The 144,179-nt window shown below is 37.9% G+C and overlaps 5 protein-coding genes, 1 long non-coding RNA gene and 1 pseudogene across 10 annotated transcripts; 4 read left to right on the plus strand and 3 right to left on the minus strand.

Annotated features, from left to right (window-relative positions):
- Positions 1–53,387: 53,387 nt before the first annotated feature.
- LOC136280480 (uncharacterized) lies at positions 53,388–53,962 on the plus strand (annotated as a pseudogene).
- A 6-nt stretch (positions 53,963–53,968) lies between these two features.
- On the plus strand, positions 53,969–68,184 carry LOC131792363 (relaxin receptor 2-like). Its single transcript, XM_066165809.1, has 23 exons — positions 53,969–54,027; positions 55,278–55,349; positions 57,203–57,274; positions 57,874–57,945; positions 58,370–58,441; positions 59,591–59,662; positions 60,036–60,107; positions 60,736–60,807; positions 61,329–61,400; positions 61,575–61,646; positions 62,566–62,637; positions 62,897–63,616; positions 63,662–63,896; positions 64,170–64,254; positions 64,524–64,592; positions 64,698–64,757; positions 65,025–65,093; positions 65,193–65,252; positions 65,577–65,645; positions 65,736–65,795; positions 66,240–66,302; positions 67,435–67,495; positions 68,085–68,184. The coding sequence occupies exons 1-23, from the start codon at positions 53,969–53,971 to the stop codon at positions 68,182–68,184; spliced, it is 2,430 nt and encodes an 809-aa protein (XP_066021906.1).
- A 1,884-nt stretch (positions 68,185–70,068) lies between these two features.
- Positions 70,069–71,093, minus strand: LOC136280522 (nephrocystin-3-like). The gene is made up of 2 exons (XM_066165865.1): positions 70,964–71,093; positions 70,069–70,865 (listed from the first exon to the last, which is right to left on the minus strand). The coding sequence occupies exons 1-2, from the start codon at positions 71,091–71,093 to the stop codon at positions 70,069–70,071; spliced, it is 927 nt and encodes a 308-aa protein (XP_066021962.1).
- A 3,678-nt stretch (positions 71,094–74,771) lies between these two features.
- On the minus strand, positions 74,772–79,683 carry LOC131786948 (alpha-1A adrenergic receptor-like). Of its 2 annotated transcripts, none has more exons than XM_059104009.2 (2): positions 78,702–79,683; positions 74,772–75,326 (listed from the first exon to the last, which is right to left on the minus strand). In XM_059104009.2, exons 1-2 carry the CDS (start codon positions 79,596–79,598, stop codon positions 75,324–75,326), a joined length of 900 nt encoding a protein of 299 aa, XP_058959992.2. In that variant the 5' UTR covers positions 79,599–79,683; the 3' UTR covers positions 74,772–75,323. The 2 variants fall into 2 exon arrangements, with proteins under 2 accessions (XP_058959992.2, XP_066018125.1); XM_066162028.1 differs by having other exon boundaries at positions 74,772–75,360.
- Positions 79,684–81,988: 2,305 nt separating this feature from the next.
- Positions 81,989–101,803, minus strand: LOC131786942 (phosphatidylinositide phosphatase SAC2). The gene is made up of 25 exons (XM_059104002.2): positions 101,583–101,803; positions 101,394–101,474; positions 97,456–97,592; positions 96,352–96,486; positions 95,760–95,816; positions 94,650–94,772; positions 94,031–94,087; positions 93,473–93,650; positions 91,793–91,860; positions 91,516–91,627; positions 90,848–90,915; positions 90,497–90,535; positions 89,968–90,053; positions 89,655–89,732; positions 88,910–89,030; positions 88,193–88,321; positions 87,613–87,683; positions 87,440–87,486; positions 86,895–87,090; positions 86,406–86,477; positions 86,222–86,295; positions 85,509–85,631; positions 85,008–85,095; positions 84,466–84,796; positions 81,989–84,057 (listed from the first exon to the last, which is right to left on the minus strand). Exons 1-25 carry the CDS (start codon positions 101,677–101,679, stop codon positions 82,876–82,878), a joined length of 3,750 nt encoding a protein of 1,249 aa, XP_058959985.2. The 5' UTR covers positions 101,680–101,803; the 3' UTR covers positions 81,989–82,875.
- A 1,544-nt stretch (positions 101,804–103,347) lies between these two features.
- LOC131786943 (uncharacterized) lies at positions 103,348–109,451 on the plus strand. Of its 3 annotated transcripts, none has more exons than XM_059104005.2 (6): positions 103,348–103,434; positions 105,170–105,288; positions 105,851–105,946; positions 106,612–106,928; positions 108,158–108,370; positions 108,999–109,451. In XM_059104005.2, the coding sequence occupies exons 3-6, from the start codon at positions 105,904–105,906 to the stop codon at positions 109,326–109,328; spliced, it is 903 nt and encodes a 300-aa protein (XP_058959988.2). In that variant the 5' UTR covers positions 103,348–103,434; positions 105,170–105,288; positions 105,851–105,903; the 3' UTR covers positions 109,329–109,451. The 3 variants fall into 3 exon arrangements, with proteins under 3 accessions (XP_058959988.2, XP_058959986.2, XP_058959987.2); XM_059104003.2 differs by having other exon boundaries at positions 105,170–105,284; XM_059104004.2 differs by having other exon boundaries at positions 105,170–105,284; positions 106,615–106,928.
- Positions 109,452–131,553: 22,102 nt separating this feature from the next.
- Positions 131,554–140,685, plus strand: LOC136284306 (uncharacterized). Of its 2 annotated transcripts, none has more exons than XR_010719126.1 (6): positions 131,554–131,613; positions 136,051–136,212; positions 136,684–136,863; positions 137,381–137,574; positions 139,425–139,521; positions 140,245–140,685. It is a non-coding gene; the product is annotated as an uncharacterized lncRNA (long non-coding RNA). The 2 variants fall into 2 exon arrangements; XR_010719125.1 differs by lacking the exon at positions 131,554–131,613 and adding an exon at positions 132,556–132,610.
- Positions 140,686–144,179: the final 3,494 nt, after the last annotated feature.

Below are 144,179 nucleotides of genomic sequence, written 5' to 3' on the forward strand. Positions count from 1 at the left end.
CGGAAACTACATGGGCCGCCCTTCCAATGAAAAAATAAGAGCTTGCTCTGATAGCCTTTCCAATGCGTTGAGTGGAAGGCCACATCAGTCACTGCAGCCGAGTTTTACGGCGCTGTCATCCCGAGCGATCTTCATGTTCCGGTGAATTCGGCTGTCGTTCATTAATGAAAAAAACTCGCCTTGAACAGTTCGTTTTCTACTTGTTATGTGAAAAAACTTGTGTATTTTTATCAGCAACAATTCGGCTGAAGTTCACTGAACATTTCAATTTCATATTCTGTATTAGAGACTAAAAACCTTCAAGCAAAAGTATTAAATTCGACCTGCCGAACTATTTAAGTTGTCGAAGATTCAAACGTGTACGATTGACCTTGCTTCCTTTTCGCTGACGCAATGACAGTTCTGATAGCTGACTTTGAAATGGCTTTCTGTGGCGCGCTCTTAGGATGAAAAAAAATAATATTATTAATGTTTTCTTTTTTCTTATTTTTATTCTATTGTGCGATTCAAGGAAAATCCATTTCCTGAGTCGTGAATTCGGCGTTAAATTGTACTTGAAAACCGTTATCGTACTCATCGCTTCGCGATATCGGTTTTCGCGTGCAATTTAACACGGAATTCCCTCGTCAGGCAATGAATTTTCCCACAAAATTGATTTAAGGTAGCCTAAACGGTGAGCATTTCAATATTCACCTAGTTTTTATAACCTTCTCCAACTCGTAGTCAAATAAGCGTTTTAGTTGCCCGTCGAATACATTAAAAGAAGTATTACGCTCAACTTCGATAATATTTTGCTACATTTTTATCATATGGGATTTGGGAGACAACTAGGCTGGGAATCTATCAACTGGAGTCTACAATAGCAACATTGAATTGGCCGAATTATAAAAAAAATCAAAACATAAGTTCATGTCTGATACTTAAAGAATGTATTCGTCTCTATTTGTGTTCAAACACCACTTGCAGATAATTTTCTCAATTACCGAATGTGAGTGAAATTATACTCTCACCGATGGCTGTCAGTCTTGAGGCTAATTAATAGCCGGAATAAGATTAAGGTTGCCTCATTTTTTGCTTAAGATGTTATTATTTATTAAATCAATAATGGACCAGTTTCTCAAAAAACACTTATTTTCTAGGAGGCTGGATGAGAACAATATTAAGAAGTTGCATGGTGATTTATTTACTCCATTGGTGAAGCTACAGTTTCTGCAAGTCAGGAAGCTCACTTTTAAAACGATCCACTTTAACTTGAAAGGATATAACTTTTGCTTTAGATTTTTCCACGCAAGTGACTAAAGGAATGACTTGCACTTCGCACCCAACTCGCGCTTGCCTCCGTTCTACTGAAATCCCAAAAAATCACGCCGCTGACTTTGAAAACGATCGATACACTAGAGAACGTAAGCCAACACCTTGAGTAGGATTTATTTTCAAAAGTTGTAGAAATTAACTACAGCGTTGCGTGAACATTGTGAAGACGCTAAGGAAAGCAAAGCCTAATTGGTAAAATTGCCCCATGGAAATGTGATCTGTTATCTTAGTTTTCGTTTTACCCGCCGAAGTCGCTAGGTTATTTTGGAAAACTAATGAAGCTGAATAGTGAGAGATCAGAGATGTCCTTATCTTACTGAATGGCAACTTTACGTATCCTTTTGAACATTTCATAAGGAAAAGCCGATTAGTGTAGACATCTTGAGTGAGAACTTTGCATCTTATTCTATTTGTCTTTAAATTTGTCCCTTTTTTGGTTTGTTTCACACTTATGCATTCGTTTTAGTCTTTAGTGATGTGATGTGCGTCTTCTCTGGGGAGGCCAATTTTTGAGCTTTTAGCGCAAAACCCGTTGAATTTCATCCCTTAAAATAAAAAACAGCTTGGTTAAACAGAGTTAATAGTGCCCTCTTCTACCTGTGGATTATACTTTTCTTGTAATTCCAAATTCGAGTAGAACGCGATCGCAAATTGACACATTTAGCGTGCTTCACTAGCTCCATGACTTAATAATTGGTTAAAAATGCGTGCAGTTAAAAGGCTGCACGCGCGCAACAAGAAAAATGCGTGTGAGTACACGCACTTGCAAGTATGAGTGTGGAATGCGTGTAACTTACACAAATCATTCGATTACAATTCATTAAATTTGTGTACTGAGACAACTGGATTCACAGCTATTTGTAAGATTGTTTTCGAGCATGAGCTAGTAAATGAACTTTGTTGGGTTTTTTATGAATGAGAAATGAGAGTGTCGGGACTTCGAAGATTAACTTGCACCTTTTCCGCTTTCGTTAAAGGTTTCTCCCAATTGCATGAGTTGACTTGAAATCTGAATATGCTGATTATGGAATAAAGTTTTTGAAGAAAAAAAAATTGTGAAGCACTTCCCCAATCACAATCATTAAAGCTTCGATGAAAGTTTTGATGTGCTTTTTAAAATTCGTTGCCAGGCGCGTTACCAAATTTTTCTTGATGTCTGTTCTCTAAATCTCAAATTCAGAACGCACAAAATTAATTTGTTTGCTTGCGAATGACTACCAGTGACTTACGGCGCTTTACGTGGGCAAATGCAGCAATCGTGGTATATGGCGAAATATACCTCTTTTTTAAGGCCATAGAGCAGAACAGCCCATATCAAACACGAATGACTTGAAAGATACCTCGTTCTTCAAGCACGGATAACTTCAAATCTCATTCTTCAAGCCTTAAAGCAAAAATACGTTTTAAACAGAAATATGAAGTACGGAAAATATGCCTCGTTCTTAAAGCCCTGAAACAAAACAGCCCATTTTAGGCGTGGATGACTTGATTTATATTGTGTTCTTTCATCCATTTAAACAAAAAGGCGCTTAACGCAGAAGAATTGGATGCAGCTTACGTAAAACATGCCTCGCTTTTAAAACCATGAAGCAAAACGACTCGTTTTAAGGGCGGATCACGTGAAGCATATCGTGTTCTTCGGCCCATTAAGCGAGACCGCGTTTTGCACTGGCATGAGCAGTATACTTTAAAATTTACCTTTTTCGCCAGGCTATGAAACAAGGTTATTGGATACTGAATCCGATAGAAGTAAAATCTGTTTATTATTTCCTTTTCGAGGCGAACGTGAAGTTGGTAAACAGAAATATGAAATTGCACAAAGTCAGTCACGAGGGAACACTCTCTCAAAGTATGTCGACATTGTCCTGCATTCCATTTATTTTAATGACAATTGATATGTCGAGTAGTTCGAGAATTGAAAAGTTGCCATCGAGTTGCTCTTCCGAGTCAGCTGGGTGGAAGGTATTGCATTAAAAAAAAATGACCGACGTTCAATTTCTTCATTTGGTCAATTTCACAGAATTCCGTTCATTATACATTCACTACTACTCTGTTTCAAGTAGGGAAATTTGCCAAAATCGTATTGCGGGTATTGGTCTTTTTAACCTATCGCGATCCCGCTCCTTTTTTCCTGGTTTTGTCCTAGTTATTTATCTCCTCTGAATGTTTCATGATAAGAAATAAACCCCTTTATAATTATTTCCCTAGACCACAGTACAATGAACCCTGAGTAAGATTTGTTTCAAAAGTTTTAGAAATTAACTATAACGTTGCGTGAACATTGTGAACACGCTAAGGAAAGAAAAGCCCAAGTTTATAAAATTGCTCTACGGAACTGTGGTCTGCGTTCTCAGTTTTCGTTTACCCGCCAAAGTCGCTAGGTTATCTTGGGGAAACTAATGAAGCTGAATAGCGAGAGATCAGAGCTGTCTATAATGTATTGTATGGCAACTATAATTATGTATCCTTTAGAACTTTTAATAATGAAAAGCCGATTGAGGTAGCCATCTCGAGTAAGATCTTTGCACCTTATCCTACCTTGTCTCTCACACTCTCATTCGTTTTAGTTGTTAGTGATGTAATGTGCGTTTTCCCAGCAGAAACCGTTTTTTTAACTTTTAGCACAAAAATCATTGAATTGCAGTGTAAAATATCCTTAAACAGCTTGGTTTAAACCGAGTTAGTAGTCACCTCTTTTAAATCTGGCTCATACTTTTGTGGAAATTCCATATTCGAGTAGAGCGCGAACGCAAATTGACATGTTTAGGGTGTTCTACTAGCTCCATGACTAAATATTTAGTTGAAAATGCATGCAGTTGGAAGATTGCAAGCGCGCAACACGCAAATTGCGTGTCCTACACACACTTGCAAGTCTGACAGTGAGAAGCATGTGAATTAAACGATTAGTGTAAGTTGGTGAGAACCTTGCATATCATTCTATGTTGTCTCTAAATTTGCCCTTTTCTGGTTTATTTTATACTTGTGCATTCGTTTTAGTCGCAAGTTATATGATGTGCGTTTTCTCTGGGGAGACCGATATTTGAGCTTTTAGCGCAAAAAACATTGAACTGCGGTGTAAAATAATTCCATCCTTTAAAAATTGACACATTTAGCGTGCTTAACTAGCTCCATGACTTAATAATTAGTTAAAATTGCATGCAGATAAAAGACTGCACGCGCGCAACACGAAAACTGCGTGTCACTACACGTATTTGCAATTGTGAGTGTGAAATGCACTGCTTAGTTGCCTGTAGGATGTTGGAGTCAAACACCACAGGCTGATCATTTTGTAAGAATCCTCTACCAACGCTAACTATAAACACATCCACTTGAAGTATTAAAGCTAACTGAGGACTGAAATGACACGAAACAGGGCCCTGAGCGATGAGCTTCTTAGACTCAACAAAATCTTTGCCATGTCAACACGATCAGCAATGTTCAGAGATCTTTCATTCCTGCCAGGGCTTCCTGCTGTCTCGTTTGATATTCCTCGTTTCGCTGGAGACTCGCTAGGGCAGACGTAACCACCAGCACCTGCCAAAAGGAGTGTGAGAGATTGTGGCTAAGCTTCATTAGTCATCTGAAGTATGTTGGTGAAACCAGATATCGCATCAGCTACCACAAAATAATTTGCACCATTCAGTTGTGGCAAAATGTTCTCAAAACGGGAAATTTACCTTTTCGGCGTTCGATTTCACGTGTAATGTCACGTGACTTTTGTTGTAAACAAACCGCGAAAGTTCGGACATTGGGTCAACTACCCACTACCCGTGTAGGGACTTCGACATTTTATTGTTGATAATTTCCATTGTCGCTTCTCTATACTCAAAATTGATTTCTTTGTTGTGTAATATGTTTGATTATTTATCAAGCAAGTTGTTATTTCACTACCGCCAAAGTAGATGCGAAGAATGTAGCAAGAAGCGCAAACAAAATTGGAACCGATTTCAACGCTATCAATGTGGCAGAACTTTAAAAATATTTCGAGGAATCGGGGGATTTCGGCGAGCAGATAGTTGAAAACTTCAATCGTGGAAATCGCCTCTGCAGTTGAAAAATCGGTTCCGCCTATGGATCCAAATTTCGGAAAAGACGACACTACCTCCTCAAACCATTCAATAAATTAGGAGATTCAAATTCCCAAATCATCTTTCCTGAGGACTGTCAACAATTTGAACGCGTCGCTGCCGTTTAGATTGTACGACATTTTTAATCATTTGAGTACCACTCCACCGATTCAGCAGGGACTCGCCGCTTATATATCATTTTAAGATAAATGCCTATTCATCGATGGTTATGTGGAATCTTTGCTAGCTACTCAGTTCAAACAAGAGGGTGTTCATGTATATGTAGCTAAAGAGCAGCCTTTCAAGAAAGTCAAAACGGACGAGGTAAAGGAATACTAGGATCTCTGTTTTATTCTTGCTTGCTCTTGTGCACATAGCTGTCTTTCGTGTACACGACCGACGCACTTCGATATCATGACCCTTTCCACTTTTACCATCTCAGCTTTTGTCTAACTGCTTCAGGAAAATGGAAAAACTTGAATGAATCGCCGATTAGACAGGATTGCGATATTGGTAATCGTTTTTGCAAGCATCATAAGTGCCTCTCTTTGTCGCAACCATTCTGTTGGTATACCTGGGGAACTGAAATCGGTTTTATTCATCGCGTATTAATCGGTTTTAATTTAGGGAATCAAGGCTTTCTCGCATCTCAAAGCGGTTCGAGAGTACTAATTTCCATCACGCATACCTCTTACAAATCGAGTTCGAGTTTTTTCCGCTCGGGTTTATGGCAGAAGCGCGAAGTGCGCAGGAAAAACAAGGTTCTTTAACTTGCAGTACGGACCGAGAAAAATGAAGTTATTAATATATTTATTATATCTTTTGATTCAAATAGAAGGGAAAAAGATTTCAGTGCAAGCGGAACGGCCAGTGATGATGAACGAGCGTCAAATCCTAAGCACGAGGGGTTTTACTTGATACTCTACGGGCTTAATGCCCTGAAAATACCTGATCAGATACATCACTGTACGCACGCACAACTAGTTTGATTATTCCATGCCAAAGCGCTTTCTGCTACTGACTGAGAAGCAACGTGTCAACCGGACTGATCGAGGATGAATCACCACGCCCTCACCCAACTAACGGCTCTCGTCGGGCTGTCCGCAGCGACTAATCCTATACATTTTCAGAACATCTGACATTTCATACATACCAGCTGTACGTTTTTCTTGATGTTCATTTGTTAAGTAAGGAATTTCAGGTATGTTATGTTCAAATGACAAGGACGACGAGCGAATATATACGTACTTTTTATATAATAAAAATTGTCACCGGTCGATCGATTGAAGAAAAGAAGAAGAATAAAATAAATTGATTGAAGCTGTAAAGAAAATATAGTTCTTTTATATGTGTGATTTTACATAGTGGAGCATAGATTTCACAAACGGACGGTATAAAAGTCTGGTAGGGGTTATATAAAACCGCACGATCAGAACATATTTACCTGTCCTGTAATGAAAAAGGAAGATCACGAATAACGAGTGCTGAAAGAGTCCGATATATAGAGGAAACAAGAAAAAAAAGTGTTTTTGAAACAAAATCTAGTGTTTCCGTCCACTCTAGATCTGAGTTCGTCAGCAGAAATAAGACAAAAATCTGTTTCCGAAAACTAACCCAGTATTTCCGTTGACGTTCTGTCTGATTACGTCTACGGAAACAAGAGAAAAACGTATTTCCGGAACGTGACCTTGTATTTCCGTGAACGTTTAGGTATGATGACGTCGACGGAAATATAAAAATTCATGTTTCCGCCACGTTACTATGTGTTTCCGCACATGTTAACATGAAGTTACACTTGTGGATACATTTGTTTGTTTTCCTTCAACTGAAACCTGACGGAAACATGTAAAAATGTGGTACGGTTCCGCTGTGACCATAGCAACGGAAACACGAGTAAACATCACCAAACCGACAGCGGAAACGCGTGTTGAGCATCGTGTCTCCGCAAGGTTTTCACATATTTCTTCCACGTTTCCGTTTACGGATTCTTGATATTTCTTCCTGTGTATATTATTCGCATCTATTTTAGCGGTAGCGAAATATCAACTTGCTTGATAAATAATAAAACATATAATACGAAAGAAATCAATTTCGAGCAAAGAAAAGCTTCACCACAGCTAAGAGTTGTCATAGGCGAATAAGATTGCTTTGCTGTGGGTGAGATAGTTTTTTTCGTCTGCCCTAGAGGGATCAACGATTGAGCAATTCTATCTGGTGGTGTGTTGCATGTGGAGGTAGTGTCTAACTGCACCATGATTGATTTGCTTAGGTCCTTGGTCACACCCAGTTCCAAGGGGCTGGACAATTAACGCCCTAGGGCCTCGCCTATTGGATGTTGTGAAGTGCTGTAGACAGTTTGGGCATATATTTCTGGTTTGATATCAACCTTAAGGAGATCAGTTTCATACTCCTCCCCTGAACTTTTTTCGGGTTCTTTGTTACCAGCGATGGAGGAACGGAAAGCTGCCAAAGCTTTGCCTTTTGCCTGCCACTTTAGCCTTTGGTCCGCTTCTTCTGCTGTTTCTTCGGCAAGAGGCTCGCTGTCTTACCATCCATTGAGCTCGCACCAATCTTTGAACATATGAATGAACTTTTCACAATTTCTTCGTGGATCTTCCGTGGATGAAAACTGCGGGAGTTGACCGCAACCCCCTGTCCTGGACATTTAAAAAAATGTTGTTTTGAAGGACAATTTTACCTTTATCTTCAAATCACTGTTTTACAATTTACCAGAAATCCGATTTCAATCGTTCAAAATCTCATTTAAATTCATTTACCTTTCATGGAGTTTTTCTCCTTACACAAAACCACATTTTTTGAAGCGACTCATACATGGGAACAATTAAATTTTATCGCGACACAACCCAAATCCTCTGACTCCTCGCCTCCGCCCATTCAGGTGATAAGTAATGACTGGTAACTAAGGTCATTGGCTTTGTACTTTGCACCTTTACACGTTCGCAACGTGGAAAGAAACGACAAGGGCGCACCCAAACCAGTCGGTAGACACTTTAATCTTCCTTATCATTCATTACAACATATGGCAGTTTGTGGCCTTTCCTTACATCTTGGTAGTTCGGAAAGCTGCAAAACACCAGAACAAAAATTTATCTTCCGAATCGGCACTCTTAATCCCCACGGTATCCACGAGCGCTTTTCATTCAACTAATTTATTCTTGTTTTCTTGTCACCATATTCCCACCGATAGCGTAGCTCCTCTTTCTGCATATAAACCCACACACAACCCACAATTCCACCAATCGCTCTGACGAAGGGCTTACGCTCGGAACATCACCTTTTTTACCCTATACGGTGGCCAATTAACGTTTTTAACTCAGTTGTTAACACTAAATTATCTGCTATACTCTCCCACCGACGCAGCACCACAGTTTCTTTAGAAACTTACCCCCTTTACTAAATCTTGGTTTCAAATTTTAATTGCCCTGAAGTCCACGCGTTGCAGAGGGGCCAATTTACAGCTCATAATGGCAGGATCCAAATCCTACACCCCAACTGGTATATTTGCCAAGGTCCGGTTCCAAATTTTAAGAGAAATTCCATGGCCATTGTTTTTAGTGGGGATGGGATTTCTATTAAAATTTTATTAATCCTGCTAACTTCAAAAAAAGTTCAGGGGTTCCCACTTCCCCCCTACCACTTTGCTCAAAATAAACATTCCCACTTTGAGAACATATTGTAACATACATATTTGTAAGGGACTAATAGAGATCCTATCACACCCTTGAAGCATTAAAATTGTTAAAATTGAGGTGGCAGGATTCAAATTCTATATCCCAACTCGCAAATTTTCCAAAGTTAACAAGTACCATAGCAAAATCAACAAATTCCCACCTCCTCCTTCCCACTCCCCCCTCCCACTTTGAGAACATATTGTTAGTTGTTGAGATCAAAATCGAACAAATCACATCGCGTATTTACCAAAACTCGGTTTTAAATTTTAATTTCCCATTGGCCCATGCGATCGGCTGCATTCAAAAACAGATTTCAATCGTCACTAGTTCCATTGAAACTCACCTTTATGGAGCCTTTCCCCTAACGCAAGCGATTATTAGGAAAAAATAATCAATTCGGACTTTTTTTTCATACAATGAATGCCCAAAATAAACATTCCCACCTCATCCCTCCCACTTTGAGAACACATGTTTAGGTCAAACAGAGATATTTTGTTTATTACACTCGAATCATTTATAAACAGCATAGTGTCAAAACAAAGGTTCTCTTCTTTGCGAAAGTTTAAACTGTGTATTTGTAAAAAAATTGATTTCTTTGGAGCTGCCGATGTAAAATCAAAAAGAGGCATGATCCTCGCAGGTGAGCTGCAATTTTACCAACAGCAGAAAAGAAAACTGAGAAAAATTCAGGTTCGGACAAGATTTTAACCCAGGCCTCCCTCCAGAAGTAAATGTCAACTCCTCCGCCCTTATGCCTATTTAATTTTATAGGACGCTCCATAGCCCCTGAATATTTGCTTCAGTTATATTCTGGTCATTGTCCTTCAAATGTTTTTTTAAGTGCGTATAACAAAACATTTAAAAACATTTTATAGTCGAAACAAAGGCTCATTTTACTGCGCAACTTTTCGATATGAATTTGTAATGAAATAAGTTTCTTTTAACTTGCGGGTTAAAATAAAATAAAGACATGACCTTCGCAGGTGAGCTGTAATTTTACCAATAGCAGAAAAGTTGACTAAAACAAAAAATTCAGGCTCAGACGAGATTCGAACCTAGGCCATTACATTTCAAGACTAATAGTGGAACAAAATTTACCTAATTTTCTGTTTTGCTTTTCTTCGACATGAGCACTAAAAAAAACAAACGGCAGATGTGGACTTTTTTTTGCCGTACATTTCCAAAACGCATCAGTAGATTCCCATGGGAGACGTAGTTTTCCAATAAAATAGGCAAAATTATATTCTTAAAGCCATAAAGCGAAACAGCTCATATCAAGTGCGAATGACTTACAGCGACTTACGGCGCTTTATTTAGGCAAATGCAGCAAGCGTGGTACATAGCTAAATATGCCTCGTTTTTTAAAGCCGTGGAGCGGAACAGCCCATATAAAACGCGAATGACTTGAAAGATACCTCGTTCTTTAAACGCGGAATACTTCAATATCGTTTTTCAAGCCTTAAAAAAAAGAACACGCTTAACACAAAAATATGAAGTACAGTATACGGGATATATGCCCCGTTCTGAAAGCTCTGACGCAAAACAGCCCATAAACAGAAATATGAAATTGCACAATGTCAGCTACCAGAGGTCACTCTCTCAAACTATGTCTGCATTTTCCTGTTAGTCAGTAAGATAGTCCTGAACTATTAAACAGCCCATTTCAAGCGCGAATGACTTGAAAGATGCCTCGTTCTTCAAGCGCGGAATACTTCAAATCTCGTTCTTTAAGCCTTAAAAAAAACACACTTAACACAGGAATATGAAGTACAGTATACAGGAAATATACCTCGTTCTGAAAGCCCTGACGCAAAACAGCCCATAAACAGAAATATGAAATTGCACAATGTCAGTTACCAGAGATCACTCTCTCAAACTATGTCTGCATTTTCCTGCATTCATTTTATTTTACTGACAATCGATATGTCGAGTAGTTCGAGAATGGAAAAGTTGCCGTCGAGTTACTCTTCCGAGTCAGCTGAGTGAAAGGTATTGCATAAAAAAAATAAATAATAATAATAAAAAAATAAATAAAAACGTTCATTTTCTTCATTTGGTTAATTTCACATAATTCCGTCCATTCCAAATACGCTACTAGTCTGTTTCAAGAGGGGAAATTTGTCGAAATCGTATTGCGGGTATCGGTTTTTTTAACCTCTCGAGTTCGCGCCCCTTTTCGTCCTGACTTTGTTTCGGTTATTTATCTCCTCTGAATGTTTCATGATAAGAAATTGACCACTTTATAATTATTTCCTTGAACCATACAATACAAAAGCGTTTGAAGACAGAGTTGAGTTCAAATAGAGTTTGCTTGTGAAGTGTCTTAAGCGGTCTTGCAGCCGAGGTTTAGTCAAGTAACCATTTAATCAGTATCTTTTTTTCGGTTTATCGAATTGACGATCGCGTCAAATTTATCACTACCCTACATCACTCAAGGGCATCATTTCATACTGCCAAAAAGCCCAGCGCGTTGGAGATTGCCTTCGTCTGTATTTTTCTGAACAGACTTTTTATTTCAGTGCAGATCGGTTTTGCACACTGGAGTAAATTAGTAAGTTAAAGGGAAGGATAGACCTCAAAAATTTAGAATACTCATAAAAAGTATTGGAAAAATTGTTGTAAGGTAAGCCCTGAAAATGTTTGTCATTAAGGCCCGATGATTTCCGAGGGTAAAGATCAGAATTCAGATTCAGATGATTTTGAAAACGATCGATACACCAAAAAGTGTAAGCCAGCACCTTGAGTAAGGTTTTATTTCAAAATTTGTAGAATTAACTAAAAAGTTGCGTGAACATTGTGAAAACGCTAAGGAAAGGAAAGCCTATGTTAATAAAATTGCTATATGGATCTGTGATCTGCGTTCTCAGTTTTCGTTTACCCGCCAACATCGCTTGGTTATTTTGGAAAACTAATGAAGCTGAATGATAGGAGATCAATGATGTATGGCAACTATATGTATCCTTTAGAACTTTTGATAATGAAAAGCCGATTAGTGTAGCCATCTTGAGTGAGAACTTTCCATCTTATTCTATCTTGTCTCTAAACTTGCCCTTTTTTTAGCTTGTGTGACACTTATGCATTCATTTTAGTCGTAATTGAAGTGATGTGCGTTTTCTCTGGGGAGACCGATTTTTGAGCTTTTAGCGAAAACCCGTTGAATCAGGGTGTAAAATAGTTTTATCCTTTAAAAAACAGCTTGGTTAATACACAGAGTTAGTAGTCCGCCCTTCTAACTCTGGTCTATACTTTTTTGGTAATTCTATATTCGAGTAGAAATTGTCACTATTTGCGTGCTTTACTAGCTCCATGACCAAATAATTAGTTTAAAATGCATGCAGTTAAAAGGCTGCATAAGCGCAACAGGCAAACTTCGTGTCATTACACGCACCTGCAAGTGTGAGTTTGAAAAACGTAAAAATTACACAAATCATTTAACTAACTTAGTTTATAAAATAATTCAAATAGTACGCGCGCTCTAATTGGCCATAAAACCATTTTACATGAGCTTACGTAAACACGGTTTTTGGTCCTCTTTCATTAGTTATTTTAGAAAAGAAATGTAAAATGGTTTCAGTGTTTACATAGCCTATGTAAACACGGAAACCATTTTATATTTTTTCGATACACATTGAACTTGTGTACTGAGACAATTGGATTCACAATTTTTCGCAAGATTTTTGACGAGCACGAGCATATATAACTGCACTTTGATGGGTTTCTTACGAATTAGAAATGCGAGTATCAAGACTTAAAAGATTAACTTGCACTGCTTCCGCTTTTCTTCGAACAGTTTCTTCCGATTGCCACGAGTTCACTCGAAGATTTGAATTTAATGATCATAAAATGGAATTTTTGAATTAAAAACAAACCAAAATTGTGGAGCACTCCCCCCGATCAAAATCATTAAACAAATCGCACAATATTGTGAGTCGCTGGGCTTCTCGTTTCATTGGTATGCACCACTTGCAGCTAATCAGCATATTTTTAATGTCAGATTAAGTACGTCAGACCACAATTCTCTAATTGTACCAAGTGTTTAAATGTCGAGTAGAACGCGTTCGCAAATTGACACGTTTAGCGTGCTTCACTAGCTCCATCATCCGGCTTGATGATTGGTTAAAAATGGGTGCAGTTAAAAGGCTGCACGCGCGCAACAAGAAAACTGCGTGTGAGTACACGCACTTGCAAGTGTGAGTGGGATATGCGTGTAAATTACACACATCATTCAACTAGAACTCATTAAATGTATGTACTGAGACAATTGGATTTACATTTATTCGTAGGATTATTGAATAGCATGAGCTAGTAAATGCACTTTGTTGGTTTTTTTATGAATGAGAAATGCGAGTGTCGGGACTTCGAAGATTAACTTGCACCTCTTCCGCTTTCCTTAAAGGTTTCTCCCAATTGCATGAGTTGACTTGAAATCTGAATATGCTGATTATGGAATGAAGTTTTTGAAGAAAAAAAACTGTGAAGCGCTTCCCCAATCACAATCATTAATGCTTCGATGAAAGTTTTGATGTGCTTTTTAAAATTCGTTGCCAGGCGCGTTACCAAATTTTTCTTGATGTCTGTTCTCTAAATCTCAAATTCATAACGCACAAAATTAATTTGTTTGCGTGTGTGCTGCGGGCTAAATGCTCACCTTAAATATCATTTTTGCTTCTTATTGGGATTTGGGTCGCATTAGTTACCTCAGCCTCCTGTAACTATTCGATCACGTATGTTATCCTGTCTAATCTTTGACCAAATTTTCATACACATCCACAGATCGTTAAGCATAAACGATATCAAGAAGTTGTCTAATAATTTGTTTGCTGAATTATTCAACCTGCAAACCTATTAGCTTTACTTTAACTGTTCCAGGATTTTAATAAAACACATGTTCCTACATGAATAATGAATATCACACAGTTTCTAGAACTCTAAGCTATTGGCATATATAGCAGGTGGCGTAATACACAAAACGATCGCAATGCTACATCATTTAACAACTCAAGTTCGAGGTAAAGACAAATGTAATTGGAAACATAGTGTTCTTAAAAATATCAAGTAATCGGCAAATAGAGGCACTTGCATTCAATTGCAAAAGAGCATTAAAGAAACGTCTAAAACAACCCGAACTGGATAAAAATGGACGGAAAAAATCACAATATGATCCCCTCGCCTCTGTAGAGAGAAAAACAACAACAATAAGGACAACAAGGACAAAAACAGCAAAAAAAACATTAAATGCTCATTTAAATGATCTTTGTATTCTTCTTATTAGGATTTGAATTCTATCCAGTTCTTTAACCTGCTGTAACTATTTAATCACGCTTTTTCATATGCCTAATCTTTGTAGTTACTTCTCTGGCAACCAAATAGAAAATCTACCGCCTGGAGTCTTCGCTAACAACACCGAGTTGACTCGCCTGTAAGTAAAACATTTGTAGCTTCATATTTGATACTACCGATACTATTTTATTTCAAACTTTAAAAATTGTGTTTTGTACAACACTTATTGTTATATTTTGTAAGCAACTAATGTTGATTTCATTCCACCTATAATACAACACTCGTTAAACTGTGAAGATCTAAATTCAGATTATTCAGAACATATTTTTACCCAGTCCAGGGTAGTAACATCATTAATAGCATTTCCAAAGTTATCCCTATATTTTCGAGAAGGACATGATTTATCTATTATCTTTAAATCACGTTTCTAAACTGCACCAGAGATCATATCTCGATTGTTCCTTATCTCGTTACATTTACCTAATTTTCTGTTCTGTTTTTCTTTGACCTAAGTAGTTAAAAAAAAAAAGGTAGATATCGACTTTTTGACGTACATTTCCAATATACACCAATGGGTAACGTAGTTTTCCGATGGAATTGACAAAATTCTATTCTTAACACCTTCCAAGGGAAGTAAGATACGTTTGACGCGAAAAAGGTACCGGAAGTCAGATGAAAATCAGAGACGGCACATAATGTTGTTTGATGGTATCCTTCGATACCTATTTGTCGAATGGAATCCGATGGGGTTTATGGGAATCCAACAGTGTCCATCCACGTTCACCGAAATTACTGGTCTTGTGGTTAACCTAACCTCAGACAAGTGTAGTATAAACGAAATACGCCTCGTTCTTAAATCCATAGAGCGAAACAGCTCTTTTCAAGCGCGAATGACTTGAATTTATACCTTGTTTTTTCAGGCCTTTTAAGCAAAACAGCGCTTTACGTTAACAAATGCAGTATGCATGAAATATGGCCCGTTTTTTAAGCCATGAAGCTAAACAGCTCATTTCATGCCTCATTCTTAAAGCCCTAAAGCAAAACAGCCCATTTCAAGCTCGGAAGACTTGATATATATTGTGTTCTTCCAGCCATTTAGACAAAACGGCACTTAATGCAGAGAAACTGGATGCACCTTACCTAAAATATACCTCGTTCATAAAGTCATGAGGCAAAACTACTCATTTTAAGGGCGGATCACGTGAAGCATATCGTGTTCTTCGACCCATTAAGCGAGACCGCGTTTTGCACCGGCATGTGCAGTAGGCGTGAAATATGCCTTTTCCGCCAGACCGTGAAACGAGATTGGTAGATATTGAATTCGATAGAAGTAAAATCTGTTCTATTATCTTCTATTCGAGGTGAACGAAGCTGGTAAACAGAAATTGCATAATGTCAGTCACAACAGATGACTCTCTCAAATTATGTCGGCATTTTCCTGCATTCCTTTTATTTTTATGACAATCGATATGTCGAGTAGTTCGAAAATTGAAAAGTTGCCATCGAGTTACTCTTCCGAGTCAGCTGAGTGGAAGGTATTGCATGAAAAAAAAAAAAAAAAAAATGGCGAACGTTCATTTTCTTCATTCGATAGTGTCAAATTTGTCACTACCCTATATCAGTCAAGGGGATCATTTCATACTGCCCAGAGGCCTAGCGCGTTCGAGGTTGCCTTCATCTGTCTTTTTCTGAACAGAATTTTTATTTCCGTGCAGATCAGTTTTGCACACTGGAGTAAATTAGTAAGTTAAAGGGAAGGATAGACTACAAAAATTCAGAATACTCATAAAAGGTATTGAAAAAAAATTGTTGTAAGGTACTTCCTGAAAATGTTTCTCATTAGAGCCCGATGATCTCCAAGGGTAAAGATCAGAATTCAGATTCCAATAATTCTGAAAACAATCGCCGGATACACCAAAAAATAAAAGCCAGCGCCCTGAGTTAGATTTGATTTCAAAAGTTGTAGAAATTAATCACAGCGATGCATGAACATTGGGAATACGCTAAGAAAAGAAAAGCCCAGGTTAATAAAATTGCCCTACGGAAATGTGATGTGCGTTCTCAGTTTTTTTAATTTTTTTTTTATTTATTTTTTTTAGCCAAAGTTGTTAGGTTATTTTGGAAAACTAATGAAGCTGAATAGAAAAAGATCAGAGATTTCTATAACGTACTGTATAAGAATTATAATTATGTATCCTTTAGAACTTTTAATAATGAAAAGTTCGATTGAGGTAGCCACCTTTTCTCTCACACTTATGCATTCGTTTTAGTCGTTAGTGATGTGATGTGCGTTTTCTTTGCAGAGACCCATTTTTTAGCTTTTAGCACAAAAACCGCATTGAATTGCGGTGTGCGGTGTGCGGTGTAAAATAATTCTATCCTTGAAAAAAAAAAAAAAAAAACAAAAAAAAAAAAAAAAAAAGCTTGGAGCAGAGTTAGTAATCACCTCTCCTAACTCTGGCTTAGACTTTTGTGGTAATTTCATAGTCGAGTAGAACACGATCGCAAATTGACACGTTTAGCGTGCTCTACTAGCTCCACGAATAAATTAGTAAACTGTAACGCTTCTTTTGATGTTTTCTTCACGGACGACGAGATGGTGAGGTGCTACACGTCAGGAACTAAAGGTTTCCAGTAATTGGATAGCGGAAAATTAGGCTTTCTTGTGTCCGTTTTACAAAGAAAGTTTGACTCGCCATGTTTTAGTGAGCAGTGGGATCAAGTAGCCGCTCGCATTAATACGAAATGTAGAGGAAAGAGGAGGACTCTTATTCACAGACTTGAGAAAACTAGTTTGTTTTCAAAACACTGAGATGGCACAATTAGTCCATCATTTCAAATAGGAAAAAAGTATAGGTCGGTTAATTGAACAGATTTTAGCCATTGTTTAACAAAACCGCGTTCTAAATTATTTTGATTTTGGCTAATCCTAGCATACGAACATTGCTAATTATTAAGAGAATAAAAAAGGCATAAAACGCAGACTAGAAAATCATTCATCTGCCCAAAATAATGCATTTACAAACAGGTTAGGCGAAGACAGTCAAAGGAATCTATAACGCCTAAAGTTTGGCAAATAGATTGTCAGTTAATAAAAGATGACGCTACTGTTGCACCATAAGGACTGTCGTACTTGTCGTAATGCCTTGGAGACTAGCAGAACAGACAAACACGGTAAGAACACAGTTTACCCTCAACGAAGTAGCCATTTGCTTTGAGTCATACAGGTTTGCTCTTATTATTTTAAAGAGCTTGTGCTTGCTGCCTTTAAAAGTTCATGCGCGATTTCAAGAGCAGAGGACTTTGCTCGTTCGTCCCGTGTTTTAAAAGCTGTTTTAAGAAAATAAGGAATTCGACAATGAAGGAAAAAACTTAAACACAGTTTTAAATGATGGACAACAAGTCGAGATATTCCTTCATGTTTGGCGAATTAGTTGCATTGGATATTGAGTATCGTATATCGGCCGGGCGTATCGGTGAGCTAATAAGCCTTAAAGCTTAGGACGTACTTCTTGTACAAATCGAAAGCAACTTTAACTTTAAGAGGCGTGTTATAAAATCGGCGCGGTCTCCGTGCTATATTGTGCAAAGTTGCAAGCAGTTATTTATTGACCACCTTCTAACAAAGCTGACGACAGGAGCATTGAAGCGAGCATCGAAAGAGTTCATTTATTAAATAAAGAAACTTTGATTGTTTCCGATATCAACATCGACTTCAGTGAGAAACTAGGCTATGGTTAACATCGCCTTGCGAAAGGACTTCGTAATTTGCATTCCAAACAGCTTGTAGATTTCATTACACGCCCCGTGAATGGCGCTGAATGTGATCCGTGTAACTATCGTCCAATTTCAGTGTTACCGGTTTTGTCGAGAGTCATTGAGCGCCATGTGCACATCTTATGCACTTTTCTCTGCGATAACTTGATTTTTTTAGGGCAGTCTGGTTTTCGCAAAAACCTCAGAACTGAAACTGCCCTCATCGGGATAATCGATGACATATTTAATTTGGACAAGGACAGGGTCTCTGGAGTGGTGCTTATTGACTACTGCAAAGCATTTTATATGGTTGACTATGAACTATTACTGAAGAAACTGGAGGCACATGGCATGGTGAATACGGAGTTTAAATGGTGTCGGTCTTATTTGACCGGAAGGAAGCAAGTAGTTCACCTGAGTGGAAAGGAGTCAAGTGGGGCGCCGATGAAACATGGAATTCCTCAGGGAAGTATTTTAGGCCCACTATTCTTCATACTATTCATCAACGATCTACCACTGCATGTCAGTTCACAAGAAGACCTCTATGATGATGGTACCCTTGCAGCATCTGCTCACTTTAATAATTTACTTGAACTTTAACTTTCCCTAAATATCTCGGCAAATGAGATACGTCACTGGGCTGACTCAAATAAACTCCCAATCAACGAGTCAAAGGCTAAAGTCTTAACAATCACCAGAAAGTGCCTGGCGTCTAACATCAATAATGCACTTGTTGTCCACTCCAACTTGTTGTCCGCAACACGCAAACTGCGTTCGTTTCCTACACGCAATTGCAAGTCTGACTGTGAGATGCGTGTAATGTACACGAAATCTGGCAATTACAATTCATTAAATGTTTTAACTGAGACAATTAGAGGGAAAATTGTTTGTAACATTTTTGACGAGCATCAGCCAGTAATATAACTGCACTTTGTTGCATTTCTTATTAATGAAAATGCGAGTGTAAAGCTGGCTGGTACCAGTTTCCTCACAGGGGAGTTGGTCACTCTCATGCGTCACGCGCGAGAGAAACGCGCGAAGGAAGCGCGAGATTTAAAAGGCGAAAAATTCACAACAAACATGGCGGCGCGAGGCTTTCTACGGTCTACGCATTTTTGTCTTATTTTGTAAGAAGTTTGCCCACCAGAGTGTATTTGATGTATTCAACGGCCACTGCGTATGCAGGAGACAGAAACGAAAATAAAGAAGGCGATTCTCGGCGACATAAAGGCTGCTTCGCATCGAAACGAAAAATCCAATCGATACGAATCTCGTGACAGCGAAAAAAGAGAGAACTCAAGTGAAAGAAAATCTGCCAGAAGAAGAGAAAGACTGCGAACCTCCAAGGAAAATAAAACGAGGTCACAACAGGTAAGTTATGTGTTACATCGCTGTTGCATTTTGGCTGGTTCGACTGAGATTTGTTACGTTTTCTTCTTTCCTTTTCTTCTTTTTATTCTTGATAATTAAGTACCCGAAATCAAATAGCTACGCAAAAATTTTTATCATTACAGCACACTAAATATGAGGTTGATATTTGTGGTACAAGACTGATTGAACTTCCAGTTCTTCGAAATGAGTTGAAATCTTGCTCAAGTTGCAAAAGAGGTAAGTTCCTGTAGGAGCCTTAAGAAAATAAAGGAAAAAAAAAAAAGAGACACACAAAACAAAATAAGTTGGTAAAAATAATAGATCTTTTTATAAATCTCATATGAGTATATTAAAATGTTTGTCTCTGGTATTGTTGTGTAAGGTGGGCTCAAATATGACTTTTCTTGCTGGTCAAATTTCGGAGTACAATATCTTACCTTGAACTTCCACTTTCTTAAATTGTTTGCTTTCCTCAAACTATTTGCTTCTATGCATAAATAAATGACTGATCACTAGGCCATTTATTGCACCCACAGGTCCATTATCCCTTACAAACATTATGGAAGAAAACCAAAGTGGTCTTAATAGTATCTTCAGCATTAAATGCAGCTTCTGTAGTCACCTAAGTGAAGTAAAATCCTCTGCTGAACACAGAGCTGGAAGCCGTGGTCCTCTTGTTAACGATATCAACACAAGTGCAGTATTGGGATCCCTCCATGCTGGCATGGGGAATACCCACCTAAATAATTTACTCTCTAGAATGTACCAACAAAGAATTTTAACCTGTTTAAAAGAAGAGAAAGAGAAGTTGGAAATGCCCTAGAGAAGGTTGCTACAGACAGCTGTAAATTTAAATAAAATTTAGAAAAAAAAAAAATTGGCGAGAAATCTTCTGGTCTATCTGCAGACCATCTCCTTGGAGTAGCTGTCTCCTATGATATGGGTTGGCAAAAAAGGGGAAGGGGACACAACTCTGCAACTGGTCATGGGGCTGCCATGGGTCTCGCTGCTGGAAAAGTTGTGAGTTATTCCACAAGATGCAAGATGTGTCGAGTATGTAGCCTAACAAATTAACTGGGAAAGAAAAAAAGCTTGATTGTTGAAATAATCACTATGGTCATCAAAATCAATGGAAAGAGATGTTGCTTATGAACTGTGGAGAAAAGCTCCTCTGTCTGGAGTCAAATTTTCAATTTATGTAGGGGATGATGACTCAACAACCCTTGCAGACATAAAGAACAAAGTCCCTTGTGGTGTTGAGAAATGGTCCGATGTTGGTCATGCCAAGAAATCCCTTAATACCAGACTATACAATCTTGGAGACTGCTTCAAAGGATTGAATTGCTCAATTCTCAGTTCAAAGATTATAAATTACATAACTGAGTGCTCCAGTTTTTGTGTCAGCCAAATGTGGGAGATCCTGAATCTTTAAAGCAAGGTCTCAAAAACATTGTTCCCCATGCCTTTGGGGAGCATACTTGTTGTAATGTTTCATGGTGTGGTTTCAAGCAAAATCCTGTTGCCTACAAATATACAGACTTGCCAAATGGCAAAGATCTCTTTGGAGATTCCCTAAAAATAGCCTTGAGTGACATTCTGGACGAATATTCTACTGACATTGTAGTGAACAAACTGACCCCACGTGCTAATTCACAGAGAAATGAAAGTCTTAATAGCACCATTGGTTCTTAGAACTCCAAAACTCGTTTTTATGGAGGCAGTGAAAGTAATGATTTTTGAGTAGCATGTGGGGTGGCACAAACCAATATTGGATACAACCACATTGGAAAAACATTAGAGATTCTTAATATTGAGCTTGGTTCTCTCTGGACAAGAAGGTTTTTTTATGACAAACAACAAAAAGAAAAAAAGAAATTCAAGAGAAGGCATAACCAGTTATCTTAACAAAAAAACCTCACAAACACTCAGGAGGGAAGTCAGTGAAGGGGTCACCTATGAGTCTTCAGCAGGTCTAAATTTGGACCCAACAAATCATCAAACAGGGTCACAAAATGTATTTGAAATGCCTACAGAAATATCACTCACTGAGCTAAAAGGATATGAAGAAATAACACCACTCCACACTATAAGGCCAAAGATTGTGCACTTACAATATGATTCAAAACAGAAATATCAATTCGTTATCTTTGACACATAAACGACTTGCACAGGGAAGCTAACTGAGATGTGCAAACTGTCTGCTGTAAGTGGAAATGGGAAACATGAATTCTCCATTTACATTCTCCCAAAAGCAACATAAGTTACAGTGCCTACCTTGTCAATGGCCTGACCATAAAGACCATAAAAGGAGTAAAGACATTGTGCCAAGGAAGCATTCCTGTCGAAAGTATAACCATAGAGGAAGCACTTGGTGACTTTTTGACTCTTATAACTAAAGTCAAGTCTTCTGAGCGACATGAAAATCAAATAACTGTTTTAATTGGTCATAATTCGGCAACGTTCGATGTCCCTACTCTCCTAAGAAATAGTGATGAAAACTTCAAGGATGGCATTACTGACATGAATGTCTACTTTGCGGATAGTCTACATCTGATGAAAAAACTGATTAAAAACAAACATAAAGCACTTGAGCTCGATTCTTGTGGATACTGCAAACCAAACCAAAGCAACTTTTACAACCATTTGTTCAAGGAACAATTTGACACCATGATGCTTTAGAAAATGTCAGGGCGCTGAGAAAAATTCTTTTTGGATCGTCATTAAGCCTCTCTAGGAAAAACATCATTGAGAATTCCAGTATCATCAGTGCTCCCCACGCAGTGGCTAACATGCTCTACCGAGATCAACGCCACGAACTTCTTCTAACATTCAGTGACAACTTGTTCAACGTAACCGACACCGGACCAATTAAAAGATCAATGGCACAAAACATCGCTGACAGTGATCTCTCTTACGATGACCTTCACAAACTGTACACAAGGTTACAAGGTTTGGTAGAAGAGGAATAGTCGCCATATTGTCTAATCCACCAACAACTTCATCGGCGAAGACAACACGAGTCACACGGACGAAGAGGATATTGGCCGCCATAGTTAGACACTTCGAAGAAACCAGTAACGAAGAATAAGGAGAGATGCCCGAAAAAATCTCAGGCATAACGTTTTACCTATTAGAAGACTCACAATCTCTAAACAAACATTCCGATCGAAGCGCCAACCAACACGTGTTTTCCATTTCAAGCTTTCGCTCGTTGTTTTTCAATAAAAATATGGCTAATTTAGTCAGAAGCTGGAAGTATATCTTTCAAGGTGGGCCCATAAGGCTGTCTTTAACGGCTGCTGAATGACTTTCTGAGCAGTAAACGTTTCTGAACATCAGATCGGATGCAGTAGGAGCTCGCGCGAGCACACGCAATTGTCAGCGGTAGCCGTAACAGATCATGAACGACTGTCGATCTAATGGCATCCGGATTTTTAAATGCGCGAGAATGCGCGTGGGAATTGCTAGACTCACGAAAGCTTTTGCATGAAAAAAAGTCCGGTGACCCCTTCTTTTAAATGTTCCAATAAAATAATAACATTGAAAGGAATCATCAGAAAAAAATTAGGAAATTCTGCGGAAGGACATTTGCGATACGTGACTATTGCCTTTTTCTAAATTCTCTGAAATTCCGCTCCGTATAATTTTTTTAAAGTCTTTGGGCATTTTCCTTTTCAAGTGCCAAAAGCGGTCACTAAGAAAAATCACGGGGTCGCCGAGTTAGTTTTCAAATTATTTGAGCCATAAGTCTGAAGTGTGAGCCATAAGTCCTAGTGTGTTCAACTGGCCTTGGTTAGTCTTTTTGTTATATTCTTTCAAAGCTACAAACCATCAAAAAGATGAAAACCGGTACCAGCCACCTTAACTTAGACTGCTTCCGCTTTTTTTCAAACAGTTTCTTCCGATTGCCACGAGTTCACTTGAAGTTTTGAATTTAATGATTGTTCGGAAGCGATAACGAAAATCTCCTTAAAAAGCAGGCACGTTTAATCGGTTAAAAGACGGTAAAACTGGAAAAAAATGCGACTAAAACTGAAAAACACACACGCGAGAAATCGTACGCGTAACTTGCGTACGAATTGGTAAAATATCAATGTCTCAGCGCGTGCGCGCGCTAACCGCACGACACGCCATTCCCGTACTATCTTCTTAGCATTTTCCCCCTCCCAACACTGGGAGGTAGTCCTAGTGTGTTCCTAAATAAGGAATTAAAAATTAATTCCAAGCGGAATCAGTTTATAAATTCGTCTCACGACAGTTTTGACGCCACACGCAACTTTAGCAACACGGGTGTGGCCATCATGTTAAGGATACACTTCGGCAATTCGTCCTAACGGCCAACGTCCTCTTGGAGTATCGGGCTGAATCACAAGAACTACATCTCCAACTTTTAGGTCTCGGAATTCTGAAGTCCACTTCGGTCGGCTGTTAAGGGCAGGAATACATTCCTTGAGCCATCTCCTCCACACTCGTGAAATAATGGCCCGGAGCTTTCGCCATCGTTGACGCGGAGGCAAAGGAGTGGTTTCAACGGAGTCAAGCACGAACTGTTCCCCCATTTGGCCCTGTAAGAAATGGTTAGGGTTCAATGGAACATCTTCTCGTGGATCTGAACTCTGATAAGTCAACGGACGGGAAAATTAAGAAGGGATTCTACCCCAGCAAACACAATGATCAGCTCCTCATCGTTTACATGTTTACACCAGTTTCTTCCGATTGCCACGAGTTCACTTGAAGTTTTGAATTTAATGATCATAGAATGGAGTTTTTGACGTAAAAGCAAACCAAAATTGTAAAGTGCTCCCCCATCACAATCATTAAACAAATCGCACAGTATTGTGAGTCGCCAGGCTTCCCGTTTCATTGGTATGCACTACTTGCAGTTACTCAGCATACTTTTAATATCAGACTAAGCGTGCCAAACCACAATTCTCTAATTGTACTAAGCGTTTAAATATCTTTTCAAAGTTTGCAATCAAAAAACTCTGACAGACATTTCCAGGACAGAAAAAGATCAGCCATACAAGGAGGAAAACAGAATCCTCTCGCCTCTCCAATGGGAAAACAACGAGAAAACTATATCTATAACAACAACATAAACAGCACGACAAGACGTTGAATGATCACCTAAATTTTCGCTATATTTTTCTATTTGGCGTCGTTGAGTACTTAACATGTTGTAGTCAACTAATCTTTGATAAATTTCAAAATTAAGTCGCGGAAGCCTGAACGGTAAGCTTTTAAAAATGTACCTAGTTTTGGATAACCTTGACCGATCTCTAATTCGAAGAAAAATAAACGTTTTAGTCGCTCATCGATACACTTAAAAATAATTTTTTTGATTGCTTAAATACCCAACCTCAATGAATTTATGCTACATTCTATTTCTGTGGGACTTGTGAGACATCCAGCCAGAGGTGTCAACACTAGCAATACCGAATTGGCCGAATTGTAAAAAAATGAAATCACAATTCCAGGTTTATGCGTAGAGAATGTTTTCATTTCTATTTCTGTTGAAACACCTTTCTGTTGAGAGACTTTTTGCACATTCCCAATTCCCCATTCCCGCTTTTAATAACATCCACCTTTCTACGGATCACCGCTGACAGGCAAAACAGTGTATGACTAGATAACAGCCCTTACAGGCGTGAAGTGGAAACAAACGCCGACAACTCGAGAAAATTCAAGTCCCTGTAGGGATTTTCCATGCTCAAAAGTATAGAAATCTTGAAACAAGTTTGCTTTTTTTTTGTTTGGTTTTTTTTCTATTTCGAACGATGTTTGATCAACACTTTAGGTGTATTGAGTTCACTGATTTACTAAATTTTTGTCTATTAATGACTTAAAAAAAAATTTAAATATTGTTTAGACTCATTCCCAGTTTAGTTTATCCAACCAAATAAAAAAAAAAAAACCAATCAAATGAACAACTCGAAATCATGTGTTGTTCAGAATCATAAAAAATGACTTATTATCCTAAAGTCACGGTTCTGAAGTTTACCTGAAATCCGATCTCAATTGTCGTATATGTCAAGACTGGTCAGAGGAATACAATCTACCTCTTTTTGTTGTTTGGTTTCCGAGTCCAAGTTATAATTTGAGTTTGACTTCGAGTTGAACTTTTAACACTAAAAAGAAAATAATAATAATGATAAAAAACTACCAATGGGCCTACGTGGAATTGAAGAAATAGTTATTTCTTCATGACAAGGGTGTCAAAAAACCTCTGACGTTGAAAACTTGCCTCTCGCCATTCACAAAATTTGTATGCAAATTTCTTTAAGTTGAAAAGTGACCTTGTTATTAAGAGAGGAAGAGAAAAAACCAGGTCAGGGATAATTTGAGAATGACAGTGTTGGACATAAAGAAACCGTAGCACTCTTTTAACTTTACTATTTAAGCGTAGATCTTTACAACAATAACCAGGTTTGATGGCTTGAAGAACTTATCAAATTTAAGGGCAGGGAGTACTATTTGGATCAACGTACTAAAAATGCTTTTCAGTAGCAAAATTCACTGCATAATAGTTAATTAGAGCTACAAATCGCACAATGTGGTGTGTCGCCGGATTTCCCGTTTCAGTGGTATGCAGTTACTTCTAGTTTTTCAGTACTCGAAATTAAGAATGCCAGACCATAATTCTATAAATGTACATGTACAAAGAGTCCAAATATCTCCCGAAGTTTGAATAAAACACCCAGGTAGATATTTTCAGCACAGAAAGACATCAGCCATATAAGGCGGGAAAATAAAATCCCCTCGCTTCTCCTGAGGGAAAAGTGACAACCAACCAATAATCACAACAAGAGTAAAAACAATCGAACATCACACACACTACTTCAGGGGTCTCTACTTAATTCAGAACCTCGACACAAATTATTAACTGTAGAAAAATAAAAATAAAAAAAAAAACATAAAATTTAAAAAAGGAAAGAGAAAGAAAACATTTTCACACAACCATAAAACCAAACGAACTTAATATCGAAGAGCTGATGTATCGAGCAAAGGAATGGAGTTGCATTACTGCAGCAAGAGTTTAAACGTGTGATGTTAGAATTATCATCAAATTAGTTTTAAAATTGTTTTGAGGTAGCCTAAACAATGAGCATTTTAAAAATCACCTAGGTTTTTGCAATCTCTTCTAACTCGCAGTCAAATATATAAGCGGTTTAGTTTCTCGTCGGATACGCTATAAGAATTATTTTACGCTAAACCTCAATGGTATTTTGCTACATTTTTATTATATGGGATTTGGAAGACAACCAGCTGGAGAAGATACCACCTGGAGTCTACAATAGCAATACTGAGTTGGCCGAATTATAAAAAAATCAAAGCATAAGTTCATGTTTGATACTTAAAGAATGTGTTGTCGTCAGTCTTGAGGCTAATTGATTTCCGGAATAAGGTTAAGGTTGCCGTATTTTTTGTTTAAGATGTAATTATTTATCAAATCTTGAGAAACCAGTTTCTCAAGAAAACACTTATTTTGTAGGTCGCTAAGCAGAAACAAGATTAAGAAGTTGCCTGGTGATTTATTTACTCCATTGGTGAAGCTACGGACTCTGTAAGTCAGGAAGCTCATTTTTATATTGATCTACTTTAACTTGAAAGGATATTAACTTTTGCTTTAGATATTTCCACGCAAATAACAAAAGGAAAAACTTGCACTTCGCGCCCGACTCGCGCTTGCCTCCGTTCGCAACCCAAAAAATCACGCCAGTTCTGAAGGCTAAATGCTGACCTAGATATCGCTTTATTTTTCCTGTTGGGATTTGGATTGCATCCAGAACCTAGAGCCTGATTATTTCCGAGGCTAAAGATCAGAATTCAGATTCCGATGAATTTGAAAACGATCGATACACCAAAGAATGTAAGCCAACACCTTGAGTAAGATTTGATTGATTGCGTGAACATTGTCAAAACGCTAAAGAAAAAACAAAGCCCATGTTGGTAAAATTGCCCTATGGAACTGTGATCTGCGTTCTCAGTTTTCGTTTTACCCGCCAAAGTCGCCAGGTTATTTTGGAAGCTAATGAAGCAAAAGAGTGAGAGATCAGAGATGTCTTTAACGTACTGTATGGCAACGATACGTATCCTTTAGAACTTTAATTTATGGAAAGCCGATAAGTGTAGCCATCTTGCATTTGTGTGAGAACTTTGCAGCTTATTCTACCTTGTCTCTGAATAAGCCCTTTTAGTGGTTTGATTCTTTTTCTCTGGGGAGACCGATTTAATTTTATCCTTAAAAAAAAACAGCTCGGTTTAAATAGAGTTAGTAGTCCCCTCTTTTAACTCTGGCTTATACTCTTCTTGTAATTCCATATTCGAGTAGAATGCGATCGCAAGTTTACACGTTTAGCGTGCTTTACAAGCTCCATGACTAAATAATTAGTTTAAAATGCATGCAGTTAAAAGGATGCACGCGCGCAACACGCAAACTGCGTGTCACTACACGCATTTGCAAGTGTGAGTGTAAAATGCGTGTAAACTACACGAAATCAGTCAACTACAACTCATTAAATGTGTTTACTGAGACGATTGGATCTACATTTATCCGTAAATACATAACGAGTATCAGCAAGTTACTGAACTTTGTTGGGTTTCTTAATTCTTAGTTGCTGAAACCTTTGTTTCTATTGCGGAATCGTAACAGCTAACACGTGCTTGCGTAGAGAGGATCATGACGTTTACTGCTGTTTCCGTCGCTGCCGAAACAGCGTAACCGGATCACTTTTCTACATGTTTCCGCCAGTATTCAGTTGAAAGCAACATGTGTTTCCGGTGACGTAATCTCTTGACGTCAGCGGAAACAAACGAAAACTTCTCCGAAACTCTTTGTTGCATGTTTCCATCGCGCATCTACACTCATGTAACATTTACTTGGAATGAGCTTTGGAAAAATTTCTTTAATACAAGGACACATTGCTCTGTTGTCTTTTGCCTGGGAAAGTTTTTCTTCCGCCCATTTTCTTTTCGGCGTATATAATCATGTTTTGTACCCGACCTAAGCAGAACAAAATATAGTAGAGAGATTTGAAATATTAGCTTGCACCACTTCCGCTTTTCATCAGACAGTCTTTTTCCTGTTGCGACGAGTTCACATTTTTCCAGAACCCTCCACTAACGCCAACACTAGACACATCCACTTGAAGTAGTATAGGCAACTGAGGACTGAAATGACACAAAACAGGGCCTGAGCGATAAGCTTCTTGGACTCAACAAAAGCTTTGCCATGTGAGTCAGTCCACTGGAAGGGAACGTCTTTGTAGGTGAATTTTCTTAAAGCCTTGACCACATCACTCAAGTTTGGACAAAACTTTGCCAGAAAATTCAGCATTCGGCATACTGAAAATTGCTTCTACTATGGTTAGGGCTGGGCTGATACCTTGAAGTTGAGCTGGAATCCCGTAAAAATCACTTTTGGCGTTTTAAACTTCTACCTGGCTGGGTTGAGCTCGAGTTCCACTTGTTGCATTCGCAGCAGGAAATTGCGAAGATTCTTATCATGATCTTTCTCGGCCCCCTCCTATGTTATTCCACATTCATATTTAAGAACACGATCCGCAATGTTACAGAGACCTTTCATTCCTGCCAGGGCTTACTGCTGTCTCGTTTGATATTCCTCGTTTCGCTAGAGACTCGCTAGGGCAGACGTCGCCACCAGTACCAGCCAAAAGGAGTATGAGAGATTGTGGCTAAGCTTCATTAGTGATCTAAAGTATGTTGGTGAAACCAGATATCGCATCAGCTACCACAAAATAATTTGCACCATTCAGTTGTGGCAAAATGTCCTCAAAACGGGGAATTTACCTTTTCGGCGTTCGATTTAGTGTAATGTCACGTCACTTTTGTTGTAAACAAACCGTGAAAGCTCGGACATTGGGTCAGCTACCCACGACCCGTGTAAGGACTTCGACATTTTGTTGTAGATAATTTACACTGTCGTGAAGCTTCTCTATACACAAAATTGATTTCTTTGTTGTTTAATATGTTTGATTATTTATCAAGCAAGTTGTTATTTCACTACCGCCAAAGTAGATGCGAAGAATGTAGCAAGAAGCGTAAACAAAATAAGAACCGATTTCAACGCTGTCAATGTGGCAGAACTTGAAAAATATTTCGAGGAATCGGGGGATTTTAGCGAGCAGATAGTTGAAAACTTCGATCGTGGAAATCGTCTCCGTAGTTGAAAAATTGGTTCTGCCAATGGATTCAAATTTCGAATAAGACGACACCACCTCTTCAAACCATTCTGTTAATCAGGAGATACAAATTCCCAATTCTATACATTTCCAGAACATTTGACATTTCATAAATACCAGCTGTAAGTTTTTCCTGATGTTCATTTGTTAAGTAAGGAATTTCAGGTATGTTATGTTCAAATGACCAGGACGACGAGCGAATAAATACGTACTTTTCATATAATAAAAATTGTCACCGGTCGATCGATTGAAGAAAAGAAGAAGAATAAAATAAATTGATTGAAGCTGTAAAGAAAATATAGTTCTTGTATATGTGTGATTTTACATAGTGGAGCATAGATTTCACAAACGGACGGTATAAAAGTCTGGTAGGGGTTATATAAAACCGTACGATCAGAACATATTTACCTGTCATGTAATGAAAAAAGAAGATCACGAATAACGAGTGCTGAAAGAGTCCGATAAATAGAGGAAACAGGAAAAAAAAGTGTTTCCGGAACAAAATCTAGTGTTTCCGTCCACTCTAGATCTGAATTCGTCAGCAAAAATAAGACAAAAATCTGTTTCCGAAAAGTAACCCAGTATTTCCGTCGACGTTCTGTCTGATTACGTCTACGGAAACAAGAGAAAAACGTGTTTCCGGAACGTGACTTTGTATTTCCGTGAACGTTTAGGTATGATGACGTCGACGGAAATATAAAAAATTCATGTTTCCGCCACGTTACTATGTGTTTCCGCACATGTTAACATGAAGTTACACTTGCAGATACATTTGTTTGTTTTCCTTCAACTGAAACCTGACGGAAACATGTAAAAATGTGGTACAGTTCCGCTGTGACCGCAGCAACTGAAACACGAGTAAACGTCACCAAACCGACAGCGGAAACGCGTGTTGAGCATCGTGTTTCCGCAACGTTTTCTCATATTTCTTCCACGTTTCCGTTTACGGATTCTTGATATTTCTTCCGTGTATATTATTCGCATCTACTTTAGCGGTAGCGAAATATCAACTTGCTTGATAAATAATAAAACATATAATACGAAAGAAATCAATTTCGAGCAAAGAAAAGCTTCACCACAGCTAAGAGTTGTCATAGGCGAATAAGGTTGCTTTGCTGTGGGTGAGATAGCTTTTTTCGTCTGCCCTAGAGGGATCAACGATTGAGCAATTCTATCTGGTGGTGTGTTGCATGTGGAGGTAGTGTCTAACTGCACCATGATTGATTTTCTTAGGTCCTTGGTCACACCCAGTTCCAAGGGGCGGGACAATTAACGCCCTAGGGCCTCGCCTATTGGATGTTGTGACAGTTTGGGCATATATTTCTGGTTTGATATCAACCTTAAGGAGATCAGTTTCATACTCCTCCCCTGAACTTTTTTCGGATTCTTTGTTACCAGCGATGGAGGAACGGAAAGCTGCCAAAGCTTTGCCTTTTGCCTGCCACTTTAGTCTTTGGTCCGCTTCTTCTGCTGTTTCTTCGGCAGGAGGCTCGCTGTCTTACCATCCATTGAGCTCGCACCAATCTTTGAACATATGAATGAACTTTTCACAATTTCTTCGTGGATCTTCCGTGGCTGAAAACTGCGGGAGTTGACCGCAACCCCCTGTCCTGGACATTTTAAAAAATGTTGTTTTGAAGGACAATTTTACCTTTATCTTCAAATCACTGTTTTACAATTTACCAGAATTCCGATTTCAATCGTTCAACATCTCATTTAAATTCATTTACCTTTCATGGAGTTTTTCTCCTTACACAAAACCACATTTTTTGTAGCGATTCATACAGGGGATCAGTTAAATTTTATCGCAACACAACCCAAATCCTCTGACTCCTCGCCTCCGCCCATTCAGGCGATAAATGATGACTGGTAACTAAGGTAATTGGCTTTGTACTTTGCACCTTTACACGTTCGCGACGTGGAAAGAAATGACAAGGGCGCGCCCAAACCAGTCGCTAGACACTTTAATCTTCCTTATCATTCATTACAACATATGGTAGTTTGTGGCCTTTCCTTACATCTTAGTAGTTCGGAAAGCCGCAAAACACCAGAACAAAAATTCATCTTCCAAATCGGCACTCTTAATCCCCACGGTATCAACGAGCGCTTTTCATTCAGCTAATTTATTCTTGTTTTCTTGTCACCATATTCCCACCAATAGCATAGCTCCTCTTTCTGCATATAAACCGACACACAACCCAAAATTCCTCCAATCGCTCTGACGACAGGCTTACGCCCGAAACGTCAGCTTTTTTACTCTTTACGGTGGCCAATTGACGTTTTCAACTCAGTTTTTAACACTAAATTACCTGCTATACCCTACCACAGACGCAGCACCACAGTTTCTTAAGAAACTTACCCCCTTTACTAAATCTTGGTTTCAAATTTTGATTACCTCAAGTCCATGCGTTGTAGAGGAGCCAGTTTACAGCTCATAATGGCAGGATCCAAATCCTATATCCCAACTGGTATATTTGCCAAGGCTCGGTTTCATATTTTTAAAAGAAATTCTATCTCCATTGTTATCAGTGGGGATGGGATTTCTATTAAAATTTTATCAATCCCACAAGTTTCAAAAAAGGTTCAGAGAGACGCAATTTACCGAAAGACGGAGAGTTCAAAACTCAGCCAGTCGAAAAGAAATTTGAAGTTAACAAGTATAGCAAAATCAACCAATTCCAACCTCCTTCTTCCCATTTCCCCCCTCCCCCCCCTCCCCTCCCACTTTGAGAACATATTGTTAGTTCGTAATATTGAGATCAAAATCAAACAAATGTTATCGTTTATTTACCAAAACTCGATTCCAAATTTTAATTGCCCCCTGGTCCATGCGATCGGCTGCACTGAAAATCAAATAAAGCTATGATACATGGAGATGAGCTAAAATTTTAGCAGTTGTCGAAAATGCGTCTGAAAAAAAAACCATTCTTCGAACCTTTGAACTTTGCCTCGCTCCCAAATTCGCTACATTTTTGTTCATTAAGGGGCTTTACAACATATATTAAATGATATTTTGACCCACATCCAGTTTAATTCAACTAACTCAAATTTAAATAGAAAATGTTCAAAAGGACACATTAACCTAGACTCACCTGGATATCATGTTTGTCCATTAAGGTGAGATCTTATATTCAATTATATGTTCGTTTGTCAGGTACTTATATGGAAACCAAATCAAGGAGCTACCATCTAGAGTCTTAAATAACAACTCCGAGTTGACTAGGCTGTAAGTAACACATTCGATTCATAATTTAATGTTTAACGGATCGTATCGGATTAGACCTTGAAACCTCGTTATTTACAATGCACTCTTGTTAACTCCGATGATAAGCTCGTCCTCTGATTTCTTGCTCCAGTTAGAGTTAGAAAATTTCTACTTTTATCAATGAAAGATGAGCATAAGCGTATTCAAACTCTTCTACAGCCATAATATGCGAGTAAAAGAGAGTGACATGGGTTTCAGAGTGTGTGAGTGAAGCAGCGGCGAGAATCAATTTTCACCAGTTACCTGACTAAGCTTTCTTAAGAGGACATCCGTGCAAAAATCAAACAAAAATGACATTTTTATGGCAAGGGTCAAAAGTTCAAATTGTCTCAATTTTTGCACACAAGTAGACCCTATTAAGACAAGAAAGGCTGTATATTTTTTTCCTCAAATATGTTTTTATTTTCGAGAAAAACGAACTTTTCGCTTTCACCCTCTGGAATCGATGAATCGGGTCATAACAGGTCGAAAATTGAACACTTTCGCTCGCTCCGCATTTCAAAGATATTACGTCTAGGGAAATATAACTAACGTGTGCTTTTTCATAGACTCTTTTTATTCTGTAAAATGTAAGTTGTGTAGGAATTAGTTGCTTAGAAGCTTTTAGCCATGCAAAAAAACAATGTGCTCCCTTCCATTACAAAAAAATGTCGGTGAAGAAAACCTCTTTTTTCACCATGTGTCATTATTCAGAATTCCACAAAATTACGTATGTAAATTGCCGAAGGAATGATCTTTAAGATGACGTAAAGTTTTCTTAGGGAAAATGTTTTCTCGCGACGCAGGAAACTCTTCAAAGTAGCACACGGAAGACACAAAATCACGTCATATGTCGATTGCGTGACCAAAGAGTTAAGGAGCATTCCTGCATTTTAAATGACTCAAAATCGTACAGGAGAACGTTTTCAGAAACAAATAACAAATTTATACCCAGTTTTGTTAAATCAATGTCTATTATCGTTTGAAGTTTGTTTCTGCAGAGGTATTCTGCCATCGTTCTGTCTAGTATGATTATGCACTAGTGCCAGCAACGGTATACGATTAAAAAACTTTGCTGTTCTCTCGCATACGAATCTTAAGTTTCTGCCCCTTGTTTGACTTGCTAATCCATGCCTTTTAACTAGCCTATGTAAAACGAAAATCCACAAAATGTTACCTTACAGAGGCCCTTACAGGAGTTAAGTGAGGGCCTGCATGACCTAATTTGCATAATTGCGGTATGAGTCGTCGTGCTCGTGTGACAGAATAATTTGGACCTACGAGTGGGGTCGGTCGACGTCATTTGAATAGGCACAAATACGAGGAAAAGAAATAATGTGTCTAGATATCCATTTAGCTCTGAGCTTTCCTAAATTTGTACTGGTGTTATTTTTTTTCTGCGTGAGTAAAACTATGATGTTTGTTGACTTTTCTACTTAAAAGCGAGACAATTAATTGAATTAACAAAACTTAATAAACAATCCTCCATTCGATTTTTCTCACGTGAAACTAAGAAAAAGAATTATTTCCTACCTCCTTTGAATCTGAAGTCTCGCTTGTGAATGAAATGGAAGCTTCTTATTCATTCAAGTTTATAGCTAGAAGTGCTTGTTCGTACGACCGACAAGACAGGAGTAAATTATTTGAGGTGGTTCCCTTGGTGTCGTGCAATAAAGATTTATAGGGTTATAAAAGTGCATGGTGTTTTGCCGGAGTTAAGAACGAGAGCGAACTTAACCTTGCCCGAGCAGGTATTTTTTACATGAGTGCATAGGATATAAACGCCTTAACAATTTGTCCATTCCACCGTTCTAAGCTTGGTAAAGGACCCAGAATACCTACAGAATTCCAAATGATTGTAGGGATGTCAGCCCTGATCTCTCTAGAAATCGAGAGAGCTGTATAGGAAGTGGGAGGCACAACCGATAAGAAAGAAGATTTGGCTTTTGTGACTTTACAGTCCAAACAATGCATAAATTCCTGGAAAGCGCATTTACTGCGTTCAACAAACCAGAACGAGTCCAGACCAGACCTCATCGATGAGCTAGATGAAACTTCTGCATTACTGGTCTTAAACCGGGCAATGAAATATCTACAAAAGAAATTTAGGGAGAGCCAAACAGACTGGTTTTGTAAGAGAGATCTGCCATGGTATATCACGGTTGCGACGAGAAAGGGAAATTATGGCAAGATTAAGATGATGACATTTGTACGCTTATTTGAGACGTGTAACCAGGACAGTTCTGCAGTTCTTGCCTTACTTAACGACGTCTTTCGTCGACTGAAGGATGTCATGCCTCATTTACAATCCATTTATCTTAGACAAGACAACGCCGGGTATTACCACTACGCTTTAACCCTGGTTACAGCCAGCAACGATCAAATCCCATATGGCCATCCATTTCAATTCAGGCCACGATATAGAGTCGGTATCTCAAATGCAGGAGGCAATAGAATCATTTGAAGGTGTCCCTGGAGTAAAAGCAGTGTCGTGCAGACCTTCTTTGTCTTCCATCAAAAAGCCAGTGAAATGGGATGTTGTGAGCTTTGTCAACAACGTTCAGAATGGCGAGGAAGGTGTGAGAGTATGGAGATCCGGCTATAAAATTGGAGGAGGCAAATTCATTCCTTGGAGCAAGTTCCATGTTCCTGACCAGGACGAAGTTCCAACACTTGAATGCAGTGCAGCAAGCGAAAACATAAAAATTAATTTTGTTCCTATCAAGCCGAGACGATCTGAGTTTGCTAAAACATCTCAAAAGCACAAAGACAGCACTGATGAAGGTACCGACGATTCAAGTGAAGAATCGCGCGATTCCACAACTAAAATATTTTTTTCTGCTCGGAAGAGGGTTGCATTAAGTCCTATCAACGCCATTCGTCATTACAGAAGCTCTCGAATGTGGGAGACACAAATATGTTCTTGAATATGAAACTCTTTATGACCGCGCTGTGCTAGGGTATGCCTCTAGACTGGAGAAGGGACCGAGTGCTGTGCCGCAACTGCTGGACACGGAATCCACCCATCATCGTCTGTAGCGAAAGCAGAGTCGTTCTCGCAATACTCGTTTCACTGATAAGCAAAAGGACTACTTGATAGCCAAGTTTGAAACTGGTGAACAAATGGGACCAAAGACAGATGCTGCAAGTGTCTCAAGATTAAAGAGGTCCGAGAAAGACGAAAACGGCGATCAGCTATTTGACTGCTCTGAGTTTCTTACAAGCAGGCAAATTTCTAGTTTTTTTCTCGTCTGCCCTCAAAGCGAAGTCTCGACCACCAAGAGGTCAAAGACAAAGAGAGCAGAAAAGGAGAGCCAGCTACAAGCAATGAGTAAAAAGGTGATGTCTGAAATTTCTATTTAGCACGCACATCCAATCTTGTACAACGACTACAGCATTTGTGAACTAGTTAAGAATTCTAAGCTTTAAAACTTTCCAATCAAAGTGTTAAATGACATTTGTACTTCTTTCGGACTCGATAATTCCCAGGTCGACGTTAAGAGGAAGAAGCCGTATGTCGATATTCTAACAAGTCTTGTCACGGACTACCAATGTCAGGCAAATGGGGAATATATGACAATGTTTGATGGTCCCTGCAGCTGCCGTTAGTTGTGAATTTTTTGGTGTACAGTCCTGCTGACACAGTTTCGCAACTGTATTTTTACCGAATAAAGAAGCTGAAATTTGTTAGAAGCGCCGAAAAGGTTATTTGCTGTTAAGAGCAGCGACAGTTAAGACATGCGATATTGAATCTTTCGCGGTTAATCAGTAAGTTTTGTAAATTTAATTTTCTTGCCTATACGTCACAAAGCGAACAGACATTGCGGTAATTAAAAATAGTTTTCACTTCAGCAGAAAAAATCAACTTGGGTAAAAATAAAGGCAAAATCAGAGCCGAATGGATATTTAGACATGCTTTTTCTTTTTCACGTAATTGTGCTTATTTTAAAAAATGACCGTCGAGCGACCATAACTGCAATTATGCTAATTGGGTCATGCAAGCCCTCACTTAGTCCACTTAACTCTTGCAAAAACCTCCCTTTGAAAACTCTGTTGGTTTTTATCGAGTGCTAGTTAAAAGGCACGGGTAAGCAAATAGAGAAAGTTAAACAACGGGCAGAAACTTAAGATTCGTATGCAAGAGAACAGCAAAGTTTTTAATCGTATACCGTTACTGGCACTGGTGCATAATCGTACTAGACAGGATGATGACGGAACATCTCTGCAGAAACAAACTTCAAATGATAAAAGGCAAAGTAATTGAACAAAACTGGCTATAGCTATGTCATTTGTTTCTGAAAAAGTTCTACTGTTCGATCCGAAGTCATTTCGAAGGCAGGAATGCTCCTTTACTCTTTGGTCACGCAATCAACATATTGCGTGATTTTATGTCTTCCGTATGCTACTTAGTTTAGAGTTTCCTGCGTCGCGAGTAAACATTTTCCCAAAGAAAACTTTACGTCATTTTGAAGATCATTCCTTTAGAAAGTTACATATGTAATTTTTTGGAATTCTGAATTATGGCACATGGTGAACAAAGAGGTTTTCTTCACAGACATCTTTTTGTAACGGAAGAGAGCACATTGCTTTTTCGCATAGCCAAAAGCTTCTAAGCAACCAATTCCTACATAATTTACATTTTACAGAATACAAAGAGTCTATGAAAGAACTCACGTTGGTTAGATTTCCCTAGACGTAATATCTTTGAAATGCAAAGCGAGCGAAAGTTTTCAATTTTCGACCTGTTATGACCCGATTCATCGATTCCAGAGGGTGAAAGCGAAAAGCTCGTTTTTCTCGAAAATTAAAATACATTTGAGGAAAAAAATACACAGCCTTTCTTGTCTTACTAGGGTCTACTTGTGTGCAAAAATTGAGACAGTTTGAATTTTTGACCCTTGCCATAAAAATGTCGTTTTTTTTTTTTTTTTGCACGGATGTCCTCTTAACTATCGCTGGTGATCAATTCCGCATTTTTCTGGCATCAATTTTGTTTGCATATGCGAGCACATCTGTCTGACTGGTTACAATGAGTTGTTCTAAGGAAAAAGTATTAAAATAGCTATAAATTCTTACACGAAAACAACATCAAGAAATTTCGTGGTAATTGACTACTCCTTTTGTCAGACTGCAAGAGTTGTTAGTGAAAAAACATCCTTTTCGTGTTGCACCACACATATTTGTAAGGGACTAATAGAGATCCTATCACATCCTTGAAGCATTAAAATTGTTAAGATTGAGGTGGCAGGATTCAAATCCTATATCCCAACTCGCACATGTTCCAAAACACAGTTTCAAATGTTAATAGAAATCCTATTTAGACTATTATAAATTCCATTGTTTAAAAAAGAAAATGGTGGTATGGATGCAAATTGCGTTACGTTAATCTAATTTACTGCGACCATATCATCACCCAATCCGAAGTAATACATCAATCACAAAACATTTGTAAAAAGTTTACCTTTATTATCAATTCACAGTTTTATAATTAACCAGAAATCCGATTTCAATCATTACACGAAGGCGCGCCATAAAAGGAGAGGTGCCTTTGGTCCTCTGAATCATTTGTCAATCAACCGTCGTGGCATACACTCCAAAACAGCTTGAGCTGCAGCCAATGCAAGGCACTGACCAGAGGCGCATTTCTCGGTAAATTTCTACGTTTTCATCACAATGGAAGAATTTTTTGAGGTTTGTAGTACCTTCTTCCGACCGAAACCTTCTTCGTTTGTGGCGGTAAATTTGAAATTCGAAATGATTCGCTTCGCCATCGCCTAAAATTGCCATGGCGTAATTTCATGTCTGTTCTGAAATACTGGATGTAGATGACCGTTAGAATAAAAAGAAAAGATGAAGAAATGTTCAAGGCATTTCTTCAATAATGCCAAGGGGAAGTGCTGTTAACCCAAAATGTCCAGGCATCGATGTCGCCAAATGAATCATCTGTACGGGCTTCCTCCACAAATGGTGCGATTTATTTTTCTTTTTTTTTTAATTTAAGTATAATATGATTACAACAATACTGAATGATCTTTAACCTTTGGAACAATACATTAGAAAGGTAACTTAGGACTACAGTTCGATATCAACAATCACTGTGATAATGTATCACCAAGATCGAAACACTCGCGTAACGCAATAATTTTCTAGAAGTAACTAATTGCAGATTTTTTTTCTAACTAGGAAATACTAGTTAGAATATACTTGCAAATCACAGATTTTTTTGGTATGATGCGACAGTTCATGTCTAACACTGCTTCCTTTTGATGCCTTCATTTTCCGAAACGCAGCCTTGCGTGACACTTACCAAACGTTTTGTCCTGCCTAAGAATGTTTTGTCCTGCCTAAGAATGTTTTGTCCTGCCTAAGAATGTTTTGTCCTGCCTAAGAATGTTTTGTCCTGCCTAAGAATGTTTTGTCCTGCCTAAGAATGTTTTGTCCTGCCTAAGAATGTTTTGTCCTGCCTAAGAATGTTTTGTCCTGCCTAAGAATGTTTTGAAAGGAGTTATTTCTTTAGAACTACAAGTTATATTTATTGCGATATTTTATGCTACACCATGGGCATACGTGTCAATTAAACAAGAAAAATGTACGTAAAAATTGTCCAAAATAAAATGCAGGCGGGAAGACTAGTTGTACGATCATATCAGACTTCATGACCGTTCAGTTGCGCTTTCGCTCTAACAGTTATTTCACCTTGTCTCCACAATAGCTGATACAAGAGGGGACGAGTTCGAAATGTGTATTTACTGTTGGCAAACGCCATGTGTAACGACCGACAGTCGCAAATACCTTGGCTATCGCGAAGCACATATTCAAAATCACGTGCGACGTAGAAAAGATTAGAAGACGTACTGGAGAGCATTGAACAAATGTGGGCTCTGGAAAGACCCTGTTTACCAGGCTAGAAAAGTCGAACTGGGGGACCACGTTAATGTAGTGAGGGAAAGGATGTCCAATTGTGTTATAAAAAATGTGAGCTCAAGGTTTCCTAACCCTCCTGGTATTGCCTATATGGGGCATAAAAGGGAATAATAAAATTCTCATACAAATGCCCACCTCAAAGAGAGCCCAAGTACCCAATTTTTTTTTTTTTTTTATGGTCCATTTTACAATGTCCACACAGCAAATTATGGTGACTTTCCTATAGGTTAGGAAAAGATATACAGTGCAAAGAAAAGTAACAGGAGGAAACAGAGAATGAGTCTGCTTGGAAATACCTTGTGTCAAACCTAATATTCATGTTTTCATTGCTTGGTACCAGCAGTTGTTAGAATTGGTCCTCCCTAATGACCTCACATATTAATACTGAACATTTGGGCTCCTAGTTGTAATTATCACAGAAACTGTGGTGCAATGGAAAACAGAAGAGACATCATTTGTTTATATTAAAAAAGGTAGACCAAATAGTTTCTCTGAAATTAAATGTCTTTGAAGTAAGCACCCTGGTCTCTGCCAAGCGGTTTGGATGCCTGGTATGTTGGTACATCTGTAGAGACGATGCTTCTTGATTCACATTTTCATTCTGTAAGACAAATGAGTCAATGAGCAAGAGAAGGCAGTGAATCCAATAAGTGCCAAAGTAATTGAGCAGAATTAACAACATAAGTTTCTTACCCAATCAAGAATGGCTAACTGCATGCACATGTTCTATGTGTCATCCCCATAATGAATCCGCTTTGCAGCATAAATGAGCATCACTGAATGGAGAGACTCAATCCAATATGTTTCCCTGCACTGAAGAAGGCAACAAATTATGGGTGATTTTCTTTAACTGGAAAATGAATTTGTTCAACTCATTTATGGCCCTTACCTCAACATCATTAATTTGGAAGAAGAGATAAACTTCTTCATGCAAAGAAACAAACATACAGCATGCGTCAATTAATTACCCGCATGTAGTCCGATGCATGCCCATAAATTGAAGTGCCCATAATGGCTTCCCTGCGTGCAGCTACTACTTCAGGTTTAGTTAAAAGTTTTTTGCTCATCACATAGCCATTCTGCTTGCACCATGACTCCACATGGCATCTGACATGATTTCCCTGAGTAATAAATACACCAAGTTATAGAAAAATAGATTAATAAATCAGTAGTAATAATTATAGTAAGTAAAATGTCTCTTGTTCACCATTATTAAAGAAATATGTGCAATCTTTGAGGTAATGATCATGTCATATCTTACTAGAATAACACAACAAAAGGCACTTACAGAAATGAAAACAAAATACTATGTTCTCAATAAAAAGTCACTCAAATTACCTGGTAATGGTCAACTACATTCAACAGTGTACCCTGAAATTCTTCTTCATTGGGTGGACTGTTCTTCATGCAGAAGTATACAAGAGACCTTGTACTTTTCACTGTAAAATATTCAGAATTATTATATTCCATTATAGTCATCTTATATCAAGAAGGAATTTGACATCTGCAGGTAATTGTGGAGAGAATATAGCTTTTGATGACTCTCATAAGAGAGATATCTTACCTTTGTCTAACAATTCAAAAACCACTTTGAGCCCTCATCCCTCTGGGCCCCTGAGGCGACTTCCTTCATTGCTTTAGTCACAGACTTTGCACCTGAAAATATAAAATATATATTAATACCAATAAAATGCTAACTTTCAAGAAATAGCCATAATCATCAAGACAAAATGAGCCAAAAAATACAAGTGTGTACTGAGTACCATGCCAAGAGTCAAAGGAATTAAGCATTCCTTTTGACAAGATCCATGTTTTTAGCTGTAATACAAAGTCGTATGCCACCTCTGCAACATGGAACCCTGAAAAAAGAATTACTTTAACTGCATTATAAAAGATACTTCTGACCTCCATATTTGTATTACATATGCGATATGATATTATTGAGGATGCAAATTTATCATACCTTGTGTCTCAGAGAGATAAGTCAGCAGCTCTTTTGTCATAGGGACCTCACAGCTTACTGCTGAAGTTTCATTGGCCCTACTCCAGTTGACAACTGCTAACACCTTGTGTTTAACATACCAGAGGTTCAACATATCATACAAAGAGGTCAAGTAGAAACCATCTTACCAGAAAGAAAGGGCTGACACTGTTGTGTGTGCTGTTGATCGACTGGAATCATGCCTTGCATCTGTTATAACTCACTGCAGGAAGAAATGGTAGAAATCAAAACATAAAAATGGTCACATTTCTCTACTCACAGATATTTTCAAGGTTTACAATCTGATATAAGATTTTATATTTTTGTATGTGCCAGTCTACATAATATATTCCGAGTATGGCAGGTGTATAAGTATGTGGCCAAAGACAAAATGAAATTAAAATGAAAACTTGTACCTCTCCATTCACAGCATATGCAGGGTTACTCTTCACTTGTTCTTGAGTAGCCAACATTGACTCATTGGAGACCCTCTTCATGACTGTCAAGTAACTGAGCTTTTTCAAGACTGTTGAAGTGATTAAAAATAGAAGTATTTTAGAATTGCATCTGGTAAGGCACAAACCAAAGAAGGAACAGTTCAGTCAGTTTGAGCTATCTTGGTAGAACATTCATGATTTAGCAACCTGCAAACTGCTGTTGACTGCCTTCTCCTTTCAAAGAGAAAGACTACATGATTTTCAGAGCATCTGCCTATGTGCATTGCTAACCTGTGTCGGAGGTCTTTTCTCCCTCTGACCCGATGTTGGCTGCTTGACAGAAACTTGTGTATTCTGTCTCTGTCAAGCCACAGGAATACTCCATGAATCAATCTGTGAAAGAGAGACAGAGAAGTGACCAGTTACAAAAAACAAAAACTGTAAAATACCGAGATAACAAATTTCTGTAAATTTCAAGCAAAAATAAAAGAGTGCTCACCTCAAATTTACATAGTACTTTGGAGGAGATCCTCCCATGATAGGGGAGGAGTGCCACTTGAAAGAATCTTCACCAACACATGAAATTGTCACTGACACTTCATGACTCTGTCGATTGAAGACAAGTGACTCACAACCGAGGGGTTTTCCACAATAACAACATGATGTCGTTGGCGTATTAGAGAAAAAAAAACAGAGTTCGCAGAGATTCTTTACTGCAGAGATATATGGAGTCGTTCTCTACTGAAGATGCAGTGATTTGCATTCTTTGTGACGTACGTTCTGCTTGTGAAGGAGAAATTGGAGAAAAAGGATTGGATGAATTGGATGAATGGATTGGAAGAAGCTGAAGGAATTGAAAACCGTGCGGTTGTGGATGGTGTATTTCGGACTTCCCGTTGATGATAAGCTCAGATCGCTCGATGTCAGTCATTTCCTCTCAATTTTCTCCTCAAAAGCTAACAGAAGAGCTTCCATCAAATCTGCATTCTGTGTGCTTGTCGTCGCTTTTGTAAGATTCAACGAGCCTTTGGCCATCTTTATGCGGTCTTTGATGCCGAGAAGTCTGCTCTCCTGAGTTCGAGGAACTTCTATGTTGAACGAGAACTGTGGACCTCGATCCGTTGGATGCTTTTTCTTGGGTACAGATGACTTATTTCCCTCAGCCATAACGAATAAATTTCCTAATAAATATATCTTTCGAGCAGCGACAGCCAAGACTATTCTCCAAACTGAACTAGAGTTGTGAAATTCTGTCTCAAAATCGCACTTACTTGTGAAATCATCCCTACTTTAGAGGTTTTGTCACAGAATTGTCACAGATAACAATAGTCTGAGCATTGCGCATAGAATGTGTCATGAATCCGCTAGTTTCAATGGGAATAATCTGAAGGCTCGAAGAACCAGTTTGTATCAGGGGCTTGGGACATAAGCCGAAGTTACACGGCGCGAATTTTGAAAAGACAACTGTGCGAGTGTCTCGTCGACCGCAGATATCGCTTTGAGCGGCCGAACGATAAGTTAGTGCCAATCAATATCAAAATGAGCTCAATCATGGGAATGAGAGTCAACAAGACGCAATATCTTCTAATTTATTGACACACAAAAAAAACACTTAAAGTGTGTCTTCTATGCAGACCGTTTCACTCATGGTGGGAACTTTTGTCGCCATATTGGATGATTTTTGCATTTGAGCTGAAACAAAGGGGAGGAGCCAACCTATTTATAACGCGCCTTCGTGTTAAAATTCACCTTTCACAAAGCCTTTCCCTAACACAAGCAATCATCAGTAAAAAATAATCAATTCGGACTTTTTTCCATAAAATGAATGTTCAAAATGAACATTCCCACCTCCCCCCTCCCACTTAGAGAACACACTGTTAGGTCAAAAAGAGATATTTTGTTTATTAAACTTGAATCATCTACAAACAGTATTATGTCAAAACTAAGGTTCTCTTCTTTGCGCAAGTTTAGACTATGTATTTTTTTTTAAAAAAATTAATTTCTTTGGAGCTGCCGATGTAAATTTAAAGAGAGGCACCATTCTTGCAGGCGAGCTGCAATTTTAAACCAAATCCTCTGACTCTTCCCTTCCGGCCACTTAAGCGATAAATGATGACCGGTAACTAAGGTCTCGAGGGATTTGGCCGAAATTCCAAGGGTCTCCCTCAGTAGAAGAGGAGTCTGGAAAGAAGTTAAGGGTTAATTTCTATTCCTAAAGATGTACTTTGCAAACTCTGTAAGTCTTAAAACTTCATGAGATGATTAATTTGCTTTATTGTCTTTCTTAATATCGTTTACATAGATACTTATATGACAATCAGATAGCAGAGCTACCTCGTGGAGTCTTCAGCTACAACACCAAGTTGATTGGACTGTAAGTAAACAACATTTGTTGCTTATCCCATGAGACTTATTTTTAAGAAGCTTATACAGACCCAGTCACACGTGTAAACTATAGCAATTTGTAATGTTGGGACTCAAATCCAATATCTCAGCTCATGTACTTACTAAATCTTGGTTTCAAATTGTAATTTCCCCTAAGTCCATGCGTTGCAGAGGGGCCAGTTTACAGCTCATAATAGCAGGATCCAAATCCTACATCCCAACTGGCATATTTGCCAAGACCTCGTTTCAAATTTTAATAGAAATTCCATCGCCATTGTTATTAGTGGGAGTGGGATTCAGTTTCTATTAAAATTTTGTTAATCCCACTAGCTTCAAAAAGGGTTCAGAGAGACGCAATTTACCGAAAGATGGAGAGTTCAAAACTCAGCCAGTCGAAAAGAAATTTGAAGTTAACAAAAATAGCAAAATCAACAAATTCCAACCTCCTCCTTCCCACTTCGCCCCTCCCACTTTGAGAACATATTGTTAGTTCGTAATATTCAGATCAAAATCGAACAAATCACATCGCGTATTTACCAAAACTTGGTTCTAAATTTTAATTGCCCACTGGCCCATGCGATCGGCTGCATTGAAAATCCGATTTCAATCGTTACTGATCCCATTTAAATTCACCTTTTATGGAGCCTTTCCCCTAACGTAAGCAATTATTAGGAAAAAAGCAATCAATTCGGACTTTTTTTCATACAATGACTGCTCAAAATAAACATTCCCAACTCTCCCCTTCCACTTGGAGAACACATGGTTAGGTCAAACAGGGGATATTTTGTTTATTACATTTCATCATATACAAACAGTATATTGTCAAAACAAAGGTTCTCTTCTTTGCGCAAGATTAAGCTGTGTATTTGTAAAAAATTAAATTTTTTGGAGCTGCCGATATAAAATCAAAGAAAGACATGATCCTTGCGGGTAAGCTGCAATTTTACCAATTGCAGAAAAGGAAGACTAAGAAAAATTCAGGCTCGGACGGGATTTGAACCCAGGCCTCCCAGAATATCACTACCAACTGAGCTACGGAAGTAAATGTCAACTCTTCCGCCCTTATGCCTATTTACTTTTACGGGACGCTTCATAGCCCTTAAATATTTGCTTCAGTTATATTCTGATCATTGTCCTTCAAATGTTTTTTCTTAAGTGCGTATAACAAAACATTTAGAAACATTTTATTGTCGAAACGAAGGCTCATTTTACTGCGCAACTTTTCGATATGTATTTGTGATGAAATGAGTTTCTTTTGACTTGCGGATTTAAATCAAATAAATACATGATCCTCGCAGGTGAGCTGCAATTTTACCAATTGCAGAAAAGTTGACTAAAAAAAATTCAGGCTCGGACGGGATTCGAGATACTAATTGGGTGATGCTGCAAACTGAGCTACAAAGCCACACGTTATGAGTGAGGTAAATTTTGGAAGATACATCTTTCCTTGGTGAAAACTTATGCTCTTTGCAAAGAGGTAAATCAAATAGCGCCATGACAAACGCAGGTCAGCTGAAATTTTAGCAATTACAGAACAGTCCAGGGAAAAAGGAGAAAATGGCTCGTTCCTTGACTTTAGGGGTTACCTCGCTCCAACTTGGGAGGGGTAGAAGAATCTAGAAACAATTTTGCTTTAATTTTTTATTTTGTTTTTTCAACACTTTAGGTGTATTGAAAATTGTTTGAGTTTACCTATTTGCTACTTTTTTTTCGGTTTGGTATACACAATAATTCTTAATATTATTAAGACTCCTTCCCAGTTTAGTTTATCCAACCAAATTAAAAAAAAAAACATAACTAAACAAAAGTAAAAAAACAACAACAAAAAATGGTGAAATGAACGACGTGAAATTGTGTTGTTCAGAATGCTCATAAAAAGTATTGGAAAAATTTGGCTTAAGATATGCCCTGAAATCTTTCTGATTAGAGCCTGTTGATTTCCGAGGGTAAAGGTCAGAATTCAGATTTCGAGATTTTGAAAACGACCAAAAATTGTAAGCCAGCATCTTGAGTAGGATTTGATTTCAAAATTTGTAGAAATCAACTACAGCGTTGCGTGAAAATTGTGAAAACGTGAATGAAAGCGATCTTCGCAGTAATGAACACTACTTAAGTAGTAGTGAAAAGAAGTCCTGAAAAAAACTCAGGCCTGTACGGGATTTGAACCCATGACCTCTGTGATACCGGTGCAGTGCTCTACCAACTGAGCTAACAAGCCAAATATATGACTTCCATATATTCACAACCGTTTATTCACCACTTCACGGGTTTATTTGGGACCAACACATTGACCGGCTCCCAGTTGGCTTGTTAGCTGTACGGGATTTGAACGTTAACTATTCCAGGATTTTACTAGAACTCTAAGCCGTTAGCATAGCAGGTGGCGTAATACACAAAACGATCGCAACGCAACATCATTTAACAACTAAAGTTCGAGATAAAGACAAATATAATTGGAAATAAAGTGTTCTTAACAATATGAAGTAATCGGCATATAAAGGCACTTGTATTTAAAAGAGCATCAAACAAACGTCTAAACAACCAAAAGTGGATAAGGATGGACAGAAAAAATCTAAATATGATCCTCTCGCCTCTGTAGAGAGAAAAACGTCAACAATTAAGACAACAAGGACAAAAATAGCAAAAAACATCAAATGCTCATTTAAATGATCTTTGTACATGAGGGGACGCAAATCGTCTGCACTGTAAGTACATATCAAGCTCCGCAAGAAGAGGGAAATAGTTGAACACGTGCTCTTGCATCCGATCTCACAATTTACGAGAACTTCATTATTCTTGTGAAAAATGATAGCCGTCTTACTGAAACTTGATGACAAGTATAAGCCGGCAAAGAAAACAGTGCAAAAGCAATTATCTGTCACATCGATGTCAGCAGCAACAGGATTATGACACCTTACAGCGTTCAAAAAGTCCCATACATTTTCTTAGACTAAAAGTCTAAGAAAATGTAGGGGACTCTCCGGGATACTTACAGTACAGACGATTTGCGTCCCCTCATGTCTTCGTATTAGGATTTGAATTCTATCCAGTTCTTTACCCTGCTGTAACTATTTAGTCACGTTTTTTTTTCATATGCCTTATCTTTGTAGTACCTTCTCTGACAACCAAATAGAAAATCTACCACCTGGAGTATTCACTAACAACACCGCGTTGACCTACCTGTAAGTAAAACATTTGTAGCTTCATATTTAATACTATCGATACTGTTTTATTTCAAACTATAATAATTGTGTTTCGCACAACACTTATTGTTATATTTCGTAAGCAGCTAATGTTGATTCCATCCCACCTATAATACGACATGAGTTAAACTGATTTATTCAGAACATATTTTACCCAGTCCAGGATAGTAACATTAAGAATCGCATCTCCAAAGTAATCACTCCATTACTTTAAGAATTGTTGAGAAGTACATGACTTATCTATTATTTTTAAATCACGCTTCTAAACTTCACCAGAGATCATATCTCGACTCTTCTTATCCCATTATATTTATGTCATTTTCTGTTTTGTTTTTCTTCGACTTAAACATTAAAAAAAAAAAGGTAGATATTCACTTTTTTCCGTACCTTTCCAATACACACCAATGGGAACGTAGTTTTTCGATGGAATAGACAAGATTCTATTCGTAACACCTTCCAACGGAAGTAAGATACCTTTGACGCGGAAGAGTAGCGGAAGTCAGATGAAAATCAGAGAGGGCTGGGCAGAAATGTTGTTGGATGGTATCCACCGATACCTACTCATCGGAATCCGATGGGGTCCATGGGAATCCAACGGAGTCCATCCATGTCCATCGGAATTACTGGTCTTGTGATAAACCTAATCTCAAACAAGTGCAGTATAAACCAGATATGCCTCGTTCTTAAAGCCATGAAGCGAAACAGCTCGTTTCAAGGGCGAATGACTTGAACATATGCCTTGTTTTTCAAGCCTTTAAGCAAAACAGCGCTGTACGCCAACAAATACAATATACATGAAATGTGGCCCGTTGTTTTGGCCATGAAGATAAAATGCTCATTTCAAGCGCGGACAACGAAACATACACCCCGCTTTTTTACTTAAAACACGGTCCAATGCAGTGTACGTTGGAAATGCCTTGTTTTTTAGGTCATAAAGCGAAGCAGCTCATATCAAGCGCGAATGACTTACAGCGACTTACGGCGCTTTACATAAGCAAATGCAGCAAGCTTGGTATATGGCTTAATATGCCTCGTTTTTAAAGCCATGGAACGAAACAGCCCATAAACGCGAATGACTTGAAAGATACCTCGTTCTTCAAGCGCAGATGACTTCAAATCTCGTTCTTCAAGCCATAGAGCAAAAATACGCTTTACACAGGAATATGAAGTCCAGTACACGGGAAATATGCCTCTTTCTTAAAGCCCTGAAGAAAAACAGGCAATTTCCAGCGCGGATGACTTGATTTATATACTGCGTTCTTTCAGCCATTTAGTCAAAACGGCGCTTAACGCAGGAACATTGGATGCAGCTTACGTAAAATATGCCTCGTTTTTAAAGCCATGAAGCAACACGACTCATTTCAGGGGCGGATCACGTTAAACATATCGTGTTCTTCGACTCATTAAGGGAAACCGCGTTTTGCACTGGCATTTGCAGTATACGTGAAATATGTCTTTTTCGACAGCCCATGAAACGAAGTTGCTAGATGCTTAATTCAATAGATTTCCTTTTCGAAGTGAACGAAGTTGGTTAACAGAAATATGAAATTACACAATGTCAGTCACAAGAGATCACTCTCTCAAAGTGTATCGGCATTTTCCGGCATTTCTTTTGCTTTAATGTCAATCAATGTGTCGTGTAGTTCGAAAATTGAAAAGTTGCCATCGAATTACTCTTCCGAGTCAGACTACTCTGTTTCAAGTGGGGGGATTTGCCAAAATTGTATTGTAGGTATTGGTCTTTTTAGGCTCTCGCGATCGCGCCCCTTTTTGTTTTGGCTTTGTCTCGGTTATTTATCTCCTCTAAATGTTTCATGTTAAGAAATTAACCCCTTTATAATCATTTCATTGGACCATAGTACATGCATTTGAAAACAGAGTTGAGTTGAGATAGCGTTTGGTTATGAAGCGTCTTCAGCGGTCTTGCAGCCAAGGTTTAGTCAGTAACCATTTAGTCAGTACTTTTTTTTTCGGTTTATCGAATTCACAATCGCGTCAAATTCGTCACTACCCTACATCACTCAAGAGCATCATTTCATACTGCCCAGAGGCCCAGCGTGTTCGAGGTTGCCCTCGTCTGTCTTTTTCTGAACAGACTTTTTATTTCTGTGCAGATTGGTTTTGCTCACTGGAGTAAATTAGTAAGTTAAAGGGAAGGATAAACTTGAAAAATTTAGAATACTCAGAAAAAGAATTGGAAAAATTTGCTTTAAGGTGCGCCCTGAGAATGTTTCTCATTAGGGCCCGATGATTTCCGAGGTTAAAGGTGTTAGAAGCAATTTCCTAACACTCGTCGTTCAGTCGACTATTTCTTTTATTCTCTTTCTACTACACAAGTTATTACAACGGGGACTAGCTCTGATCTCTCTAGGAAAGTGTGGGTCACCGCTTATAAAGGGGACACTTACGGAGCTGTCAATCTCTAACCTTCGTCATGCTTTTACACTTAACCAGCGAATCACGCTAAGCTACGCAGAGCGGAGTTCGCATACTAAGTAGATACCTTCGCGATGTTTACGCTTTACGAAATGTCTTTCTAACTTAAATCTCTTGGTCTTACGGTCAAGCTCGGGCAAAACAAAAAACAAGATTGACAATAGAAATATTATAATAAACTTACTGACAGAATTAAAATCATACTTGAAAAGATATCTTAAGAGAAAATAGTCCTTGATGGCTGTTGCATAACAGCAGAATAAACACAAAATTCGGAGAAGAAAGGGCGTACCCAAGGTACCGCCCCTAAAGAGCTACGTGCTAGCCGTAGAAGTTATCTGATCACAAATTCAGTGCAGAAGATGAAAAGTACTACATCTTTACACCTAAGAAAAAGAGGTGTCGAACGTGCTAAATTATAAATTACAAACCATTTTCCTGATCGGGAATTCAACATGGATTTAGCCTAAAACGAGAGTGTTAAATGGTTAAAGTATTAAGGAGAGTTATTTCCAGGAAATTCCTGCACGGAATCAATTTTTATGAGGTAGAGTCATTTTCTTAGCAATAAATCATCTTTTCGCAACATAATGGAAATCTACCGATATCTAGCCGCAAACCGCAGTTTACGCAAACACATCTGTCTCCATGTCAAATTCACGATCATAATAAGGAAAAGGTAACCAAACTCTACCTGTAAGGTAAGACCGCCAAAAGGAATAAGAAACGATCAACTGGCCTATTACAATGTTTACTGAATGGCTTATGCTAATATATTATTTCAATTTATTTTCACGTTCAAATAAATCAAAAATCACCCATAATGAAAATTCTTACTCGCTGCCAATTTTGTTTTTTAACAAAGATCAGAATTCAGATTTCGATGATTTTGAAAACGATCGATGCACACAAAAAATGTAAGCAGCGCCTTGAGTAAGATTTGATTTCAAAAGTTGTTGAAATTCATTACAGCGTTGCGTGAACATTGTGAAAATGCTAAGGAAAGAGAAGCCATGTTAATAAAATTGCCCTAGGGAACTGTGATCTGCGTTCTCAGTTTTCGTTTTCCCGCCAAAGTCGCTAGGTTATTTTGAAAAACTGATGAAGCTGAATAGCGAGAGATCAGAGATGTCTATAACGTACTGCATGACAACTATAATTATGTATCCTTTAGAACTTTTAATAATGAAAAGCCGATTGAGGTAGCCATCTCGAGTAAGAACTTTGCACCTTATGCTACCTTGTCTCTCACACCTATGCATTCGTTTTCGTCGTTATTGATGTGATGTGTGTCTTCTCTGCGGACACCGATTTTTTTGTAACTTTTAGGACAAAAACCATTGAATTGCGGAGTAAAATAATTCTATCCTTAAAAAAACAAATTGGTTTATGCAGAGATAATAGTCACTTCTTCTAGATCTGGTTTATACTTTGGTGGTAATTCCATAGTCGAATAGAAGGCGATCACGAATTGACACGTTTAGCGTGTTCTACTGGCTTCATGACTAAATGATTAGTTCAACTAATTATTTAGTCATGAAGCTAGTAAAGACTGCACGCGCGCAAGACACGAAATCAGTCAACGACAACTCATTAAATGTGTTAACTGAGACAATTAGATTCAGAATTATAACGGACCCCCGGGAAAGACCAACTAAATAGATACCAGAATAAATTAAAGAGCGGTACACCCGAGAAAACTAAATACCTAAAGCCTTAGAAACCGACAAACGTGAAGAAAAAGAATCTTGCAAATTCCCGTCCTTAACCACTTCACTAGCCCAGCGGCCACGACGCTTAAAAAGACGGTCTGGCAAGCCAGCAATTGCGGCAGGAGTAATTAGTCCCGCCACTCCAAAGACTATGCGTGCCAATGGCAGAAATATCCGGTTTAATATCTTTAAAAGCCTCTAGCACTAATTTTTTTAAATCGCAAATAGTTTTAACCTTTAGTCTTAGGCTTATAACCACATTCAGTTTTGACACGCTGGCAAAACACAGGGCTATTACAGGAAAGCCCAGCTCTTTCTAAATAATGGTTCATCATAGCGACCGCAAAAGTTGCTTTCCCAGAAGAAGCTACAACGATCTAAGTTCAATCCCTTTACTAATCAGTTCTACTTGATTGAATAAATAACTTAAACATGTCCTTTTCGATTTTAACATCGGATTGAAAAAGCTTAGCTAGCTCATCAAATCTGAGAAAGGTAGCAAAAACCAGCGAGCGTATAACAACCGAACGAAAATTATACAAAGAGGCCATTGAGTCCGCCTCGCAGGCACTAACTGTTCTAACTTAAAGGCTGTGATAGGCTTCTTCTTGGATGTGTGACGGGCCAGCAAAAGCTGCACACCAGCAAGAACACTCTTCACAAAGGATGTTCAGTAGGAGACGGCTCGCCACCTAACTGGTAAAGCCAGGCAACGCCATGACCTGCTGAATTCAGGAGAGAAGCCGTCTTCGTTTCAGTCAATAAATGACGCAAATACATGACAAAGTGAAACGGAGATGCAGGATAAGCTATGAAGCCATGTTCTCGGCTCTAAAGCTTCCATTTGTTTTAAGAAGAGAAATAATAGAATGAAGCACTAGGTGCTCTACTAACCAATGCAACATCCGGGAGAATGTCCAGACAAACGTAAGAGATCGATGAGAGCACATTTTCTTGCTAATTACCAAGTCAAACGCGGAAAAACACTAATACAGCACAAGCCGCACTAGGTTGCACTAGGTCGACTTGGAGTCACTACGCGAACGGGCTAAATTGTATCAAGTGCACTGCGATGTTGTGCCACAAATGTGGAAAATAATTTACCGTCGATGTGGAAAATGAAAGGGATGAACAGAAAATTATGTTGGACGGTTTGTCAGATGAGAGATCTGCCACTGAACATTGCTTTGAAAGAGGATTTCGTTATAATAATATTTTTCAGTTCTAGAAAAATACCATGGTATTTCTGAACTCGAGGACTCTAAAGAGAGGATTGCGTGAGTGTGGGTTGAGAAGGAGAAATGAAGTCCATCCAGAGCACGAAGTTCGAGAGATGATTAAACGTGAAATCGAAGGCCTTCATCACTTTTTGGATATCGTGCGATGTGGAACAAGCCAAGAACAAGCTACAGTATTGCTGTCCCTCGAGACATGGTCACGGTTTACAAGAGCTTGATCCACAGGCATGTACCCTTCGAAAGGCAAGGAAGCTGCTGTGATCATACATCTCACTAGGTCCAAACGCAGCTTGGCATGTTCACGGATACGACAAACTGAAACCTTAAGGCTTACCTATACATGGCTGCGAGGATGGATTTTCCAGGAGAATATTGTGTCTCAAAGTATGTAAAATTAAAAATGATCCCGTGATTCAAGCCAGTTTTTCCTCAATGCAGTGGAAGAAAACAGACTGCGACCAATGTTGGGGGAAAGAGACTGTGGCCTGGCTGCCTTACAGTGCCTTTTATCCGGTGAAACGGTTGCACATCGTTGCTCATTTTCACATGCCAATCAGCACATCCAAATTGGTGGTCACATAGTGAAAGGGGCTTCACTGCGTGGGTCATAGATTTTCTAAGGCACTCGTGATTGAAGGAAAGCTTACTTTAGGGACCCACTTGCACATGAAATGGGTCTGGTTTGTGTTTTCGAACATTCTGAGCATTTTCAGTGCGTAAATCAGCATGTACTGCAATCTCATCACCGAAGAAGAGGCCATAGGAGGTTGGACACTGTTTTCCAGGTATAAGTGTTGACCATGCGTTCATCTAGTTTTGAGGCAGTATTAGCAGCATTGGACGTAACTTGCGGATCGGTGATCGATGAACCGGTTTCAGAGGGAGAAACGTGAAAATCACCTGCATGTGAAGAGTGTGCAATATCGAACACTGCTGATCGATCAAATGTGCTGTAATCGTCTGAGGGGTATGTTGATTGTAGGCTTTTCCTATGCGAAGTCCGCGATCATTCATCTCCCCGTCTTCCTTGAAGTCTGCTTCCTTACAAACGTACAGATCAACATTGGAGTACGGTTTTGCTAGTTCCTGCTTGTATCTAGCAAGTGTGAAGTTATCTTGACTGCCTGCTATTTTGTCTACCACCTTCTGATCTGGGTATAATAGAACATAATTCTCTTCTACATGGAGAATTGATCGCAATCGGAGTGCTTCTCAACAGTATCCTTGCATAGTTTTACGGCTACCTCATCTTTCCTAACTTTTAAATCCTTTTTACTTCCCCTCTTTACAACCAGTTTGCAGTCTTCGTCTTCGCTCATGATGCCTACATTTATCACAACCCTATTGTCTACAGTCTTCTTTTATCGTGCAGCTTGCCAAAGCCTCCTCCTTCTTCGCTTTACTTGCAGTGTACCGCGATAATGACATTGTTGGTGAAGCCTTTTGTCCCTCTTCACCTCTTCTTTCATGCAATGATGTTAATGTTATTTTTGAGCCACATCTAAAACAAAACCTGTCGCCAGGATTGACCGTATAACCTCACGCCGCACAGACCGCTATGTTGGGAAGAGAGTAAATTCGCGGAAATTTTTTTTTTCTGACCAAAGCCTTCCACGGCTGGGCACAAATGTCACGTGACAAAACATTTTTCTCGATTTGTGAAATTTTTGGACTTAGGAAAGATTCTTGCATCGTAGACTATTTTCGACTTTCGTGAAATTTATTTGTGGATCTATGAATTAAAGCAGGATTTAAAATTGCTTTTCCGATTTGACAAACTTTTAAAAGTGATTTGTCTATGAGATATTGATTCTGAATATTTTTTAGGATTTGCACAATATTATTTTTTGGATTGTCCCTTTTCGGCTTCCGTAATTAACTGTTTATAATAGTTCGTTTCACGCCATATCAGTTTGAATGAAAACGCTAATTTTCTTTCTGTGGTACCTTAAAGTTGCCGTATCTTGTTCTTTAGATGTGATTATTTATTAAAATGATAATTAATCAAAATTCTTTAAAACACATTATTTTGTAGATATCTTCGTAAAAACAATATTAAGAAGTTGCGTGGTGATTTATTTACTCCATTAGAGAAGCTAAAGTTTCTGTAAGTCAGGAAGGTTACTTTTATATTGATCTACTTTAACTTGACAGGATTTTAACTTTTGCTTTAAATTTTTCCAAGTAAGCTTTTATTAAAATTTTTTTTATTTTTTTCCATATGTTCATATATATCAAATCCATTTTGAAATCCCTTTTTACCCTTGCATTCTGGTTGGCTCTCATCGGTGCGATTAATTCACGAACCGCACCATTTTTTACTCTAAATCGCATCTTTTTCCAGCTCATGGGAAATTTTATAAAAAAATAACTACCAATTCTATTTCAAGGCTTGATTCAAGAAACCAATAAAAATAGAAGAAAATTAAAGACAACTTTTGCAACTAAAAGCAAACACACCCAAAAAAGGGAAAATAACTGACTAAAAGTCTGGCTTCCAAAAAAAGATATGAAGTATGAACCGGAGCTCCATAGTAACGGCCTTCTCGAGGAGTTTGACGCAACATTTCGTAAGAAAGGCAGTAGGAGATTACGAGAATAACTTTCGTGTAATGATTAATGCTGTCGACGAATACCTAACAGGGAAAAAATACAAACGCTAAGTTATTCTTGAGAGAGGTTTTAAGAGTTAAAATCAAGTTCATGGGGCAAAAGCTCAACAACTCTGGCAACAAGAAAATGAAAGACAACTTTTGCACCTTTTTATAAACCAGCTCATTACTGGATCAATAGGATATTTTTTCAGAGTCAGAGTTGAAAAGCCTGTATTTGAGCGACTGAATTCTGTGATTCCAAAAAAGCTGTAATTAAGTGGCAATTGAAATTCGTTTCGTGCAGTTTTGGTTGAGATCGATGGCAGAAAGTTGGGATTGAATTGATTGACAGGTAAGTCGCGGTAGCACAAGAAAAAAAAGTGGTAGAGGGAGTGAAAGAATGAAAACACGCAACGAAGCAAAAAAAAAAATGGCTGGAACGAAGGTATTGAAGAGTACAAACCGAGGCCCTGAAAATAAAAATCGCGACGGTATAAGAAGTAGGCGGAAGATTACGAGTGTGATAGCCTTCGTGTACTGGTTACTGCAATTAAGCGATACCTAACCGAGAAAGTAAGCAAACGTTTGATGTGTCACAATTTTAGAAGTTCGAAGCAACTTCCTGGAGAAACACCCCGAACAAGCCGGCAGCAACGTGAAGGCAAGCAGCCGAGCAGCTGCTTAGTCTCTAAGGCACTCTTTGCCCTTAAGGACCATTACTCCTTCAAGACGTTTGAACAAATTTAAACGGAACCTGGAAACCCATTTATTTAGGACAGCTTTTTGCCAACTTCAATGGTTCCCATTTTTTTTTATATTACCGAGAGTTTTTGTTTTTAAGTTTTTAACTGTAGAGATGTAAAAAATGTTTCTTATGTACAAAGTAGGTTAAATATTTCTCTCTTTCATATTTTAAAACGCTTAGAGGCGTTCAATAACTGCTACATGAATTGTATATATTATTAATCACCAAGCCATAACACGAATTAAGCACGACTTTGAGGAAACAGAGTCAAATTTTGCATGTATATTATTAGCAAGTAAATTATTGATTTTTCGTATAATTTATAAATTCTCGTAAATTTTTGTAAGACATTGAATAACATTCACCCTATAGGCTAGTGCAATTTGTCTAGCCTTTGAAACATTTACTCGTGTTGATTTATCCCAAATTGCACTCGAAATCATGTGATAAGCTAATCCACTTATTTAGATCACTATTATATAATAAACATGTAAAGATTATTACAAGGAAACGGCACATAGAAAATGTAAATCCAAGAGAGGAATATGTCAAATTACTTAACAGCAACAGATCACCAGACGAAAGACTTTAAATTCAAATCCAGAAAAAATCTTCTTATAGGGACTTGGGTAACAACCAGATAGAGGAGCTACCACCAGGAGTCTTCAATAAAAACACCGAGTTGACTAAGCTGTAAGTAACACATTCATAGGTCCATATTCGAAACCATCGATTCTTATCTATTGTAATTGATAGTATGTAACACTACGCGTTTCGATACATTCCTAAGCAACTAACTTTTTAATTAGCTGAGTCTATCAGAGAATAATAACCTGCAACAGTATATTGAGAGAGAAACCTTTCCCTGCTAGGGTTATGCGTCAAACCTTAAGATGAGACAAAAAAATCAAATTAAACAAAAAACTATTTAACTCGTAAGACAGTGCTCGAGCTTATAGAGGGCGAAGTCAACCATGAGAAGGGATTGTTTGTGGATGGACAGAGGTAACAAAAGTAAATATACTCATTAAAGAATCCTTTCAGTTTCATTGTCGGTGCTCCTCGTTATGTAAATCCCATTTCTAACCCCCCTCCCCCCTCCCCCCTCCCCTTCCTCTGATTAACGTGTTTTATTTTAATGCGCGTAGCCATTATGCAACCTTTTGCAAATGTAGGGAAGAGTTCTTGGTTCTCGTAAGCTGGTTCCTTCTTAGACCAGTGCCTCAATCAAAGAGAACGGGATTTAAATACCTCCCCATTTAATGGTAAGACAAAGTTTTCAACACGCATAGGTTTTTAGAAGGTAACAAGATCAAGAAGTTCCCTGACGATTTGTTTTCCCAATCAGTCAAGCTGCAGTGGCTGTAAGTGAAAGTGGTCCTCTATATCAACTATTGACAAGTGGCACAACACACATTTTAATGCAGATAATGCATATTCCATTTTAATCAAGCAGATCCTTGAACCCTAAATATCTGCGTAGCATATAAACCGATTGCAAACGCCCACAATCAGTGACTGATTGAAAAGATGAATGACTTAATCTTAGGAGAGACAAGAAGCCATCAGGTGCTCCGAAGGCCAAGCCAAATGTGTTATGCAGTAAAATTTAAACAAGGGTGGTATTGAATTCGAATGAACTGAACTAGAACTACTTTCGAGTTCACAGAGTACTTGTTAATTCCTAAATTATAAGCTTTAGACAGGCAATCGGTTCAAATAATTTTATTTCAACTAATTCAAATTAGAGTAATTGTAGCACTTTTTTTAACTCTTCTGCTCATACAGGCAACTCAACAACAACAACCTGGAAAAGATACAGAAGGGTTTGTTTGACGGTTTAACAGCATTGACGCGCCTGTGAGTTTAGGAAAGGAAACTTTCAATACAAAAAAAAATAGTAGCTAAAATTATTTTTTAAAACAAGCGGAACCTCTGCAATGAAGGTGGAGAATTATGTGTTTTTGAGTAAGGAGGGAAAGCATGAAAACGTATCGCTAAAGATGGCCATACGCTATGGTGAAGGCTTCTTTCATAATGGCGGGCGTGATTCTGACTCATTTGAATTATGTAAATAAGCCATCCCGGCTCCACTTTTGATCAAAACTTCTATTGATAGTGAACTTGTGGCGAAGGTCAGAAAGGCTCATTTGCATTTATATGCATTGTTATTGGATGAATGAGCGAGTTAACGCGCAAGGTGGTTGTTCAAAACACTTAATCAATTAATAACAGCAGTGTTGCACAAACGAAACACCATATGAAAACGAGGTTGCCAGCTTCAAAATTATCGAAAGCTATCAAAAATCAACTTAAAAAAAAGGTCAAGATGTTGATCAGTATTATGTAATACTGATTTAAGTATTGGAAACACACCCAAATTATACGATGCGATTACAAATTTAACTAAATAAAAAGGATTGTCGCATCATTCCAACTTTTATTCAGATGGCTGCAAGACAACAGACTTGAAACGCCGCACAAACAAGTTTTCAAAGATTTGGCTGAATTGAACGACCTGTGGGTTTAGTCAATACAATACAATGTGTTTATAAAAGTGTTGGCTCTTTATCAATTTTCTGTTCCTTATATCAGAGATGATAAAAGAGGCCAAGTGACCATGTCACAATCAATTGCAACATGGCAATCCTGAGACGATTGTACATCATAAAAGGCAGGTTTACCGAAAGCTTATAGCGTCGAATTTCACTGGTCTCGGGTTCTGACCAGTGGGCGTTCCTCATTAGTATTGGGTTGCACTACTCTACATCATTTCCCTCCCATTAGTTGGTGTTACTTGAGTAAAGAGCATGAAAACTATCCACAGTAGCTTGGTGCACTTTCATCATAATTATAATGTTACAGCAACATAGCATGCTACAAGTGCCCGTGAAACGCAGCGAAAGAATTCAGAGTGTTTTCCCACTGTTTCACTTTTTGTGGGATTTACATTTCGGATGGCGTTATTTTTTTTTGAAAGACTATTGCATTTTACCTTGAAACTTTCAGGGATCTGTCTAGCAATGAAGTCGAGAATCTCCCTCAAGAAATCTTCAGCAATCTGGCAAATCTCAAAATACTGTAAGTCGACAAGAAAAACAAATAAAAGAAAATTAAAAGCACGACGAGAAAAGAAATTTTCTCTCTAAAATTTGTCGAGCGGCAAAAATTTCCGCGTTTCTGTCTGAATTTCAACGCACATACACAAAAATAGAGGTTTTGAACTTAAAATTGAGTTTTCATTAAATGTTATCACTCCAAATGTCCTTCGAATTGATCTAATTTAAACTGTTCATTAAAACGTGTCTCACTGAATGAATGCAAAACACGCATATTTATATATTACACAGATATGTAAGCATATCGTTATTTGGATCGTATCGGTTGCCATCATTATCTACAGGAAACCAGTTCTGCTTTGCAGTTAAAGGTAGTGTGTGTTTAACTGTTGCAGGCTTTTATCAAACAACCAACTAAGAGATTTACCGCCAACGGTATTTGCTAACCTAACCAAGCTAAAGACAATGTGAGTAGTGAAAAATGGTTTGAATGACTGAATAATTGTAAAGGAGGATTATCCTCTCTCGTTAATTAATAGTCGATTGATCGATTGATGGAATGATGAATTTTTGGGATAAAAAAAAAAAAAAAGAAAACGAAAACATTTGCAGCACATCTCAAAAGATACCCAATGTAAAGTACGAAGGTGTAGTTGTTTAGGGGGACTTTCTAAGAATTGCTTTTGAATTCGATAATTCTGGAGCTATTGAGGTCAAAGACAGATTCATTCAGTTGATTTAATAAATTGCCAAAATAAATCGAAGATTGCTCTCGTTTTACTTTATTCCCTATCTGATCAATCTAAAAACCTGTGCCACCCTATCAACCAATCGGGCACCAAACTAAAATCCAAACGTCACTTGATAACTCGCATTTTCCGGCGCGTGAGGCTTTGTGCTTGAATTGTTTGTACTTTTAATGTACACTGGTTCCTTAGCCTCCCTTTGCTTTGATTGGTTATTGTGATTACTCCGGCTCTTGCTTTTGGACAGTCACTCAAAAGGTACTCTAAGTACCGACCACTGATATAACATTCAACGTTTAAATTAAAAGAAAACTGGCCAAGAACATATCCGTGATTTGCAATTCAACAGAAAAATTGAAAAGAATGAGATAAAGGAGCTGCATCCTCAACAGTTTCGGGGACTGGTAAAGCTGTTTGACCTGTGAGTAGTTCGTTAACATTTATGTATTCCACAAGTTTTGAATCTAGGCATATATCAAAAGTAAAAATATATTATCGTGCAGGTAACATATTTTGGCCTGACTGCTGAATTTGTTCATTACTGCAAGCGGAATAATGTCTACTCCGATCCACCTTTTCATGTTTTTAAGACATCCTTTCATTTCCTGGAATTTCTGATTTTAAGTCATGCTGAGGGTCTATGTAGGACCTTTTTTCTTGATGCTAACGATACATCACGCGAGTGGCTTTTCAGTACCAAGTTTTTTTTTGTTATACATCCTTGGAAATTTTGCAATTCATGCCTGACGATACGCCTTAAAAGAAATCTCCTGATTCCCAGCCCATCAATTATCTTTCTTCAAAAATTTCTCGTAATAATATTGCAAAACGTTAGTGAGCATTCTCATGATCCCTTTGATTCCTATGAAAACGATTACAAATGCCCCGTTCTTTAATCCATTATGTCCAACATTCATTTCATTTGTTTCCTTTCTTCACTAGCTATCTATCGGGGAACAAACTCAGATACTTCCCACAAGGAATTTTTAAAGGCTTAAAAGAGCTCTTGATTATGTAAGTAGACTATGAAATTCTTCAAGTGAGTAATAAGCTTTGAAATAACCTATAACGATCATGACATTTGAATGCTTTTAATTTCACCTTTAAATGATTATTTACACATTAATGTCGAAATATTTTACCTTCCCTGTTACTCTATATGATTAAGTTTCACTTTCTTTTTGTTAGAGAAATTGTTGAAAACGAAATGACTCATGTCTCCATCGACAACTTCAAAGAAATTAAACAGTTAAAAATTCTGTGAGTGTTACAATTAATCAAGTGATGACCAAGTTGTGAAACGGACCTTGTTACCTTGAGGTGTAATATTTCACAATTGAAACATTATGAAAACACTTCAAATCGATGCTTTTATTGTAAAAGCATCTTACGTTATCTGGAACTCACCGGAAATGCTTTCCTGACAGCAGATTGATTATTTGCTGAGTGATAGTAAGTTTGTAAAGAAACTTTAGTGCTGCGTCGGCGCAGGGCATTTCAAGATATTTGGTGTCATTCTACATCGAAACTCTGATTGCTTGAGAGCGTACAGTCAATATACAAAAGCGTGTGAAGTTGACATGATAACCAATATATCCATCAGGTATTGGGTTATCATGTGGAGTTCAAAGTCTGACTAGTTTCCAAGCCCCTCGTCAGTGTAACGTCCTGAAACTTTTGCAAAGTCAGAGAGAAATGTCTTCTTTCCCAGAGTTTTTTAAAAATGTACATTAAAACAGAAAATGATTTCGCTTTTCCCATGATATCATGGGCTGCAAAACCCTGTGTCTGCTTTAAATGCCTCAGCCTCCGGCTTCGGCAGATAACTCAGACTTCAGCATTATGATAATATCATGACCAATCTTATCCAATGTTTAATTATTATCAAGTGAGTTGGTGATGTAAATTGGCCACCCTGAATAGCCTCAAAAGCGGACGCCTGAGCATTAGCCCTTCGTACAAGAATAGAGGAATTGTAAGTTGTAGGTGGTTTAGAAACAGGAAAAAACGCTTCGCGATTAGAGGGAACCTGATCACGAAATAAACACGAATAAATTAGTTAAATGAAGGACTTCGTCGACATTGTGGGATTAAGAGAGCCTATTTGAAAGATTATTTTTTGCTGCGGAGTTTTGCTGCTTTTGATCATTACATTTTAATCTCCTAATTTAATTTCCAGGTATATGCAGTATAACAAGATGAGGGAGATTCCATATGGTTTTTTCGATATGTTGAAGGATATACAACGAGTGTAAGATTTAGATAAAATTCATTCGCAAATTATTAGTTTTTGAGCAAAGCCATACATTTTGAATAGAAAACATTTTGGGGAAATTAAAGTTTTTGCAAAAAGAGTTGAAGACTTGGATTCTTAAAAAAAATATTTTGTATAAGTCAATAGATAACTCCAGCCATCAGTTACTGATATATTCTTAAAAGCAAGTTCTTGTCGACAAGGTCTGTGAAGTTTTAATGAAATAACTTCAGTGGATGATATTTTACAATTGTAGGAGTCTCGACACAAATCTGATGTGTTGTCATATGCACAAGGAGGACGCTGACTGTGCTTTCACGTACAACGACGACTTTGCCAACTGCGAGAGCATGTTTAAGAATTCTGCCCCGAGGAAGAGTATCTGGGTGATAGGAGTATTTTCTCTGGTTGGTGCAGTGTTTGTTGTCACTTGGCGAGTGATCTTTAAAGAAAAGAACGTGGTTCAGTCCATCATGTTGCTCCACTTAGCAGTGTCCGATGGTTTGATGGGTATTTACCTGATCTCTCTTGGCACTAAAGATCTGTTGTGGAGAGGAGAGTATTACTTTCATGACTTCCAGTGGAGGTCTGGTTTGTCTTGTCAAATAATTGGAGCGATCTCCCTTCTGTCAAGTGAGGTTTCGGTTATGATGATGACACTGATATCTGCTGATCGGCTTAAAAATATTGTGTTTCCTTACCGAGGTGCTTCTCTGAAACCAAAGGCAACACATATCCTGTGCATCATCATATGGGCAATTGGCTTCCTTATGGCCTTTTTACCTATGTTTGGTATTCAGTATTTTGAAGACCCATTCAGGTACCATAGTTACTATGGTAGAAGCGTGGTATGTCTGCCCTTGCAGCTTACTTCTGATAAGCCAGCAGGTTGGGAGTATTCTGTTGCTATCTTTCTCGCTTTGAATTTTGCTTTTTTCTTGTTCATCATGGGTGCTTATCTCATGATACTAGTCAAGTCTTACTTGTCTAGCCGGCGACTGGCCCGTCAGGGAACTGAAAGAGAGATCCAGGCCAGAAGAGAAAACTTTAGGAGGGAAACGGCCCTTGCAAGGCGGGTGTTCTTCATCATCCTGAGTGATTGTGTGTGCTGGATGCCGGTGATAGTGATTGGTATGAGGACCATCATCGAGAAGTCGTACAAAGCGCAAGGAGACCTCGCTGTCTGGATTGCTGTATTTGCCCTTCCGATCAACTCGGCCTTGAATCCTATCCTGTACACCTTGTCAACAGAACAGGTAAGTTATGCGCTTTTAATCCATTATAAGTAGTCAAGATAATAAAATCCGTAAGTAGACTTATAATGGCTAGGTACAGGAAGGGTAATGGTTTTCAGCCGACTATAGGCAGTGTATAATATTGCTCAAGACTGCTTTGTTCACTTGCAATGGACACTGACAATGTTTCAAAAGCATTGGACAACAGAAATTCGTTAGTTTCTGTTTTGTCATCGGAGCTTAGCTCAAGGCAGCTAGCGAAATCTCGATCACTTTTGGCTATTTTGTATCCAGGTCAGAGGCATTCTGAAGAACAAAATGGAAAAAGTCTGGAACTACTTGAAGACCGTTTTCACCTGCTGTGGTTGGGATCAGGAAGGTGCGATATAATTATCAGCTCCTGATCAGAAATAAACCGAAAAACGATGTAAACTAACAGATTGCTGCAAATACAGTTTATTGATCTGTTGATTTATTCATTCAGTCACTCAGTCATAAATCAATTCACTCATGCATGCATAGAGACATTCATTTAATCATGTATTTACTCGTTCGCTCCTTCGTTCTTTTATTGGTCTGTTCATTTGTGGTACGAACTAAATATTTCTCGGCTCGATCATTGACTTTTCTTCGTCGTTTTCTTTAAAGGCCAAGGAGATGGGGAACAACCGAACCAACAGGGAATAGAAGACAATGGACAAAATGGTGGCGAGGGAGGTAAATCCTAACTCCTATTTCTGGAAATATCGTGAAAACTGTAAATGGGGGAAAAAAGGCAATCTGTGACTAAATATATATTCGTTATTTCCTCTTTATTCTAAGGAGAAGGTGGGTGTGAACTAATCGAACTGGTTCATGTTGGTGTGCATCATCCCTTACTAGGTGAGCTGCAGTTTTCTAATCCAATGTAATTCTTGTCTGGAAGAAAAATACCGTGTTGAAGTGTTTATTGCTAATCTGTTTGTTTTGAATGGTATCCCTGGTGATGTTATTGTGTCCTCTGCTACCGGAGGGATCTGTGACTGCTTGTTACTTTCACATACGCAGATAGGGTTTATTATTATCTTTACAATCATTCAACCTTCTTTGTTCATCACGTTAATCTCAAATTCTTCATAAACCTCTTTTCATTTTTTTTTTTTTTTAAAGGCCAAGGAGAGGGAGAGCAAGTGAACCAGCACAGAATGGAGGACAATGAAGAACATGGCGGCGAGGGAGGTAAAAACCTTTTAGGTGTCACTTAACATATCATAAACATTTGAACTGAGAGCACAGGGTTAGTCTATGTACATTTTTTTTCTACTCTCATTTTTCAAGGAGAAATTGAGGGCGAAGAAATTGAACTGGCAAGTGTTGGTATGCATCATCCACAACAGGGTAAGGCTACAGTTTCTATTTGAATGTCAAGTTTTTAATGCTATTCTGTTAGTTTATATTGTACCTCTGGTGATTGTGTCCTCTGTAACTGAAGGATCTTTGACTTTAGGATATTTTCATACACGCAAATAAAGTTTATTATCATCATTTTTATAACCCAACCTTTCTCGTCTATTACGTTTTAATTGTTCAAATGTTCAATTCAAATGTTTATGAAAAAATTGTAGATCTCGTTCTGCGTTTGTTACAAAAAATCCCTTCGTTCTATCTCTTATTTGTTTCCTGACTCGTTCACGATTTTTTTCCTTTGGTTTCTTTGAAAAGGCCAAGGAGATGGAGAACAACTGAACCAACAGGGCATGGAAGACATTGAACAACATGGCGGCTTAGGAGGTAAGACATTTTTTCCTTATAGTCAATGACAACACAGTGGCAATGTGACAACAACAGTGACTATATGTTTTATTTACTATTTTTTTCAAGGGGAAGTCAGGGGTGTAGTTATCGAACTTGCTCATGTTGATGTGCGTCATCCACAACAAGGTAGGCTAAAGTTTCTTCTCTGATGTCATCTTTATATAAATAAAAGATCTGTTAGTTTATATTGCCAAGACTCAACAATATGTTGTATTAATGGTACTTTTTATTTTGTTCTCTACTTCTGGAGGGATCTGTGACAGATGGATATTTTCATTCCCACAAATCAATAAAGTTAATTTACATCATTATAGTTATCCAACCTTATCATTACGTTAGTTTTTAATTCTATGGATCTCGTGTTCTAACACAGTTTTATTAGGTTTAAAAGTTTTGAAACGTTTCTTTGTTTTTTTGTCTCCAGTCATTATCTGAAATAAAGAAAAACAAAATAGACTGACTTGATTCTGAAACAATCACCAATACTAAGATACATAGAAAATAAGGTACAACATTGTTGATTAGTTCGAAATACAAAAGAATGACAGTATTTACCTTTCTTGTTTCAAGGAGGACTTGATGAAGCCGAAAGAATCGAACCCGCACCAACTGGGTATGCTGATTCAAATCAAGGTAACTTGTCTTACCTTTATTAAAAATCTATAGCTTATCAATTGGTCGCTATTCTTTGTTTGTTTGACAACTCATCCAGTGTTACTGTATTAGAAATGGACAAACCTTCTAAGGACTGTTAAGTTCTCCTGCGTATCGATCAGTTCAGAATCTCATTACCTCCCTCAAGCATTGCCAAGCTCTGAATGAAGTAACTTTAAATTTCTCAGCTGGCTTTCCTACCACTACTACTGGTGGTAAAATCAAAGAATTTCAATTATCCTCAAACAGAACTAAGAGATGAAATTTCTTATGCAAATGAGCGAAATTTGGCCGTAATAAATTGAGATTTTGCATAACAGGTTGCGGCCAAAATGAACGGCAATAAGTATGAAAACATCAAGTTAAGTATAGATTCAAGTAATTCTTATTTGCGAGCTTTAAAATTCTTAAGCAATTTTTCAAGTAAACGTCGAACAAAAAATAAAAAAACAAACGAACAAACAAAACAAAAACATTTAAGAAATCCTTAAGTTTGACATCCATCGATTATGTGTCGTATCACAAGTGTTTAATGCCTTGCCAAAGGCAATTTCACGACCACGAAAGCAGCGTATTTCGGGTTTTTTTACCCGTTTTTAATTTGGCTTTGGGTTTGTTTCGAGAAGAGCAATGTTCTGTTGCAAATTTTGATGAGCCTCGACAGAAAAGAGGAAGTCATCAAATATGCCCGATGCCAATTTTTTTTGGCAAAAAAATGTTTTTCCATGTAATAATTACTTCGACTTTATTATTCTATCCTCTTCGTTTCGCCTACGTCTTGGAAAAATTTTTAAATTTTTTGGCTTTTTTAAAACTTTTTTCCTTTATTTGCTGTTTCATCAAATGAAACAATTTTGTTTTGCAAATTTATTAGGAATACCTCAGTAAAAAAAACAGCAACAACAAAAAACCAACAAAACAAAACAAAAGCAGCTGATTGGTTTTATTTCTCCAGTATTACCTCACGGATTAACCTAGAGTTCTCTATTTATTTGTGTCTTTCTTACATTTAGAGTGTCGTTAACCAGTTTCATCAAGTTAAGCAGTTGCTACAGCGCTTTTAGTACCTAATCAAATATGTAATTTTTTTACTTTTTTCTATTAATGTTAGGAAAACGGAACAAGAGTTTGAAAAAAGGGGACGGTAAATTCAGGCATTCCACCGAAAAGAAGTAAGTGGTGAGCAGCGGGATATACACAAGTTCAAATTCCTAGAGAGATAGAAACTGTCCTTATAACAAAGTTAACGGACGTTGTCACTGACGGACTAACCGCTGAATTATTTGAATTACTGGTTTATTTCCAAAGTAGCTAGCTTCTCAACCTACTGGCTAAAAGGTTGAAAGAGTAACTGTCGCTAGCGGACTTACCTCACTGACTAACTGACTCACTAACATCCTTACTCACTGATTAACCAGCTGACGGACTGACTGACTGAATTTCTGACAAAAATGACTGAGCAGCTGATAAACCAACTGACTGACTACTTGACCGACTGACTGAACGAATGCTGATCAATCGCCAGAACAACTGATTGACTGTTTCACTGACTGGCTAACTGTGTGCCCAGCTGAGCGGCCATTCGACAGATTGTTTGATAGTTTGTTTCACTGACTGATTGACTGATTTATTACATGATAGAACGGGAAATCTTAAATAAATAATTGTTTCACAAGATAATAGCGATTGAGCGTTTCTTTTCTTTTTCCTTGTCTCTCTTTTGTTTTGTTTTTTTTTTTGTTTCGTTTTGTTTTTTTGCAGAAAAAGGCGAAAATCAAGATTTTCAATGCGTCGAAAGTCACCTTCGGCTACCGAGGCTGTCCATGAAGAACACACTTTTGAAGAGGACACAAAACTGTAGGCAGTTTAACTCGAGGAAACTACTATAAATTCTAAGCAATTTAACAAGAAGAAGTGGTAATTAGAGATCGATAACCTCGTCATTGTTTTTTATTAAGCGTATAAGATACTTCAGATAGAAACAGCTACTTTGCTAATTTTGTGTCTATTTAGATGTAAAGGAGGACTTAGTCAGTTATACTGAACCAATTGGTGTGCTTTGCCTAGTTAAATTAAATTTCACTCGATCTTTGGTTGTCTTAAAAAAATCCCCACCAAAACGATTTTTTCAAACGATAAGTTATAAGTTTTCAGACCAAGACAATTTAATTGATGTTTTAATGGTTTATGAGTTAGTGTTTCATATCCATGATTTATATGGTCTCCATGGCCACTTCACATAATCAGTGACATTATCTTAAGGATCGTGTTTACAGTCACAAGAAGTTTCAGCTTTCTCTTAACTAAACAAAAACACCCATGCGGTTGATTGGGATCCTTTAAGACATCTGCTACGAGGAGTCTTTTGAGGGCAGATTAAGTCAGCTTGAGATGGGAAGCACATTGAAGGCACAATTAACTAATTGAATTGTGTTAATTGACTTAAACGAGAGGATGTAATACCAAAAATATTTTTGGGAAGTCGTCATCATATACTAGTTTCTAGAATACCTTTTCACAATGACTTGGAGGTTACGTAACTAGATGCCATTCTACCAGAATTTTAGTGTTTTAGGTTTGCGGAATGTTGTTAAATACGTTTCAAGAATTCAATAATCTAGGAGTAATTATGCTTTTCAAGCTAAAATGAGAGAGAGATAGTATGATGTACATCAAAGATTGTGCACTTCAAAGAGATTGGGTGAAAACGGTGAGTTTGTGTCAGTGGAGAACTAAGGTACAGTCTGGAGTGGTTTGTAGAAGATAATCACTGTATTGCCTAAAGGAGTCGCTTTTTAGTAAACATTTTCACTCATTGTTTAGCAACGTAATTCGGTTTGTAGTAGTGTAGGATTCTTTCTGTCTTAGAATATACCGTGACAAGAGATACAAAAGTGGTTTCTAAGAGTTTTGATTTAATGCTTGCTCGTTTTTCCTGCTTGATTATGTGCTTCATTATTAGAACAATACCAAGCTTTTCTTTATATTTGCTGCAGGGTTCAGAAAATGCATGCTTTCTGACTCATTGAATTATCTAACAAGTTGTTGTAAAAAACAAAAATAGTAACCTACGTGCTTGTATAGGATATGAAAACTTAAGTGAGTGAAGTTTTAGTATCAAATTGATAAATTGGCATATCAAAGAAGGTGCAAGTTATAATAGCACCATTGAGCTCATAGAGGTTGATTGGAAAAAAATTTTTGTTAGTAATTTGATAATAATATAAATGCTGTATTCAATTGGATTATTACTGTCATTAATATTATAAAAATAAAAATAACGAGAGGGATCAATTAAAACCTTGGCTATTTGAAGTTGTGTTTATTTTATGTACTTGGATATTTTGCAAATGAAGCGAGTGCATCCGATATCTCACATCAACTACAGCGACCAAAACAATCATGCAAATGGTCAGGCTCATCATATTCATAAAAATAAATGGAATCATATACATAAAAATAAAATAAAAGAGAAATGAAATTCATATTTTTTTGATTTGTTTGTTTTTTTTTTTCGGTCGAAGAGATCTTTTAAAAAAAAGAAAGAAACAGAAAGAAAAAACCTAACAAACAAAGACGCTTTCCAAACTTTCTATCTCCCTTTTCCCGTGCTCACCCTGAATTGAGATAAACCATAATAGATTAAAATGCTCCTTCCCTCTCACTCTCTTATAAGCCGATTCCCTCCCCTTTCTCTTAAAAACTCAGGTAGTAAGTTTTTCAAACTTGCTGGAAATAACCTAGATCACTGTATAGTACCCAGGCTTTTGCAAGAAGTTGCAAAATCTACATGCTTAGGTCCGAGCTCTTTCAGACGAATGTCCAATCCACGTACATAGTAGTCCTTTGCTCGCTGGAAATCACCTAGATTTCTGTATACAGTACCCAGATTATTGTATGAAGTTGCGACAGCTACATGCTTAGGTCCGAGCTGTTTCAGACGTATGTCTAGTGTACGTGCAAGGCAGTCCTTTGCTTGTCGGAAATCACCTAAACCATTGTATACATTACCCAGGTTATTGTAAGAAGTTGCGACATCTATATGCCAGGGTCCGATATGTCTCAGACGAATGTCCAGTGCACGTGCATGGTAGTCCTTTGCTTTCTGGAAATCATCTAGATCGCTATACACAGTACCCAGGTTATTGTACGAGGCTGCGACATCTACATTCACAGGTCCGAGCTGTTTCAGATAAATGTCTAGTGCACGTGCATGGTTGTCCTTTGCTTGCTGGAAATTACTTAGATGACTGAATACAGTACCCAGATTATTGTAAGAATCTGCGACATCTACATGCTCAGGTCCGAGCTGTTTTAGACGAATTTCCAGTGCACGTACATGGTAGTCCTTCGCTCGGTGGAAATCACGGAGATTACTGTATATAGTACCCAGGTTATTGTAAGAAGCTGCGACATGAGTTTGCTCAGGTCCAAGCTGTTTGAGACGAATGTCCAGTGAACGTGCATGGTAGTCCTTTGCTTTCTGGAAATCACCTAGATCACTATATACAATACCCAGGTTATTGCAAGAGGCTGCCACATCTACATGTTCAGGTCCGAGCTGTCTCAGGTAAATGTCTGGTGCACGTGCATGGTTTTCTTTTGCTTTCTGCAATTACCTAGGTCACTGTATACAGTACCCAGGTTATTGTAAGAAGCTGCGACATATACATGCTCAGGTCCAAGCTGTTTCAGATGAATGTCCAGTGCATGCGTATGATAGTTCTTCGCTTGCTCGAAGTTACCCTTTTCCGAGAGCGTCGTTTGCATCACCTGAGTGTATAATTTTCAAGGCCAGTAGGTCATAGCAGCTTCGTATTCACAATGGTTGAGGCACATATTTCCTAGGATCAGAAGGTCATTAAGGTAATCTTGCAAGGAAATAACACCCATTTTGCTGACTAGAGATAATTCTTGCATAGAAAACAGAGATGGCTGGATTTTAGTCTCCGGTTACTAAGAACTCAGCTAGTATCCAGCCATCTTAACAGAACAAGCTTGGTCAATAACTCCAATTTATCGACCAGTAACACGGAGCTTGCGTACTAATTTTGCCGCTGTGTTATGGTTCATAAAAAAACGAACAGTATATGCACAGAAGTTAGGGCATGACATATATAGAATTTTCTCGTAAGGCAATCCTTAAACACTCATTTAGGACTTGTTTCGAAACTGCTTTTCAGACCACTAGATTTTGGCAAAGATTCTAACATGTATTGTCCAGGCGTGTTATCTATCAGCCCTTCAGTTCAACTTGTCTACTGGAAATTTGTTTCGTATGGCCCATTAAGGCTTCAAAACGTTTTTATCATACTGCATTGAAGATTACAGCGTTAACGTATTAAGTTTGAGTGCAACTATATTTGATGGCCTCTCTCGCCTTTACGGAAAATCCTTTAGGCTTACTCTGGCCATTCCTCCTGTTTTTCGGAACAGCTTCATTAACGAGTCGAAACGCAAGTTTCTCTGATGATTTTTTATTGTGTTCTTCGCATTATTCACCCGCTGATGAGTGAATAATGTTCATTAGCAGGGGAGGGCGCACCAATCAGTTACTGACATCAATGAAATAGCTAATTTTGTATCTACTGATTCAATTCAATCACCTTTTTTTTTTCTTAGTTGTCATGTTATTAGCAGTTTATAAACTAAATATTGCTGTTTTAAAGGGGGCCTTGTTTTGGCGTTGATCATTTCTATCCGGCTTGGGTCGAGCAATAATCCAAAATGTCAAAGTTTCTTGTTTTGCTCCAGTTCTTCAAAATTCTAACAGCTTTTACTATTACTACTAGTGAACAATATCGCAGATCTGATGAAAAGAATCATGTTTATTTTGTCGAGCATTTGAATAGAATGCTAAACATTGATCAACTGGCATCTTACAAAGTCTACGATTCAATGGCCTGTGGCCTTCACTGCATCCGACACGAACTTTGCATCTCTGTCAACTTTGCAGTTGAAGCGGATCTAACGGGACACTCCTGTGCGCTGCTGAAAGCGGAAAGATTTCGATATCCCAACAAACTTAACTGGAACAACTCTTATCATCACTACAGTTTAGCGGTAAGGAAAAAGTTTATTAACGCTAAAATAATACCTAAAAACTCATATCAGATATGTTTCAGATTAAAACCTCGAGGCGAATACTATTCAAACCGAAATTGAGGATTCCGTGGAAAATAAGCATACTCACAAAGAACAAAAACAAAAACAAAATATTTTAAGATGAATGTGTTACTTGTAAAAGAAAGAACTAATCTGGTTGAAAATGATTGCGTCCTCACATAAGATTATTTTGCAAAAACAAAGAAACGGCAGAAATTAAGAAAACATCAAGAGTTTCAAAAACGGTTTCAAATATACGCTTTAATGACTATTCTGGACAGGAAAAATATGTGTTGCTCATACATATCCATGGTTAACGCAGAGCTGTAATTTTATTGTTGTCGGGCGGCCTAGTTTTTTCTTTCATTGACTAGGAATACCGGGCTAACTTTGACATTGTTTTTTTCTACACATCAAGTTCTTTCTATTGCTACCACTATCAGATTGAAAATATGAACCGACATGGTGCGTGCGCCTTCACGCGAAATAATTTAACTAGTGTTAAGTTCAACTGAGCGACAACTGATAAGTTCTTTTAAGTGCTTCCTGTTGCCATAGTGTCCTGACACTTAAACAGTAAAAAGAGGCACATGGTGTTTGGTCAAGCCGTCACCTATTGAATTAATCGGTAGCGTAAATCGTTTCCTATACAAAAAGAAATTATTAAGGATGGAAATTGGTAAAAATCGCAGTCAAAACAACTTCTCAAACAAAGGAGACTGTATGAAAAGATGACCGTAATAAGAACCTTGTGTGCAAAATTAATTTTAATTTTCCGACATTCGCTCCCTTCAAAGACATTAATGGCGGGATCTGGCTCCATGAAACAATTCCCCATAACACTGATTGGCAAAGTTAAATTGGGAAAGATGCACATTATGATAAGAATTGTTTCGAGTAATACCTTCAAAAAAAAGAAAGAAAAAGTGAAACAACTTCTCGCACAAACAATGTATGGCTTGCATGCAAAGAAGCAATGCCGATTTCATTTCCTCTTTGTTTATTTTCATTCCATACCTCTTTATCATCGATTGTATAATTTTCTTTTCTTTTCCCGGTGAACCTACAAAAAACCCCTTCTATCAAGGTCTTCAAAGACAGTACTTTACTTATCGAACTAGTTCAATTTCTTGTGGAATAATCACGGCAGCCGATCAGAACAGAGGGCGATTTTACGGAAAGCCTCATCATTTACTTAACAACTATTCACGGAAACATAGGTGGCTAATGAGTGATATTTACATAGGCGCACGACGGTGAGGTAAATATCCACTGCTCACCGCCAATACTGAGATGTAATAGTATTAGTATATACTAAAACAGAGAGATAATATAGCACAAAAATATGATTTCAAAAGTGATTAGCAAAGGATAATCGGAATTTGAGTAGCCAATCAGAGCGCGCCTTTAACGCTATCCAGTGTTTCAGTATATAATAAATAGAGAATACATGGGCGCGCATAGTGAAGAGAAATTCCATATGTAAAAGCAACCATGTATTATTTTGTTTATCATGCAAACACAATAGCCCTTTACTGACTAGAAAATAAGAGAGAGTAAAGAGTAAACATTCGTTGAATCACTACAGAAAAATATACAAATTCTCAGTTATTGACTTAGTCCCTACCAAAAGAAATCTTTCAGGTAAATGACCAAAATCGGCCCGTGGCAAATTTTCCAGTTGTCTTTTTTCGTTCTCAGCCGCGAGAAATGACTTTACCAAAGGCCGAATACGTAACTTTCGGTTTTTATTTCCGTAGTTTGGTTTTCTTTCTCTTCAAGGGAAGTTTGAACATCACTGTCTTAAAGCTACGCGGATTTTTCAGTGTTTTAGCAGCCATAATCCAAAAACATTGCGACAAACTCGCGATGAATTATTCCTTTTTCAGAACTTATGCGACAACAAGCCCTGTGGTGGAATCAGATGCCGTCCGTTGTATGGATCAAACGGATATACATGTGAACGCACTTCAAGAATCATTGAAAAAGGTAACGTTGCTTTCAATAAAATTTATTATCTTCCACATTATTATCTTACAGATAATAACACTGATAATAATAATTATTATTATTATGACATTGATAATAATATTATCAATAATAATAGTGATTTGATTTGATATCCATAACACAAATTTAACCGTCAAGTCTCCAAAGCCGAGACTGCGTGGACTCAAATTTGAATAACATGAATATTAATGACACTGATATTAATAATACCAATAATACAACTGTAAAAATGATATTTATAATAACCTTCATGAGGTTTTTCAAAATAAAAGTTTATTTTTCTTAAGTTTTGGTTTCACACGGAAACATCACAGTCAACATGGAGGCCTCAGTTACAAGGCAGAGTTTATTTGGCCATCAGAATCTTTTCTTCCCTATTCCATCTCTTTCTCTTTATTTTTTTTCCCCTTGTTTTGTTTCCCCTTTTCCCGTTCAAGTTAAATGAAATCAGTATTGTAATCACGTATCAGTTTGAATCGAAGTCCGGTCCAGTTTCCTAATGAAGCCACTAACAATGATTTAAGCTCGCTGGGTTGGTATCGCTGAACGATGTTATTCAACTGGTGAAAATAATTCAGCTTGATCTACATATAACTTATAATTGGATTTGGCTCAGTGACAAAAAGCGTTCGCAATAATAAGCTTTAGACGAAGTACCATTGGCAAAAACAGAATGAACAAGAGCAAGCGATCAACATCTCATATTTTGTGCGTCTTTTCAGCTTTTCCTTGGCTCCAAGTCAACCCAAATAGAGTATGCTTCGGTGCTAAAGATGACTCCTATGGAGCATTCACTGTCCCTTACGATGGTAATGTCGTATCCTTGAGGCTGGTTAACATTTCAGGATTTGTCTCTTGCCAGTACCATACAATGCCTCAAGGAAGTCACTGGGGATGTGCAAAGGAAAGTCAATTAACAACCCTGGTGACAAATGAAAGAAACGAAGTGATTTTTCCACGCTACAATGATCGTAAAATTTATTCCTTAGCTGGCTATAACTACAACTCGCCAGAATTGATATTCAAATTACTCTCTCCTCCTCTGAAAGTGTTCTCTGGATATAAATTTCGCATATGGTACAGGCAGGATTTACTCAACTCTTCCGAAGGTAACAACGATGGCCAGACATGCGCTGATGTGTATGTGCTGATGAATTAATTCAACAGAAGCCGAATTGCTCCTAAAATGGCATGGCGTACCGATTGTGTTCTTAGGCAATGACGACAACATGCACTAAGACCAAAAAAAAACATATATAGATATATATAAACACATATATAAATGTGGGGGTAGAGTCTACCTTGGCATAAAGTGCTCAATGCTGTGGTAGCAGAGCTGTGTATATATATGTGAAAGAATCAAAGAGGACGCATCGATTCTCTGTTACTCTGAGAACTCAGGGTAACAGAGAATCGATGCGTCCTCTTTGATTCTTTCACTTATATAAACACATATATAAATATTAAAAAAAACCAATGAGCAAAAAAAAAATACAAACAAAAGCATCAAAAAGCACAAATTAAACAAACTGTAACAAAATAATAACAAAAACTAAAGATAATTAAGACATACACAAAACAAAAGGAAAATGACAAGCATATAATGGTGTGCATGGATTTCTCTTCTGCGCAGTTTCTTGCATACTTGGAGACTCACAGCTCATGCTACCAGGTTTTATAGGTTAGTTGCAAAATTTTTATTTAAGGCCTATCTATGGTTCATCATCACGGACTTTTTTATAAAATTCCGCGATATTTACTTTGTTGTGATACATGTATGTCAATGTGATTTTCATTAAGTAACTTTAGGTCCACGATCATTCAAATGCACTCCTTAAAAAAAAATCCGAGGGAAAAAATATGTATACACTAGAAATGAAATTATGGAAAAAAAAATTAAATTCATCCACTCCGATGCAAATGATCTAGTTTGCATATTTAGCGCAAATCGATTCCATTTTTCCGTGTCCCGTTAATTATAGATCGCGAATACGCATGAAGTAAACATATCTTCATTTATTATATATGTATGTATATATATATATATATTTTTTTTTTTTTTTAATTTGGTGGATCGCAAAAGAGCACACTTCAAATTAAACACGTTTAATAAAAGCTAAAGGTCCCATACATTTGAGAAAGGTTGCGGGAAAGGATGGGAAACGGTCTGGGTATCTTTTATTCTTTCAATTATTCTTCAAATGCTCCAAATCCCTTTCATTGTGTGTCTTGTGTTCCTGTATAAATGGGTCACAATGATGTACATATAGGAAGATCATCAATCAATTGTCAAAATCTTTCTTCCGCATTTTAGTTACATAATTTTTCACATGTTTTCTTTAATTAATTACTCTTTATTGTTCTATATTTTTCAAAAACATTTTTTTCACTATTCTACTATACTATTCGTGAATAGAATCATTCATCTTACCGTGGTTTTCCCATTATTTGAAATGATAACTTAAGATTACCTTAAAAGTTCGGTTTGTCTTTTTAAGTCATTAACACGTGCAATGATATCAATCATTTCCAGAAAGAAAGTGAAATCAAGTTTGGTTCAAAAGTGTACATGAACCAATAAAATTTGGGGGTCTTTCATATTAAGTAACTTTATCGTGCCACGATCAAAAAATTTGGTTTGCAGATAATGGCAACGGTGACCTATTAGACTATCTATTAATTTCACTTTGCACCTTGATCGAATTTTTTAAACATATTTTACCTTCGGGTCAGCGATAACATAAATATTGCTTTCACATACTGTCATTAGAAAACTTACAGAAAAAAAATAAAGAAAGAATCTCGTATTGAAACGGTTCGTTTGAAAGTTTACGAAATATGATGCCTTTAGGAAAAAGTATTACATTCGCATACTGTCATAAGAGAACTGACAGAAACAAAAAATGAAATATGACAGAGTTTCGTATTGACACGGTTCGTTTGAAATTTCACGACATATGATGCCTTTAGAATGGTAAATATATATTACATTCACACTGTCATTAGAAGACTGACTGAAACAATAAAATAAAATGAAACAGAGTTTCGTATTAATACTATTTTGTGCTAAATTTCACGAAATATGATGCCTCTAAAATGGTGAAAAAAATAAATATTGCTTTCACGTACTGTCAATAGAAACTGACAAAAAAAAATTAAAAATATAACAGTTTCGTATTTATACGGTTTGTTCAAAGTCTTACGAAATATGATGTCTTCAGAATGAAAAAAAAAACAAATATTTCATTCACATACTGTCAGTAGAAACTAACAGAAAAAAATGAGACATTTGCATGGAACAGAGAGAGCAATACTCATAAGGGATGTGTAAATATATTTCTTTATTTTAGATAGATCCTCCCAGGATTACATTGAAATACGAGCCTTGAATCAGAACATATTAATTTGAGATTCTACTTAAAACGCATTGGGGTATTCAAGAGAAGGATAAAACATCAAACCGTAACAATATAAGCATATTTGTAACTCAAAAGGAGAAGCTAATAGCCCCTAGTTCATCTCTGTATTAGAAGAAATAGCACTAGTTGTGCGTTAACGAGAAGAGCGTAAAAATATATTAGGGAATATTGAAGAAAACAGGAAGAGATCTCAAGGGTTCGTCTATGTTTCGAGACACTTGAAGAAAATGGTACCAAGAAGAGTAGTTTTGGTGCATGCGTGTGATAAACCTCTGAACATTTCTAAGCCCTCTCATGCGAAAAACTAATGAAATTATGAAATTTTGCAAAGTCAGAAAGCGAGAACCTCGATGGCAAATTGTTACTGTTTTTATTTCGAAGTCAACGCTGCTTTTCCTGAGTTCTGCTTTTTTCATGCAGTTAAACAAGTCGAGCTACTCGCAAAATTGCTGTTTGGAATATATATTGTTTTCTTTACACAGAAAATTGCTTCTAAAAAAAGAAGCAACCTCCCACTTTCTAAGAAAGAATCTCCAACATGGCTAGAGTAGGATTCTGACGAAACGAGATCGAAGATTGGTATTGATTAAAATCCTGATATCTATTTGATAAAATCCTTACGAAATGCTTAAGATACATAAGCCATCTTATCATGTCTCTTTTACGTTCTGGTGGCAGCCGTTGTTTGGAGTTCTTCTATGCTCTCGTTTCTACGCAACAGAAATCTTTTAATGCCGGCTCGAAATTGTCTGTTGATACCACTGTAAATAAGAGGGTTGAAGAGCGAATTACAGTATCGAAGAAAGAGAATAACATGATTAATAACTGTAAATGTCTTCGTTACCTGTAAAGACGTGTACGTGTAAACAAGATAAAAAACAAACAGCGGGCACCAGCAGAGAAAGTGGGTGCCCATTATGATGGTCAAAGTCTTTGCTCCTTTAAGTTCCCGCTTCAATCTTCGTTTGGAGTGTCCCGATCCCTCGGGATCACATTGCGTCGATTGAGAGTTAATTCTTCGCGCGTGCGAGCGAGCAACGATGAACATGTTCCAGTAAGCAAACGTCATCACACAAACTGGGCTAATGAAACTCGCTATCGTGATAAAGGTCACGTACCCGCGGCTTAAGAAAAAACACTGCAGCAGATTTTTGCTATTGTTGGAATTTCTGACCAAAGATAGGAAGGCGGTGCAAGAGACAATCGCTGAGTAAGTCCAGATAAAAACCATGCCAAAAATGGCCTTACGCTGAGTGACTATCGAATGGTAATGCAAGGAATATTTCACGGCCACGTAACGTTCCAGGCTGATCATGACAAGGCACAAAATGGACGCCGTACCGCACGCAATGTCCAGAACGATCTGGGAACGACAGAGTATGATGTTTTCCGGGGCTAACTGACTTGCAACAAATAAGGGGATCAGAACAGCAGCGATTACAACGTCCACGACAGCCAGGTTGATGACAAAGTAATGTCTTATTAATCGGAGCTGACTGTACAAGTAGAACACAACACACACCAACGTATTCGTCCCGATAGACACGGATGCAATCAGAAGGAGAGGTATAATCAAGGACAGAGTGGCGCCAACAGGAGTCTCTTCCGTTGGCAAACAAAGATCTACGAAGGACTTCCAACACCCACGATTGAAATCGGGCTCTGAAATATTATTCTCACCATCAATTTTAGCGCAGTTGTTGTAAGAAATGTTACATGCGAGGCTGACCTCTTCATCCATTTTTTCCCACTTGATTTGTCTTACCAAGAGAGAAGCGGAAAATTTTCTTCGAGCATTTCACACACTTTGAAGTGTAACACTAGACGCAAATGGCGCATTGTGAAGTTCTTCGGACGTGCAGGGCCTTAAACACGGTTATCGAACAGGAAATAAACAGAAATAATTAATGGAAGACTAAGTGTATTTGATCAGCTGATTGATTGCGGGAGGAAGGCTTTCGCGAGACAAGTAGTATTTCGGTAACCTGTCAAATTCAAAGCCCATATGTCAAATTCTGAGGCTTTGTATCCGAAATGCTACAAATTAAACCAAAAGAGAGCAAAAGATATTTCAAAATTTACTTGTACTCTGTCGACTGTCTCTTAGTTGACTTAGATGAGCTTTACTGACAATAAATTCAAGGCGCATGTGTTTCCTCTGATGGCTGTCCCTTTAACACTCGCCTAGTCAAAAACATGAATAATTTCGCTCCGAAATATGTATTTAACATCTGCACGGTTTGGAAAGCTATCAATTACCGAAAAGTACGGTTGCTGTTTCACTTTTTAAGTTTTGACGACAAATCTTCCATTATTTCAAAAGAAATTTGAGAATACAAACTTAAAATTGGAATATTACGATTTCTCCAAGATATAAAGCAATTTCGTTTGATATATTTGTTTATGTTATGGTTTTTTCTGGTTAAGCAAATAGTTCACTTTTCCAGACCTTTTGCGCTTTCACTTTTGAATTGTTTAACGCATGTGTCGCAAACATTTCGCACACACTGACGGTGAAAATAATTAAAACCTTCGTTGTCAGTTGTCAAACCTCACTATTCGAGCTCGAGACAACCAAACTAACGTTTGTTATTCATTTGAAGGAACTATTTGTTCTTCAAAGTGCCAATATGGCATATGGCAATATGGCTTTGAAAAGGCCGAAATCATCCGAAATTACTCTCGGGGTTTGAATAAACGATCTACGTTACAGGAAGTATGAAATAATATTAAAATTTCATGATCGGCAATATCAACAAAAAAGTCAGAAAATCCAAAGGTACACGTATCTTCGCCGATTACAAATCTAGCGTCATTTGAAAGCCTTAAATGATTACCCTTTATCAATTCCCGCGAATTTGGCGCCAAGTTAAGCTTGTACTTTCTTCCGTAATAAATTCATTTTCTTTTATTGGCAAAGAAGCAAAATCGCGGTACTGGAATAAGACGAATAATAAGTTACAATTGTCTCCATATACTAATACGAGGAGTCGCCTCATTCACTTTTGTTTGCTTAGTTTGTATAGTCATCGGCAAAATTTGCTTCAAAAGGGTATCTCGTGTTGGTCTCCGTGCATTTAATGATGATATTGTGCTGTTACCTAGTAATGGATTGCGGGCTCAGATGAAGTAAAAGTAAGAAAATCTTTATACCTCATGGCACTAAATAATAATAATAATGCTAATAATAACAATTACAAAAAAGTTTAAACATTAGGTTCAACGTCTTCTCACACGAAACAAAACAGGAATATTTTTTGTTAATGTAGACAGCAACTGTTGTCATCAGAACGCGTAAACATAGTCTCACATTTCAAGGGCATACTTAGTTTTTCCAAAATCATTAACTCACTCAAGAAGAAAGATAGTAAACGCTAAAAGCATTTTTGTTTTCGTTAAATGCACTTCAAGCGATAAAGGTTTTCTCGTCCCCTTATCTCGGGCTTCCTGGGTCACGCAACTATGGTAGTCCCTGGAACATTATCAAAACGTTTAGAGACAAAAATCGCACAGCGAAAAGGAAACTAATGAACGAAAAAACATTAAGTATGAAAAGATATCGACTTCGCTTAAGCTTTAGTCGTAATATCAACCTACCCTTTCCAAGACCTTGGCAGTTTATCTAGTTAACAGGTGCATAAATAACCTTGAGATGATTGAATAGGATGAGGATTGAACTTCATCAATTCAAACAATTCATCTGGGTTCTGCAGGCAAGATGTTTATCGATATCACGGGCTTGGGTGCCATAACTGCGGATACCAAACTGTTGCAAATAACATTGTTTTTACAGTGCTCTCAAAGGTATCTCCGAGACAAATTGTGGGTACAACTAGCAAAATCTACGTCCGTGACATATTCCTGTGACAACGTCTTGTGCTTGAGGTTTTCGCACATGAGCATTCTTCTCTCTAACGCGTTACACAACCCCTAGGGAAGGCCTCTATAATCGTACCTACTACGACTTTCTCCTCCGCAGAGTTCTCCTGAAGATATCCGCTGGACACCACGACTGTAGATGCAAACCAATGCCACAGCATCATCTGCGTTCAGCGGGCATATGGCGGAAGCGCTCTTCTAAGGCTCATGATTAGATTATATCGTGAGAACGAAGTAGAGACGCACAATATCTTGTGAAAAAGGTTCCTGTACATTTTATTTTCCCCTTTACGTTTAACAGCGTTGCTTTCTATTGAATTTTATTTCGCCAGCGCAGTTCAGCAACTTAAGTGTGTTGTTATTAGGAACCTATTTTCTGGTAACAAAGAGCAGCAGCTATTTTCTTTCAAAGAAAAAAAATCTATTTGATTCTCAACTAGATGTAGATGCTACCAGCAATTTTTTAACATAATCTTCAACTAAAAAGAAAAATTGCTAGGTGAATTTAAACAATGTAAAACATAGCTAATTATTTCAAATTATGATTAATGAAACCTTTCGAATTTAACCTTATTTAGGAAAAATAATTACCCGACAAAAAATTTCAGAAGTTACCCTAAATTTAAAACAATTATATGCCAACGCAAATTTTATTTAAAAGCAATTTTTATATTTTACAATTAAAAATTCAACCTTTTGGAATCATTTCCTAAAATCTATAAAAGCTCGCTGTTAAAGCCACTAAATTCTTATGTCCACCATTAACATTGTACAATATCAGTTACTATCATATAAGGAGGCAAAATAAAATCGACTGCAGCAATTAAATAGCTATCCAATGTTTCAACGAATCCTCTTAACTATGGTCAAGCTAACTTCATTCAAGGACGCTGTTGCATGAGGGTAAAAATTAAATTTCTGTACAAACAAAAACGATAGACTGTAGCAATTGAAAAACATTGTAGTTGCAATATGCTATTTTCATGATAAAATTATCCTGAATGTGCAAATTATTGTTGTTAAAATTTGAGTATCAATTCAAGATCTTATAATTTGTGGTCTTTCGTCAGTGCCTTTTGGAATGAACATTATGAAAATTCTACCAATTAAAATATGCCCATTAAAAGCTACGCTTGACATCATAATTCAATAATTCGAGTGCGGCATTTCTTCCTTGTTTGTTTTTTATTACTATTCGATTCACTGTCTGAGCTCTGTCGGGGCTTGGGGTTTAGCCGCGGTGACCGTGAGCGAACCTGCTGAGAAAACGACGACAACTTGTTCCGCAGCTCAGGAATTAGAGTCCGCCCTCGCGCCTGCGCAGTGGCGAATATGTTCATTTTCGGAACGCGGTTTCCAACTGAAATATTCCGAAACCGAGCCCCGATGCGCCTTCGTTCCGGGCTCTTTTCGCCATTACTCTCTCCTTCGGTGGACGCCATCCTTCCCAACTCCACGCTGGAGTGGCTATGGCCGAATTTTAACTGAGACCCCGAGCCGTGGTAGCTGACTTGGAGTCCTTCAATGTTAGCTTCGCACCCTTCCGCTTGGACCTCTCCATTAGCCTGTTTTAACTCAGTCACGTCTTCTCGCCCAATGACGCTTTTCTTGGAGCTGTTGACATGTTCTACAAAGTCTTCTCCCTTATCTTCAGATTCATTTGTTAGTTTACTTGGCTCATTTTGAATCAATTGGTTCTTGCTACTCGCTATTTCCTTTGTTCTCGGTCCAAGTGATTCATATTCCTTCTCCTGCAAAGGATGACTTCCTTCACTTATCACTGCTGATGCATTAGCATCGTCATTCTCTTCATCATTGGCCTGTGATACATAACCGTTCGTAATTTCACCTTGTTCAATTGGATCAAGCTGCTCTTTTATACCGATAATTTCCTCCCTTTCTAAACCAGTCAAATCATTTCCTTTCACATCTGTCAGGTGAAACCCCTCACTTTTCGCTCCTCCCTCAACGATACCGTCAAATCCTGCTAAAGGATTCTCTGTGAAGACGCTTCCTCCTTCCTCACCTTGACTATTTGGCCTTACACCTCTCTGCGCTTCTTCTTCTTCTACTTCTTCTATCTCTTCTTCTTCTTCGTTCTTTGTGTCGTCACCAACAACAAACGTGGCTTCCGTTAATGATTTGTCTTCATTATTCAAGACCTCTGTTTCACAGCTTTCCCCTTTGGCCGATGCGTCTTCGTCTTCATTTTCTGTTTGGTAACTTCCGTTTTCACTCGTCGGCGATATCGTCGCTTCACTTTCAGCGACCTCACTTTTGATTTTCGGGTCAGCAACTTCCTTCTGAGAGGAACCTTCAGCCTGTAAGTAAAAGAGTTGAATTACTATGCTTTGTTTTATTTCCCTTTTTTCTTTTGGTTTTGCTACGACATATTTGGTTAATCATGCATCAAGAGCGTACACGCCAGTATTTCTAATTTTTCAGTTTGTTTTCATCACTTGAAAGCAGGAGATAAAGTTACAGTCGGAATACATTTTGGCCTTACCGAGATACAACATTGTGTAAGATTGGAATGATTAAAATGATAAAAGTAGTCTGTTACCTGGTTATCTAGGATTTAAAAAAAAACGGGATAGGGAGAAAGAACTTCGCTGCCAGACCTCAGGCATGAAACTTTTAACACCATGCAGAGTAGATTACCATTTAAGATAATATTTTTGTCCTCCCATTGGCCGGCGTGTTTTTTGAGAATTTAGAACAAGACTGACCTCTGGGTCATAATAATCCATAGGGTCAGTTTCTCCAGACGTTTTATCGTCGTCCTCACTCCCCGAGCCGCTGGAACAGCTCTGCGGTGCACTGGCACTGGAAATGTTAAACTCTTCCTCGTCATTTAGTCCTCTCTTGGCAAGGCACGAGTCCGAGAAAGATGTAGGTAAACTTCCAAGTCTGGTACGGCGAAAGGAAGCGAGGGAAAAGTCGTCTTTACTGTCATGAACAAATGATTTACTTCTCGGCTTGATGTATGGTTTGGACCAGGTACTTAAGCGAGACTTGGACGAAATTTGAATCACACCGGGTGCAATCTTGGTCTTTTTCCTGAATATCGACAAAAATAGTCAAGAACAAACGAAGACACGAAATAGACCCAACTGGACTGGTGTTCCGAAGTTTGGGCACGCAAAGGCGATGAGCTTCAACTTCGAAAGGTTTGAGTCACAGAACGTGGAACACGAAATGCAAGATGAGAGCGAACGTGAAATGGATTTTTCACATACAGGCTCGAACGAGATCACTGGAAATGACTCACCTGTCTAATCGACATTCAGTAACTTTTAATCCCAGATCTAACGATGCTCGTGCCGCGGCAAATGCGTCCGCAATACTAAGTAAAACACCTGAACGAAAAAAAAAAACAGGTATAATCACTCGCGTAAATACAGATGTAGACTGTTTCGAGTCTGATTTGTTTGATGTGCCCTCAAGGCAAAGACTTGGATAGTCTCTTTCGCAGCCGTTTATTGGTTTTTGTACGTCATACGCCAGGGAGAAAGCGTCTAACTTGACATGACGAGCAGCAACAGAAGAGATGGACCGAAAGGGGGGGGGGGGGGACTGCGGGGGCTGTAGCAAACGCATGTGTTCGCTTTCCCTTAGCTAACATGTTTGTACGGCCGCAAGCGAGCGTTACGGTCAAGGGTATTGTCATTAACAGGGGAAACGGAGTCATCTTTGTAAATCTAACAGTTATTAGTAAACGCGACAGCAAAGTAGAGATCCATGTTTTCTACATTTTCAACACCTCACTTACTTCTGGCGTCTTCCGCCGTACGGTGCTGTATGGTCCGAAGAGTATGAAAGTAACCTGAAGTACCCTGATGCCGCCGATGTATTCGAATGAAAAGGTGTTTGGACTTGACAGCTGCCTCGAACCCTATAAAATAATGATTGTAAGCTACCGGAGTGATTGTGAAGCGTAATTTTATAAGATGAACAAAGCCTAAAGCGGAAGCCCCTCTAATGTAAAGAAAATTCTGGTCTTACATTTATGACAGTCATGGTATTTTTTCAGGCAGGTGTTGCGGAGCAGCGCCCACGAGGCAACGGTTCTCAGATGTTCTTATCGGTACTTAACTTTATGTAACGTTAGCTTAAAATCTATCTGTTTACGTCTTTCCTCGATATCTTTTTTTTTTTTTGCGAGGTTTGTGTTGACTTTAGTTTTAGAGTTATCTTAGCATACACAGACACATTGTCTTTAAAGAATTGCTTTTATGTGTCAAACAACAGTACTGTTTATACCACGCTCAAAATATTCGACAAGAACCTCTTCCCTCATTTAACGTTTCCTGTTTGAAGCTAAAAGATGACAGAAGACACCAAAATTTTGAGGGGGAGGGGGTGAATAGACTACCTTACCAAGGAAAACAGAGATGAAAAAGGAAGTAATAGGGAGTGGAAAAAGGTTAATGTGTCACAAATTTTGTCGCCGATTGTAGGTTCGCGAATGCGTAAATTCCTCACCAATCTCGATTTTTTCTAAGTCTTCAAGGGCAATGCGTTCATACTGGGTTATTCTCTCGGCTTCATCGTCATAGCTGCAAATTGAAAAAAAATAAATAATAATAAAAAATAAATGAAGAATTACTTCCTACAGAACGTGTCACTCCTCTAAGACAATCAATCGAACAGCAAAAACTGCGCTTACCTTGCAACGTAATAGGCGTGGTAAGTAAGTAAAAGAATGACGTCCTGATCTTGCGTGACTTCACTATCCGCGCTAAAAAACCGACAAAAAGGGAATACTTAGTTTGCTCAAAAATCTTAAAAAAGAGTTAAACAGACAAACACTCTCCCTGTTTTGTCACGTTTTTCTGGTTGTATTTATCTAAACTCCATTACTAAAAAGAGAGACTGACTGACAAGCAGCTTAGCTGTAATGGTGATGAGAATATACATGTTGTCAGCTAGAGGATGAGAAAGGAGAAAGAAAAGGAAAAAACAAACAAACCGAGTGACAAAGTCTGGATAAGCTTTACCTTTACATTTGCGTTTTAAAGAAAGTGGTCCAAATTTTTACATCAAGTACACAACGAGGCACCTCAAAACCGAACACTATCCCCGATTATTTTCGAGTCTCAAATCAAAATTGCTCCAGGGTCGACGCTTTTATCAGTCACCGTAGTTTGCCATTCACCTGTTGAAGGGATCAACTAACGCCCAGCCACATATACACTCCTCTTCATCAGTCAGAAGTAACTGGTTACAGTGCTGTATCAGCTGTGCAACACACTCCTCTCTCTCCATTGTCCACTGCTCTTCCTCAGGTCCTTTGTTCATGGCCGCTATCAAAGCTGCTATGTCCTCTGTGACTGGGTTTCCAAGCATTACATCTAAATGAGGATAAGAATAAAAATAAGATTTATAAAATTAAAAAAAAAAAAAGTTGATATAAAGGAAAAGGCGGAATTTTAATTCTACAAGTACTCAGCTCTAAACTCAAAACATGCCAGCGCTCCTCGGCGGAGATCGAGAAGAAAGATAATTTTTTTAATACATGCTGGCAAGTGTTGATCAGTTTTCCACCTTCTTGTAACATTAACTCTGCAAGAGGAACTCCCATAAACAGTCTAGACTCCACAAGTAAGCAGATGTCATGATAGCGTAACACGATGTCCCTTTGGACGCTCTTATGAGTTATGGATGCTCTCTAAATATTGATGAGTGAGTTACAATACGTACCAATTAAGGTCTGCCTATAAGCAGCCTTAAATCTGTTCAGGTAATATCTAAAGGGAAAAACAGACACATTTGAATCGCAATTCTGTAAGTACACTAAAAATTGCGCAAACCCGATCATTCCTTATAGTCATATTGTAAGCTAACGACATATATAATAATCTAGTTAAGCAAACCTGTTGGCAGAGTTGTATCCATCTTTCATTACACCAGTAAACCTTCTCTCGCCTGTCCTTGTGAAGTCTCCCTAGAGGTATGGAAAAAAAGATGGGGTGTCCTTACTCTGCGCCATAGTTAAGGGAGCTTCAATGGTCGTGGCTTGTTGATATAAACCTTTTAAATGGTCAACTATTCAAACTAAGTATAGCCGTTGTTTCACAAAACCCTGTCCCAAGCCATCTTCAATTTAGCCGAATCTTTATTCTGAAGATTTACTGAAGCTAATTGTGTAAGGACTTGTATTTAATTATATCAACCTTCTTATAGAGAATCCCTGATGCCCACTGTTTGCGTAAAACCGCGGTTTGGGTGAGACCCCGCGTAAATAACCGGCCCTTTAAGTGTGGCATATCCAATCAGTTGCAATTTCATGTTCTCCATTCTTCCTTACTCATTCGTATTTGGTTTATATTTCTTATTTTTGGCGTGCAAAACATGCATCTTGTGTCTTCCCCAACAAGAACGGTTTTTGCCGGTTGTACCAATAAAAGCAAAAAAACAAGCAAACAATCAAACAAACAAAAACAAACAGTATACCTTCATTGCCGCAGTGCCAGCGTATTGTCGACTGATTGCATCTCCATTACTGGCCCACATCTCCTGAAAAGCCGTCCTTATAGAAGAGGGAAGGATTTGGTCTGGAAGCTGTTTGCCCAACTTTTTCAGCTGAGTTGAAAAGAAATATGTTCACTACAAACGGCCGAACAGGCCAACAAACAAACGGAAGAACGAAAAAATGAACAAACAACGACAAAGGGACTGAGGGACAGAGAGACGGGGTAACGTCCGAAAGGGTGAAGAGACAAGATGACGGGTGAACGGATACATGGACGGACAGACCGGTAACAGACGGACGAACCAAAGGGGGAGAGGGCAGAGGGTCGGTGTAACAAATGGACGTACCAACGCCCAGAAGTAAGAAGGCATGGATGGAGAGAGGAAGAGACGGCAAAACCGGGGGTGATAGAGGCATGGAGGCACAGGCGCAAGGACGGAAGAAGGAAATTACGGGCCGAAGGAGCCACGTAGAGACGAGGAACGAAGAAACGAATGACCAAGAGGACTGAGGAAAGGAGGGAGGAAGGAAGGAACAAATAACGAAGGAAAGAAGTACTATTATTCAGTTAGAATAGGTTTCCCCACATCTCTTAACAATCTCGTTTCCTGGAGGCTAGCGTTTTCTTTATTTTACAACACCAGCCATTTCTAAAGTACTAAATCTAGCCACACCTGTACACCTGTTTTACCACTTACCTGTTGTTCCATTATATACCGTGCTAGAGCTGCTTGCACAACATTCGTCCGGTCGAGACAATCCATACAGTTGACACGAAACACACCTCTCTGGTCACAGATGATTCCCTTATCATCAGTCCTTCCAAACAAGAGCAAAGAATCTTCAAAAAACGTACCATGAAGGAAATAAACTGCTTTTATCCGAAGTAAACAGATAAATTTGTCAATAATGACATCAATTCAACGTGCATGGGCGGAGAGAGGAACGGTAAAGATACTTCTTTGGTTTTTCACCAGTAAGTTACTTTATCATTTCCTGTTTTCTATTGGCCCAAGACACACAACGACAGAAATGGACTTGCATGGGTTTCTTCTTCTCCCTAAGTAGACTAGGGCCATCGTGTATATGACTGAAATTCAACCACAGGCCTCGAGATCCCAGATTAATTCAAGTATGTCCGCTTGGTTAATGGCATCGGGTTTGAAATATGAAGGTCTTGGACTTTCTGCCACTTAATTGGATCGGTGTCTCGAACACTCCAAGAAAAACCCTTCTGCTGCGCGTCGCAAAATTTATGGCCCCCTGATTTGCCTTCCACCAATAGAGATTTTCTAATTTATTAATCAGAGTTCTTGTAAGAGAATTTGCCTCGGTATATATAGTGTTCCAAATGGACACAGGAGCACTTATATATCAACTATGAATAAAGCTTAAAATTCTTCGAGGATTAATGAAGACGTTATGAAAAACCGTTTGCCATACCAGCAGTATCTCACTTCCTTAATAACTTCTAGAATGCTCTCCACCAAAACTGACACGTTCTCGAATTTCATTCCACGACTGCGACAAAAAGCAGAAAAGCATTTTAAGTTAACTTTAACAGCATTTTGTCAAATTCAATCATCACTGTGACACGAATCTTGAAGGATAGTTCAGAACGCCCTTGACAGTAAACTCTAGTTATCACCTTATTGAGACGGAGGTAAGAGTCATCTGATTTCTGGAGTATCTTCCCTCGTGAGGAAATTTTGTTCTTCACAAAAGAAATGAAGGAATTAAGCGCAAAATAACTTACCAATACTCATGAAAATCAAAAGTAATGTAGGTGAGGAAAGGACTGTTGTAGGCCAAGATGTTGTCCATGAAGACATCACTTATTATCTGGTAAAAGCATTGAGATAATTTAAGTTACCCAGCAAACCTCTCGCAATAACGTGTGACACAGAAAAAATAAATTAAGGGCTTCTTTTACTAAGTACAAACAACGTATTATTTGGCTTCAAATGGAAAAAAAGCGGTAAATGTCGAAAGAAACTGTTGTGCCGCTTCTGTGGGTGTATTACAAGATAATTCGGTTTTAACAACTGAGTTGATAATGTAAATTAGCCACCGTAGAGAGTTTCTAAAGCTGACGGTTTGAGCGTTAGCCCTTCTTTAGAGGATTTCACTTCATTTAAAACTGGGCGGAATCTAATTCCTCTGCAATTCTTTTTTTTTTTCTTCAGTGCGTGTCATTTATTCTTCAATTCAACAATTTAATATGTTTATCACAGTAAGTATCTATTCATTTAATCAAAGCGTGATTTACAATCGCTCTCTCTTACCTTTTCCCTTCCTGATTGATCCACTAAATTTATAACCGCCTGATAGGAAATAGCACATAATTGATAACAGCACGATAACTCACAAGCAATACAAAACATATGCAGCAAACGAGGCGTCACTTTCTTTTCTACGTTATTTAGGTTAGCGGAGACCATGGCCAGGCGAGCGAGAGAGGCAAGACAAGACTACTTTCTTTGAGCTTTCGCTTGCCTTTGATTGTCGGGGAAATGCGAAATAGAGAACGACACCTGTTCCACAGGCTACGGACCAAATAAGAGGTCATCTAAAGTGTTTCGGTCTGTTTAAAAGTGAACCAGAAAATTATTGTTGAGATACAAAGCTCTACTTACCACACTCTTATAAAGTTCCAATTGATGATCAAAATGCTTTCTAAAGGCGAACTGAGTCTCCACTTCATCTGCGTGGTAGAAGGATGTCCATATATTAAACAAACGAAAAAACGAAACAAAAGACTATTGTGTTAACAGCTATGTTCAGGGCGTGGTGTTGTGTACAAATTTTAACCGAAAAGGCCGCCTAAAACTTCCGCCTAAAAAGGTTTCAATAAAGAGAGAGTAGTTGACGTTTTATTGTAATGTCCCTTAAGAAGTCAAAGCAATAAATTAAAATTTTCGCTCGAGTCCCAAGTAGAGTTGAGACATTTTTATTTCAATCACTTGTGGGAACAATTTGGCCACCAAAACGCCGATTTGGAAACATTTTAACAACACAGCGAAAAACAGTCCCGTTTTAAAGGTTTTTCTTTACTTGAAACATATCCCTGCTCGTAACCGGATAAATGATGGAAGTCTCGTTAGAAGCACTACACTCTGCTACAATTAGTTCACCTCATTATTCTATGAAGACTACAAGTGTACACCCGTAGCGTTTCAATTGACACCGGAAGTGACCGCACCCTGACGAAAATAACTTCATAATTTTTTTTTCCAATTCTACGCGTGTACATGCCCGTCTCGAGTGTCTTTGCGATTCAACACCATAAGTTTCTCCTGTGTACCTCTGTCTAATCTTGGTGGTGGTCGGTATTTGTAACCCGGTTGACTCCAGTACACGGGTACAGAGCCCCTCACTTGTGCAAATGATACATTGTGGGTTGAAGTGCAAATTATCTGTAGAACAAAAACACTACGTCAGAAAAAAAAAAAAGAAAAAAAAAGAAAAAAAAACAATAACATTCTAAGACTGTGAACAGCTAGAAAATATACATTTGACAAAGCTATGTAATCGACACAGTTGGACAACGTGACGGGCCGATAAGCGTATAATTCTCAAACCTGTTCTGTTTCGACAAAATTTGCAACATCTCCATTATCATCCACACCACGTCTCCTGTAACGAGTCCCTGGAACGAAAAAAAGCGCAGAAGTAGAATCAGTGCCAAAAGTGGTTTGCACTCAAAGCAACTTTCACTTGACTGTCGGAAGTACTCTGGGATTGCTTTGGTTCCACCTTAAATCAGTAAGTGACAGAACTCTTCCACTTACAAGATCTGAGGTTAATTCTCCCAACTGATACAGGGTAATTTAGAATCGTAAACTGAGCTAATAACGACACAGGGTAATTTAGTATCATCAACTGAGTTGATACAGGGCGTGAAATTAACTTTTTTTTCTGATAGCCACTTGGCTCCTGAATTCTTCAAAGTGGTAGCCAATTCAAAAAAAGTTGGTCGCCATTTTCAAAGACAAACAAAATCTTTCTTTACGCTGTCAGCGTTCTAGATAGACCCTCCAAAATTAAGTTAGGGAAAAGATCTTTGACGTGCTACAAAGTGGACACTAGGATGTATGATATACAACCTTCAGGCTCATCTAAATCCAAGATGGCGTCTAGTTATCGATCGAGATACATGTGCTACGTTTTGGAAACAAACTAAACGAGGAAGTTTGCCGCGGATTTATCTTTGCAAATTTATTTAATTCACTATATCTCTTGGTAAGGTTCTGATGAAACGTTGTAGTCGCCAATTTGGCAACTAACTTTCAGGATTTGGTCGCCAAAGTGAAAAATTTAGTCGCACTGGCGCCTGTATTAGGCGCAATTTCACGCCCTGCTGGTAACGTAAATTGGTCACCGTAAAGAGTTTCAAAGCTGACCTTTCGATCGTTTGCCCTTCGTCAAAGAGAATAAGAGGAAACCTTCGAAAGGCTAACCCTTGAAACGTCAGCTTTGAAACTCCTTACGGTGGCCAATTTACGTCATCAAATCTGTTCGGTTGATAATAATAACTTACCCTGTTATAGTCTCCCACCGACACAGCACCAAAGTTTCTTTAGAAACTTACCACCTTCATTCATGATGACTACACATTACTAATCGCCTAGTCTTGAGAATTTCGTGTTTCATCATTAGGACAGGCTTAACACACTTTAATTATACAAAATTAATGCCGGGAACATGGCAGTTGTACAGTGTTCTAATGTATGTGTTTCATTTTTTACCAGGTATATCATCTGACTTTACTTAATACTTTTGCACAAAAATGACTAATAACCACTTTAGGAAATTATTGAAGTTTGACTCAAGCCAATCACGTCCACAGTCTTTAACCTTGGCAACTTTGTGTACTCTTGTTGTTGCTTTTTCGGAGTCGAGTCTTTGGGGTTTTTTTATACTGCGGAGTCGGACTCTAGCCTCCCCTTAGTAAAATAATTTTTCAGAGGTAAACGAGGAGATACATTGAAATGAACACGTAAATTGAAACTAGTGACCTCGGTGATTCTTACGAGGTAAATTATTGTCATCTAGTCATAACGACACGACACTTGTCTCTTGAGACGAGACTCTTGTCTCACAACAAACAACAAGACGAATCATTCTCTTTGGAGTGTAACAGCGTGCACATCTCAAATGTACAAATGTGTACATACATGTACATGTTAATGTGATATTGATATGTTACTGATATGTGTATGCTGCTTACAGCTAACATAGCTATACATAAAAGACCTTACCAGCTCGATGAATACTCCTCCTGGATATCAGTACCAGCTGGAACTCCTCTGGCGGGAAAGGCGCTGTTTTCTTTTCGTCGTTTTCATCAGCATCCTCATCTTGGAAGGTGTTTATACAGTGCTCTATCTTACAGTAGCCTTGGATTATTGGGGTCGCCCACTTACTGGCAAGAGGATCCTGTACAAAAAGAGAAGAACATTCCATCTGTTAAAAGCCGACGTCAGTGAATAATGCCTTCATTACAGACATAATCTCAAGTTTCTCTCATCATCAATAGATGTACTAAGAATACTGTAGTCAGTTATGCAAAGATGGATATGTAATTCAAAAGATAAACACAGCTTTTAGTTATGATGGCAGCCCTGAGAGCAGTGTAGCTTATTAGAGATGTACAACAAAGGCTTCTGTCTCACTGATGCATGCCCAATCAGGAATGAGTGTCTGAGATAAAGCATACACAATAGTTATGCCACACGTGTGCCATAAAACAAATAAATAAATAAATAAATACAAAATAGGTAAAACAAACTACATTGCCTCTACACACTGTTACTCACCTCACTGGTCAAAAGTTCTTTTACCATAAAGTGGTTCCAGAAAAACCTCTTGTCAAACTGAATATTAACAAAATATACATTAGAAAAAAATACAAAAAAAATTATCTCCCATATAAAAATTACTAATGATAGCAAAATTAAACAAATGTAATGGATGCAGTCACTCAGCTAAGGACTTTGCAGTTTAGGAATACACTACACTTATGCTGTTTATTCATTATGAATCAATTCAAAAAGAGCTTTTTCCGTGCACTTACATGAAAACATCGACAAGTGTACATGGGGTATAGGTAAAAATGAGGCAGAGGGCCAAAAAAAATGGCCTCCTACTTTAGAAAAATGGTCCACACAATTTGCATTCAGGATGAGAGATAAAAGCAGGAGAATGGTGTACTGTATCTAAAGAATGAGCCACACACTGTTAACTGCACCTTGTGTGAATCAAATATAAACTGCAGGTCATGCCATCAACATTCAGTCTGAGAATTTCAGGTACTGTAGCAGCACCAGAATTCTCTGATATGTACATGCAAAGAACACCATGTTTTGCAGTTATAACCAATCCATTTAAAAATTTGGCACGTATAGGGGTGCATGTACAGGGGTGTACATTGCTTACCCTCTTCCAAACTGGATCAGCTGCATTGTACTTTCCACTGAACTGTCTCTGTAAGGTGTTGGTCAGGTCCCCAGTTGGTGAGTAAAAGAAGGAGTCAGAGTCATTGAACATCTTCTGCAGCTCCTGGACGATGAGAAAATTATTTCATTTAATTGACATGTAACAGCAACACTGTGTAAAAATGTCCATGAAACCAAGTGGAGTGCACTAAATTGTACAGCCTTACAGTGTGTTATCATGCCAATTGTTCACGCAACTAACTTGACAAGAAAGAAAAAAAAAGGACCAAACTGACCCTAACAATGATGAAAAACAATTTTGCCTAACAAAAGCATACTCAACAAAAGATACTTGAAGGAAAGCATTTCTACAATGTTATATATTATTCTCTAAAATGCCTCCACATATTCATGCGCGCATCAGTATTTTAACCCTTGTTCATAACCCCTTTTGATGACCAGTGATAAAAAAAATTGGATAACCAAGAAGCAAGAATCAATTTTGTTTACCAGACGAGTGATTGCAGACAGAATTTGATAACAGAAAGTCATGTAACCAGTCAACACATCAAACCCACAAATTAAACTTATCACGACCGATCACTTTTGCTTGCGAGAAAATAAACCCACAACTCTAAGACACTGCACGGTCCTTAAGGCTAGCTTTAATACACTCACTATCCTGTTGGCACCCAAATTTGGCTACTGATGACCAGTCACATTCAAGAATTTTGCTACACATGGTTTGGGTTAATAATAATAACGCATCATTGTGTAACCATTGTATACAATGCAGTGTAATCCAAATAAATATAATATAATCATTAACGTTGTCTGTCCCACGTGTTGTTTCTAAGATGTACCAGCAAAACTTCACTGCACTTCACACTTCACAAGTTTGCACATTAATTAATTTTTTTCCAACTATTATTCCACTGTCAAGTCTATCACTTTGTCAGCTATGCTGTACTTTGCTCTGCCTTTTGTTTCAATTTGTTAGTTGTTCTTTTAAAAGATATTCAGTTTATTATGCACTTTTATTTCAGCGGCAACTGAATGCATATGCAATTGGAGAATAACCTAATAATGACTCCTCACAACAATTGCTTACCTCAACAAATCTTCTTTCTAACTTCTCTTTGTCTTTCAAGTCCCTGTCTTTGATGTTCTGTAAATAAAATTTGACAGACAACTAATCATAAGAAATATGTACATGTTCATGTACTGAGTCATCTATATGTGAAAAGTCTATCTTAGGTTACAATTGTACGGTACATGTATGTTACAAGTCAGGCTCAAATTGTTTCATTTTTTAAATTTTTCACATCATTGTGAATTTGGGGATAATTACTGTGTAGTTGATCCAATACTAAATTCTCTGAGCTAATATTGTAAGGATTATATGGCTGACACTAAGGAGAATTAAAATTTTGATCTGGGAGTTAAAGGGTGCTATCTGATTTCAGATCTGAAAGCTTTAAAAGAAAATTCAGTCAAATTCTTTTTGTCTAGAATATGATTATTGGATGCTCCTAAAAGAATGCAAAAATTTTCCTAAAAAGGCTTTTAAATGAAGGAATACAGAAAATACAGTACATGTATATTATTTTCTTCATTTATTTACCAGACCTGTTATAATCTAAATGCATTTATTCATTTTTTTGTTAACTTTGAAAAAATATTTGACCACACAGCCTTTTTACCTTTTCTTTCAAAGTTGAAGCTGCAGTTTTCAGTTTGTTCCATGTTTGTCCCAGTCCTTTTTCTGTTCCTGCCAGTCCTCCTCCAACACCTATTATTTTCCGCGCCCGACCACCACTTTGATGTTGTTCACAAGGCTACAATAACATAGAATAAAGAACTGTAATAAATAAAAGATTCCTTAATGTACTTACATAATGTGCAAGAAGCAAGATTACACAAACAAACATGAAACTTTTGCTACTTGACTGGCAATATTCAATTATTTAATTAAAGATGTCTGTCTGTTTGCTTGTTTTTTGTTTGATTGTCATTTAGGGGTAGTTATTATCTTGCCAAGCATCACAGTAATATTTACAATTCTGCAATTGCAATCTTTTATAAATGCACAGATGTATGTTAATTTTACTAATGTACACTTTTACCAAAACATCTTTCAGTTTAAGATATCCTTTATTTTTGTACCATTAAAAAGCTAGGTCAACCAATATTAATCCTTCACACCCTAAGATCAGAATTCATATTCTCCATACTGTTCTCTCTATATTTACTAAGGAACTGACAAGGAGAATTTGTCTAACAGTCAAGAGTTTCTTTAGTTGATAATCATTTCCTTTATTCTCATGGCAATGCATGATTCAGTGGTGATATAATTTGTAAGGAGAAATTAGATACAAGTCATTTTTACAGGTTAAAGGTTCAAGTCTCCAAACTGTTTTCTAAACATTTCCTTAGTTGTTGACAAGAAGAATCTATTAATCTATCAAGAGGTATTTTAGACAGAGATTGTTTCACTTATACTCTTGAACCTTAATGTTTCATTCAAGGGTGATATTGTGAGGAGAACTTGGATACTAATCACTGCTGGGGATTTAAGGGTTAAATGAATAAATATATCAATAAAAGTAATGGTCAGCTATCTCCCTGAACATACATGTACTATAAGAATCTCAAATATTTGAAAATTGTCAGTGGAGAGCACCCAATGGTACATGAACCAATCCAAAACAAAATGATACAGAGTCACTGAAATGAACACAACCGCCTTCAATATTTTTTAAACATGAACACTATGTATTGAAAAATTTATATGCTGTAGTGCTTACATCAAGATCAAATTCTGGTGATTCACTGGAAGATAACGTCAGTGCTGCGATCCTGTCAATTCTGTAAACTTCATGACCCCCTGGTAAGTTACCAACATGTGTTTGCTTTGATATCACTATCAGTCTCCAATCAGCACCTGATGCCATAAAATAAAACAGATTAATTAGGGCAGATACTAAGAAAAAAAGACATGCAGAAAGGCAAGAAATTAAGAGCAAATAAAATTTATCCAATACTACCCCAATGTTTAACCAACATGCTGCGTAAATCACCAAAAAATTATGTCACATCAATATGTAACTGATTTCAAATTCAATTTGGACAAAGAGCTGACCAGCCTGCAATATGGTTGTTGGTAGTACATGCTTTTGTACCTCTCTTCAATAGTAAACATGCAAACTTGAAGGGAAAAACTTAATGACAATCAGATATTATCATTGCAACCTGTTTCCAGGGATTACAAGTTGAAATATCAACTGCAGAATATCAGCCATTTGTATGAAATACCATATTCAATGTAAATTAGAGCTTGAAATACAGGTGTACAATTGTATTAACAAAACATTTAAGAATTTCAACTCTCTCGACAGTAATCACAGTGAGATGTTACATTTTTCTTGCGTAGTTTAAAGTCAGTGCACTTAACCCTTTAACTCCCAGATGTGATTAACAAATAACTTCTCCCTACAATATCCATGTACTATCCAGCAAACTGGTAATGAGAATGTATCAGGCAGAAGTTGTTATCGTGATTGAACACCAAATTCTTGTAACTTATTCAAAAGGAAATGACTGTGTTGTAGCTAGAGCTGAGAATTAATAAGCAGATCTTGGGAGTTAAAGGGTTAAAAAAACTCTTTAAAATATCAATCTAGCATAATTATTATGAATTTATAATTTTTTCAACGAATTCAACCAACTTCAACCCCACCACAACAAACTGATTGACATTGCATATTCAACTGTTAACAAATGTAAAAGAAATGACAATAAATTATTAACACAGCACTTAGCTGATGAAAAGGAAAATATACTTATAAGTAAAAACCCAGCAAAAGGCCAATAAAACAGGGTTTCATTAAATCTTTAATACTAGCCTTCTAAAACAGCATATAGAGCATCTTATTGCTCAATGTGAAGATTTAATTTACTAACTTTAACCCTCTAACTCCCAGATCAAATTTTTAATTCTCCTCACTGTCAATGGTATAATTTTTATAATGTTAGTTCAGAGAATTTATTATTGGATCAACTAATTATCCCCAAATTGATATTTTTCTTTATTCTCATTACCTATCTGGTTGATATTGTATTGATATTGTAAGGAGAAATTCTTTCTTGGTCACTCATGGGAGTTAAAGGGTTAAAGAGGAGAAAAATGACAACAATAGACCCTTAATCCAAAACAGCCTCGCAGTTTCAGGTGACTTGCAGCACTGGGGACATGTACATGTATGTACAAGTCTGTAATTGCAAAACCACAAAATGAATTACTCAGTCCAAAGTAAACATAGTTAATGATATCAATATCCTGCTGAAGTAACAGCACAGTAAATTCAATGCCGAGTCCTAGGATTTCAAATCTCATGGCAAACAGTCATTCAATATTCCATGCTTAAAGACCATCAAAGCAAGATAAACACATTTAACTTGAATTTTGATCAATAAGGCTGAATACATTAATTGGAAACTTAATATTCTTTCTTTAATTTTGAGAACATGGTAATGACACAGTACTGGAAACAGTTTTGAGCATGAAGTCTTAGGGTTTAACCCTTTAACTCCCATGAGTGACCAAAACAGAATTTCTCCTTACAATATCAGTACAATATCAATCAGACAATTAATGAGAATAAAGAAAAATATAAGTTTGAGGATTTTCTAGTTGATCCAGTACCAAATTCTTAGAACTAGCATCATAAGAATTGTATGGCAGACAGTAAGGAGAATCACCAATGAGATCTTGGGCATTAAAGGGTTAAATGCTATATTTACCAAATTATACAAGGAAAAAATTATGCGGTATAGAAGCACTGAGTACAGTACAGATACAATTACTGGCATCAGAAAAAATATCTCACCATAAAACATTGATGTGCAAATGACAGTGAACAGTACACGTGAAAGAATGTGTTCCAGGGAATAGAAACATTTTCAAGCCCATAATTTCATTGTTATGTTAGATAAATATGAAAGGACTTCAGTGAACAACCAAAATGGTTAAGTCAGCATCAGATGCGGGAGATCTCACTTACTCAAGCCTATTCTCCTGATGTTAAAAGCATGAAGTAATCTGATGAATTTTCAAGTCACCTGAGAGATTTTAGGCGGCGATATTAATTACATGTGGTGGATTTTGTAGGTTATCGCATCAAAAGGAGTTCAGCACTCTGTAACCACCAATAGATAATTTAAATATTTCAAATGCACTGCACAAAAAGGAAGGAAAATACAGAAAAGAGAAAACAAAGATAACCAAGGTCATGACAGAAATTAATTAATTATACCTCATCTAATCCATGAAGATGTAGTCATGTGTGCTAATGAAACCTTTAACAATCAAAAATCTGTAATTTTTAGAGTTCGCAATGTCAAGAAATAAAAGAGAAATTCCCATCAGGTGAGCACAAAGAAACACATCATTAAAAGTCTGACATGCTCAGTGTGAATTTCCAAAAAAAAATCATTAGTGGTTGTTGAGGAGTGAGACACAAAGATAAACTGGGTACATTCTATCCATTTATATTTTATATGCTTTGAATTTCGATGTAATATTAAAATATATGTTTTTTGTGAATGTTTCACAATCAATAAGGCAAGGATGACCAAACATTTAAAAATCAAATGATAATCGGTCACACAACAAACTTCATTGAAATGTACCAGTACTTTTCCCAGAAAATAACATATTATGTAATCCAACAAAATCTAATAAATTTCTGGATGTTTTATAAAAAATTTCAAACATAAAGAAAAGTCAATGTTCAACAAATGGAATAAAATTGAAAGCTGCTGAATCTAATAAGACTTTACGATTTTATTCGTTCGTGTTAGCCTTTGCGTAAAATAAAAATCAACATCTGGCGTCTGGAAATTCCGGTGTAACAGAACATATGCGTGCAGCTCACATCTAGGCTTAAAAATAAAAAAAAACCACAATCAAGCCTCGTTTGACAGAAATAATGATCAAAGAAAGCATTTTCACAATCTTCTGAAGAAAACCTCGCAAAATACTTTGAGTGCAAACGCCGGAAAAAGTAAATGCACGAATAGATGGGAATTATTATTTGAATCACGAATCGAATGGCATCCCAACAAGTTCTCGATTTGCAGTTCATAAATATGGAATTATTTCAGAAACCAAACAACTTCGATATCCTACACACTTGAAAAAGCAGAGAATTCGACTAAATATCGAATTATATGTGTTCATCTTAATAGAATTTCCAAAAACAAAAGTTTGTAAATAAACACTACGCTTTGTTAGCCTTCTGTGATGATTAATGAGCTTCCTAACAAATTGATTGTGAGCAGAAAAAAAAAACTACTATTTAGCATAACTCCTTCTGGAGTTGTCTACTTCAGCAAAGTTGCATTAAGGTAAATAAATCATTGTAGCGCTGAAACAATAATAATTAAAATAACGATAGAGAAAAATTTTGATGTAAAAATATATGATGTAAGCTTTTTAGGCCGGAAAATATTTTACCGGCAATTTCAATCCAACCGGTAATTTGTACTAAATGCTTGCTCCACCTTATCACCAGTAGATCGTCCAAGATCGACACAAGAAACAACAAAAAACCGGTGAAATATTAGTATCAGCCGTGTCTTAAAAGTAAAGTTAATGAAATTTTAAAAAGTTGAACTAATTTTCTCCACACGCATATGGAATGCGCTGTACATGAATATAGCTTAATCCTTATCAAAGATTTACCTGGGAAAAATTGTATTTTGCCAATGACCCCATACACAATTCCACGGCATTTCAATGACCAGGCCTCGCCCAAATCAACTCCTGTGGTAAATAAAACTCACATTACTTTTGTATTTGGTACACCGAGTAACAATCGATCATGGAAAGGTTTCGCCCAAACACCGGTCGACAGTCAAAACGAGGCCTTACCAAAGCGTGGCTGAAGGCGGCCGTCAAGCCTGTTACACCACAAACTATCAGGTCCATTTAGAATGATGAAGTTGTCCTGAGCTTGGAATAGTTCCATCTTTTAACCAGGAGCGAGGGACGAACTATAAATCCCATCTGCGAGCATTATCCCGACTTCCGAGTTTCTCTGTCAATGTTTCCTAGCCGCCATGTTGTGTTTTGGCTGAAGTGCCTTTGTTACCCACAACTCCCAGCGGACTTGGCAAGCTCTGTGCGCACGAGATCTCATTGTCTTCCGAGACAGCGTGCTGTTGTTTAGTTTGAGCTGCTCTCCAGGATCGTTTTCCTCCTCTAAGTAGTTTTTCCACGATGAACTGATTGATCAAATACCCTGTATCCCGTTGCTGTGTGTGAAAATTGTTTCAATCAGAATTAAAAATAGACTGGTTTTGTGACATGATATTTTTTCTTTTTTTTCGGGGGGGGGGGGGGGGGGGAAGGGGGGGGGGGTTTCCTTTAGAGTACACTGAAATTATTCCCCCTCAAAGGCACCCCCCTTTATAGAAGGTTATTTTAAGTTTTAAGTTTTTAGTACAGAGATCGATCGATCTGTCAAACCTTTAAACAAAGCGAGAAGAGGGAATCTAGATCATTCTGGTACATTTGTAAGTCTTTACATCCCTTATCTTCGTTTCTCTGAAGCAATGATTGCTCGAAGATTGCGTCATATCTCGCTGTGATCATGTAATCACCGCTCACGAGGTGATTGTAGTAGGAAACTAGAAAATAATCAATATTAGAGACCAAGAAAGTCATGACTCTGGTAATCTTCTGGTAAATTGAAATATGAAAAATAGGTGCCTACTTCAAATGATTAAGACATCATGAGAGCTCTTTTAAATTCCTCCGCTGAAAAGGACCGCAAGACTGAACAACTGAATTGTATCGAGACATCACGTGCAAAAAGAATAGGAAAGGACGTCCCATACCCCCCCCCCCCCCACATTCGCAAAAAGGAAACAGTTGATATGGCAACGCACTTGTATTCTGACCTTTTACGGGTACACTCTTTTCTTCAAATAATTTTTTCTCTTTTCTTTTAGAAGATTAAAATTAATTGCACAGCAATCAGAATTTTAAACGAAGGCAATTACCGAAGCGCAAAGTTTGTCTTTCCTTTCCCTAGTTTTGAAAAAAATGGGAGGTCTTAATCATTTCAGAGAGTAGAGGTTTTCGGCGATCGAATAATAACAAGATTTATACAGAAAGCCTGTAAATACTGCTTGCATATCGCCCTTGACGGGATATTTATACGAGCGCCTAGGTTGCGCAAAATGTGCGCAAACCTTATGTACCCAGTCTAATTTTCTGCCCCTCTTTCATCTATTAGTAAAATATGCTTATCTCGGCTCTTAGCTATCAGTTTCTAGACAGACCGTTATATTTTTGACCAACACTCGTCTGTTAGCTGAGCCCCGCGCACGAATTGAATATGTCAAACCTTTCTACGGAAGTCAGTTGACTTACCAAAAAATAAGCGAAGAATGGTGCGGGGGAGGATATGGAGCCATTTAGTGATGGATAGATGAAGGGAGTTTCGGGTCCTAACCACAACTTAGAAATGATTTTCAGCTAATTTCCGAATTAAATTTGAAATGACATCTACAAATATTATAACAAGTAAATGAATTTCGTGAAGAAGAGTGTTTCGTGCATAATTATGATAAAAGGGACAACCATTTAAAAGTGATTACCATGGCCACAGCTGACCTAATTCCTTTCAGTAGCCTTCGCGTTGCATAGAGATCACTTGCTTAGCTGACTTGTTCACTTGAGTTTGGGAAATAAGGTGTTAATAACGAGCCGTTCTCAGGTATGATAAGTATCGTATTTTACACCAAGGCTTTCTCGTTCATTGCTCTGTGGTTACGCCGCCTGATATCTTTTTGTTAAAGGCCTTAGGCCAACACTTTACCTTGGGGTGATATCTGAGAGCGCAACAAAAAGGATACATTTGTTTCCCCTTTTCCGTAGAACTGTTCTACGCCGCAGGCGCTCGCTGTTTCTTTAGAAAGCCGCTGAAATTGAAAGAAAGTTTGTAATTGTGAGTAAAGGATCTCATTTCATTGCAAATTTGACGAACTAAGCAGGATTGAAGTAATAGATGTTGTTTGTTTATACACATCAAATGCATTTAACAATAATCTGTGTTGCGCACGACTTCTGAGACGAGGGGGTTTTATTTCACACAAGAAATAACATCATTTTCGAGGAAACCAAAAAAAGATTGTTCTACCTAAAGAAAAAGAAATTATCCACAGCTCTAGGTGCACGTCGCATTTTATGAGAACTATAATAAAAAAGCTGCGTGTGGCATTTTGAATACGAACATCGTAATGGCCTATTACATCCTAGAGCTCTCTGTAACCCAGTGGTAGAGCACTGAATCGTACATAGAGAGAGTCTGCGGTTTTATTCCTCACGAGGACTCAGAGATTTTTCGTTTTTCTTCTTTCTCATAAATTTTGAGATATTTTAAGATATTTTTCAGTGATCTCTCGTTACATAATGAAATTAACATTGTTGCTTAGTTATGTGACAACTTTGTTAATAACGTTGCGAAATATTTGGGAGATTACGAAGAACTGCTCTTCCATTTGCAGTAATTAGTTGTTTAACCCTCCAGAAAATGCAGATAAATGAATTGACACGTACGGTAAAGGTTTCTGTAATAGCCTTTGTCTCCTTCCGATTTTGACGGTTGACGGCTTTAAGCCTTGGAGTGCCCCTCAGACTGGTTGACGGTTATAAGGATGACATTTTTTACAATGATTTTTAAAGCATATTGATATTTTTCTTTTATATGAATCATTAAATTATATTCAATTTTATTTAGTATTTCCCCTAGTTCCCAATATGATAGTTAGAATTAGCATTAGCGCCAGACCTCTCGCCATACTGGCGCAGACTTGCTTTGCTTAAGGCCCTTAATTCATTCCATCTCCTTCTCCTTCTCCTTCTCCTTCTCCTTCTCCTTCTCCTTCTCCTTCTCCTTCTCCTTCTCCTTCTCCTTCTCCTTCTCCTTCTCCTTCTCCTTCTCCTTCTCCTTCTCCTTCTCCTTCTCCTTCTCCTTCTCCTTCTCCTTCTCCTTCTCCTTCTCCTTCTCCTTCTCCTTCTCCTTCTCCTTCTCCTTCTCCTTCTCCTTCTCCTTCTCCTTCTCCTTCTCCTTCTCCTTCTCCTTCTCCTTCTCCTTCTCCTTCTCCTCCTCCTTCTCCTTCTCCTTCTCCTCCTCCTTCTCCTTCTCCTTCTCCTTCTTCTCCTTCTCCTTCTTCTCCTTCTCCTTCTCCTTCTCCTTCTCCTTCTCCTTCTCCTTCTCCTTCTCCTTGTCCTTCTCCTTCTCCTTCTCTTTCTCTTTCTTCTCCTTCTTCTCTCTATCTCTTTCTCTTTCCCTTCTTCCTTCTTCTTTTAATTTGTCTTCTTTTTCGTTTTCTTTTTCTTCATCTTCGTCTTCGTCTTCGTCTTTTTCATAAGCAATATCTTATTGCGTGCAAATAATAGTGGCTACTGATCAAGGCACGACATTGATACCGCTTATCTGATTGTTGCAGGAAACCAACGAAGGAATGCGGGTCAGTTCTTTAAGCCGTCGTCACTTCTTCTTTATTTTAGCCATTGGAGGAATCGCAATCTTCGCGTTTACAAACATGAGGAGTAAAAATCTTGGTGGGTAGGTTTAAATTTCGTGCGCATTTGCATACCACGAAAATTGTTCAGAATGTATATCAACAAAAAAGTTATCACTTCAGTCATATAACTTTTTAAAGAAGGAGTTGGAGGTAAAGGTTATCTCGTAGCTATTCCTTCCGTGGCCTAGAAGGCAGGATCTGTGTACGATATTTAATTTCTCCGAAAAAGGTTTACCCAGAGCGAAGTTTATTTGTCAAGTTGTTCATCTGAGTTGAAAATTAGCTTCTGTTTGTGTACTTGCGTGTCTTATCCAGTCTTGTCCTGAACTCACCAAGTTCGAAACGAGCGGAAGTCTGGATACGAATTGCTACCGCAAAGTCGCTATGGACCCTTTTATGGGAAAGTACTGCCACAGAATCCTCAACGACCCTCCGATACGGTAGAAGCAAGCAGTCCTCGCTAAAAAGGAAGCGATGAAATACTCTCAGCTTACTTCGAAGGCGGAGGGAAATGAAAAAGAACCCATCTGCCCTGGATAGATTGTTTTTAGAACAATATCGACAGCTGATGAAAATTGTACATTTTATTTTTGTCTTTCACAGTCACCATTTCGACCGTTCAAGAGCTAATTTCGAGTCCTGAATTAAACCAAGTTATGACACAAATTGCGCGAACAGATGGAAATGGAACTACCCCAGGTAACTAACTTAACTTCATTTTTGTTCCAATTTCATTTACAAGGCAGTCAAATCATTCAGCCTCGAATCAAGGAAGACATTTATTTTGCCTGAACATGTTACGCAAAAGGGTATTTTTTCCCTCTGCAAACCCTAATGAAGAGCATATGGAACTGTCATCCGTCAATTACTTCTACAAGTCTATTTTTTTATCACGTTTACAAAAGTCTGCCAAAATTTAAATTTGAAGTAAGCTGTCAATGGGTACGAAAACAGTGAACCAATCCGCCTCGCTTACAATTGACCAATCAACGTTGGATGGAAATCATTACTTTAGTATTCATGGGTAAAGTAGATTGGATCAATATCAGTATCTGGGCAACTGCCCATCTACCCCTCCCCTAACCCAACATTAACTTTAACTTGTTGTCAATTGACTGTTGTTGAGTTAGGGGACGGGTAGGTGGGAAGTTGCCCAGATACTGATATTGATCCAGTAGTTTAAAGCTAGAAGGGATGATTATGCAAATGACCAAACAAATATTTCCCTATCGAGTTCACAAAATGGGTTCATTGGAGCTTCCATCTCAAAGATACTTAATTTCCCCATGATCTTCCAAATCCAAAGAGATCCTGTCAGGTCGGGGGGCGTTTTGTTTTACCTATGCATTTTCTTATCTTATCAGCAGAAAAAGATGAGTACAAGACCATTGATACGCTGCTGTTTTTTGTTGGCTACCCAAGAAGTCGTCACACCTTAATGGCATCTCTGCTGGATGCCCACCCTCACATGATCGTGGCTAACGAAAATAACCTGTTTTACCGGTTGAAGAATGGTAAAAAGTATGAAAGGAGCCAGATGTTTGATACATTAATTGAGGGTTCCAAAGGTTTTCTAAAAGGAGGCAAAGGAATAGTGATGAAGGGAAACCTTCAAAACACTTCTCATTTTGGATTCTGGATGGAAGGTTACTGGCAGGGGAGTTATGATAAGTACATTAAGGTGAGGCTTTAGAACATGACTCGTTCTCGTGTTGTTAATTGGTGGTGATGGGAAGGCCTGGTACCGACACAATGGCGAAATGAGTGCGTATGCTCCGCTACTCGAGCCATTTGAATAGTTTGTTCGCCGAGACATCGGGTATTTTCTCTAGAGGCTTGCTTACTGAGGAGACAATGATAAAAAGCGCTAACGCAATGACAGCTGCTACGAACTCCGTAGCCACGTTACAGCTGCTCAATTTTAGTCCCTAAATTCACACTTGTCATCAAAACGCTTTTTATGTTGAGTGAAAATGTTGGATGTGAGAAGGTTGGACAGAAACTTTTCTGAAAATGGCAACCTTATCTATTTTTGTTTAGTCTTATCTCTTCCGAAATGAAACAAACAACGGGAATGTTAAAAATGCTGCCATTTTTCCTTAATAGTGTTACTATGGAAATATTGTCGTTCTCATTCCTTTGCACGTGAAATTTCTCGCAAATTACAAGTAAACACACTCATTTTGTCGATGTGTCCCTGGTAGCGACTTCCTCCGACACATGCGTTCCAGATCTCGACCGCACCCAAGATCCTATTGGCCTTGGGTGGAAATCACTTGAGATCCGCTGGTGTGTTGTGTGGTTGAGTACCTGCCTTTACAGCCTACAAAAACCAGATTTTTTGATAATATTTAAATTGTGAAGCTTATTTTAAAGTACTTAATTCATGATTTTGCTTATTTTAATTACAATTGCCACCGTCAAACCCACTATGGGGATGTGCCAATGAATTTGATTGTTCTTTGTTCAAGCAAAGGTTCTTTGTCATCATTTTAATGCAAAGAGACGCTATAACAGAGTGAACATCAAGGGTTTTTTTTTATTACTAGGACTGTTTATACTTTGTACTCTATTTTTCATTTCCATTATTGACGAAGTTATATAACAAGAAATCCTCCAAAACGTATCGAAATAGCAATTTGGTTATATTATGCCACCGTAGTAAGTGCATTGGATAGGGGTTCCTGCAAAGTCAAACTTCCTGTAAACTGCTTGGAAAGGAAAGTTGAATGCGATGCTTTTGTCCAATGGTGATATAGCTGAAGATAATCAATATGAACCCTCGTTACTTAAGTGAAAGATTCAGAAAGATGATGTTATTCAGTGAATGACACAGGCACACTTGGAGAAAATGAAACAAAATTATTGCAGTTATTCCTCTCCATTGTTTTTTTTTTAATTCGTATCTAGGTCATTGGCGACAAGACTGCGTGGATGAATTCTGGAGTATTTCGGAGCACTACCCCTGAAGACCTAACAAAATTAGTGGATGACATCGAGAAGAAATACAGAGTCAAAGTAAAGTTCATCCACATGAAGAGGAATCCGTTTGACATTGTGTCAACAATAGTTTTACGCAACACCAAGGAGAAAGGCGGCAGGTTTAAAGACCATTCCCAAAAAGTAAGAAGGAATGTACTGTATTTCCTCGAATATGCACCCACGCTTCAATAGGCGCCCCAATAAGCACCCCGCCTATAATAGGGAACGCCGAAGTTAAAAGTTCTCAATCCTGATGCTCACTAAACCATTTTTGTCGGCAAAGTTTGGTTAAAATATTTCAACGTTTTCTTCACCGTTGATAATTAGCGTCAAAGCGCGCAAGAATTAGCCTTATTCTTCTTTTAGTCGTCGTCTGCTCATCAAAATCGTTTCTGCTTAAATTATCTTACGTCAAACAAGCACCCCTTTCGAATAGCCCGCCCCCCCTCCATCATCCTTCCTTAAACAGTTGGGTGTTACTAAATTATTGGAGCTTCGTATCATGGAGTTGTCTTTTAATTCGTATTACGTGAGTCTGCTGTCGCGATATTCAGGTAACGGAGAGAGACCTGGATCAAAACTGCGTACTAAAAGGTTAGAGTAAGGGAAGGGAAGAAAGAGCAGGGGTATGAGGTGGGGGATATTTTGGTTGGGATAACTGACCTCGACCGCGAGTACGTTGAACCTTCAAAATTTTCAAACCAACCGTTCCATGTTTGGTTTAATTTTGTTAGTAAGAGTTGGTTCTCTTTGCATTTTTCATCCCAAGGTCGATGACCCAAAACTGTTGGAAGAAAGCATGGAGAGATTTTTCAACTGGGCTCAGGGAAGTGCTATCGCCAGAGAAGTCTTAGGAGACAAGCTCCTTGACGTGGACGGTCTTAAACTCGTGAACAAACCCATAGAGTACATGTCCAAAGTGTGTCAATTTATTGAAATCGCGTGTTCTGACGAATACCTCATGGCATGCGCAGAGGTTGTGGATTCCACACCATCTACAACTAGAGATTGGGTAGTTTGGAGCAAAGAACATAAGAACAGAATGTATTCTGAGTTCGAAAAGTATCCCTTTTTAGCTCATTATTCATTTGATGATTAACTGTATACCAATAGATTAGAAACTATATAAAATTTATAATTTATAAACAAATTATAAATTAATGGTCGTCGTTGCCAAGTTAATATGTAGAAGTTGTATGATATAATAGCCATATTAAAACATCAGAGATCTTGCAACGAGAATTTTCTCTTTCCTTTTGATTCACGAAACTTTGTCTGCAGAATTCTGGAAAACATTTAACATGCAAAATTGCACGTCCGAACGCCAGGGAAATATATGCATTTTTATCTTAAATCCCCAGTATCTCTAGACTTCTCAGTGGAAAAAAAGAAATGTTTAAAAATCACAATTGTGACGCAGAGGTAAATTCCTCATCTTTTTTCCTCACCATCAAGAAGAAACTGAAATAATAATAAAAATTTTTAACATTATTAATTATCATGAATAATGATTGTTAGGATAATTATAGCAGTAGTCGTAGTTACTCGATAATTTCGCCAAGATAATAAAATTGCTTCTGGAAACTCTTGAGCAGCGATTGAACAACTTCTGAACAAGTGATAGTTTATGTAATTTTAGGAGTTCTCCGCGCCTCTACCAACATATTACAATTTATGTGTCCCTAAGCTAATAAGTAAATATCTTGTAGATTAAACGTCCAGCTGAGAATTGTAACCTTAGTAAAATTTGAAGAAGCCACTTCTTTCAAGTAAATTTAATTCGCTAAGGTCTCCAAATTATAAACGAGATTTTAAATGCTGTAGTCTCTTTGCAAGTATGAGGTTTTTCTTACATTAGGAAACTTGGAACTATACTTCTCAAAGTAGTGATTAATATAAATGTTCTATTAGATTCATTCATTTAATGGCAAATATTCTGCAGTACCAAGTAACTAACAGGAATAATTCAGAAGTATTCGCGACATCATTCCTTTGCTATAAACCCTTTCCTTCTACGACGAATTGTTCGATTTTATGGCTTTGCTTCTGTCAAATCTAAATGCAATACTTTTGGTCCGAACCGAAGAACATATCGAATTCCTCCGTAGTCCACAGCCTCTTGAAGAAGCTTGAATATTCGATTTGTTCTCAATATGACCAGCTCCGTCAACGTTACGCTGTCCTCAGTCTTTTGGGAAATTTATTAGTACATGTAGCAGTCTATAATGCTATAAAAAGGTAAGACGGAACACGCTAAAATTGAATCTCTATTTTACCTTGTCCTTTGTGTGAGAAATGTGGCGAGGAGCTTGAGTAACACTACTGTTAAGAGTACGAGGAACGTAAATTGGCCACCGTAAAGAGTTTAAAAGCTGACGTTTCGAGCGTTAGCCCTTCGTAGAGCGATTGACGAAGAGCTAACTCTCTGACGAAGGGCTAACGCTAACGATCTTCATGTATTTGAGTACGTCCGTCCTTCAATATATAAATGATACGTAAAAAATAGTCAAAATGCCAGTCAGTTCAGCTTATTATATAAAGGCTTGTATAAAACGATTCTCACATCAATTGTAGATCTTCGACTAGGGTGCCTACGTCAGTGTCACTGTAGAACTCGTTTCAAAACAATCCCCCCCCTCTCCACTACCTCTCACCCCTCCCTCCCCCCCTTATCAGTAAAAAATGTCCCAGAGATTTCTCGAAGGAAAAAAGTGTGTCTTGAGATTTTTGAACAGCTACAAGACAGTCATTCAGCTTGTCCCTCCTTTCATTACTTTAAAAAGTCCGTTCATTTGGTTTCTTTTTTCGAAAGTTGATAAACATTTTGTTTACTAGGCCAGAGAGAATATTGGCCTCGGTCTCTGATAAAGACCACCTCTACGTTCAAATATCTCTCTTCAACTTCAAACGCGGTTTAAGAAGCTAGCGAGCGAAAACCGGACACGAGAGAGCGGCGGAAAATTGAGTCTAGGTTTTTGGAGTTCTATCAAAAATGTAAATATTTGTTGAAATCATTGCTTCGTCTTGTGAGCCTCGCTTCTTCGAAAAATCTTTCCACCTTAATTACATTCTATTTTTAAAGCTAAATGCTATATATTTTTTTAACTTACTACAGAAGACTGGCTCCTTCATCGGTTTTCATCCTTCTTCGCCTCGACTGTTGTTCAAATGTGTGTGTTTTTCATTTGTCCTCGATTCGATCAGCACTGTAAACGTTGCACTGTCGTACGAAAACAAAGAAAGAAATAAATAGTTATAGGTTTGTAATGCTTTTGTTTATGGGGGAGGGGAGGGTGAGGATCTCATGGGTTTTTAGGGGAAACAAGGGGAGGATCAGTCCGGCACTCCATCACATCCCCCCCACCCCTCCCTTCTCGGGCGATGAAATGAATAATGACCGTTCCTTAACCCTTTCACTCCCAAGATCTCCTTAGTAATTCTCCTTACTGACTGCTATACAATCATTATGATTTAATTCTGAGAATTTGTTACTGGATCAACTGAAAATTCCTTAATTGATATTTCTCTTTATTCTCATCACTTCTCTGCTTGAAATTATATGAATACTGTAGGGAGAAATTTTGTCTTGGTCACTCAATGGGGTTAAAGGGTTAAGCAATGGGAATGGATGACGGTCGATTTTAACCTTTTTTTTTTTCACTCTTACACCCTAGTCCCAAGTTGAAAACGATAGGTTTAATCTTGTTACATTTAGGTTTCTCGCTTTTACTAGTTACTGTATCTTATTATAGAAGTTCAAAAGTAATCCTGGCCTGCATTGTCTTTCTAGCTACTTGGCTCCATCTCACATTGTTTTCTCTATCTGTTAGATTTAGAAGTATATCCAATTCAGAAGTTCACCGACGTTTTCTCGCTCTTTTACAATTTTGCGTATTCTTGTACTAGGTTCTAATAGGTTCTCTATACATTCCTTCATTTTGAATATATATATATATATATATATATATATATATGTGTGTGTGTGTGTGTGTGTGTGCGTGTGTGTGCGTGCACCTTTGCACACCTATGGGGACATTCATATGAATACACACCAGCAAAGTGGGGTCTGTTCAAATTGTGGGGACATTTTCAAGTCCCCACAAAAAAGTCCTCATAAATACGTTTTAATAAGAGAAAAGACCATCATAGTGAGGACTTTTTTAATGGTCCTCATAAGTCGGTTCGTATAACACACATCTTGAGTCCTCACAAGAAGGTAAAAACACAGAACCTGGAAAAAAGTTTTTTTGTGTCCTGAGGCACATGAAGAAGTGCCCAAGAAAACCATTAAGATACTTAGATTAACGAAAAAATCATCTTTTAATGGTTTACACACTCAAATTCTTCATAAAGTACACACACTGTGTGTATTCAGATACACACAGTGCCTGAGTGATACTAAGAATTTCAGAGTGTACTTTGTTAAAAACTGTATTCTTTACATTAATTCTTAATGTAAGTATCTTTATGACTTTTTTAGAGCACCTCCTAAGGTGCTTTATGGCTAAAAAAATTTTTCCAGTCTTTTGTTTTCTCCCTTTTTGAGAGGAATTAAGGTGTGTGTTCTCCGAACCAAAGTAAAGGGACTCTTCGGGAGTCCTCATTATAAAGGTCTTATTTCAAAGAATTACCCTCTTAAGAACATCAAAAAGACCCAAAAAGAACATCATTAAAGTCTCATTATTATTATCATTATTATTACTACTAGTTCTCTTTTGGCAGAAGAGTTATCTTACCAAGGGATTTTGATTGTGCATGGAATCCTCTAAAGAGCTCTATCTAGTGCCTTTTTGATAGAACTTAACAATATATGTAACTTTATGGCACCTCTAAATGTGCTTATTGCTTCTTATAAGTTCCCTTATGTATCATTCTTTCAGTACATCCAGTAGTGCCATGTCCAATCAGAAGATGTCTGTCTATTAACAGAACTTTGAGTAATGTGTGGGCTGTTCTACACAGAGACATATCATATTATGTCAGTCACCAGATTATGCAATGACTTAGAAAAACTGACAAAGTAGATGTTATGGGACCAAAGCTGTGTGGCACAGAATGCTGTACCGATCACTGATTAGTTTTGTCACTACCAACTAATTCAATTTTCATCAAGGAAAATGATCTTTCCCTTGACTCCAAAGTTTTACCCTAAACTACAGTGAAAACCTTTCACAGTCCTTAGGAAACAGATTGAACTAGATGCACTAACATATATAAAACAATGGCTCACTCATTTACATTTAGGTCATATATATTAGTAATGATCTTGCAAACTTTAACTCATCTATGGCCCCCAAAAATACATGAAATTGACCACACTGTGTTTTCATTTTTTTACCTCTACATGTATTTATAGCAATAAGGCCCTACATTATCTTACATTAAAGTGTATTAAAATAAGAATTTCAGAAAAATTAGCATAAATTTGTTATCATATTTGAGGAAAAAAAGATTTTTCATCAAAATGTCAGTAATTATTATGAATAATTATTATGAAGTAATACAAAATTGATCCTCCAGATGTCAGCCACATTCCTGAAAATTTGAAAGAAGAAAAGTAAATGCTAAATCTTTTCACAAAATTTTCATGTTTTCCAATGTCAGTCAAACCCTTACTGGGAAGAAATATTTTTGGGAAAAATGGGGGTGTGTCAGCATGGGAGCAGGTTTGAAGTGTTACTAAGTAAATAAATATGCCCTCCACTATCCCTGCTAATCAATAGGAGGTCTCTTTGGCAAAACTAGCATCAAAACACAACTATCATAACTCATGACTGACAAAGTTAAAATGAATGCTGAAAAGTGGCTTTTATGACATTCTTCACTTCTTCTTTTTTTTTCTTTTTTTGCATCTTCAATTATTTTGTTTTTTTGTCTCTTCTTTGGTATTTCCTTTGAGTAACAAAACATCTAAAACCATTGACAGTGATTAAAATCAAGCAATGGGAAATATGGTTTGCAAAACAATAAGCTATGACACTCTTCGGTATGACACAATGCAAAGCAATTTCAATCATTTCTAGCATGCACTTCCAGGCACTATGGCAAAACCAAACTTTTAAATATCCCCTTTTCATTTTATGATACACCACAAAGCATATGTTGTTCCCAGAGAAAGCTGAAATACTCCTAAACTCACTTTGGTTTTGGTTAGGAAATATGAGGAGCAGTGGGCTTAGTATTCACAGATGATAAATCATTCTCAGGGAATTCACAAAACTGTCTCACAATGTCCCTGGGGAAATGAACCGAAGTATAATTTCAGGCCTGAATATAGCACTCTCATCAGAAAAATAAACCTGATGCTCTTTGAAAATACGAGACTACTAACTGCTGGCGAAACAGAACTGGGGGTAGCAGAAGCAGAAGAAATTTGGGGGTCAACACCAACACATTGAAACAAAAATGTATTTAAAATGAAGTCAACATATCAAGTTCAAAACATATACACTGATTTACTGCAAAGCCCTATAGAAATGGTACAGATAGACAATGATAGTAACTAACTATGGTGCACATTTGAACTCAAACTATAATCTACTAGTTTTTCAGTCTGTGGTTTTGCCAAAAATAGGCTCAAACTGAAATGGAAAATCATAAGAGGGGTAAAATAGTTGTCAAAATTTTATAGGTTGTCTCAAAGTTCATTTTCAACATCTCCTTAACCCTTTAACTCCCATGAGTGACCAAGACAGAATTTCTCCTTACAATATCAATGCAAAATCAACCAGATAAGTCATGAGAATAGCGAAAAATATAAATTAGGGGATAATTTGTTGATCCAATACTAAATTCTCTGAACTAACATTATAAGAATTGTATGGTTGACAGTGAGGAGAATGACAAATTTGATCTGGGAGTTAAAGGGTTAAAGGCTTCTGTCTTCTGCTTGCAACTTCTTGACTTCCTATCCATTCCTTCCTGCTTCATTTGTGGTGATCAAGCAACTCTTTAGAAGAGTCGTTCTACATTAATGTTCTCTAAAACTGTGGCGATAAGCACTCTTCTTGGCTGATATTTTGCTTACAATTTCACACACTAAGATACTAGGTATCAGCCGGCAGTAAAATCCCATTGTATGATTTCAACAGCTATAATCAATTAGTATATAACACACATTCAGTGAATGGTTTTTTTTTTCATGTGCTGATTGGCTAGTTCAGAATTGAATGGCAAGTACCATTCACCTCCGAACAGATGATAAGAAAAAATTGAACAACAAGAATTGAATTCCCACCATTTTTCGGTATATTAAAATAAATAAACTAAGTTTATGGTTCTTGTGTGATATACTATATATACTGAAACAAATTAATCACCTCAGTGTCGATGAAAATTATGGATATTTACCCCCATGAATACAGAGGGTAAGTTTCTAAAGATACTGTGGTGCTACGTCGGTGGGAGAGTATAGCAGGTAATTTAGAGATAACAACTGAGTTGAAAACGTAATTGGCAACCGTAAAGAGTAAAAAAAACTGACGTTTCGAGCGTTAGTCCTTCGTCAATCGCTCTGACGATGGGATAACGCTCGAAACGTCAGCTTTTTAACTCTTTACGGTGGCCAATTTACGTTTTCAACTCAGTTGTTGACACTAAATTACCTGATATTTACCTCCACTTCGGTGAACAATTGTTAACTATGATGAGATGTTTGAACGCAAACATAACGGCAAATGATTATTTCAACTATCATGAACTATCGTGACCGTTTGAACAGGGCTTAAAAATTCTGAGTTATTTTTGAGGATAAGCATTAAGAGATTGTACATGTTATTCTGAATTTATACCCGATGAAAACGTTTCACTCACCTCCTCAATTATAGCATCTTCTCCTTAGCTAAGAATACCAATGTGACAATGGTTTGTTGCGCTCCTAAATTGAAGTTGACTAAAACAAAACACACGTACAAACTAACTAGTAATCGCTTACAATCAAAATATGCATTTCTCTATGGCAACAAAACAACCAATCGTATTACGCGTCACATGGTTTGAATCGCATAGTTGAGTCATATCCATTGGCGTAAATTATGGGGCTCTTTGGTCTCAGATACTTGTTACAAATTTTTGATAAAAACTCAGGAACTGCACGCGAATGCGAAATAGGCTACTGGAGGTGAACGACTATGCATTTCAAAACTATATGTTCGATGGCTCTCGATTTCTCGATCTCAATTTCCAACCCCCGATCAAGTCTGCGTCCTTCACCACTGTCTATTCCATCTACGGAGTTTCCGATGATAAATTTAACCTCTAAATCATCATCAACGGGGATAAAATAAGATCGACTCACATCGACGCCGATTGAACTTGAAATATTTGTTGTGTAGTCCATATTTAACTACCAAATTGGCTTTAATTTTCAACATCTTATACTCCAAATTTGGAAAGAATCGGAAGTAACGCAATTTTTCATAAGCGTCATTGACCAAGCGTGAGGTCAAGATGGCTAGATATTGGGTCAGTTCTTTTTTGTGTTTTATTTCCATAAAAACGGAAAAAAGAGAACGACACTAATATCCAGCCACCTCGACCGAAAAAGCTTGGTCAATATCGGATTTATTATAGAGCAAAGACATCGCCGCTTTATTACGAATCAAGACTTGGTTATTTCGAGAGACGGGAAAGGAGGCCAGCTGTTTTTGCGCAGAATCACAGTGGGCAGTCCCGCGCCCATCTTGCCTGCTCAGGTGCCAATCAGAACAGAAGATATTTCAAATTTGGGTTATTTTCCCTAGGGCAATTACCAAAATAAAGGGAAAACTCCCTCTATCTGAACCAATCAACCTTTAGTAATTTGCTCTCTATGTTAAAAAATAACAGAATCAACGCGCGCAACATTATTTGAGAATGGTAGGCTGTTTTCAGCCGAGGTAACCATTAGGGTGGTGCTTTGTTTTAGGGTACCGTTCGCACTTGCCTTATTGGGAACATTTTCTCTTTAATTTTCCTATCATGTTTGGAATCTTTAACGATATGTCCGTTTTGCTCCAAAAAAGTGTTTGAGAAAAAAGGAAGAAAAAAAGAAAAAAAGAAAAAAAAGAGAACTGATGCAGGTCACAGGGCTCTTTAACGTCCCTGTTACAAAAGGCTATTAGTAAAGCGGCACCAATTGTTAAACACAACAAATATACCCCAAAAATTTCATCCTCGTTCGACAATAATCGACCTTAAAAATGCTCAGCGATGGCAGGGTCAGGGCTCTTATAGCACATCCAGAGCCTTTCCGTTACCCTCCGAGTCTCAAGTAATCTGTAATGAGACTTTTTGAAACTCTAGGACGCATACGTGGGCTCTGAATCGTAAGGACCTCAACATGTAGACCTGGTGTGGATAGTAAAAGTGTGCATGCAGAGTCAATGGAGTATGCGCTTATCTCAACATTGTTTAGCAATTTATTACCTATACGTCCGAATAATTGCTTAAAACTATCATTTTATTTTGTGGCTTCATCACAAGCAGCTCGCTAAATCTCATCGATGCTTTTTTGTGCCTTTGAGGTGCAAGAGCAAATATACATAACACAAGGCTAGCTTAAACATCAAGGACAAATTGAATATCCATGTTGGCTCACCATGCACTAAGCTAGGGGTAATCATAATGATTAAATCTCCATTTGTTTGCAGCAGTTTTCTTTTTTCCTGTATTCCATCATAAAAAAAACGCTTTCTTTTCCCTTCTTTCTCTTTTAAAAGAGCGATTTCATTCACGTCCAATTCTGAGTTATTAACCCATTAACTCTAAAGGGTGACTGGCTTCTAATTTCTCATTTCAGTATCAACCTTGAATTGAATGTATAGGTAATGAGAAAAATGAAAATAATAACCAATTTGAAAAGCTCATGATTGTTAAACAAATTCTCCTTGTCCTTACCACAGGAAATGTAGAGAGATCAGTGTGGAGAATATGAGTACCAACCTAAGGGTGTAAATGGTTAATGATCGAGCTAAGTGCAAATTAATGCTATGATTCATCTATTTGAGCGAACTGAAAAATTCCAACATCTGTGGCATCATGCAGTAGTTCAGTGATTAGATTCTGTCATATTGGTTGTATCATTCGTCTGTCTGCAATTGCTTGATTGGTGAGATTATCACGCCATGCACCTTGCTGTGACATACCTGTTAGATAAAATACCCTTTCCAGGAGTTCTCAGTATTGCTTTCAATAAACCTCACAGAATATTCATTTAGATACCTAACAGCAAGAGCTCCTAAATTCAAATAAAATGTAGGACCGCTAAATAACTAGTTAGAGAAAGCTCGAAAAAAAATGTTTATCATCACTGGCTCGCGGGGAGGAAGGAAAGGATGTGAAGGATGGGAAGAATGGGAATCCTTGTTACAAGAATCTAGTTCTCATCTATAAGTCACGGTGCACAAGATTAAGTAAGAGAACTCTCAAATTGAAATCATGTCATATATTGAACACAACTTTATTAATATCTCAAAATAGGCCAAGATACATAATTCCCAAAATCTATCACGAAATTCTTCAAAAAAATGTCTATAAATCTCTTTTAACTCTAAAAAATATAAAAAATCTTTTTCTTCAAAAATCCCGACCATCTCAGCAATGTTTTTCAAAATAATCACAAAATTTTGCATAAAATGTGAGATATTGTGGTGCAATTTCTCAGAAACACCTTTAAAACATTCGCACAAGGTGTGAAAAATTCGCATCTCCTATGATAGGAGGCGAAGCCACCTAAGTTATTGCAGTTCTTACTGTGACACTACAGAAGATTAAAACACCAAAAAAGGAATCATCCGTTAAGCCACAGAGATATAGTTGAGATGATTATGAAATTAATATTCCTCCATGTGAACTGGAATCTTTTATTCGGGAAAATGAATGAACTTAAGTCATCAATGACCTCATGGATAAGCTTCCTGATCTCCATTTCCGTGAAACAAGTCTTAAAGAGGAGTGGATTTTTCTATACTGCATCACTGCAACAGCTAGGCTCGGTCTCTTAGGAAAATCAGGATTGGTTTGATGACAACGTGTGGAAATAAACGAACTCTTAGAGCAGAAACGTAAGCACTTTCTTGCCTATCAAGTCAGCGCAACATCAGTATCGAAATGAAATTCTTTATTGCCTGCAATAGTAAACTCAAGAGCATCTCAGAAAAATGCAAGACACCTGGCTCCAGGCGCAGACGCCATTCCTGCGTAAATATGAAAGGCAGGTAATAAAATAGTCACCCAAAATCTGTATGAAATGTTCTCATCCTTTTGGAGCAAAGATGTTTTACCTCAAGACTTCAATAAGGCTATCATTGTCCAATTGTAAGAGCGAGGAAACAGGCAGTCCTGCGACAACCACAATGGAACACCGTTACCGCCGTCAGTTTTAGGCAAATTCCTTGCTAGAGTCATGCGTAATCGACTCTCGGCGAAAACAGTTAAACTGACAAATTGCACAATCCAGCTTAACTGGTTGAAATAGTTAAAATGCTCAAACCAGCTTAAATGCTTAAACTGAAAAAAATGCATAAGCATCTTATAAGGTTCAACCTCACAAACTCTACAAACATTTGCAACAAGGTCTCCTGCCCGAGAGTCCGTGCAGCTTTCGAACGAGCAGCAGCGGAACAGTACATGTGATATTTACAGCTCGTCACTTTATGAGAAAATCCAGGAGTAACACTAGGACCTCTGTACCACCTTTGTTGACCTGACCAAGGCGTTAGACACGGTCAGTCGTGATGATCTATAGAAAGTCATCTCAAAGCTAGATGCACCTCTATTATCATCACCATGATTGGAAAGTTTCTTAATGAAATGATGGAACTTGTAAAATAGTGAGGTGTGGAAATATTTCCCGGTCAACAATGGCTTGAAACACGTATGTGTTCTCGCCCAACCTTCTTCTCAAGGATGCTCTCTACAATGCTCCCAGGTGCATTCTCACAAGGTGATGCAGGCGTAGAAACTCGTTATAGAACTGATCACATGCTTCACAATCGTAGACGACTTAAGGAAACACTTGTGGTCAGTCTTACCACCATCCGTGATCTAAAGTTTGCAAATGATTGTGCACTGGATAGTAACTGTGAAGAACAGATGCATCATGGCATGAACTCTTTGGGCACAACCTGTGAGAACTTTTGATTCACCGTACGTACCCACCAGCTCTAAGAAGCAAGACAACTAACCTTACAGTCATTTAATTGGCACAAAACTCCACGCAATTGACAAGTTCACCTATCTTTAAATGACTGTATAGAGACGCAGGTAAATCTCAACAGGTAGAAAACTCAAAGTCTATAAAGCTGGACAGTTTACAGCAGGTAAGCAGCCAAATTTAATCACATCCACGCAACAAGCCTCCGAAATGGTTCATTGGTTCAACTAAATAGTCGAACTAGCGAAACAGTTGAACTGTACAAATTGCACAACCTATCTTACTTAGTTAAAGTAGTTCAAGTGATCAAACTAGCTTCAATTGTTCAACTGCACAATCTAGCTGAATTGGTTCAGGTAGTTAAAACAGTTAAACTAGCTCAATTGGTTTACCTGGTTAAATAGTCAAACTAGCGAAAACAGTTAAACTGACAAATTGCACAATCTAGCTTAACTGGTTGAAATAGTTAAAATGCTCAAACCAGCTTAAATGCTTAAACTGAAAAAAATGCATAAGCATCTTATAAGGTTCAACCTCACAAACTCCACAATCTACCATAATTGGTTAAAGTAGTTAAAATAACCAAACTAACTTAACTGGTTGAATAACTAATTAGTTGAAGTAGTACAAATGATCAAACTAGCTTAAATTGTTCAACTGCATAACCTGCACAAACTGCACGATCCAGCAGAATTGGTTCTGCCCAGAAAGTAGTTATGTCATTTCTGCGACCTGATTCGAATGCGAACAGTCAAGTAGATATTTCAGTGTACCGCTGGTTATTTTGCAGTCACGGTAAGATATCAAGTTTTCGAGAGCACATGGTCTGTTTTGAGTTTAAGTTTTAGTTTCTGCTAAGATTGTCGAACAAGATTTCATTTGTTGTTAGCGGGACAAGACACAAATAACTTGTACTATTCGATCGTTTTTGTTTAGCTTTCTTATCCTTCGTGACTCGGTTATTTTGCTTTATTCAGCGGATTTATGCATTTGATTTCAGTGAATCGTTGTTCATGTAATAAAAAGAGTTAACAGTTCAGCGCAATTGGCTCAACTGGTTAAATAATCAAACTAGCGAAGACCGTTAAACTGAAAACAATTGAAAAATATATCGTAGTTGTTTAAAGTAGTTCAAATGGTCAAACTAGCTAAATGGTTTAACTTGAAAAAATGTACAATTAGCTTAAATGGTTCAACTGCACAAGCTGCACAATCTAGATTCAAATACCTAAAATAGTCAAACTAACGAAAACAGTTAAATTGCACAAATTTCACATTCTATCTTAATTGGCTAAAGTAGTTCAATGGGGGGATTTAGGATTTTCGGTTTTGCAGTTTTGGCTACGTTTTAGATCGGTTTTTCGGTTTTTGTGCCAAAAAACTTCGTTTTTTCGGTTTGGTGGTCATTGCGGTTTGCGGATTTTCCGTTTTTTTAGCATTTGGTTTTCGGTTTTCTCAAAAAATACTAACTGGTTTTCGGCTTTGATATCCGATGCAGTTTTCGGTTTTTCCAATTAGACCTATTTGGGTTCCGGTTTCTCTTCGATCTGAGCGGCAACTACGCGCCTCCACTAATCTCGAATAGCCGCTAAACGCAAATTTTATCGAGAGGAATGAGTGACAAACCAATTGAAATATCGCAGGGATCCCTAGGTAGCCTACGTGTAGCCGTACCCTCCCCCTCCCCTGAGGTAGGGGGGGGGGGAAGAAGGGAGGGTACGGCTACGCGCCTGCACGTAGGGCACGGCTAAGCACGGATCATTTCCAAAGTTTCTTTATCAACGCCACCTCGAAGTTTGTGACCAAGTTACAGGCCATACGCGACTGATTGATTCAACATTCCAATGGAATCTCCAAACTTTCAGGTCTTAGTTCGCGAATGGAAATGTTAGATCAGGGATTTTTGATGAAACTTTCCAGAGTTATAGCTTTTTGCGACTGCAAAATTGCAATGCTATGGAGGGCTTTTGTGCGAATTTCCTTACTTTAATTAGGCCCCATTACCAGCTGCTGAGTCCGCAGAGACCACGCTTGAGGTCCTCGAGAGCGCAGCTGTTAATTTAAGCAGATACTAGAAGATACGAATGCCAAGTACATGGTATTCATGGATCCTGTCATGAAATTAGTGTAGTTTACTCTGCACGCTACACTTGTCATCACTGTATCGAAACGATCAGGGTTTTAATAACTGGGATGTGAAAGTGTATCGATTTTGACAGTTTTGCATGCCGTTTTTGGTTTTGATCGAGTTTTTTTTTCGGTTTTGGATGATTTTTTCTACGGTTTTAAGGTTTCTAATGGGCCCCAATGCCCTCCTCAGTTCAAATGGTCAAACTAGCTGAAATGGTTCAACCGGAGGAAATGCATAACTAGCTTAAACGGTTCAGCTGCACCAACTGCACGATCTTGCTTAATCGGTATAACTAGTTAAAATAGTCAAACCAGCAGAAAGAGGTAAACGGTATCGGAACAATTCGCCCCTCAAACAATTCGCCCCCAATTTTAAGACAATTCACCCCCAATGTGAAAACACCGAGTCAGTCAACCGAATCATTCGTGCCCATCGTACATGAAACAAAGCTATCTACGGTCGAATTTATAAGTATAATAAGGGCGAACGCGTTCTCGCGCGTCTAAAACCGAAGAACTGAACACGTATCACCATCTTACACTCACGCGATTGACGATCAGTAAATTATTTTGGTTTCGGTTGACTCGAGTAGTCGAGTTTTCTTTTTCTTTCAAGAAATGATTGCCTTGTGACAAAAGCTATATTTTCTACAATAATTTGGGTGTTTTCACATTGGGGGTGAATTGTATTGAAATTGGGGGCGAATTGTCTGACATTCGAGGTGAACTGCACAAATTGCACAATGTATCTTAATTGGCTGAAGTGGTTCAAAATGGTCAAACTAGCGAAAATGACAAAATGCGTAACTAGCTGAAATGGTTTAACCAGCCAAAATTCATAACTAGCTGAATCAGTTCAACTGCGGAAACTGCTTAAGTCACCTCAAATGATTCAACTGGTTACATAGTCAAACTGGCGAGGATAGTTTAACTTCAAAAATTGCACAATCTATCTAAAATGGTCTGACTACCTTAAGTGCTTCAACTGGACAAAATGCATAACTGGCTTAATAGAATCTACTGCACAAACTGCACAATCTAGCCTATTTGTTCCAACTGGACATAGTTTGATGCTTCTCTGGTTTGCAGATTTAATGAATGTAACCGAAAAAGTTACAATTCATAGACCCAACGTTTCGACACTCCTGTCTAGTGCCTTCATCAGGGGTGATCTAAACGCTGCAACAAGAGGTCCTATTATATGATCACTAATTAGCGGCCTTTTTTTTCGGACGAGGTGTAAACAGGCGTCAGGTAGCAAACCGTCACCGTCACGATTTTAAGGAGCGTGAGCGGAGTTAATATGCCAAGCCTCCAAACAAAGGCGCTGGTGGTAACGCCGATTAGTGGTGATAATTTTAGAATTATCCCACCCAATTGTATGGTTAGTTAGGCATGTATGCTCCGATAAAGCTGAATTTTCCTTTTTGCAAAGGAAAACCGCTTTTTGGTGCTCTTTTAACCGTGTACCAAACTGACGTTTGGTCTGTCCGATATATTCGTTGACACAGTCATTGCAAGGAATAGAATAAATGACGTCGGTTCGTTGATCTTTCGTGACAGGATCCTTAGGTTTGGCGAAAATATGCCCCAAAGTCTGAAAAGATTTTTGAGCAACTTTAACGTTGTGGCTATTCAAAATTCTCTTGATGGGTTCCGTAACACCCTGTATATAAGGAATAAAAGCAAAACCAGTCGCTGGTTCCCTTGCATCAAGAGCGTTACTATTTGTAACTGATTTTTGGCAGTTACGGGGAAAAGTTTTTGTATGGCCATTTGCCTTTAGGACATTGGAAACATATTTCCTCTCCTCAGCCTTCGAATCGAGTGAAGATGATAGACAGTCAGCCCTCCTCCCATCGCTGTACCAAAAACTTGTTGATAGTAGGCGCCGTTATATGTAAATTGCGTGGTTTTGAGGCAAAAAGACAGCCGATGACTAATATCCTCCACAGGCAAGGAAGTTCTTTGTCCCAGGGAAGCATCTTCTCTGAGTCATTCCTCCGCAACCTTGACGGCAAGATCAATTGGGATTTTGGTGAAGAGCGAAACAACGTCTAAAGATACTAATTCTTCACAAGCGTTAAGAGTTTTATCTCTTATGAAATCCGCAAATTCGCAGGGATTTTTGACAGAGTAATCAGTATTCCCAACAACAGGCGACAAAATTCTCGCAAGATAACCAGAAATTGCATAAGTCGGAGAATTAACAAAAGAGACAATGGGTCTCAAAGGAATTCCCGGTTTATGAATTTTAGATAAGCCATGAAAACGTGGACATAAGCCGTCACTACTGTATAACATTTTGTACGTAGAGTCACTAATTATACCAGCTTTTTTCAAATCAAGCAACATTTTGTTTAACTTTCTTTGAGTTTTACTGGTAGGATCAGAGTTAAAGACAGCATACGTACTCTTGTCGTTAAGCAGAGACAAAGCTTTGTCGTAATATTGCTGTTTGTCCATAACCACAACACAATTACCCTTGTCCTCAATTACCAGCCTGTCCGGATCCTTTTTGAGAGCTATAAGCGCATTGAAAACACCCTTTTGAATGTTTTTGGGAGGAGGTTTAGCACGTGTGAGTATGCTAATTACTTCTGCTCTTACCAAATACCTACGATCGTCGTTGAGTTGAGAGATACTCTCCTCAACAGCGGCGACAATATCGGCAGTCGGTATTTTGCGAGGAGCAATAGCAAACTTCAGACCCTTCTCTAAACCACTCCGTTCCAGCGCGGATAACTCCTTGGAGGAAAGGTTCAAGACTCATTTATCTCTCAGAGATGAGCCTGAATTAACAGGAGACCCCTTACTGAGCAAGTGACGGAGTTTTCTGTCGTGTTTCTCTCTCTGTTTGGTAAACGTCTGCAGTTCTTTCGAACTTCTTTTCGAAATTTCTTTAATTTAACTCCAACTGCTTAAATGGTCAAACTTGCGAAAACAGTTAAACTGTATAAAATTCATAACTAGCTTAACCAGTTCAACTGCAGAAACTGTTAAAGTTGTCTCAAATGATTTAAATGGTTACATAGTCAAACTAGCGAGGACATTTAACTTCAAAAATTGCACAAGCCACCTGAATTTGTTGAAGTAGTTCAAATGGTCAAACTAGCTTAAACTGTTCAACTGGACAAACTCCGGAACTAGCTTAAAAGGTTCAATTGCACAATCTAGCTTAATAGGCTGGACTGGGTGAATAGTCAAACTAGCGTAGGCAGTTAAACTGCACAAATTGCACAACCTATCTTTTTTGGTTGAAGTAGTCCAAATGGTCTAACTAGCTTAAGTGCTTCAACTACACAAACTGCACAATCTAGCTTAATTGGTCCAACTGGTTAAATATTCAAACTTACAAAAACATTTAAACTGCACAAATTGCACAATCTATCTTATTTGGTTGAAGTAGTTTAAATGGTCAAACTAGCTCAAATGGTTCAACCGGAAAAAATGCATAATACATTTGGTTCAACTTAAATTGAATGCAGATGGTTCAATTGCACAAACTGCACAAGTCCCATTCTCCGAAAATAGCTCCTCTGTTGTAGGCTGACACTGGAAAGAGAACCGTGGGTGGACAGAGAAAGCCTTTTACAAACAACTGAAAGTATTCATCAAAAACCTGGGCGAAGATCCTGAGAACTGGGTAGGATAGCCTCACCTTTGGCAGTTTATGTGATTCACATGCGACAGACACTCTCGTGCACCGATTGGTCTCCACGGCCACCCTCAGACACAAATGCGTACTCAACGGCATCAAAGGAAAAACAAAAAACTACATGGCTGAATTTTATTATGTGCAAATATATCTCGAAAGGCATGGCTTTCTTTAGTTGCCTCAAACCATTGACTTGTCTTGGTGCCAAGACTTGGAGGAGGCGGCATTAAAGAAACAACAGCTGCAAATGGAGAAGAAGGTAAGAGAGGCAGAGGGCAAGTTGAATCTAGGAAAAAAACATGACGAAAGATTCGAGGAACAACCGAATACCGCAAGAATGCAGCAACAGCAGCTACGACAACTAGAACGTATGAACATGGTTTTGAACTTGCTGACAAATAAAATTGTTCCGCAAACGACATCACCGAAGATCCATTCAATTAAAAATCGCACCTCACTCATTGATTTGTTCCAAGCTTTTGGAAGGTCTGTTAGTAACGCCGTGAAATGGACTCTGAAAGTGAAGTCGGAGAAGATACGCTGGATCGCCATGAATGCATAAGGTGCCTCCTCCTGAAGCTGGTTCAACACTTTGGATCGAGCCAACATTACGCTGTTGTGCCTTTTACCCTCCACCGGGCCATAGAGGGTAGCAATAAGGCCGTTGGGTGTAGCAATGGACTTAAATTTCATTGAATGTACTTTCGTAGGGCCGTTGTACATCATCCGTTCCTTTCTCGCTGATAATTTCTGTGAATGTCTACAAAGGTGGACGACTTATCCACGGCTGATCCAATCCAACAGAAAATGTATCCAGTCAGTGCAAATGGAATCCATCACAGTATGCGAAATCATTCAAAGTTGAGGCTCAGGTATCGCGAATCGTGGTATCAATTCCACTTACCTGCTCGGGCAGGCAAACCGCCTGAGAAATATATAGAATGCCTCAGTTGTGTCCATGTTGACGTCGTTATAGCAAACAATCAGGCCTGGAGGGTTCAATACTTCAGTAAGTTCTTGCATTCTTTATCTGTCATCATGTCCAGATTGAAGCGTTCGTGGCTCCAATATAGAATAAAAGGATTTTTGGGAGAACTTAACGTTATATAGAAACAAGTACTCTGTATCATCGATCAAATTACGGGCATAAGCCATGAGAATAGTGTCTCTTACTTTTGGCATGGCAGATATTAGCAAAGACGAAATCGGCAAGACACTCAGTAAGCTTTCAAAGGTTCACAATTGCTGGAATAAGAAACTCACGGTTTCCAAGATCTTTTCGTAATGTAAACTTTTGGCAGGAACGCCGACGGCAACTGACGGCCTCGACGTTGAGTCCCTTTACGTCGCCGTCGTCATAAGGTCTCGGGTGACTGTTTCGAGGTACGCGGAAGTTAAGCGTTAAGTGGACTATGTCAGAGGATCGCCTGATTTCCCATGGTATTACTTTACGGAAGAAAGGCTAGGACTTTCAAAATGAATTATTTGTTTCTTATATCACTATCATGCCTTGCCAACCGGAGCTATACAGCAGGCGCTTGACCCATTTTGTGTCGCAAAAAGCAACTGGGACATGCATGCTCAGCACTCTTGTAGTTTAAGCAATTTATACGACAGGATCCAACGAGCTTTAGATATAGTGGCCTTCCAAGGGTACTTGTTTGTTTTTGGTCTTCAGAGAAAGGTGATAAAGTGGACGTGGCCTCAATTGGCATGTCGGTAGTTTGACACCATAAGAAGCATTGATGAGCTGGAGTCCAGAATTTTTTCGTTCAAAAGGAAGCAGTAAATAGTTGTTAACTGGATTACTGACGTCAAGGCGAGCAACCATGCAAGGTTCAGGCAAGATGCTAACTGAAGGAACGAACAGGTTCACGACAGATCAGACGAACAAGAAGCAATGTGAAAATGATACAAAAAAGTTTAATTCACTCTTAAATCATTCTTTGGGGAGACAAGTACATAAGTATATGGGAGTTTACCAAACTATGGTTTTGAAAAAGGTAACGCTTTAATATCAAATGGTTGTTGTTCTGTGTAATGGAAAAAAACTTCGCACCTGAACCAATCCTTGGAATGGCTTGAGAAAACTCTGGGAGAATCTCTAAAGTTGGTCGTTGGACATAATAACAAGCCGGTATTATTAACGCGGTCGCAATGATAAAAAAACTGAATTTTTATTGGTGCCTGAGAGAATGCGGTCATGTTTTTGGGGAGCTCACCATATGGCACTAGGTAGAACCGGAGTCTAGCACGCCGGTGAAAAAGGTGGGGGGGGGGGAAGTAGGGGACACAACATCCGATTTATGTTCTGTATCTTAAGCTGCTGTACTAATTTATCTTTTCGAACCGCCGTAAGTAGCAGACGACTTTTGCGCTCCGTCATCGTTCATATTATTACTTCGCTTAAGGCCAGATAGGCTTGATTTCCGCCGCTCTATAGCTGGCCCAGTCTGTGATCCTCCCCGATGAGATACCGCACTTTGCTTGACGCGTTCACCTAGTTTCCAAAGTAACACATCACATTTATTTTGTCTTGTTTTCCTTAGTAGTTTGTCCTGTCGGTAAATGTGCTCACTTTGTGGCTGGGTCATCTAATAATGTTCTGCCATTAAAATATATTCAATGGAGAAGAAACTAATTGAAACGGTAAGTTAACTGCCAAAGATAAGAAAGACCACAGGGTATAGACTTATTTCTTTTTATAGACCCCATTGCTCCGGTCTTGGAGCATTGACAAATTAAGCAGACCAAAGGTGATAGCAATGAACGACCAAAGGACTACTTCTTGTCTGCGACATGGCGATGAATTCGTCATTTAACCTACTTAGAACTTCATTCAGGTCCAATTTCAGTTTGTGAATCGTAACATTTGTCTGAATATTTCTTGTGAATGGGTGATCAAAATGTAGGGATCAATTTGTTTTGTCACTCGGTATGAGTACGCAAGGAATTGTGTTTTTCACTAAACCACTCTTTGTAGGAAGTAACAAAACTGCGGTGGTCAAAGGCTGCTTATACTGTCATTAACTAGGTCAGTGGAATGAGTCAACGATGTCTGGCGGGTAGCAGAAGGGTTGTGAGCTGTTAACTTTTTGACGTCAGTGTATCAGAAAAACAAAACCTAATTAAGGGGACCAACGGAATGGCGAGAGTACCTGTTAAAGATAAGAAACATTAAACGGCATAAACTTATTTTTTGTATGGTCCTCATTTCTCCGGTCCTGGGGCAATGGGCAATTAAGGGGACCAAAGTGATCGAAATTTTTCAACGGAAACGAAAGATGAAAAGATTTTTTTTGCCCAAAGAACCGACTGAAAAATGTTTTTTTCTTGACGTACGTTATCTACACTTTTAAGTGTTGTGAGAAATCCAGATGATTTGCATTTTTTTGACTGATCTGTTAATGACGTATCAGCCCAACTTCTGGTAGGATAAGCATAGCAAAGTTCTTTGAGACCTCCGTTAAATCAGGAGGTTCTAGGGTGGCTTCTTTGCTCTGCATTGCCCTACCGTGTAATCTTTGGTGAACATCGGACTGAATTTTAAAGATAAGGAAGATTAAAAGGTATAAACTTATTCTTTTGTATAGTTCCCACTGCTCCGGTCCTATGGCAATGAACAGTTAAGGGGACCTAAGGTGATTGAAATTTATCAATGCATAAGAACAATGAAAAATGTTTTTGGTGACGCGCGTTATCTCCACCTCTAAGTGTTTTGGGAGATTCCGATTTTTTCTGCATTTTACTATTGATTTGTCCAAGACCCATTAGCTCAATACTAGTATGATAAACATCGCAAGTTCCTAGAGAATTAAGTTAAATCAGGCGCTTCTAGGGTATAAGCGTAGTCGAAATGTAATTACTTTAAAGGTAAGCTATAGGTCAGTAAGCTTCTTTGTTGCCCTGCCGCATAGTCTTTGGTGAAAATTGGAATAAATTTAAAGATATGTAAGATTACAGGGTATAAACTTATTTATTTGTATAGTCCCCGTTACTCCGGTCCTGGTGCAATGAACAACTAAGGGACTCAGGGTAATCGAAACTTTCAAAGGATAAAAAAGATTGACAATGTTTTTTCGTGACGCACGATATCTCTACTTTTAAGTGTTTTGGCAAATCCTGATTGTTTTGCATTTTCCTACTGATCTGTTGATGGCGCATCAGCCAAATTATCATGATCAATTTATGTGATGAAATGAAAGCCCCAAAGGATTTTTTGAAAAGAAAAATTGAACTTAGTCTAAGGAAATTAATCTCGTTGCTCGTTTTGAACAAATAACTAAGAAATTCAGGTAAAATTTCAAAGGGAAAGCGGCTTTCTATTTTGCTTGCGACGGTCCCCATAATTTTTACTGCAAGATAACGATATGTCTGCACATATGGCATGAGCATTTTTGCGATAGAAAAGACGAGAAACCTAATGAAAACAACTTATTTTCCTTTGGTAAGATATCTCTTGAAAGGGCTATATCGGGTGAAATAATCATCAAAATGCACGGATGTGTTTTCTCGTCATTTTTAGGGTCCCCACATGGTGGATTATGACTTAGGTAAAATTTCTAGCGCAAATGTAATTGTCATTTTCAAAATTTTGACCAAATAATGGGCTTGTTAGGTGGAGCTTTGCTAAGGAGAGCGATATCATTTCGATGGAATCCTGACGCACAAAGAAAGCAACGGATTCAACAGGAAATAAAAATTGGCGGTAAATTATTAAATACACACACAAAAAAATAAAAACAGTACAGACTGGCCCAAAAAAACAAATGTTCAAGACGGCGTAAGTAAACATGCTACGTTGATGGAATATATGTATGAATTTAGGAGATAAGATCTTGCTAGAAGCGGGTGCTCATCAAATACACGGGGTAAAGTTATTGTGAAAACATAGCGCCATAGTTAATAAGTCCACACGTGCTCTGCAAACGAAATTTCCCGCACAATTCTGTAACAGAAGTACGATGGTTAAAGGCTGCTTTTTCTCCTATAAACTAAGTCGGTGCAATGAGTCAACGTTTACTGGCAGTAAGCAGGAGGGATGGAAGCTGTTAACTTTTTGACGTTAGTGTTATGTATCGAAACAACAAAACCTAATTAAGGGGAACCTGTTAAAGATAAGAAACATTAAACGGCACAAATTTATTTTTTGTGTAGTCCCCATTTCTCTGGTCCTGGGGCAATGAGCAATTAAGGGGACCAAAGGTGATCGAAATGCGTCCACGGGTAAGAAAGATGAAAAGACTATTTTTTTTGTCTAAAGAACCGAGTGAAAAATGTTTTTTCGCGACGTGCGTTATCTCTACTTTTAAGTATTGTGACAAATCCAAATTTTTTGCATTTTTTACTGATCTTTTAACTTGTTTATTTGTATAGTCCCCGTTTCTCTGGTCCTGGGGCAATGAACAATTAAGAGGACCTAAGGTGATCGAAATTTGTCAATGGATAAGAAACTATTTTAAGGTAAGCTATAAGTCGCTATGTTCTTAACTTTTATTTTTCTGTTCTACATTGTCCCTACCGGATAATCTTTGGTGAACAACGGAGCAAATTTTAACTTGATCCCCACATTGTCCGAAGACAATATTTTAGTCGTGCAGTGTAACTGATTGCTGTGATTATCATGATCAATTTATGCGATGAAATGAAAGCACCATGCCTTTTCCAAGAGAAGAATTGAACCTAGTTTGAGGGAATTTATTTAGCTGGTCGTTTCGAATTGAACGGTTGACTAAGAAATTAGGGTAAAATTGCGAAGAGAAAGCGGCTTTCTTTTTTTCTTGCGACGGTCCCCATAATTTTTCACTACATGATAACAAAATGTCTGCACATGAGGCATGAGCAGTTTGGTGATAGGACAGAAACTTAATGAGAGCAACTTAATGTTTCTTTGGGTCAGATATTTATTGGAAGAGGCTATATCGGGTGAAATAATAAACAAAATGCTCGGTGGGCAAAGGCTGCTTATGCTGTCTACTAAGTCAGTGCAATAAGTAAACGTTTACTGGCGGGTAGCAGAGGGATACAATTTGTTAACGTTTTGACTTCAGTGTAATGTATCGAAAAATAAAAACCCTAATTAAGGGGACCCACGGAGTGGTGAGTGAATCTGTTCAAGATAGGAAACATTAGACGGCATAAATTTATTTTTTTTGTAGTTCCCATTGCTCCGGTCTTGGGGCAACGAACAATTTAGGGGACCAAAGGTGATCGAAATTTGTCAAAGGATAAGAAAGATGAAAAGACTATTTTTTGTCTAAAGAACCGAGTGAAAATGTTTTTTCGTGACGTGCGTTATCTCTACTTCTAAGTGTTGTGATAAATCCAAATGTTTTGCATTTTTTTACTGATCTGTTAATGAAACATAAGCCCAACTGCCAGTATGATAAGCATAGCAAGTTCCATGAGAGTTCAGTTGCATCTGGAGTATAAGCAGAGCCAAAATGTAACTATTTTAAAGGTAAGCTATAAGTCATCGTTATGTTCTTCACCTTTCACTTTTCTGTTCTGTTCTGTTGGGTGACATCGGACCAAATTTTAACATGGTCCTCACATTGTCCAAAGACAAAATTCTCTGTCGTGCAGTGTTACTGATTACTGCGATTATCATGATTAATTTATGTGTTGAAGTGAAAGTACCGAGCCTTTTCAACGGAAAAATTGAACTTAGTCTAAAGGATTTAATCTAGTCGCTCGTTTCGATCAGTCGATTTAGAAATTCAGATAAAATTGCGAAGAGAGGGCACCTTTTTTCCTTGCGAAGGTCCCCATAAAATCTGGTGCATGATGGTGACGAGTCTGTACATAAGGCGTGAGCAGTTTAACGATGGAAAAGGGCAGAAGCTTAATGAGAACAATTTATTGTTTCTTTTGGTAAGATGTCTATTGGAAGAGGCTATGTCGACTCATAAAATCGGGTGAAATGATAATTAAAATGCACGGATGTGTTTTCTCGTCATTTAGAGGTCCCCACATGGTGGGTTATATCCATGGCAAAATATTTAATTAATTGCGAAAATAGTATGACCAAATAGACTTGACGATGTTTCCAAACCATGGACTTGAGAGGTAAAACTTCGCTGAGGGGAGCGAAGAAAGTTCCATGAAATTGTGCGGCAGAAAGACAGCAACAGATTCGACATTAAAAATTGGCGGGTAATAATTAATAACACACGCAAAAAAATAAAACAGTGCAAAGTGGCTCAAGAACACAAAATTGCTCAAGACGGCGTAAGTTAAATTGTTTCGTTAATAGGATTTACGTATGAATTTAGGCGATGAAATCTTGCTGGAAACTGGTGCTACTCAAATACAAGGGGTAACTTTTTTCGTAGAGATACAGCGCCATAGTAAGAGTCCCCATGTGCTCTGCAAACAAAATTTCCCGCGCAATCCTGTAATCTATTACTGTGCTGATTAATTTATGTGATGAAGTACAACTGCATATCGAACCTTTTAATGGAGAAACCTGGACGTTATTTATCAGAACTTACTTTAAAAATAATTTACCGTGTTGGTTTTTAGCTGAAAATCTACTTCAAATTCGGGGGATTTGTTAAAAAAAAAAAAACGGAATTTTTTTTTCTTGTGCGGGAATGGCCATATTATTTAGTATGAGTTTATAACATGTTTGCGCGGTCTTAAGTTGCTAATATTCTCTGTGCTGCAATATGACCCTCAAGATAATTTTTTGCGATGATAGCGACCTAAGGTGCCCACACGGTCTGTACACAAAATCGTTTGTCATGCTGTTACTGGTTATTCGTTGTTGTTATTGTCATGATGAAATTATAGGATAAATTTGAAGCTATCGAATTCTTTTTTTTTTAAATAATGAACTTAATTTAACAGAATTTGCCGTACAGAAAGTTACTTAGTTGGTCGAGTAAGAAATTTGGGTAAAATTGAGACGAAAAGACGGATTTATCTATTTGAGAAGGTCCCCGTTCTTAATCACTGATCACTCGGCGAAAAGTGTAAATACGATGATCACAATGTTTACCAAATATAAATTTAAGGGTTAAAACTTTGCTAAGGAGAGCGAGAGCATTTCGATGGAATCGTGTGGGGGAAAGTGACCAAGAAATTTGACAGGGAATAAATTGGCGGGAAATTAATGAGGGGCCAAAAATTGATCTGTACAAATCGGCCCAAGGACGCAAAATTTCTCAAGACGGCGTAAGTAAAACGTTCCTTTGATGTGATTTATTTGTGAATTAAGTTAATGAAGCCTTGCTGGAAAACGGGCGCCAATCGGGGTAATCTTTTTGTGGATATAGCGCCATAGTAATTCACAGAGTCCCCTCATAATCTAAAAATAAAATTACCCGCGTTATCTTATCACCTTTTACTATGATTATGAATTTATGCGATGAAGTGCAGCTTTGTAGAACACTGAAGTTTATTTTAAAAATTTGTCTGTTGTGTTCGAGTTGGACAAATGTTTGCTACTTTTTTTTTTTTTATTGGAAAAATTTACAAAATGTACGTGAATAGGGCGTTCGTTGTCTTTTGCCCGGCCCGCGAGAAAGAAACGTCTGCTGCTATTTGCTAAGGGAAGGTCAGAATCATGCGGATCACAGTAGAGATTTTGTCACTACCGGGAAAGATTCATGAAACTGTTGCAACATTTCCATATATGATTTTAAAGTTGGCGTAAGCCCGTTTTTGGGGATTTTTGGAGGAAAAGGGCGGCCTTTTCAGATTTAAGAAATCAAAAGAATGCGTCCTTCGGAATACTCCACAGCTTAAAAAATGGTGTAAATTTATTGATCTTAAAAATTTTGTGGTTATGTATTTTTTATCAGTTTGTTTATTTATTTGGTAGCAGTCCTTTACAACAAAGAATGACCGAGGGAGGTACATCGGTTTTGTCAGACTCTCAGATCCCCAACTGAAGGCAATTCAATGTACTTTACAGCTACCCCGCATATAGGTGACATGGAACTGCAACAAAACTCCTTCTTCCTCTTAGTCCAAGATCATTAGACTACAATCCCTTTCAGACTCTATTTTATGCTAAACTTCCTCGTACATCTTATTGTGTCCAGGGAAAAACTGTTCGACTAAAATCGTAGCCAAAGGTAATATGTGTGACACAGATAGAGCAAACAAAAGAGAACAATACCAAAAAAACAATATTATTAGAATGGTTTAGACGAAGAGGGTCAGCTTTAGAAAATTGGAACGCTTTGGAAATTACTAATAGACCATGGAAAGGCAATTACATTACTTTTCTTGCTAGCTTAAAAAATAGGCAGCCTAACCTTGCATGTGGCCACTGATATAGTATGACTTTTATAGCATTGAAGATAGCTAGGGGTTGTATCATGATGCTAGAGGGTAGTGTTGCAGAAAATTTCCATTCACATGTAAAACAGTAAACTGCCGTAACCCACGTATCTATGAGTACCCTGTTTGTGGAGAGAAAGATGCTTCGCGAATATAGTGATTGACTGACATTCAGGCAATAACTAAATGGTAACAAATAATCATAATAAAGATAATAACGGTAAATTTATAGGGACTAGCTCGAGAACCTAACTGTTCTATCTCTAACCCTTTAACTCCCAGAAGTGATCAACATGAAATTTCTCCCAATAATGTCCTTATATTATCTTGCAAACAGCTCATGAGAATATTCAAGCTTATCAGGTAGAAGTTGTTGTCCTGATCTAACACCAAATTCTCACAACTAATTTGCAAGGATATGTGTAGCAGCTAGAAGGGAGAATTACCAATCAGATCTTGGGAGTTAAGGGGTTAAGGCTATGAGTGATTAACTCATTTACAGCTACTTACTCATTTCGATAATATATATGGCTTTGCCTCCCACAGGAGGAAGTAGCCACAAAAAGGGAAGCAAAATGATCAACGGATTTGGCATAATTTTGTTTTAAGGGTGAGGTGTGTTCCAACAGAGAAGTTTTCAAAGGGTGATCTCCCTCTTCAATATAAAGGGGAACTTGTCTCAGAGGATGAAGGTTATCAAAGAGAAGATTTGCATGTGGAAGAACTAAGAAGCTTTCTCTTCTTTTTTAAGGATGGATTCAAGTGTTTACGGTAAGTTATTTTAATTATAATACAGTAAAACGTCACTAACCGTAAGCGCTAAGTTAAACAAAAAAGGTTTTAAGGTAGTGGGGGAGGCTGTCCTAAGACTACTGTACACAAATCGACCTGAATGAATTCAAATAGGCTTCATGAGATTGTTAATCACTGATACTGAAATACATACTATTTTGTGTGTAATGTGCTTCATGATTTGTCATCATTTGCATATTACTCCAAATGAAATAAAATTACCATCAAAATATATGGTACTTTTTTTGCACTCTTTTGGCTTTATCATGAGTTGCATTTAAGTTTCATTGTAAATAAAGTAGTTGTGTAATTTTAGATGGGCTTGGTCTGCGCCACACAACCGAAGGAAGAACTGAAACTAAGTCATCAAACCTTACACTACACTTTTACAAGGAACAAATTGAGACTGCTCTTTTCCAATTATAACTTTGATTTTTGTGGATTTTCTAGCCTTGATGCAACATTCTCTGCTGGACTTGGAAGACTAAAAAACGATAATCCATTAAATAAAGCAAATGAGAAAGATTAACGGTGAAGACAAAGTGTGCCTTGCCCTTTGTGGACTTCGGAACGGTGAAGGTCTACACTGTGACCATGAAGTTAGAGATCTTCCCTGGCGAAAGCTAAAAGGTATTGCAACCTAACCATTAATAACTTGTTTTGGGAGACTTGTGTCATACTTAACAGAACTGCAGCAACTCTTTTCTTTGCTTGTGTTTCAGTGTAATGGACCCCATGAGCTATCAGGGTGTTTGCCCCATCTCTTCTAAAGATAATTTCGTTTTTTTTTTCTTGTTTTGTTTTGTTTTGTTTCGTTTTTTTAGGGGAACATTCATAGCCCTTAGGATAAAAAATTATAACATTTAATTCTCCATTCCAGAATTAGATTTACTCAAATGCAAACCGTTTCAGTCCTGTTATGATTACGTATATTAATCTCTCTTAACATGAATATTGCAAATACCATACAATCTGTCTAGATATCATGACAACTCATACCGTCCTCGGTCAAAACAATCTAAAAGTTATTTTTTTAATAATACTTCAAATGATGACGACAATGATTATGATGATGGCTCCAATTATTCATTCCTGGTTTCACACAAATTAGCAAAACTCTACACATTTCTTTTTCTTAACCACTTAGGTAATGAGAGCAAGGCAGATGGACTAAAGAATGGGACAGTAAGGTGCAACACAAAAAAGAAGAAAATATGAACAAGGGCAACAGCAGTCCTGACAATGATGAAAGTTTCCACATAGATGTAACAACAAATTCTGAAGAGATTTACTCCCTGAATCAGATCAATGACTGTCTATTTACAGACTCCTTGGAAACTGGTATGTACATACAAACACCCTCTATTATATAAACTGCAGATGTTCCTTACACTCTGAGCCCATCAATTCTTAGGGCTCTTTGGAAAATGAAAGATATTTTTTGATGTTACAGAAATAGTTTTCCAATATCAAATCCCCACTGAGTTTTTTGCAAGTGGCTTTTGCCATTTCAAATGTCTTCATAAATATCATTATACATTCTCTTCCAACGTCAAAGGTAAGTTGCAACCAAACAAAAGCCTTAAAAATCATAAAAACAATGAACTATTAATACCACGGCTAAAAGTAAAACAGTGGTGTAAGAAAAGTGCAAGAAAAGGGGAGGAGGAAAAGCAAAAGGTGTAAGACTGCTTTTTGTGCATAACCAAACTGCGGAAGCTTATGATTTGCATCTGAAAGAACAGTATCTATAAACGGTGTTTTGGACAATTTCGCTCTTCAGACCCTCAAAGTGACTAAAAGAAACGGTTTGAATAGCTTCGAAAGACATTCTCAGACAAAACTCCCAGGAACTAATGCGTCAAAAGATGGTGGTTTTGACATAGAAGAGTTGAAGTTATTAAATGAAGTTTGGCTCTACTAAGAAATAATGATTATCACAAAACAAGAAAAAAACTGTTACATTCCTTTTTCTTAACCATGTAGTTAATGAAGGTAAGATGCCAGTAAGATGGCAAAGTTGAGAGTAAGGTGCAACGCAACAAAGAACAAAATATGAACGAGAGCAACAACATGGCTGATGTTGATGAACAATTCCAGATAATTATCATAACAACTAAGGATGTTTCCTCCATGAATCAGAATAACTAAATATCTGCAGACTCTTTGCAGCAATTTCACGAGTGGAAACTTGGGTTGTGTGATAAGGAATGCTGGGTAAACGATGAAGCGAATTACAAAGCAATCGAATAATTAGAATCTCTGCCTTTCAATTTGGCTTAATTTAAAGGTAGTCACTAAATTCATATTGATAGCCACATATAAAGCAATTACCTGACATATTTTGAAGGAAAAGGAACTTGTTATGCTGAAATAAGCGACCACTTGCCACACAGGTCTATCAGAGAGTATCATTTTACGAAATGGCATTGTAAGGGAGATACAAACTGGAAAGAAACATCTAACTAGTACAATAACACAATTAGTGATCAATCCTAAACTACTCAGATTTATTTTATTGACTGGTTGGATTGTTTTAATTTGGAGTGATTTTTGTCTGGCCCGTATCTTGAACAATATGATCATCTCTTAATCTGGCCATTCAGTTCCACAGTAGTTGTCCTTGCTCAACCAACGTTGCCTTTTTGTATAACTGCTTCAGTCAAATTTCCACCGACAGGTCATGTTCTACTTTCACTTACTTACACTTTTGTATACTGAACTGATCATGCTCCCTTATTGCAAAGAATTTCTGTAAGGGGGGGTTTCCAAATCCTTTTTCGGGTGGAGTTGTTCAAAGCTAGGTTTGGATAATCCAGGCTTAGTGTGAAATCTGGTTTCAGATCTGAAAGCTTTAAATGAAAATTCAATATAATTCTTTTTGTCTCCAATTTAAAAATTGGATGCTATGAAAAGAAAAGAGAAGATTATCCAAAAAAGGCTTTTGAAAGAAGGAATAAAGAAGCTTGGATAAAAATTTGACCCTGGGTTAATGCTTATTGGCCTTTGAACAACTGGGCCTAGGAATCTCTCATCAACTTCTTTTTTTTCCCACTGGGGCATATATATTTATAATGCTTTCCTAACTTAGAAGTTTCAAGTTATAGTAATTAAGCTTTTTTTATTTGTTCCAGTCTTGCCATAAGCAAGACTTTCAGCATAACTCACTATTTTTCCTCTTGAATTCAAAGGGGAAAGAAATCTACATCTCCAGTTCCTTCTTCTTACAACGGTGGAATAATGCATCGCAGAGCAATGCACCTGAAAAAGTCCTTCATTCTGTGTCAGGTAATAATGATTATTACGATAATAACACTTTTAAACATGCTTATAACATAGCATGCTTGCCCTATCTTAGTCCAAACCTTATTTAAGTCGTATTTTCATCTCCTACTTCAACAAAGTCTCCAGTTATCAAGGAAAATGTCATGAAAATTCTGGAATTGAGCTTCTTTAAGACACTCAAACTGACTGACCAAAAACATTGCCTGACAACAACAATGAAACCAGGAAGGGTAGATCTAACTGGTGGCTAAATCTGTGGAATGATAATATTATGATTGCAAAAATGTACTATAATATTAAAGAGTCTCATGCTGTTGCATCGATACTTTTTTGGTTTTTCCTTTTTTTTTGGTTCTTTATTTTTTTTTTGCCTATTTTAGCTTTCTAATTTCTAAATTAAATCCGGAAAGTCATTCTTTTTAGCCTTGCCCCCTTCTCCTTGGTATTTTCATCAACCCTGACTGGGTAACACATTGCACATCCTGATGTCATGATATCACAATTACAGCAAAGGCAGTGAGAACATTTTATGAAGTCTTCAAAATGTTCAGCATAATGACGTGTTTTTCTGATGCTAATAATGCCTTTTTGGGCCATTAAAAAGAAAATATTTCTGTTTCATTTTTTATATTTTAATACCTTGGGGGGAATTTCTATAATTTGAGTTTGTAAAATATTGTTTGAGTAAACGTAATTTATGTTTTAATTATCATATTTTTAAAACAGATCAGACATAGCTGAGATTCGTAGTAAGTGGAGCAGGACTGTAACAGTAATTTTGACACCTGAGGCGAAAAACAGCATCGACCTCCTCAACAAGACAAGGAAAGCCGTGGGTATTCCAGATGAAAATCCATTTAATAGTTGCTAGGTCAAACAGACAGTCAAATTTGCTATGGAAGGCGGCCCACCTCTGTCAAACCTTACAGAGATAGCCAGTACCAAACTCAGAAAGTATATGGCAACCATTTCCCAAGTAGTCTCTCTCAAAGGAACAGAGGTATACCGACTAAGCAAGACACCTTGGTCATGAAATCCAAGTGCATGGAGACTTCTACTGTCTTCACGAATCTGCAGTTGAAATTTCCAAAGTGAGCAAGCTTCTTCTTACAGTCGGTCAAGGTGAAACAAGAAAGTTCACAAGGAAAACACTGGCGGAAGATGACTGAAATGGTGAGTACAAGATTGTAGGTGGTTTCAATTTCATAACTAATTTCTCTTGTTCTTCTGTCAATATTGTTCTTGAGAGCCATAAACTACACATTTTTTTGTTCTTCACAAACACGTTTAAGGTGCTAACTATGTTAAAAAAGAGAGAGGAAAGATCGGTCACTTACCAAGTTGAACTACACTAGGAAGTGATCCTAGACCGTTTCATGCTTAGCTGCCAACCTCGTCCAAAGGTACATCGGTCACTTTTTCAAAGTGGCGGTCACGCGTTCGTAGATTCCCGTGCATAAGGGGATATGCATGCTAAAACAATTACTTATGGGGACTACCAGCCATACTAATGGGGACATTCTAAAACAACTAGTTATGGGAATTACTTGCCATTCTTAAAGAGCTTATGACACGAATTTTTTTGCGTAAATATTAAGCTTATCATATGTACAAACCAATTCCGATTGAAGAATAGTCCCAGACTTAAAACTCGGTTTTTTTCGGGCCCTAAAGTGCTTTTGTCTTAAAAGTGTCCCGTGGACTGGTAACGAATTAGCGGCTGATGACGTAGAAAACTGTGAAAACTCTCAGTCTACACCAAAATACCTTTCACATCTCTTGCAATTTTGTATAAGTCAGCGCTGAAATAATTTTGAAATAACGACCGATAGCGATGTCTACCTACCTTAAGTAAGCTCTACCGAGAGTTGTAATACATCGTACTCAAGTTATAAAGAAGAAATAAAAGTTGCGAGTACGGTTCAGCCCTAAGAAGGAGAACCGCGCTGCATCAAACGAAGATTTATACGAAGACTGACAAAGGCAGTTTCCCGCTTGCATTGTTTAGGTCAAGATTAGAACAAAAATTTCCGTTACTGAATGTCTAGTTTGCTGCGCTTGTGTTTTGTGGATAGCTCTGTTCGTTTCTGTTGCAATAGCATTGTTAGTGAGTGTTTCCATCCGACAGATGCCAGTAGGTAATTTATGACCGGCCCGGTAACAAGAGAGCCTACGCCACCTCCACATGATGCAATCCCATTGGCAAGCGCCTTCTATTAAAGTATTCACCCAGGACAACGATAGACGACACATAGGAGAAACTAGAACCCACTCCCCCTACAAGTCCGTAGGTCACATACATTTTATGAGCTTCTTGTATGAAGGAGGTTAGGAACAACCCTGGGACGGATAGTAACGCACCAGCAAAGGACACAACACGGCATCCAAGACGATCACACAATGCACTTGATATAAGACCAAAAAAAAAATTAGAACCCATGGCCATGGCGCCAATCCACGCTGTGAAAAGAAATCAATAATATGATCTCCATGTATAAAGAAACATGTCATTCTTTTTGTCACGGGCGTGAAGCAGAGGCAAATTTTTTAAATGCGGCAACGACTGTTTTACATCCGTTTCATGACCAATATTATTAGGTTCCTCTCGGTCAGTGCTCTAGTGTTTCGTTGCTGTAGAGAAATTCCCTTGGTAAACCAAAAGCTAACTTTTGAAGAAATAATCAGTTGTATCACGAGGCACGATGATTTTCCACCGAAGAGTAATCGAGCAGTTCTACTGCAAGTTGCTCCTTCTCCCATAGATTGCAAAGGCAGAAGCCATGGTCACGGTCGTCGAGCCAGTCAAACCGAAAGGAAAACGAGTGAGTTTATAGTTATCTGATTCAAGTTAATCTCATATAGGCATTTTAATAGAAAAAAACCTTATTTAGTTTAAGTGCAGCATTGCCATATGACCCATTCCGCACAAAGGAAATAACGGACATCAGTATTATTAATGAATATTTCGTACGTATCGACTTTCATACGGCACTTGAATTCGTTACTATCTAATTCAATAAAATTTGTGTTTCCTTATTTATATCGTTGCGGTGCTGTTATCCCAATGAAATTGCTAATATTGCTACTTTTGGTTTCTTGAGGGTAGGGGGGAATTGATAGCTCGTGAGATGGATTTTCGGAAACCTAGGTTAGGAGAATACACGGCCCCTTTAAGCTTGTTTTTATGCCATTATCCGTCAGAGGTTGCACACTGTTCACGCAACAGGATATCGGTCAGCTCAGGAAAGGGCTTGAACTTCATGGGCTTGAACTTCATTACAATTGATGTAAATCTTTTATCAAAATACGATGGAAGCTACAATTGGTATGATATTCATACGATAAGAAAAGCGCAAATGTAGTCATGTGGAAAGACAAAAAGTGTGAGTACATCTCAAGCGCGTGAAATAAACATCAAGAAGGAGCTTGCCCGGTTTGTGTGTATTATTCTTGTAGCGAACATCATTGGGCGCTCCAGCCACGCACTATGTTCGTCCTCTCTATTATATTTCTCCTTTCTCCACCATAATTGCTTACGCGTCTTCACAGTTTTCTACGTCACAGCTATATAACATGATTTTGGCCGCTCGCTTAGTGGCGACACTTTTTGGCCGCCAAATCGTACTTCCAATGGACAAAAAAATTGGTCAAGGAGAACTCGCTAAGCGCTATGGTTAATGATCTCTAATTTTAAATACAGCTATCAACCAGAAAATGCAAAATAAAAAATTTCAAAATTTCGTGTCATAGGCACTTTAAAGGGAAAAGCTCTACATAGCTACTAATGTGGACTACTTGCCGTACTTATGGTGACATGCTAACACACAACTACTTATGGGGACTACTTTCCATTCTTGTGGCGACATGCTAATACACAGTTACTTACGGGGACTACTTGTAAAGAAATTAACCCTCCCCCTTCCCCCCTCCCCCCGAAAAACGCAGCAGTCACATGGACATGGAAAATGTAGACCGGGGAATGTCAAAGTCAAAGAGTAAGTAGAGAAAATGTTATAATTATAAGAGGAGTAAGTTTTAGCTGAAAGCTTACTTGTTGTGCTTATTTTGATTTTCTTTAGAGAGTAAGATGCCCATGTTTTATGTACAGAAGAAGAGAAGGAGGCAGTTTTTTAAGCACCCTAGTTCATTTGTCAGAGAAAGACGCTTTACGGGAAAATTGGACTGTAAGAACTGTATTTTAGAAGCAAATGGTGCATTAGATGGTAGGGACTGGCATGCTGTTAAATATTTTGTTAAGAATCAGATTGACATTGGAGAAAGAGGGTTCTTGCCGCTAAAAATGGCTAAGTGAACTGATCTTTCCCCACCCTTAATGACAACCCTTAATACCTTGCTAAAATTCAACCTCAATAGCTGCAAGGACAACAAAAAACAGTAATTCATGATACTTAAGGGGTATTTTGCTGTTTCCACACATCTCCAATATTTAAAAAAAAAACTTACCGTCATAGTTTGCGTGGATACCCTGTGATTCAACGACAAATAGAATATGTTAAATTCTACCATAAATTTTTGGATATAGGCCAATCCCAAAATAACCCCCCCCCCCCCAAAGTGTAAGCCACCAATCCTCCATTAAATTGGCTTTTTCAAGTGTTAAATGATATAAACTGTAGTATTGACATCAAAACTTTTAAAAG

Source organism: Pocillopora verrucosa, chromosome 1 (genome assembly GCF_036669915.1).
Source record: "Pocillopora verrucosa isolate sample1 chromosome 1, ASM3666991v2, whole genome shotgun sequence".
In the NCBI taxonomy this organism is placed as follows: Eukaryota; Metazoa; Cnidaria; class Anthozoa; order Scleractinia; family Pocilloporidae; genus Pocillopora; species Pocillopora verrucosa.

Coding starts and splice junctions, on each gene's coding strand:
- LOC131786943 (XM_059104003.2), top strand. CDS start 105,185: ATGCGGGTCAGTTCTTTAAGCCGTCGTCACTTCTTCTTTATTTTAGCC. Junction 105,285..105,850: donor CATGAGGAGTAAAAATCTTG/GTGGGTAGGTTT, acceptor TGTCTTTCACAG/TCACCATTTCGACCGTTCAA. Junction 106,929..108,157: donor GTTATGATAAGTACATTAAG/GTGAGGCTTTAG, acceptor ATTCGTATCTAG/GTCATTGGCGACAAGACTGC.
- LOC131792363 (XM_066165809.1), top strand. CDS start 53,969: ATGTACTGCAATCTCATCACCGAAGAAGAGGCCATAGGAGGTTGGACA. Junction 57,946..58,369: donor TCAGTCAAGCTGCAGTGGCT/GTAAGTGAAAGT, acceptor CTGCTCATACAG/GCAACTCAACAACAACAACC. Junction 58,442..59,590: donor TTAACAGCATTGACGCGCCT/GTGAGTTTAGGA, acceptor TGAAACTTTCAG/GGATCTGTCTAGCAATGAAG.
- LOC131786948 (XM_066162028.1), bottom strand. CDS start 79,598: ATGGATGAAGAGGTCAGCCTCGCATGTAACATTTCTTACAACAACTGC.
- LOC131786942 (XM_059104002.2), bottom strand. CDS start 101,679: ATGGAACTATTCCAAGCTCAGGACAACTTCATCATTCTAAATGGACCT. Junction 90,916..91,515: donor ACCACCAAGATTAGACAGAG/GTACACAGGAGA, acceptor TCTACCACGCAG/ATGAAGTGGAGACTCAGTTC. Junction 90,054..90,496: donor ATCAATCAGGAAGGGAAAAG/GTAAGAGAGAGC, acceptor TGCTTTTACCAG/ATAATAAGTGATGTCTTCAT.
- LOC136280522 (XM_066165865.1), bottom strand. CDS start 71,093: ATGCAAACGACGCTCTCGGAAAAGGGTAACTTCGAGCAAGCGAAGAAC. Junction 70,866..70,963: donor AGCTTCTTACAATAACCTGG/GTACTGTATACA, acceptor CTGAACATGTAG/ATGTGGCAGCCTCTTGCAAT.